This window comes from Babylonia areolata, chromosome 20 (assembly GCF_041734735.1).
Source record: "Babylonia areolata isolate BAREFJ2019XMU chromosome 20, ASM4173473v1, whole genome shotgun sequence".
NCBI lineage: Eukaryota > Metazoa > Mollusca > Gastropoda > Neogastropoda > Buccinidae > Babylonia > Babylonia areolata.
Genome location: NC_134895.1, coordinates 8,280,233 through 8,402,732, shown reverse-complemented (window position 1 = coordinate 8,402,732; position 122,500 = coordinate 8,280,233). Strand labels below are relative to the sequence as shown.

Genomic DNA, 122,500 nt, shown 5'->3' with positions numbered 1-122,500 from the left:
AAACAAACATAGAAAAGAAAACTGCAGAGCTTTCATAAAGTTGCGGGGTGGGGTGGGGGTGGGGGGGTTGTGGGGGGGGGAGGTTGTGGGGAAGGGAGAGAAGCGGAGGTTATCACTGATAACTTGTTAAAACAACTAAAAAAAACAACAACAAAAAACAAAATAAAAATAAAAACTTGTGAAAACATCTCCGTCATGCCCACTGGACGGAATTACAAAGCAGAACTCAAAACAACGTCACGGCTTTGAAGTGGAAATGGAAAGGGGAACGTTTGGAAACGGATATTGTTTGTTATTGGGAATAACGCAAATGGAGATGAGGGAGTTTATTTTGTTCTTCGATCCCTGCTTCATTTTCTTGAGTAAACAAGTCTGAAGAGAGCCTATTTTGTTGTTCGCTTATTTCATATTATTTTATTTTATTTTAATATCCCACTGTGTCATGTAATCAATGGATAATTCGCAGAAAATCTTGTAAAAGGAAACTCAAAAGTGTTTTCTCTCAGATTTTGTTGTTGTTGACGGGGTTGGGGATGGGGTGGTAGGTTGAATAGGATATGTATGTGTGTGCTGGGGGGCGGGGGTAGAGAGGGGTGAGGGGGATGGTAGGTGGCGAGGGGGGGGGGGATAAGTAAAGATAATTGTCTGGAAGATGTTAAGGAATACGCAAAAGCATGGACATTACAGCTCCACCCCCCCCCCCTCCCCAGACCCCGGCGCTCCTTTTCCACCACCATTCTCTCTCTATGCATGCATTCCTTACACACAATAAAAACAACAACAAAATAACAACAACTAATAAGCAAACAAACATATACACACACACAAATACACACCCAAACTCACAAACACAGACACAGACAGACAGACACACACACACACACACACACCTAACATCACTTAAAGTGGAAAGATGTAAAATTGAAGGCTACACAGACACACACAGAGACACACACACACGCCTCCCCCCTCCCCCAACACACACACACACACACGCCCCCAACCCCCAACATCCCCGCTTTCCCCAACACACACACACACACGCCCCCAACCCCAACATCCCCGCTTTCCCCAACACACACACACACACACACACACACTACCATCGCTTACCTCCAGCTTACAGCGTTATGTCCTGGCGGGAGAAAATAAAACCGACAGCTCTGCACGCCCAGGCCCGGTCCAGTGGGAGTCAGCAGAATATATCAAGCCGCCGGTTTCGTCCACACAATATTCTGCACGTTTCAAAGACACAGAATCGTAAATCAGCATGTGTGCATCCTGGTATAGCAGACGACATCTTAGGGTCTCATCCGAAGTAAATCTTTTTTATTGAATTATCTATTTATTTATATGTTTGTTTATTCATTTGAGGAAGGTGGCAGAATGGTTAAGACGCTCAGCTGCCAATACAGAGAGTCCGTGAGGGTGTGGGTTCGAATCCCGCTCTCGCCCTTTCTCCTAAGTTTGACTGGAAAATCAAACTGAGCGTCTAGTCTTTCGGATGAGACGATAAACCGAGGTCCCGTGTGCAGCACGCACTTGGCGCACTGAAAAAGAACCCATGGCAACGAGAGTGTTGTCCTCTGGCGAAATTACGTAAAATGAAATCCACTTTCACAGGTACACAAATATGTAAGCATGCACTCAAGGCCTGACTAAGCGCGTTGGGTTATGCTGCTGGTCAGGCATCTGCTCAACAGATGTGGTGTAGCGTGTATGGATTTGTCCGAACGCAGTGACGCCTCCTTGAGAAAGTGAAACTGAAACTGAAACTTATTCATTTATCTATTTGTTTATCTATTAAAAAAAAATTATTTATCTTTTTATGTAACTATATATTCATTTATTTATTCATTTATTTATTTGTTTATTTATTTGTTTCTTTGTTTCTTTGTTTGTTTATTTATTCATTTATTTATCCATTCATCTATTTTGTATGCTATATTCTTATTGCGTATACTCTTGAACCAGTCTTTTTTTCTGAAACATATCACATAGAATGTTTTCTTTGGGGTAAAACCCTAAAGCATTATATATTTGAAACGAGTAATCGTATGTTTATTTCCGTTTCTTTTTAGATTTTCTTTCTAAAATAGCACTTATTTACTCGTTGATACCCATCTTATAATCCTAAGCTATTGCAGAACATCCATCTGTTATCTACAGGTCAGCAGCTGGTCAGCGCATCATGGTTATATTATTTTTATGAGTACTATTCTTTTTGGATGAGATGATAATCCGATGTTATGTGTGCAGCATGCACTTAGCGCACGTAAAATAACCCACGGCAACATAAGAGTTGTCCGTGTGGAAAATTCTTCTTTAATAGTACAAAACAAATACACTAGCAGACAGGCCGCCGGCAAAATGTACGTGGTTGGCGCTACACTGTAGCTAAGCATTCCCTCCGGGAGATGCGCCCGAATTTCACATAATCTGTTGTGACAAAAAGTGATATAATACAATGCAATACGAACCGTACAGTGCAATACAAAACAACACAACACAATATAACCCAATATAGTGCGATAATAAAGAAGAAATTAGCGTAACAAATTTTGATAATTATGTTTATGAAATTAATGACATAATACGCAGATTCACTGAAGCCAGCCAGTAAAACAGTGTATGGAAAGTGACAAGATTTCAAAGACTTTATGAAATCACTGAGGATTTGAAGTGATTTCATACAGCCTCTGATGATCACAGTGTAACACTGACGAAAAAACTTATCAATGGTTTCACACTCTTACTGTAAAACACACACACACACACACACACACACACACATATATATATATATATATGTATATGTATATATGTATGTATGTATGTATGTATCATCGAAGATTAAAAACATATATATCCGCACAAATACAGCACTGTGATAGTGTCACATATAAAAACATTATAAAAAAAATTTTTTTTAAATGACTGCGCGGAGAATCAGGGAGGATGATTATAATCTTCATTTAACTTGAAGATTTTCATATATTTTGGGGTAAAATATCTCATTGTCTAGATCAACGCCAAATGAAAAGGTCAGGGCCTACCTTACTGAGTTGATGCCAACTTGTTTTTTGTTTGTTTTTGTTTTGTTTTGTTTTGTTTTTTAAGTCAGCATCCCGTGAAAGACAAATCCACTTCTACCGAAATCAGATACAAACATGCACACAACGCAATCCCCTGACGCTGCAAGACACAGGATGTCTCACACACGCTTCACCCAACATATACGCAGACTAGATCGTCCAAGACAGACGATTTGAAAAACAAACACACACACACACACATACACACACAAGAAAATCTCCGTCGATAGCAACAGCTTAAAATAGGAAATCAGGTCTGCAGCAAGCCATGTTGACAACTGAACACCACGGCTGAGCTAAGCCTTGTAAATTAATCCCTTGATCGTCCACAGTACAGACAGAGGAGGAGAGACAACATGGTGCACTATCTCCTTTCCCCTACCCACCCGATGACTGATCTAGGCCGAAGAAGACTTGTTACCATCTCCTCAGTCCAGTATTGACCAGAGCCTGTCTGTAAATAACCCGCCTGACGGCTCTTCATTTGGCGAAATTCGCCCCCCCCCCCCCCCACCCAACCCCTCCCCCTACTTGGCCACCACAGAAAACTGGCCAATCCGTCGCGACTTTTCTGCTGCTGGAACGATCGAATGTAAGCCTCTATACTGCCCGTTTTGGTGTGTGTGTGTCTCTCTCTTATGATTCCTTTTTTTTCTTTTTTTTTTGGGGGGGGGGGGAGGAGGGGGGCGGGGGAGGGAGGAGGTGGGCGGAGGGATTGGGGGGCGCATGGATGGCGGTGGTGGTTGTGGTTGGGGAGGGGGGTTTGCTGCGTAGGGGTGGGGGAAGTATGGGGGGTTGCTGGGGGTGCTTTGCTGTGTTTGGTTTTTGTGTGTGGTGGGGAAGGAGGTGGAGAAGGAGGGGGTCTTGTTGTGGCTGGAAACCCTACTGGGTTTTCACTGACGACACTGTGGGTGCGCTTGTGTTGGTGTGGTGTGGGATGGTGTGATATCGGTTGCTGGGTGAAGTGATGACGATGGTGATGGTGATGGTGACGGTGGTGATATCGCGCGCGCGCGCGCGCGCGTGTGTGTGTGTGTGTGTGTGTGTGTGTGTGTGTGTGTGTGTGTGTGATTGCGTGCGTGCGTGCGTGCGCGTACACTGATACAACTAGCAACGTGAGCATTTATGTGCGCCTATGCTAACAACATAAATACAAACCGCATGAACACTGTGCACGACAAGGTTCCAATCGAATAAGACTGGTGTATCATTCTGATGATCAGTCAGTCATCGTCATCATTATCACACACACACACACACACACACACACACACACACACACACACACACACAGAGTATAGCTTTCTGCTTTTCCCGCTTCTGCACTGATCAGATGTCACCCCACCTCTCCCCCATGAATCTGCGTGTTAAAGTCATGGTGTTGTTGCCACTGTTGTTGCTGGTAGTGATGTTATTGCTGCTGCTGCTGCTGCAGTTTGTTTCATTTTCTCAAAGGGGGCAGATGCCTGACCAACGGTACAACCGTTAGAACACGTTTGGTCAGGCCTTGAGTGCATGCCTGTTATATTTGTGTTTCTTCAATGGAATGTTACCAGCGGAAAACACTTATGTTGCCATGTTGTTGCTGTTTGTGTGTGTGTGTGTGTGTGTGTGTGTGTGTGTGTGTGTGTGTGTGTGTGTGTGTGTGTTATTGTTCTTGTTTTTGTTCTTGTTGTGGCTGCTGGCACTGTTGTTTGTTGATTTTGTTTGTTGTTGTTGTTGTTGTTGCTACCGCTGTTGTTTTATTGTTTTGGGTTTTTGTTTTCGCTTTTGTGCTCATTTTTTTCTGTCCTCTTCCTGATTTTAAAACAAAATTTCTTCTTCTTTGCAAAAAAAATGACATCGTCTTTTATCCTTCCCCTCCGTCATCACAGTCAGTCGTCATCACCAACACACAGACATTGTATAATATTGACCCTAGACATTAATTTTTTTAAAATGAGAACAGAATTAAATGCAATGAAGAAAAGGCAGGACAGCTTATGGGCCTTTAGGATATCACATGACAAACACGAGGCAACGAAATGGTCAGAAATGGCCAGAGTACCCACCAACACTGCTCCTTCCCGACCCCCCCCCCCCTCCCCCATACCCCTACGCACCTCTTTTCTTCCCTTTACGTTCTTTGCTACGCACGTTAAAGATCCTGTAATCCATGTCAGCGTTCGGTGGGTTATGGAAACAAGAACACACCCAGCAATGCACACCCCTAAAAGCGGAGTATGGCTGCCTACATGGCGGGTTAAAAACGGTCATGCACGTAAAAGCCCACTCGCGTATATACGAGTAACGTGGGAGTTGCAGCCCACGAACGCAGAAGAAGAAGAAGAAGAAGTTCTTTGCTTTTCCTTCTCCGCCAGTTCTCATCTCACCTTACTCACCCCGTTATTCTTTGCCTTGTCTTTACAGTGATGTAGTTGTGGCTGCTGCTGCTGCTGCTGCTGCTGTTGTTCTTCTTCTATGTTTGTTCTTCATCCCACTGTTCTTGCTGTTCTTGATCTTGCTGTCCCCGTTGTTATTGTATACATGTTCTCCGTCTTCTTCTTTCTTTAACTCTCTCCATACGAACGGCGAAAGAGATGACGTTAACAGCGTTTCACCCCAGTTACCATCATCAAAATATTGCAAGCGGAAGGCTCTTATACTGAAGAGGTGAATGTTGACAAAGAATACCACAATTCTGACGACGGAAGCTAAAGGTTGGGTCATTCAGACACCCACTGGACATCCGAGGGGTCTGTGTAGAGGAGAAGAGAGGACTGGCCGTACTGAGTAAGTTAAGAAAAAATCTTTGTCATTGTGCACATGTTCATTTTCTCCTCTTTTCTCCTTTTCATTCTTATCCATTTACTTTTTTTTTTTCTTTTAAGCAAAAATGCTATCATTTTTCTCCTGTGTATTCTACAGTTACTGTCCTTGCTTTTTCTCCCATTACAAGATTATCACTATCGTCATCATCATCATCGTCGTCGTCATCATGATCATGATCATCATCACCGATGTTGTCATCGGCATTGCGTTCCTGTCTGAAGCCGCACAGTTTCTGTCTGACCCCAGGTTTTCCTGTTTTCTACCTCTGGTGTGGCGACCTACCATTGATCGTTTCCTGTGACTGTCAATGATGGGACTGCAGCAGGTGAATCCAGGTGAGGATGTGTATGGTTTGGGGGGCTCGGAATAAGCGGCGAGGAAGTAACGCTGCTGATACAGTGCAGGTGATGGAACAGCAAAACAAACATCAACAGCGAAAACACACACACACACACACACACACACACACACACACACACACACACACACACACACACACACACACACACACGTTTCAGTTTCAGTAGCTCAAGGAGGCGTCACTGCGTTCGGACAGATCCATATACGCTACACCACATCTGCCAAGCAGATGGAGTGGCAAAACAAAACATCAACAGCGAAAAAAACAAAACAAAACAAAACACACACACACTCACACACACACACACACACACACACACACACACACACACACACACACACACACACACACACACACACACACACACACTACACACTCACGCCCAAAATCAACAACAAAAATTCCACGCAATTTTTCTCCACTAGAAATATCGGTAAATTAAATGCATCAACACTTCTTCATCAAAACTACCACTACTAGCATTACCACTGACAGCCACAACAATTACCATTTGCACACCACACTCACCCAAACCCTGAATCTACTATATAAAAAAAAAAAAAAGAAAAAAGAAAAGAAAAAAGAACAAGTCACACGCATTGAACAACACTGAAGACATCTTCCAAACTAAACAATTCAACAACAGTAGCTGTTGCAATCATACACAATAAAAACATGACTTCTATCAACAACAACAACAACAGTGTGGAGTGATGGCCTTGAGGTAACGCGTCCGCCTAGGGAGCGAGAGAATCTGAGCGCGCTGGTTCGAATCACGGCTCAGCCGCCGATATTTTCTCCCCCCTTCACAAAACATTGAGTGGTGATCTGGACGCTAGTAATATTCCTTGTGACCCCGGTACACTTGGTAATAATAAAGACATATTCTGTTCTATTCTACTCATTCGGATGAGACGATAAACCGAGGTCCCGTGAGCAGCATGCACTTAGCGCACGTAAAAGAACCCACGGCAGCAAAAGGGTTATTCCTGGCAAAATACAGTAGAAAAAATCCACTTCGATAGGAAAAACAAATAAAACTGCACGCAGAAAAAAAAAGGGTGGCGCTGTAGTATAGCGACGCGCTCTCCCTGGGGAGAGCAGCCTGAGTTTCGCACAGAGAAATCTGTTGTGATAAAATAAATACAAATACAAATACAACAATAACAGAGAGAAAAATGTGTGTAAGAGAGATTGAGAACACCTCATAGCGCAATTTCTTTCATCATCGGTGACAACAACAATAACTAAGGCAACATAATATAGCAGCAGCAGCAAAAGCAACAAAAAAACTAACAGAGAGGGGGGTGCGGAGTGTGTGTCGGGATGGGGGGGGGGGGGGGGGGATTGGGGGGGGGCGGAAGGGGGAAGCGGTGTGTGTGTGTGTGTGTGTGTGTGTGTGTGTGTGTGTGTGTGGAGGGGAGGGCAGATCCTCACCCCCTCCACCACGAAATCGGTCTAGATATTACACTTCTCAAGAACCGACAAGCTCATACAATGTCATCATGCACATTGCGTGGCTACACAGCCGTGAAAAAGAAGCCGCTCGTTCGTTCTCCTTCCCTGCAGTATTGATCTCCCGCTGAGGCCCTTGATGAAGCGAGGTGGTAAAGGAAGGAGTCCGGAAACGTTCGGCCCAAGGGGTCTGAATCGTCAAGGCATACAAATGGCCAGCAGTAAGGCTGGGAGGTTCTTTGACATCGCTCTCAGGAAGTGTAGTTACGTGTCTTGGTTGGCAAAGACTTGGTGTTCTGGTGTGTTCTATTGAGAGGCCTGGAGGAGAATGCAACATGTAAAGGCTTGAGGAGTGGTTCTTGTTGCTGTGTTTTCCTTTTTGATGTTCGGGGCAGTGTGTGCGTGCAAGGCTTTAGAAATGTTTGATCTGGACTGTTGAAAGGCTGTGGGTGAACCAGATATGGTGATTTGGGTTCTCTTTCTGTAACTCTCTCCTACTCGGTGTGTGTGTGTGTGTGTGTGTGTGTGTGTGTGTGTGTGTGTGTGTGTGTGACACAGAGTTTGCCGTGAAAAAGTCAGTCATGGAAAGACAACTTCCTGATTAAGTCTAGTAAACAAGCTGAATTTCTGAATGGAAGTAATGCCTAAAACAAACAAAGGGGAAAAATATCATAGAAAAAAGTACAATGATGACAGCATCATAATCGATAAATATTATGAAATAACTAATGGAAAGAATAATCGTAATGAAACATCATCAACAACTTCAAAAGGAATAAAAGAGGCGAACGTTACCAATAAGTATATTGTAACACTAAGTATGATACTTTTACAGACCTTCCGTACAGCGCCCTCTTAACAGAGTTAAGGGAGAAGAAGAAGAGGACCACAACAACAGATGTATGATCAACAACATCAGAATTCAATAAAAGAGATTATTTTTAACTTCAGGCCACGCCACAGCATGCATACTTCCAACCAACACTTACTAATTTTACTGTAAGAATTCTTGTTTCATGTCGAATGATACAACACTTACTTCTTTCTTTTTTTTTTCTGTAAGTCGTGGCCACAATTCCCTTGTTCTCTTGAATATACAAGTTGGCTTTTATGTTTTGGACCATCTCTACCCCACAATATAGGCAGCCATATTCCGTTTTCTGGGAGTATATTTGCTGGATATGTTCGTGTTTCTATAATTCTACGAACATTGACACGAATTACGGGATCTTTAACTTTCGTATCTAATTGTTTGCATGTTTGCACACATGAGGTGGGGTGGGGTGGGGGATAAAACACAAGCAGATCTGTACATAATAGTGATGACTGGGCATGCGCTAATGCTAGGATCGATCTCACGACCGTCAGATTAAGAGTCCAATGTTTTAACTATTGCACCTGTCACAATTGGAATGAAAACAATAATCGTTGGCAGAGGTAATGAGTATGTGCTCCATACCATGATTGACAACAGAAAGAAAATGAGAGAGAGAGAGAGACGGTGGGGGGGGGGGGGGGGGGGGGGGGGGGGGGGGGGGTTGAGGGGGCAGAGACTGACCTGAAAGGGGAGGGGGGAGGTGGAGGGAGGGCTAGGCTATGCATAGTCAATGACTGCAATGGAGTTTGACACATCATCAGTCAAACAGGATTTCCTTCCTCCTCCTCCATCTTCTTCTTCCGCCGTTCTGTGTTGGCAAGACACGGAGCTTTTAAGAAAGACATTAACCTGTATTAGTTATATGAGTGACAATTATACCTGTCAGCTACAAAATGATAGCCAATTTACCCCTCACCCACCCATCTGACTGGCCACTTCTTTCCACACACAGACACACACACACACACACACACACACACCGCACACACACTGACACTAACACTAACACACACACACACACACACACACACACACACACACACACACACACACACACACACACAGAGCCAAAGCAGGCCTACAAGAAGAGTGCCTGCACATCTGACATCAAAGCATCATGATGCAGAAGCCTTGAATTCATTGTCCCTGGATGTGAATCCAGACAACTTGACCGTCCTGCTGATCCAAGCCATTGTATTTATCATTCCACTCCACCCCGCCCCCACTACCAACTCCTTCAGAAAATCAGTCCTAAATTCAGAGTATCACCATACTAAAGAAACGACAACCTCATAAAAAATCATCATGCACATTGCGTGGCTATACGACCGTGAAAAAGAAGCCGCTCGTTCGTTCTCCCTCCCTGCAGTATTGATCCCCCGCTGAGGCCCTTGATGAAGCGAGGTGGTAAAGGAAGGAGTCCGGAAACGTTCGGCCCAAGGGGTCTGAATCGTCAAGGCATTCAAATGGCCAACAGTAAGGCTGGGAGGTAATTTGACATCGCTCTCAGGAAGTGTAGTTACGTGTCTTGGTTGGCAAAGACTTGCTGTTCTGGTGTGTTCTGTTGAGAAGCCAGAGGAGAATGCCACATGTGAAGGCTTGAGGAGTGGTTCTTATCATCGTATTTTCCATTGTGATGTCCAGAGGGGTATGTGCATGCAGAGAGTTTGAATTGCCGTGTTTGGATTTTGACTTTTCTAAGGCAATCGATGAACGAAATGAGCTGATTTGGAGTCCCCCCCCACACACACCCCTGTGTGTGTGTGTGTGTGTGTGCGTGCGTGCGTGCGTGCATGCGTGCGCGCACGTGTGTGTGTGTGAGCATATATGTATATATATATATATTATATATATATGTGTGTGTGTGTGTGTGTGTGTTCAGACGTGTAAAAAATCTCTGCCAAACCTCCCCCTTGCCTCTGCGCTTCCTCCTCCCTCTTCCCGCGCGCAGTGCCTCCTGCTTCCCTGTACCCAACTTTGCTTCCCTGTTCTGTCTTCCCTGTTGCCACCCTCACACTACCTACCACAACTCTACCACAACTGAGACTGTTTTCTTGGAACGGGGATGTCTTTTGCCCAGATGGTGAGAGGTGACTCTGGGAGAACGGAGTTAACCACGAACCTTTTTTTTCTGATAGGATATCGTGATTTGTCACTGTGTTGAATTTGGGCATGGTCGGTTCAGGAATATGGCCATGTGTAGCGTTCACCGACAAACGGGTACACATATGGACATGATCACAGACTGCGACATAAAATCCCTATCCTGCAGGCACCCCCCCCCCCCACCCTCTCCGCCTCGCCCCCGCCTCCACTTCCCTCGCCCTGGAGAAAGAGGGCCTGTTAAAACACCCCAGTACAACAAGCATGCGATCAATACTCTAAGATCGTTTGGAATATGTATGGCCTATCCCGGGTCTTCGATCGAAGTTCTTAAAGTTACTGATGCAACTAATACGATGTACGATGTACTGATGTACTGTACAGACCAGTGTGGTTCATGAGTCTGTCAGAATGCACGAGGGTCCATGTGGAGGGAATATCAATGTCCGTTATATATATATATATATATATATATATATATATATATATATATATATATATATATATATATATATATATACACAAACACGGGGTCATTTGCACAACAGGCTGCCTACCTGGGTAGAGCCGACTGACGGCTGCCACTGGGCGCTCATCATTCGTTTCCTGTGTCATTCAATCACATTTCAGGCACACACATACACACTCAGACAAACATTTAACATTGTACGTGTATGACCGTTTTGTTTATTTACCCCGCCATGTAGGCAGCCATACTCCGTTTTTAGAGGTGTGCATACTGGGTATGTTCTTGTTTTCATAACCCACCGAACGCTGACATGGATTAGAGGATCTTTAACGTGCGTATTTGATCTTCTGCTTGCGTATGCATACGAAGGGGGTTCAGGCACTAGCAGGTCTGCACATATGCTGACCTGAGAGATCGGAAAAATCTCCTCCCTTTTCCCACCAGGCGCCGTCACCGAAATTCGATCCTGGGACCCCGGGACCCTCAGACTAAAAGTCCAACGTTTTAACCAGTCGGCTGTTGCGCCCTAGTTTCTAGTTTCCCTTCATTAAAAAATCGTTTGCTATATTTTCCGTTGCCTCAAACCATACTCTTTTCATCTTGTTAATATTATTGATATCATCATTTTATTTTAGATATATCTTGCGTTGTGGAGACTCTCTGTCCTTGTGGACAACATCCTGAATTTCACAACTTGTGAAATACAGTATAGTAGCCAACAGTACAGTACACTACGCTGCAGCACAATACACAGTACAGTACAGTACAGTACAGTACAGTACAACACAATACAACACAGCACAGCACAGCACAGCACAACACAACACAGCACAGGGCACTACACTACACTACACTACACAACACTACAGTACAACAGCACAACAATCTAGTCCTGGTAAATCAGGTTACAATTAACACACCGCGAGTTGCAATAAATCTCACAAACGCTGGTCAAGTGTAATAATACTGTCACCTTACTGCCTGATCCTTGTCGCACCGTGCATGTACATTCTACTTGATGCGTGTTCTTGTGCCCCCCCCCCCCCCACCCCCCCCCCCCCCCCCCCCAACCCCGCCCCCATTCCGTCACTGTTTCTCACTGGCTGCGAGTGATCAATGCACGAAGATTGATGAGAGAGTTTCAGCTTTTGGCCCTCGATCTGGGGCTGCACGTGCGCAGACCCTACATGTCTGATTATGCAGGTTGTGGGGGTGGTATTGTTCAAACAGCTGTTCTGATCGAGAACGTTGACATCGCTGTGTTGGTCTGTGTGTAGCAACCTGTTTGATTGTCAACGATACACAGGCCTAATCATTGGCCACCGTAAAACATTACTGTAGAAAGCAAAGTTAGGTGGATGTAACTTGATCCATTTCACAACGTTAGGATATTATGATGTCGATGTAACGCTAACATAATTATTTGACATTAGCATGCTCTCTCTCTCTCTCTCTCTCTCTCTCTCTCTCTCTCTCTCTCTCTCTCTCTGTACCTTGGCTGATAAGAATGCAAGAACGTCCATGTGGATGCCAATGAATTGCTAGTGTCAACACGCTCTCCTCCCCAGTATCCAAATACAATGACGCCAGTGACACACAGGTATACATCATACAATAAAATACCAATTCATTTATTATGTAGCTTAGTGGCCTGGATCTCTCTCTCTCTCTCTCTCTCTCTCTCTATGTTGATGCAGCCAATAGAATGCAACCAATCAGTGGAGTGAGATTGTTCCCTCATTGCCGTGTTTGTGCATGCGTGCGTTCCAACTGTTTCAGTCCCCACGCCTAATTCTAGTAATAATGGTCTATTTAGCAACACACTACCGTTTCAGATGATTAGGAAACCTCTTTTCACTGTGTCCGACAGTATGAGTTCAGAACAGAATTTCAGGCGACAGAAGCTTGAACAAACACTTTTTTTTTCACTCACGATAAGGTGTGAGCGACTGAAGCGACCTGCTTCACATGTCGACAAGTTAAACGGTTGGTTTCCGGAGAGAGCCGGAAAGAGACGTCTTTCACTGACGGCTCTCGCGAGACAGTGAAATCTGCATTATGCATGAAATAAACAGGAATCATCCCATTGTGTCTGCTTAGATGGCAGGGTGGTTGCGTTCGGACAGGATTCTACATGCACGCACGCATGCACGCACGCTAACACACACACACACGTACACATAAGCACGCACGCACATACATAGAACTGGCGGACAGGTACGCACATGGACACTTGAACTATGCCAAAGTATGTTCACGGACCAATGGATATATTTTGCTCATTTTGAGGAAAATGATTCGACTATATGATTCCCGCTGAGAAAGAAAATGCAACGCTTGTTACCAGATTCTTGGAATTCTTGAAAGGAAAAGGGAGAGAACACATCCGTCCAACCACCCAGTTTGGAGAAAGACAGTGACAGACAGAGAGAGAGAGAGAGAGAGAGAATTTCGTCGCGAAGTAACGTTGACGTCAATGGCACCATTGGTGAGATCGAAAGGAGTTTTACGACCCTATTGCTTCCGCTCTCAAGGTCACGCGTTTCGTTGCTTTCGTCAAAATGAAGAATACCAGGACTGGTGTCCTAACCAGGTATCACAGGAGGGTACGAATAGGTTGCTCTACTGTGGCGTGTCGTCCAAAGTCTTTCTTGGCTTGCTGGTGTGGGGCCCACAGTTCAGGGAGTGGGTCAGTCGATCCATGTTGATCAGTGAAACCGTTGGCACCCATCAACAAAACCGTTAAAATGTTTACACATGATGTCCAAATGAGATCACCACGTATCCTTCTACCCTTAAGGGAAAATAATTTTGAATAAGTGAATCGATCATTATAAGTCATGTGCCTACATTTTTGTACATGTTTCCCGGCCGGCGTTGAATTGTGGCCCCTGTTCTCCACAACCTCTCAATTGCGATAGAAACCATATGCATGACGCTTCAGGTAGTAATGGCACCTCAGAGTGTTTCCAAGTGAGATCAGTCACACAAGAGCTTTGTATTGTTTTACACACACTGTGAAAAATGTCACGGTCAAGACGGGTAAAAGTTATTTTAATTGTTCCAATTATTTAGTTCGCTTTATCTATGCAGTTCTTCGAATACGTGCAGGTGAACAATTTATCAAAAGTGACTCCATGGTCTTTTTCACTGATTTTTACATGATTTTCGCACTGTGTATGTGGCATTATTTCACTGAGTAGTTGCATAGTGTATGTTTTGTTTGATTTCTTCTGCCAGCATGCAATACTTTACATTTGTCAGCATTAATAAAAAATCACTATCAGTCCTGTCCAAGCTTGGAGTTTGTGTACATCTTGTCGCAAGATAAGTATACCTATTTTACTGTCATGTGTCTTATATTTTTGTATCATCATCACACTGAAGAAGAAGGAGAAGAAAAGATGATTCTTCACAGTCAGGAAGGTCGTTTATAAAGATAGTAAACAGTATTAGTCCCAGAATACTTCCCTGCGCGATTCCACGAAACACAACGACAGCACCACGGTCACGCAGGGCCAAAAGTTCAAGCTGTCCCGGCCAGTTTCGAACCCAGCACCTCAGTACATGCAGTCCTCTTTCCTTCCAAGGACCATCAGGGATTGGAAAAGTTTACCTGAACATGTACAGTGGACTGAGGACAAGACCATCGACACTTTCGTGTCAAGCGCCTCCCCGCGGCAACTGAACTTCAATTGGGCAGCTTGGGCTCCCCTGGCTGAACTTGGGGTGCTAAACGGTTGTAGTTCTGCTGCTTCTGTTATCATTATTATCGGTTAAAAAAATTTTGGGGGGGCCAAACCAGTCTCCGTTTTTGAGTGACAGAATAACCACAATGATGAATGTGGTCGCTATAGAGGAAGAAGAAGAAAGAGAACGTCAGCCTCTGATCGAGTTCAGTTCAGTTCAGTTACTCAAGGAGGCGTCACTGCTCGCGTACAAATCCATATACGCGACACCACATCTGCTAAGCGGCAGATGCCTGACTAGCAGCGTAACCCAACGTGCTTAATCAGGCCTTGACGGGAGAAAAAAAGCCGGTGCATAAACAAATCATAGTAAATGGATACATAATTAAATGAATGAATAAATTAATGAATAAATATAGATACATAAATAAATGAGCTGACAAAAATGAATAAATGAATATTGGAATCATATATAAAAAAAAGTAGTCAGATAGATAATGAAATAAAAATGAAATGCAGGAAAAATAATCATATATGAGAGTAAAACGACAATAATGATAATAAATAAATAAACAAAAAAGCAAATAAATGTAAATAAATATACAGACACGCACGCACACTGACACTGCACACACACACACACACACACACACACACACACACACACACACACACACACACACCGGACACACACACTGGCACACACACACACACACACACACACACACACACACACACCACACGCACACACACACACACACACCACACACACACACACACACACACACACACACACATGCGCGCCCCCATATCCCCCGCCCCCCCCCACACGTACACACATAATACACACAGCCTCCGAGGAGTAGCCTTCACTCTTCACAAACTCAGACAAATAATTTTGAGTTCTTGTCAAAAATCTTGTCCATGTCTGCAGTAAGCTACCGACTACACCTCAAGTTTCTAATTAATTTTCATCAACGGTCTGTTGTGTTGTACACTATCGAAAGTTCTACGAAAATCTAAAAATATATTTTACGTAATCGATTGTGTCTCTTCCATCACCTCCAAAAGCTGCGTGACACAAGGCCTTGGACTGAAATAAGAGCTATGCTGGGCTTTAAACCGACAGACCTAGAGCCGGCGGAATCTGGCTGACAGTACTTCGTATGTGCCGGAACCGTGGCTGCGTTACAAAAGCTTTCATTTTGTCCGGTTGGCTGAGCCCACGTCCGTGGCTGGGACACAAGCAACAAGAACAGTAACAAGTTTAGTAACAAAAGATGCGTAACTTTCGTTTTCCACTTCGTTTCCGGTCCGATCTAATTTTTGCAGCATCTGCCGGGAAAATCTAGCGACCAAATCGGCGTCATCATCGTCAAAATGGCTTCTTCAACTGCGCAAGACGAAAACGGTAAATAAGATCCACTGTCTTGTTATTTGTCCCGATAGGCTTAAAAAATAGGAACCGAGATGAAGTTTCGAGTATGTCTACTGTAAATTTGTTTCATAGGTTATTGGAATTTTCCGAAGAAGCTGAAAGGTTACTTTTTCTGATTTCAAAGTCTCGTTCGTCTGCTTTCGATCGACGGGTGAGCAGTCAATCAGAAACAAGTTGAAAAACGTGTCATACCTATAGATCTTGATGGTGTTCCAAGACTTAGATTTTAGTGAAAATGTATTGATTCTGTGTCTAAAGCAAATGAATGTCAGCAGTTATTGTTAGTCCGCGTCTGTACATTGGCTGTGGTGGAGGCTTGGGCACTTACTTTTTGTTTGGACTAAGCTTATGTATCGAGCAACTTTCTCTCTATTAATGAGGTTTTAGTCTCCACTAAACTGTAAGAAGCTCTCGGACGCTTTTTGAATCATATACTCTCCATTTTCTCTCGCCCTGTTTGTGTGACTGGCTGTCGCTCACTCTTTTTTTTTTCTTTTTTTTTTTCCTCTTTTTGATTTGTGAATCGCTTTCACTGTTTCAGCCTGTTCCTCCCTCACGTTACCCCGCTTCCCCCCTCCCCCCAACCCCCTCGATTCCCCATTCCCCTCGATTTCCCATTCCTCATCTTCTTTTGAAAATAAAAAATGTAGAAGCATCCATTGTAGGAGCATTTTGTTCTCCCACAACACAAACACTGCAACTGCAAGTGTGTGTGTGTGTGTGTGTGTGCCACTGTGTCTGTGTACTGTACAACTAGTTAAACTTGAAGTAAAAGCATCCAATGCCCTTAGATATTTGGGAAGAGGGTAGAGCAAGTGGAGGTGTGGGTTTGGTATGGATCAATTGAATTGTAACCTCTGCAGTAATTTTAGTGTTTTGTTTTCAGTATGATTCCAGTTTTCTTGATTTTGATTGTAGTTTAACTGGTTGTAGACCAAGTAATTTTATTGTGTAAGTTTTTGCTTTTTTGTCATTTGTTCTTGTTTTAACTGTTATGTTTGCAATATTGTGTTTATGATAATATTAACAATACAATAAATGAATAATAGATACACATAATACCAAAATGTCCTCTGTAAAGTTGTGGTTTGAGTTTGATTGTTAGTTAGTATTAGGATTAGTCATATGCTAAGACAATATTGAGGGGTGAAGCTGTTATTAAACACATAAGGTGTTCTCACTGTTGAGAACATAACTTCTTTTATTTTTTCATATTTTGATAGAGCATCCTTTTTGATTTTGCATTAAAACATTATGAAATCACTTCATGTTGAATGAGTCAGTCTTTTGAAGCAACAGTAACATGTCACTTTAAAATGTGCTCTGAACAAAGTCAGTCACAGGCTCTTTTGTTGGAATCGGACCTGAAACACCAGACATATTGTGAAGCCTGTTGGTTCTCCTCCCAGTATACAGCACTGTACAATTCCAGTAATTTTGCTTCACCAGAGCTTTCATGTTATAGTTTTAGGTGCAATATCAATATGTAATTATAATCAAGACAAAAACAAAACAAAACAAAACAAAACAAAAAAAACAGTGAAAAATAGAGAACAAGGCAAGTAAAACCGTCTTATGAAGCTGTCAACTGCTCAACTTGCAAGGGAGGCTATTCAATTGTACTGATTTAGTTCCCTTGTTAGTTGGGTTACAGGTTTCAAATTTAACTTTTTTTTAATTTATTTTTTTTATTGGTTTTTTGTTGTTTTTTTTTTATTGTGTCGGGCACTCTGGACAAAACATTTGAGTGCCCAATTGTTGTTTTGGGTGCTGCGAAGTGAGCTGCAGCAGACAACACTATATTTCGATTGACCGCGTTCGAGCTTGCTTTCTTGGTGTGTCTTTTAATTAATTTTCTTTCTCCTCTATCACAGTATCAGATTTTGAGTGCCAACTGGGCATTCTTGACAGAAAATGTGCATGCCCGAGCCAACTTTTCATAGTATTTGCACCCAGGCACCTGTTAAATTCGAACTCTGGGTTATTTGTATTTATTACTTATGCAATGTTTTGCCATGCACCAGCTGCATATAATAATTATGTCTTGTGCAAACTGAAATATCAGTATCAGTAGCTCAAGGAGGCATCACAGCGTTCAGACAAATCCATATATGCTACACCACATCTGCTAGGCAGATGCCTGACCAGCAGCGTAACCCAACGCGCTTAGTCAGTCCTTGAAAATAATAATAAATAATAATGATAATAAAAAACCAAAAAACCCCACTAATGTTGATAAATAAGCAAATAAATGTAAAACATGCAGACACACATTCACACATACACACACACACATGCATAACAGATATGCAGCAAACATGCAGTTTCATAGATATGAAAGCACAAACAAATACACATAAACATACACATGCATAACATATATGCAACAAACATGCAGTTTCACAGATATGAAAGCACAAACAAATACACATAAACGTACATAGCCCCGACACATACACACACACACACACACACACACATGCACACACACACACACACACTTGTACAAGCACACACACATACACCCACATCCCCCACTCCCAACCCCATGCACATGTATACAAATATATATATGCACACCTGCACGTTCCAATATTCTGTTGCTCCCACAGTACAGACATGCATACACACACATCGTCCTCTACACACACACACACACACACACACATGCATTTGTACAGAGCTCTCCTGACACACGTATACACTTACACACTCATGCACACACACAAACACACTGACACAGACACACACATACACACACACACAGAGACTGCCACTGGTTGGCCGCAAGAGGGGTGGGAAAAGATCTCTGATGGGACATACAGGTGTTAAGGGAAATGAGCGAGCTGACAGACTTGCTGGTAACACAACAATAACGAGTGGCCTACATCTAGGAAAATCGGAAATCCTCAGAAAAGTCCAAGAATACCAGAAAGAACAGATACAAGGCCATCACACCATCGATCGCCGCAAAGAAATTGAGGTAGAGAGAGGGAGCGGCTGTAAGTCTAGCATGAAAGGTAGAGCATGATGCTTTGCAAATCAAATGAATATCGGCATCATTTCCAAACCAACGTTGCGCAAATTTCTTTAAAACGGAACAGAGTCTCTGTGGGCTTTTCCAAATACAATAGACTGAGTAACATGCTAGACGCCACGTTCATGGCAAACTGAAATAAAGATACACAACTGTGTATATCATACTATATGTATCCTCTGATGTATGAATTTGTGTCTTATAATGCTGCTGTTAACCAGATAAGGAAAATGTGGAAGCTGATCAGATCAGGATTTGGTTTACTATTTTTTCCTCAGGACTATGCATATTTTGTGTGTGGTGTGTGTGTGTGTAAAATTTTAATCAGCTGTTATTTATGGATATTTGTGCATTTTTGTATACCATATATTTGGATGCATTCGGACTTCAGTCTGTCATGTCAATAATATTACTTTTTATTAGCACAAGGTTTTGCACAGATTAAAGTTTCAAATCTCTTTTTGATCTGTCACAGTCTCTGTCCTGTTCTCTCTCTCTCTGTCTTTGTCTCTCTGTCTCTGTCTCTCTTGTTATAGGAAGTGGGTTAGAGGTGAACGCTTTGCATGCATTTCTTATTGCAGTTGACTGCTGTTCTGGAAATATAAAGTAAGACTTTCATGTTAATGTCACATCACCAGAATCAACACTGAGTTGTTTTGTTACTTCGACCTGAGGCAAGATGTAAGTTTAACGTTTGTTTTGGTTTGTCTGTTTTGTACATACAATATCATATGATTCATTACATATTGATTTCATGGTAATATAAAATTACTGTGCTTTCAGTGTTAGTGGAACGTGTGTTTCTGCGAATCGGATCTGCAGAAACAGATGACCAGCTGGAAACAACGCTTAGCAAATTCCTGGCCCCAGTGCTGCTCAAACTCAACAGCAGTGATGAAGTCATAAGGAAAAAGGTATGTCAAGAGTTGTAGCTTAGGATCACATCCACACATTACACCTATACACAAACACAGGCACACAAAATGCTCAGTTTTAATCAGTCAAGACTATAAACAGGTATATATATATATATACATATATCTGGGATGCAGCAGGAAAAAAACAACAAAAAACCTACCAGAAAATGTAACCGGTATCAAACCGGTACTGTCTGAACACTACTTGGACATTGGTTACAAAATGTTTATTATTGATCCTGTCTCTCAGTCTTACATGTTTAAAAAAATCACATTTAACAGTTTTAGTCATTAGGCAGTACTGTATGAACATTGGTTGGACATTGGACATGCAGTGTTAGATAGAAAGGATTGGTCTCACACATCAATTTGTAGAAATCACCGCACATGCGTACAGTTTATGTCCACAGTTTTGAGCCCCACTTGGCTTGCCAGTGAAGGGTGCTGCCACACTGAAGCAAAATCAGGCTTACAGGTCAGGTTGTCAGGTACCATTCTTTAACTTTTTTCTCTTGTGATTGCATTACTTTTGTTTTGCAAGATCAGTCACACTGAAAAGTGTAGTAACTGCACCTCAGATTAATGTCAAACTGATCTAGCTTCAAGGGAAGGATGATGATACTGTAAATGTAATGTTACCTACTGATTGCAGGTGATGGAACTGCTGGTACATGTGAACAAACGGCTGAAGAGTCGCAGCAGGATTCAGCTGCCTGTGGAAGCCTTGCTCTCACTGTTTCAGGACAAAGAAGCCACGCCTTTCGTCACAGTAAGTGTTCTTGGACTTTTTGGGAGAAAAGTCTGTTTGGTGTTTAATATTTCTCTGTGCCAACCTAACTGGTGCAAGCTGTGGACAATGTACTGGCTCTGTCTGGCTACATTTTGTTGACAGTATAGAAATGAGATGTCCCAAGGCCTGGAATTGGTCAAGCCAGTCACTACCTTTTCTTTCCCATAAGAACTGAGTCAACTCAGTCTGTTAATTCAGTTGCCAACAGTGGACAAGATGCCATGCAAGGTTTTGCTCTGGCTCACATTTGAACATGACAGTAAGAATTTATGTTTGTGAAAATGAAATTAATCCGTAAATATTTCAAAATGTGATCTCTGTTGTTTTGTCCTGTAGAACTTCACCATTTTGTACATCAAAATGGGCTATCCTCGCATGGATTTTGAGAAGCAAGCAGAACTGATTCCTCTGCTGATGAGTTGCTTGGAAAGCAGACCTGCTAACCATCAGGATTTGTGAGTTTTTTTCCCCCTTTTCATTGTCATAGTTGTTGAAATGTGGAGGTTGGTTTCTTTCCATGTTAATGTGTGCTTCTGAGTCTCTGTACATATTCTTTACTTCATGGTTCATGATATGTTTTGCTGCATGGAAAGTTTTAAAAATGATCATTTTCAGCACGATGTTCAAGACCAACAATCAAGTTTAAAAAAAAAATTATGTACCTGAACTTACCAGACAGTGAATCTTTATTGACCTTCTTATGGAAATCTAAATTAGATAGAGAGAGGAGTTTTTGGGGTTTTTTTCTTTGTACCTCTCGATAATTGTTATTTAGCTGAACACAGTCTGATGGGAAGTGCAGAGCAGCAATGAATGGCGTGACACCATGTGTTTTTACTCTCTCTCTCTCTTTTTTTTTTTTTTTTTTTTTTTAGATGGAAATAACAGTTTTTGTACTTTTTTTGTGTTAAATTGCTTGTTGAGTGCACTGATTTTTTTCCTTCTACAATTACATTTCTATTGCTCATGTGTATAGAAGAAAGTTTTCCTTATTGGTTTTCATGAAAACTGATTGTGAGGAACTTAAGCTGTATATAGATCAAAGTTTATATCAGTACTGCTTTTTCTGCTTTCTGAATGCTTTTTTTTTTCTTTGTTAATGTTTTCTTTTAGAAAAAAAAGGGGGGGGAGCATTGATAATACTAAATAGCCAGCCAGATCCAAAGTGCTGCCACCATTACAGCTGGCATCCTCATTCACCCTGTGGCAGCATAGCTGTTCTAGGCTGATTCTTCTTGTGTGTTTTTGGGCTGCAATTCCCACATTCATCTGTATGCACATATACTTTTACACGTATGACTGTTTTTTGCCCATCTGTGTTGTTGGGAATGTGCATTCTGGATATGATATTTCCATAACCCAGCAAATGCTTACACAGATTATGGCATCATTAACATACATTTTTTTTTTAATCTTCTGTGTGCATATACACTCAAAAGAGAGTTCATTTACTTGCAGATCTGCATGTCTGTATACCTGGGAGATAGGAAAAAATCTCCACCTGTAATCTACATGGCTGGGATTTGAACCCAAGACATTCAGATTAAAAGGCCAGCTCTTTTAACCACTGGGCTGTTGTGCCCATCGTTGCAGGCTGATGCAGCTGATGATCCCGGCACTTCAGCATGTGAAGATGCCAAGGACAGTGGAGGAACGACGGCAGAAGTTCCAGTTGGGGGACAAACCAGTGACAAGACAGCTGCTTCTGGATTATATGATGGACCTCCTGCTGCTGCCTTACAGGTCCTACCTCACACACACACACACACACATGCACGCACAGAACAACAACAACAACAAAAAACCCACAGTATAACACACACAAGCCAGACAGACATTGAGTCAAATAAAGAATAAAAAATGGATGACAGACTGACATTACGTAGAACTTTTCACTCTTTGTTTGAGCCTGGCCTTCTCTTTTGCGATCTCTTTCTCTCTCCTAGGTGACCATTATATTTATAATGTGATTCTCTTGTCTTATGCACACATGTTGTTTTACATTCAGTCAGTCTGTCTTGACCATTGCTTTATCATTTATGAATACGATTTCAGCTACCACAATGTCGCCCCCTCAGGGGAAGGACCCCCACCACCTACACCTGCACCCCCACCAGGGGTGAGTGAGAAAGCATTGAAACGAGTGCTTGGTGAGTCACCTTTGACCCCAGAGAATCTGGAGAAAGCCAAGATGGGAGTTCTCAACTTCCTGGGCAGCGAAATCTTCTCTGAGTCAGAAGTGGTGTGTCACTATGTCATTGGCTCTTCGGATACCCGACACAGGTAAAGAGGAGATTGTGGTGGTGTTTTGATTTATCATTTTGGGCTGATTTTGCATTTGAATATACCTATTTTGCTGTTGAATATACTCAGAGCAGTGTTAGTTATTTAGGCTGCTTTCTCTTCCACATATTCTCAGAGCAGTGTTGCTTCTATGCTGTTAATTCTAGCTCCCCCATACTTACTACACCTGAGGGTTGTTTTGGTGCAGGCAGAAAATTCACATGAGCTTTCATTGATAGGTTGCTGTGAACCACCTACCAGTACCTATTTGTGGAGTCGAGTTGTTGTCATTGTTTGCATGAAACATTTTTGAGGGCTTTTTTGTTGTTTTTTTGTGTGTGTTAATTTGTTAAATTAGTTCAACAGTGGATGCATTTAGTGATTTACATGTATCATTAGTATGTTTGGATATGTCTTTTCTAAATACAGGTAATATGCGAAGAAATATCCTTAAAAAAAAAAAAGGGTTCTGGGTCCATTTAGTGTGGACTGCATGACAGGGCAATACCATACACTTCCTTTTTCAGAATACCAGTGCTGAACGGTTAGACTATGCAGTGTTGATCAGGAAAATTGAGCAACATGATGAAAGACTTATTTAGTCAGTGGATGACAGTCAGCTGTGTTGCCAGCGTTCCGATGAGTGTTCCCATGTCTGAAGCTCAGGGTATTTTTTTTGTCATTGATTCCATCACTCTCTCTTTTTCTGGGGGTGGGGGTGAGGTGTTTTTTTTTGTTTTTTTTGTTGTTTTTTTTTAATGTTTCTTATCTTTCATCTTTGTGTGTTTTTATTATTTCTCCATTTTGCTCACTCATACTGATTTCTCAGACTGTTGTGTTATTTGACTTATCTTTGGCTATTTTAACATTTCTGTCTTTTTCCTGGTGTCATTTGTCTTTTGTAATTGCTCACTTGTAGACTTTGTTGTTTTGTTTCAGTGTGGCCACATCAGCAGACATGGAGTTGAAGAAAATTACCGGGTGAGGGATGTTTCTCTTGTTCAAAAGCAAAAAATCATCAGTGTTTATGTGATGCAAAATGTTACAAAGAAATTTGATTACTTTTGAAGAATCCCCCAACTTTTTGAATGATTTTTTTTTTCAAAACAGAAATGGGGATATTTTTTAAAAAGCTATATATATTTGTTTTAGATGTGGCAAAGGAATTGCAGTGTTCACATTTTATTTTGTAGTTTGTTGCATAAATGGGTGCCTAGCTTTCATTGATTTAAAAACAAAAATTGACTGGAATCAGCTTGAATGTATACTGATGTGTTTGTTTATTTTGGAGTGGTCATTGAGCCTTCAGTTCTTGATGAGGACAAAAAATAATGTAGGTGTTTGAAGATAGGTTGTATTCTTCCATGCATTTTCCAGGGGTACTGTACTAATAAGAGAATGACATTTGTATTGGATGGATTTTTTAACGTAAGACTAAGAGGAAATGTTTGTGTTAATGGTTTCCATAAACAGGTTATCATGTTTGTCTGAATTTTGCTGTTAGTGGAGTCTTTGCCAAAGAGGCATGCAGTAATGGAGAGAAAAACCCTTCAAAATGCCTCTCATCCATCCAGCTGCCTCCACCCACTCACCTCCTACCCCATTGGTTTTTAAGGTTGCTGTGTATTGTATGATTTTCAGTGCAAGTAGGAAGACAGTCACCTATGCTCTTTATGACATGAGATTTCCTTGATCAAGAGATGCCTGATTTGTATATTCAGCTTCTTTATTAATCAGCATTCTTTTATATATCTGTTTATTTTTTATTGTATTATTTTCATGTGTATTTTTTCTCCATTTTGCAGAAGTGTGGACTGGAACTCGACAGAGATCCTGACCAAGCTCTTTTCCATTTTCCAAGGAACAGTGGCAGTGAAAGGACAGGTAGGCTAAATCTCAGAGTGAGACCAGTAGATGGAAAGGAGGAGGAAGATTTGGGGAACATCTGAATTGTGTAGAGCAAGGTCTGGTGTGTCTCTCGTTTGAGAGTGAGCAAGGATATGTGTGTGTGTGTGTGTGTTAAACATGGTAAATTGTTTCATTTCAGAATCAGTCATTTTGGTAAAGCATTACCATAGAAATAACAGTTACTCTGTTTGGGAAAAGGTATTTCATTTACCTTTTGGAGCTTTCTTCTTGCTTGTTTTTCATCTTGTAGAATATATTTCCTGTTTCTATTTCTGCAACTTATTTGGAATTAAATTTTTTTTTTTTTTAACATTGATCAGTTGGTTTTTTATTGATTTTTCTTTGATGATCAGTTGTTGATTGATGATTGCGTGGTCAGCAAACTGTTTTCATTGATAATCAATGGAAGTTTGTGTGTGTGTGTGTGCGTGTGTGTGTGTAGCCCCAGATCAAAGCTGAGGAAAGACGGTCTCCAGTCTGCACCAGGATACGTCTGAAAATCTTCCCCTTCTTTCTGCGTGCTAGAGAGGCTGTCAACATGTTCCCTTCTTGTATTCAGGTCAGTGCAAGATAATGATACTTATTACCAGCTGTCAGCATGTTCACTTTTTGTTAGGTCAGTTGAAGATAATGATATTTATTACTAGCTGTCAACATGTTCCCTTCTTGTATTCAGGTCAGTGCAAGATAATGATACTTATTACCAGCTGTCAACATGTTCCCTTCTTATATTCAGGTCAGTTGAAGATAATGATATTTATTACCAGCTGTCAACATGTTCCCTTCTTGTATTCAGGTCAGTGCAAGATAATGATACTTATTACCAGCTGTCAACATATTTCCTTCTTATATTCAGGTCAGTGCAAGATAGTGATACTTATTACCAGCTGTCAGCATGTTCCCTTCTTATATTCAGGTCAGTGCAAGATAATGATACTTATTACCAGCTGTCAACATGTTCCCTTCTTATATTCAGGTCAGTGCAAGATAATGATACTTATTACCAGCTGTTAGCATGTTCCCGTCTTATATTCAGGTCAGTGCAAGATAATGATACTTATTACCAGCTGTCAACTTGTTCCCTTTTTGTCAGGTCAGTTGAAGATAATGATACTTATTACCAGCTGTCAGCATGTTCCCTTCTTATATTCAGGTCAGTGCAAGATAATGATACTTATTACCAGCTGTCAACATGTTCCCTTCTTATATTCAGGTCAGTGCAAGATAGTGATACTTATTACCAGCTGTCAGCATGTTCCCTTCTTATATTCAGGTCAGTGCAAGATAGTGATACTTATTACCAGCTGTCAGCATGTTCCCTTCTTATATTCAGGTCAGTGCAAGATAGTGACACTTATTACCAGCTGTCAACATGTTCCCTTTTTGTCAGGTCAGTGCAAGATAGTGATACTTATTACCAGCTGTCAGCATGTTCCCTTCTTATATTCAGGTCAGTCCAGTATAATGATGCTTTTTACCAGCTGTCAGCATGTTCCCTTCTTATATTCAGGTCACTGCAAGATAATGATACTGATTACCAGCTGTCAGCATGTTCCCTTCTTATATTCAGGTCATTGCAAGATAATAATATTTATTACCAGCTGTCAGTATGTTCCCTTCTTGTATTCAGGTCAGTGCAAGATAGTGATACTTATTACCAGCTGTCAACATGTTCCCTTCTTATATTCAGGTCAGTGCAAGATAATGATAGTTATTACCAGCTGTCAGCATGTTCCCTTCTTATATTCAGGTCAGTGCAAGATAATAATATTTATTACCAGCTGTCAACATGTTCCCTTCTTATATTCAGGTCAGTGCAAGATAATGATACTTATTACCAGCTGTCAACATGTTCCCTTTTTGTCAGGTCAGTGCAAGATAATGATACTTATTACCAGCTGTCAACATGTTCCTTTCTTATATTCAGGTCAGTTGAAGATAATGATACTTATTACCAGCTGTCAGCATGTTCCCTTCTTATATTCAGGTCAGTGCAAGATAATGATACTTATTACCAGCTGTCAGCATGTTCCCTTCTTGTATTCAGGTCAGTGCAGTATAATGATACTTATTACCAATGTCATTTCTGACCTGATGAGGTGGACCTGTGGAGAAACTTTTGAGTTCATCACTGCAACAAACCTGATGATATAGCATGGTAGCTGGAATGCAGAAGAGGAAGAAATAATTTTAGCCATTGCCATGGAGGAAGTACAATTAGAAGTACATTGTATGGTGATGCCAGAGGGATCCATCTGTTGTCAGGTGGTGTTTGACTGCCTGTTCGGGGCCAACCCCAATGCCAAGCTGCGTTCCATGGCTGTACAGTTTGTTCATCACATGTGTTTGAAGTGAGTGGGCTTCCTTAACTCCCATGTGTTTGTGCTTTCTTGTGCTTGAGGGTTGATTTCTTCTGTAGCATATATGTCTTGAGTGAGCAGAGTTTCTTGGATTCATAGTATTGATTGAATTGCCTTTTTATACAAGTCAGAGTTTTTGTTACAGTTACCATTATTCTCTTGGTGAGATTTATTTTGTATTTGAGATTACTGTTATTTTATTTGCTTTATTATTAGTTCATATGTGAAGAAATATCAGTTGTCTTTCTGGATAGTATTGGATTAAAAGATGGTTGCAAAGGTTTGCCATGTCACTACAAGAAAGATAAAAAAAAAAAAAAAAATTATGGATTTTTTTTTTTTTTTTTTACACACCTGAACACTGTTTATTTCTTGATCCATGGTCATCTGTTTTTTATAGCCTTGTTCAAAACGCTTCATCTGTTTTGTTTAAAATTAGGAAAGAAATTGGAGTAATTGAATAATTTTAATTCAGCTGATAATCAGCGTAAAATGCAGTTGCAGAAATTAAATCACTTGAAAAAGATTCCAATCACCCTACTGCTTGCATGCCCACTGCATGCTAATGGACACAGATGCACCCATATGAAGTATAACAAATCGTGACACATGCGTTCACATACAGGCACATTATGTCATAGCTTCATACTTGCTGTTGCTGTAGCAATGCCCATGCGGTTTATTTCTGACAGTTGTGAGGAAACCAAGTTCGCTATGTTTGATGCTGTTCTGCTTTCGGGGATGGTGAAGGTGATTGGAGAAGCCAAAGAGGTGAGTCCTGTGTCTTTGTGGTGTTGTCATTCAGACAGCCGAATTGTGTGTGCAAAACAGAAAGGGAAGGAAGGATGTTTGTGGGTGAATGGGTGTGTAGTTTTGTAGTTCCACCATGGAAGTGATTTTGTCATTTGTGTTACACTGTGACAGTGATTGTGATATTTTTGTTTTACAGTGTGACAGTGATTATGACATTTTTGTGCCGCACTATGACAGTGATTGACACATTTTTGTCTCACATTGTGATATTTATGATAATATTTTTTTGGTTTCAGACTGACTTTCTTGTTTTACACTTTGACATTTTAAAAGATTGCTGATGATATGTCCAGGACTATCCAGCTTAGGGATTTGTTGGTAATGTTCTTCACAATCTAGCACAATTTTTCAGAACTGCACTATATCTTTTTTTAAATGATACAAAATATGATTTGGATCAACTTATAATGCAGTTTACACATTGTCAGATTGCAGTTATTCAGCTGTTGTTTTAATGAAACTATTATTTTATTTTATTTTTTAAAATTTATAAACAAAACTTATTCCAGGCTCTTATTCCACCACCATTCTTGCGTGTCCACAGTTAGTTTTTGTGTGGAATGTTGCACAAGTGTTTTTGTTGTCATTTGTCCAAACCAGAAAAAAAGTTGTAATAAAGACATGGAAAGTTTGAAACTTTGATAGATACGATAGTAAATTGATAATTCAGATCAATGATGAATGTAGTCTGCTTTAGGCAGAATTGTTCCCTTTCCAGTGCATATTCTTTTGTTCAGCAAACGCTCGTTTCTGATGTTGAATGAAAGTGATTTTGATGATTAAATGCAGTTCACACATTTTGTTTTCTGATTTTTTTTAATACATGGATGATTTTCATGAGTGAAAAAAAAAAGGAAAAAAGTAAGAAGTAGTAAGCCTGCACCCTGCCCAGTTTTCTGTTTTGTCTTTGTTTTCCTTTGAAAATCAGTAAGAATCACACATAAGCCATGAAGACTTTTCTTCTCTTCTTTTTGTTTTTTTTTTCTTTGTGTGGAAGAGATGGCAAGTTCATGGACAGGGGTAGAAGATGGGGTGGGTGGGTGATGGATTGTGTGGGAATGAAAAGCAGTTCTCTTTAGCTGCAACATACATTTTTTGCTAAATCACTGAACCAAAAATGGATATATGCTGACATTGAGCAAGTGATGCATTTTTGTTTTATTCATCTTGAAATCAGGTCTACATAATTATCACCTTTTTTGTCTTTCGTTTGTGTGTGTGTGTGTGTGTGTGTGTATGTGTCTGTGTGTTTGGGGGAGTGTGGGAACTAAGAGGCAATCTGGGGTATATATTTAATGTTGTTCAAAATATTTCTCAAGGGAAGCCAGGGAACATGTCCACGTGACCTTGCCCTGTAAGCTCTGAGCAGGATTAAACTACCCATGGAAATGCGGTTTTGGAATGCGTTTTCAGTTGCAACACGAAGTGTGGATGTTATCTTTGGACTGTCTTCTGTGTGAATTGCAGAACTGGGAGTCATAGCACAGACTCTGATGCTTGTGTATGATTACTTTGTGACCAAGGGGTTTGAAATGGGGTTGAATGTATATCTCCCTTTCCTATCTTTAATGTGGTTTTTGGAGCGAGTGAGATGGTTGTGTCTGTGTGGCAAGGAAACTATATGACAAAAAAGACTGAGGTAATTTATTATGTATCTGCTATTGGTTTTGAATAATTTATTTTTATTTTGTTTTTTGGTTTCTGGCTTGTTTTTGTTTATCTTTTGATATAGTTTTAACGGACTTATTAGCCTTTTTTTCTTCTTTTTCATTGGTGTAATCTAGATGTTTTGAAAAGAAAGTGTTTGTTGTTGTGATATGTAGTGTTTGTCTTTGTCATGAGTGTGGTGGGAACAAAAACGAGGAGAGTATGATTCTTTGATGTGATTTCACAGAATGCATGCCCATTTTTGTTGTAGTTATTGTAATTTTTCATCAAAAAGTTGTAGGTTTGTACAGCAGTTGCTGTTGCCGATGATGTTTTCAGCGAGGTGGAGGTGGGGGCAGGTGGCGCCGCATGGCGGCCAGGTTACAGGCAAGTGGTGCATGAGTGACACGGTGTGCGCCTCGCCTCGCATCGCCCTCCCAGTGGGCGTGGCCCAATGTCATTCACCTGATCATCACTTTCTCATTTTTAGTGCCGTAGTGTGCGTCTTTTTCCATCTAATGTAGGTCCTCTACTTCGCCCACCCCCTTCCATGCCCCAGCCCCCCCCCACTCCCCCTCCTCTGTCTCCCCTTTTGAGTACAACGCTGTGAGGTGTTCTGTGTGTTGTGGGTTGTTTTGGATTCCATCTGTCCTTGCTTAGCCCTGTCTTCGCCAGCTCTTCCAGAAAGCAGCTGGTCTTACTGTCCAGCTGTATATGGGGAAAACGTAAACATGACAGGAATCATGAATCTGCAGATATATGCACAGTAGCATGCACACATGCGTGTATGCGCACACGTGTGTGTGCACACCACACATGCATGCACACACATGCATACTAGCACGCGCGCGCGCGCACACACACACACACAGCACACACACACAAACCATACCTTTTTCCCCTCTGTTGCCATGACAATTTTCCTGGCCATTCTGAACTGTTTGGGGGAAAATGCTGAACCCCCTCCCCATTTTTCTCCTTAGATTTTAGTTTCTTTCTTCCATTTTCTTTTTACATTTTAGGAAAGATAATTCTTCAAAAAACTCATAAAAGAGCTTGTAAAGTTCTGTGAGTGTGTGTGCACATGCATGCATTTATGTGTGTGCGTGTTCAGAGTGTTTAGTAGTATTGTTGGATACTTTGGTTTGGCAAGTAAGAATTTGGTTTCTGAGGCATATTTGATTAAAACTGAATGGAAAGTCCAGACAAGTTTGAATAGGTTTTTATTTAGCAGCATTGCATTGTCATATTAGCATAATGCCTGTTCTAATGTTCAACATCAAATCAGTTGCCATACGAATGAAATGCATATGCACAGAATTTCTTCAAGCTGTATGGCAGGACAGTCTTCTTTTGCTTAAAAAACAGATTTCAGCAGTTCTTTCTCTGCATAGTATTGGTGTTTTGAGCTCTCTGGGTGGATTTGCTTAGTTCCATGCCAGTCTCTTCACTTGCATTATATTACAAGTGTACTTGTATCAGGAGGCATGAGTTTTGCACAACACAAGACAGTCATTTGCTTGAGAACTTTTACCCAGATTTTTATGTTTGGGTCTTTCTGACTTTTTTGGTCCTTTTTTTTCTTGGAGTATTTGTTTCTGTTGGTATGATTCTGTATTTGTATCGGTCATACCTGTTTCCTTTTATTCTGTTCCTTTTTTTATTTAGTTTTTTTACTTGTTTGAAAAATTTAATGTCATTTATTATTCTTTTTAAATTTTATTATACCACCTCCGTATTGCAGTGTCTTTTCTGTGAATGCCCCCTTTTTGTTTTTGGAATACCAATTTTTTTCTTATACATCTTGAATTTAAATGTTGTTTTTGAAAGCTTATACATTGTTGGTTTTTTTATTATTTTTATTTATTTATTTATTTATTTATTTTTTTTACTACACATTTTTGGATAAAACATTTTCAGAATTGATGTTTGAAAGTCCTTTCTTCAGTAACACTGGATGAAGATGTAGGTGTCATGGCTGTCATCTTTCATTTGACATTGCAGCTTGGGTTTGTGCCAAGACCAGTGGGAAATTGCTGTATTTGTGTGGAGTAATCCCTTTTGGGTTTTGTTTTATGTTTTTTTGTTTTATGTTATATTTTTTCTTAGCTTGTTAGTATTTTTTGCCATTGTCAGACAGAAGGGGTTGGTTGACAATCAGGCATTGTCACGTGACTGCTTAGTATGACTTGTACTTTATACCAATGTGCCTTGCAGATTCAGTGATGCAAGTCTAGACAGGACAAGGCAGTGTTGTACAGAAACTGGTACCACGATCATTTGTTCCTGCTGTCCACCACCAGAAAACAACATGTGGTGGATGCTGTAAATGAGTGTAGGCGTTTTGGAAGAAGCTCCCTTTCTTGTTGCATTGCTGTTTGACCACAGTTATTGATTGCAAAATGTTGGAACATGGAAATTGTGCAGCAAAGCTCAACGAGAATGAATTCTTAAGTGCTGGAAACATCCACTGTTGTGAAACTTGAGCCGGAAAGGTCATGGGAGAAGGTGTGTCCAAGATCATGCAGTTTGCACTTCTGTCATTATGTGTCCTTGTCATATGGAAAAAGAGCGCTTGGATCTTCATCAGGCATCAGATTGTCCCGAGTAGTGATGCAGTTTTCAGTAGTTAGATGTGGGATTTCACTTTGTGGTGTGACTGTCATAAGAGAGTGCCTGATTGTCAATCACTCTGTGAATTGTGAGGAAGTTGATATTGTACAGTGTGGTCACTGTTGTGTATGCTTCATCATGCTTGCTCTTTGACCAACATGTACCTGAATAGTTGAGCCAGTGACAGGTGGATTTAGGATAGCTGTGAACATACGCATGCTTACTGATGGATTTCGTACTGATGGATTTAGTGGATTGATTGATGTGAGGATTAAATTATTGTGTGTACTGGATTGATTATTGTGTGTGTTTAGCATGATTTAGTATTTATGAGCAAATGGGGTAGGAATGGAGGAGGGATGGGGAGGTACCTTGGTTTTTTTGTTATAATGCAGGCAGGGGGGGAGTGGGGGATGTCTTTGTGTGTGGGTGTGTGTGAGAGAGGTTTATTTCTGTCATCTGGGTATTGTTGAAATATTATTTATCTCAGTTATCGTTAATTCATGTTTAACTTGTCATTAGTTGGAAGTTTTTGCAGTGCAATGGCAGGAGAACAGGGATGATGGCAGACTGCTGTGCTTTGTCCTGTCTATGTTTTCGAAGCACCTGTTACCTCCTTAGACTCTAATTCATACTCTTGGCTGCCAGGGAAACCTGTCCACCCATCTGCCTCCCTTTTGCCACCATATCTCCTTACTCCATCCCTTCCAAAGTAGGGATAAAGAGTATGTTGTATTGATGTGCAAGGTTATGTTGGTTTGGGTTTTTTCTCCAGCTCTTCTTCATTGGTAGCTGTGCAGACCAAACATTGAGATGGGTTGGAGATAAGGGGACATTACTATCGGTTCTTTCTTGTTCCCTCCTCCCTGAACTCAGGCTTTCTGCACCACGTCTCCCCACATGCAGGCCATCAGCTTAGTCTTAGAGGTTTTGGTCGTCTCATGGTGAAGAGTGAAAGTGAAGAGGTGTGTGTGGAAAGAGGACAGATTGATTTGGCAGAAAATTAAAGTTCAGAAATGAGGGACAACACAAAATTAGAATAACTTGCATTGCTTGCTGTCATTCCTTGTACCTTCCTTGTGGAGGCCGTTGATGGAAAAGCTGAGCAAGTATTTTGAGTTGTGTGTCCCGCACCCCCCCCCCCCCCCCCCCAGCCCCGCCCCGCCCCGCCCCCCTTTATTTTTTGACTCACTTGTGTAAACAAAGTGAGTCTATGTTATAACCTGTGTTCGGTTGTCTGTGTGTGTGTGTGTCTGTGTCCATGGTAAACTTTAACATTGCCATTTTCTCTGAAAAAACTTTGTCTGCCAATACCAAATTTGGTTTAAAAACAGTAGAAAAAAATCTTCACAAAGTCATACCAATAATAGGTTGTAAGTCTCCCAAAGTTAGCCATATTTCTGAATCATTAACAGTTATTTCATTGATGTTCGTTCCACATTCCAAAAACCGCTGTTACCCCATTGCAGCTTCCCGATTGTCTGGTGATAACACGCCATGACCTCATTTTTCTTGTTAGCAATTAAAAGCAAAGAAATACACATGCTGGACAAACACATACAGTGACACTACATTATTGATGTGTTTACTGCATATGAATATTCTAAAGTGGACACTGAATTAACTAGAACGAACAGAAAAGAAAATTTGAATTGACACTGAATTAACTAGAATGAACAGAAAAGAAAATTTGAATTGACCGTTTGACTGCCTTGTCTACACGGCACTGGTCAGTGCAGATCTTGACAAAACATGTTTCAAAGCCTGACGTGATAGCAACGTCTCCTTTACCACCGAATTAAAAGAATTTCTTAAATAATCATTGTCGTGTTTAGTGCATATGAATGTTTAAAAGTGGATACTGAATTAACTAGAATGAACAGAAAAAAGAAATTGAATGGAAGATGTTGTCGTTTCTCAGTGAGTGGAAAGACAAAGCTTGTTAATCACAGATCTCTGCAGATCTACAAAAACGGACATATATTGCAGTGTTTTTGAGACAATGGGAATGTCACCTTTACTTCGGACTTGAAAGAAATTTTTTGAATGCCTGAGATAAACCAGAATAACATGATTTAAACTGGGTTGTAACTTCTACTGCTGCAGTCGATTCATTCCGCTAAAAGAACATGCTCAACATTGCACTCTCGTTAGTGCAGTAGGTAAAACCACTCATTCTCGATCCAAACATCCATGGTTCGAATCTGTCTTGAATCCTTTTTTTTTTCTTTTTTTTTTTTTTTCGTGAAGCTATATATAATCATAATAACGAATGGAGAACACATTTCAACAAATAATTTTTGATTTTTTAAAGTTTTATTTTTATTTTTTTCTTTAAGTGTGTATCGCAAGTGAGTCTTGAAGACTTTGTCTTTCTTGTTTTTTCTTTTTCTGCCAGATCTAACGATAGTTTTCCTCCTGACTTTTCACTGTCACTCCTTTCTTTGAATGATCCGAAAAGATTGGAGATGGACTTGATGGCTTGTGAGAATTATTGTCGCAACCTGTGCAAGAGATACATTTTCTTTCTTACTTGTTTTTGACATATATATATAGATACATATATAATTTTGTTGTTGTCAATAATATGCTTTGGTGGATATCTTTTGAATGTGTTTGTGTATTTCTGTTGTTTTATCAGTGAGGATGATCTTCATATTTGTTCTTGTGTCCCAAGTGTTTTGGTGTATGTATATTATTGTTTGTATGCAAAGCGTGTGCACTGTAGGAATCAAGAGTTACTCTAAGCATGAACAAAAGTGCAGAGAATGCAGCTTGTTTTGCTTTGCATTAAAATTATTTTTTAGTTTTACTGTCATGTCTAAATGCTTGAAAGTAGATGTTGTGGTTTTTGTATCGCTTGATGTTAGTGCTTGGAAAACAGTTTGATTTATTCTGTAAATGTGTATGTGTGTGTGTGTGTGTGTCTGTGAGTGTATTCACTGATATTGTGGAAAAAAATTCGCTAAGCATCAACCAGTTGTGATATGTTTTGTTATGGTTGATAATGCAGTTGACATGAGTTTGTTTCTTTCTTTTCCATGATTGCTGTTGCATGTGCTAATACCAGTCAGTACATGAGAGCACAGGTCTGGGAATCTGCAGCTTGTCATGAATGCAGACAAAACATGAAACAGCTGAGGTGTATTTATGATCTGGATGACTATCTTTTCAGGATCCCAAGCTCCGCAGTCTGGCATATGTGGCAGTGGGGAAGATAGCGCGTCGCTCGCCTCACCGCGTCGCCAAAGACATCGCACTTATCCAGCGATTCTTCGAGGCCATGTGTCAGGTGGGACAACTTTTTCTAAGAAATGACAGGTGTACAGGGAATTTTGATTTCGCATACACTACGTGACCATCTGGTGCAGACTACAGCAGGGAGTTTCCTGTCCTGTGGAAACTGCAGGTCCTCCTGAGAAAATAAAAGAAAAGAAATATAGCTGCAGCTGATGTGGTATTTTACTTTCCTTTTAAAGTATGCAGCACCCTCTTTTCTAGCAGCTATCTTCTGTTTGTGCAGCCTGTGGCTATTATGTATATATATATATATGTGTGTGTGTGTGTGTGTGTGTGTGTGTGTATTCTTTGTTTCTATCAGTTTGTCAGCTTGCTGTCATTGTTGATCATGTGTTTCTGCAGGGAGCAAGAGTATCTTTCTTGTTTGGGCAATCAGACTAAGCATAAGCCCAGATTGTACCTGATTGATGGGCATTTGAGTCCCTCAGCCCCATTTTCCTATACCACTGTTTATACCCACACAGGGGCCCCACTTCCTCTGATCAATACACATCCTTCCCCACCCCTGCCAGGACTTCCTCTGACTGATTTCAGCATCTCCCCAGATCACATCTTTGCAGTTCAAGGATTGTTACAATTTTTCTGTCCTTGTCTTGGTTGCCCTCGCCACTAATAATAATAAGAATGATAATGATAAGATATTAATGATGATGATGATGAATTAACCCCTTGAGTGCCCTCTTCCCCCATCCCCTCCCCCTCCTCCTCCTTACCAGTGTGTTGTTGTCATTCAGGAGGACACAGAGACCCCTCCCCCTCCCCCTCCCCCATCCCCTCCCCCCCTCCTCCTTACCAGTGTGTTGTCATTCAGGAGGACACAGAGACCCCTCTCCCTCCCCCTCTCCCATCCCCTCCCCCTCCTCCTCCTTACCAGTGTGTTGTTGTCATTCAGGAGAACACAGAGACCCCTCCCCCTCCCCCTCCCCCATCCCCTCCCCCCCTCCTCCTTACCAGTGTGTTGTCATTCAGGAGGACACAGAGACCCCTCTCCCTTCCCCTCTCCCATCCCCCCCCCCCCTCCTCCTTACCAGTGTGTCATTGTCATTCAGGAGGACACAGAGACCCCTCTCCCTCCCCCTCTCCCATCCCCTCCCCCTCCTCCTTACCAGCGTGTCGTTGTCATTCGGGAGGACACGGAGACCCCTCTCCCTCCCCCCTCTCCCATCCCCTCCCCCTCCTCCTTACCAGTGTGTTGTTGTCATTCGGGAGGACACGGAGACCCCTCTCCCTCCCCCTCTCCCATCCCCTCCCCCTCCTCCTCCTTACCAGTGTGTCGTTGTCATTCAGGAGGACACGGAGACCCCTCTCCCTCCCCCCCCCATCCCCCCCCCCCTCCTCCTTACCAGTGTGTCGTTGTCATTCAGGAGGACACGGAGACCCCTCTCCCTCCCCCCCCCCATCCCCCCCCCCTCCTTACCAGTGTGTCGTTGTCATTCAGGAGGACACGGAGACCCCTCTCCCTCCCCCTCTCCCATCCCCTCCCCCCCCCCGGCCCCCCCCTCCTCCTTACCAGTGTGTCGTTGTCATTCAGGAGGACACAGAGACCCCTCTCCCTCCCCCTCCCCCATCCCGTCCCCCCCCTCCTCCTTACCAGTGTGTTGTCATTCAGGAGGACACAGAGACCCCTCTCCCTCCCCCTCTCCCATCCCGTCCCCCCCCTCCTCCTTACCAGTGTGTCGTTGTCATTCAGGAGGACACGGAGACCCCTCTCCCTCCCCCTCTCCCATCCCCTCCCCCCCCCCTCCTCCTTACCAGTGTGTTGTTGTCATTCAGGAGGACACAGAGACCCCTCTCCCTCCCCCTCTCCCATCCCCTCCCCCCCCCTCCTCCTCACCAGTGTGTTGTTGTCATTCAGGAGGACACAGAGACCCCTCTCCCTCCCCCTCTCCCCTCCCCCCCCCCCCTCCTTACCAGTGTGTCGTTGTAATTCAGGAGGACACAGAGACCCCTCTCCCTCCCCCTCTCCCATCCCCTCCCCCCCCTCCTCCTTACCAGTGTGTCATTGTCATTCAGGAGGACACAGAGACTCGCCTGGCGGTGCAGGAAGCCCTGTCCATGATGTCCAGCTCCTTCCGTCAGATCGATGAGACCAACCTGCAGCTGCTGGAGGCCCTCCTCATGCAGAACATTGACAAGGTATGCAACATCACGGCAAATCATGGGCCTGGGCATGTGTGTGTGTGTGTGTGTGTGTGTGTTTGTGTGTGTGTGTGTGTGTGTGTGTGTGTGTGTGCGTGCGTGCACTCGCAGGCATGGTTAGAAACATGCACAAACAACACAGGACACTCACATTCACATCCACACTCAGTGACTTCAGTAGCTGGCTCACTTATTTGTTCACCCACCACACTGCACGCATGCAAACACTTGCACATATATGCATGCACAGACAGACACAGAGATACAGAGACACACTTAAACACACAGACATGTATACGCCCTTGTCATGTAAGCACGTAGCACTTGCTTACCACAGGTCCATCAGAAACAAACTGCACATGCACGCATGCATGCGGACGGTTTCATCAAGATAATGGAAAAGAACTGTTTGCTTGTGTTAGCTTGTGTTATGTTGACATATATATATAGTGTTCTTGATCAACACAGATTGGTTTACATACAGTGAAAGGTAGCATGTTTCAGTATTCAGATGTACATGCAGGTTGACACAATTCCATTCTCTGTTTGTTGAAGCAAATTACTTTTTATATTCAGAACAAAGATTTGTATTGTTTTCCCATGATTGAGAGTTGAGATATCCTGTCATGATTGAACGAATGATTACTTTCTCCATTCATTTTCCTTCAGTGTACTCTTACATACTTTTGAGTACTATTTTAATTTTTGAGAGTTTGTGATTTGGGGGGCAAAAGTACTTCTGGGACTCAGAGGGTTAAATGAAAATGGTTTTTGGTACTGAAACAAAGTCTTTGTTTTGCCATGCCAGGTGGAGCCACAGGCTCGTGTGGTGGCAGCGCAGTATGCGGCGGCTGTGTTCCCAGCCAACCACGTCCCTTCCAGATACATCCTGATGCTGGGAGCTGGCGATGTGTGAGTTCACTTCTTCTTTGTTCTTGCGCTGTATATTCCACATTCCCTTGTATGTGCATGCAGGCTTTTACTTGTATGACTGTTTATAGCCCAACATGTTGGCAGCCAAACTTTTCAAACGTTTTTCAGGGTGTACATTGCTGGGTATGGTCTTGTTTCCATAACAAGCCAAATCGGATGTGGACAACTGGAATTTAATATGCATATTTGATAGCTTGCGTATACACACAAAGGGATCTGAGGCATTAGCGGGTCTGCACATCTGTTCACCTGGGAGATTGGAAAAATCTCCACCTTAACCCACACCAGGTGCTGTGACCAGGATTTCAATCCAGGACTCTTATTTTGAAAGTCCAATGCCTATCCACTCACTTGCTGCACCTGTCAATAAACTGACTTTATCTGACAGTTATTGTGACCATGCTTTGTTTTCAATCAGTGGCAGTGTAGAAGCATTTGTAAGTACTTTGATATGGTCCCACGTACAGAGAATTTATGGATATTCAGCTTGACTATGGCAGCAGGAGGATTCCAAGATTAGATTGTTGAAGAATCAGTGGATTTCTGTTCCGTCTGAAAAAGTTTCAAACACAGTGATTTGGATTGGGGTCCCTTTGCCCTGTTTGCACATGGCCTTAAAGCTAGGGAGCTCTCTGGAATATGAAATCACTTGTGAGTGCTGCCTATAACTTTATTGTTGCTCCTATACCAAGTGACAGTTTTGCTCCTTTCGCTTTTTCCAAACAGAAAAGATGACATTCGCTTGGAGTCGGTGAAGGCGCTGCGAGGTGTTGCCAGTACTGAAGATCCCACAGAGAAGTCACAGAGAAAAAATGGCGACAGGCTGCCAGACTTTGTCAGCATGATCAGTTTCATCAAAGAAAAGGTCAGGTTTGAGATGTAGTCTGTATGTTAATGAAGAATGTATGTTGATTCTTTATTGAGAGAAATGAAAAGCTCTTCTGTTGATTACCCCTGAAAAAGGACAGCATAGATAGATTTTTTTTTTATGCAGTTATGTACACAGTTGATGAACAAGATCATTCACTATTCACATGTTGTGTTATGGATTGTTTTAGATACATTGGGTTTTCAAGATAGATTGTAAAGACATATATTGAACTGACAGGACTGACTCACACACCAAGGTTACCTCTCAGTTGTGAAGGGCAAATTTAGTAAGATGTGTTAAAGAGCTAACCGGTGGTCAGTCTCTCTTTTGATGAAACAAAGAGTAAGTTCTGTGCATAGATATAAGTAAGATTAAGTCTTGACATCTCAGAGAAGCTATGTTAAACTCACACTTTTTGTTGTGAGCATTGTTTTGGGAAGAACACACAAGATTATATTTGATGCATTGCATCTGGTGTTTATGAAGTGTGCTTTCAGAGTGTATTGATGATCTGTTGTTGTTGTTTTATTGAAATGCTAAGTAACGGTGTATGTTTAATAGAACAAATGTTTGATCCATTCATTCATGACTTCATTCCCATGTGGCGTGGCTGCAGGCGGCCCTGAGAGAGAAGAGTCAGCACAAGTATGTGGTGGGAAATGTGGTGATGCCCTTCAACCCCCTCACCTACACTGAGGTAGGCTGTTGGCAGACCTGACACACTTTGCCAAAGCTTGATCATTGTAAAAACAATCATTGTTAACCCTCTTACCCCCAGGTCGCTCAGCACTAATCACCCCTGAAATCACATGCCAAGGTGAATAACTCTTCCGATTTTCGATAGTGGGTAATTATAAACATTGATTAAAAATATAATTACCTTCTTTTGTTGCACATGTTTATTTTTCCTGTATTCTACACATAATAAAGTTGCAGAAGAATTTTTGTTTCCAGGCTCATGTTGCTTTGTATTTACACAAAAAAAAATAAATGCATCAAATTTGATGGTCAACTTTGAAAAAAAATTCTTTTAATTACAGTATGATTTTCTTTTGAATAAGTTTATCTGGTCTGCAGTGACTTCTAACACATCTTCTTTCTATTCTTTTTCTTACTCAGCTTGAATTCCAACAATGAACATTCTGATTTTTATGTTCTTTTCATTTTGAGGGATGGTGTGTTTTCCTATGATGGTCAGGAGAAAAACAACAGCAAACAAACAAAAACAAACAACAAACCTACCTCACATGTATTTTCTCCTTAATGAAAAGAAAAATATAATCCATTTAACTAGCAAAATCAGGAAGATTGTGCAGATAAATATCTACAGCCAAAATCTGTATTTTCGTTTTGTAACATGTTTTCTGTAGGCAAACACATTTTATCAGGACTCAGCAAATTCATTGAAAGTAGCAATATTGCATAGGAAACTTTCACATAAAGGAATGTTGACACTAACCTTTTGATGCAAATGTTCTGATAAATAGAATTGTGTTTTGTGATGATTAGATCTTGTATGCCGAAATAGTCCATGCAGTGGCAGAAGGGCAGTGACGATGGCAGACTGTTGTGCTATCTCCTGTCCATGTTCTGGAAGTGCCTGGCAGGTGAATGACTGGTGGACTGTTGCCACCAGATCGTGCTGTACCTGAGGATGTGCCTGGCTCAGGACGCGGGCCAGCCCCCCACACCCCAGCTGTCGGAGTTGCAGGACCAGGCCCCCGCTGTGGCCAGTTTCCTGTCCTCCCTGCTGTCCCAGCATCCCACTGACACTGGCCCCGTGCAGTCCTACGTTGCTATGCTGCGACAGCTTCTCACTGCAATTTCAGGTGATGACGACAATGATAATGATGGTGATGTGTAGAGTGCTGATTCTTTAAGCACCCAAAGCACTAACATTGATAATGATGATGTATAGGCTGCTTTTCCTTCTAGAGCCCAAAGTAGCATCAACAGTGATAATGATGATGTATAGAGTGGCTTATTCTTCAAGAATCCAAAGTGCTAACGATGATAATGGTAATGCATAGAGTGTTTATTCAACAAGAGCCCAGAGTACTATCAGTGATAATGGTGATATATAGAGTGCTTATTGTTGTCCACAGCACTAATGACAGTATTGGTGGTCAAAAGAGTGTTCATCCTTCAAGATCCCAAACTGCTGAGAGTTTACAACAAGGACGAAGACAGCTGAGATCATCCGAAATATGGCAGCATGTACGGGAATGTTTACAAAACAATTCCAGAAAACTGTTGACTAGTCTCTGATAGCAGTCACGGCACAATCCCACCATCAGACAGACCTAAAGTCCACAGACAGAAAAAATACTGTGCAAAAGATTAGAGATGCTTAGCTAGTGAGGGATGCATCCTTTCCCCTACCCTTCAAGGAATCTGATGCTTCGACTAGTACTTCTACTACTACTGCTTCTGCTGCTGCTGCTGCTGCTACTACTAAGTATTAGTGTTAAATCTTGTGCAGAGATAAATCAAAGCACACATTCAGACCAGCCATTCATATGCACCTATAATTTTGATGGAAGTGAGTACACAAATGCAAAACTTGAAAATATTTCTCTTGACATTGAGGAAAAAGGTGTGTGCAAAACTTGAAAATATTTCACTTGACATTCAGAAAAAAGGAGTCACTTCTCAAACGTCCACATCAAAGCTCAGAGACATTGACATGCCTGTACAAACAACAAATGAACCATTGGCCAAGAAAGAAATAACTAAGCTGCCTGTCTTGACTACAGTTAACCTCCCCATCAACATAACCAGAAAGCTTCCCCAAAAATGATTGGGTCACATTTTGTTGTAAATGTTAGTCCATTTCAATTTTGTATTTACTGGTGATTAATTGTATAGAAGATATGACCAAGTGTGGTTGTTTCATTGAGAGAATGCAGTTTGTGAATTTCGGTTTCAGTTTGTATGACCAATAATTCAATTATTCATTGCAATTTTTTTTCTTGTTCCACCATCAACTAATACAAAATCTTGTACCACCATCATCATAACCATCAACTAACAACGGTCCCCAAACCATCTTCACCAACATCTTGTAACATCATCAATGAAGTATCCTATACTTTGAGAATGTATGGTAAGTTTTAAACCTCTTCATCAGATTGAAAAATAAAAGTGATGAGTGAACTGGTTCATGAAAATTTGTACAAGGAGGTTGTGTGCGTGCATGTGTGTGTGTGTGTGTGTGTGTGTGTGTGTGTATGCGGTCTGCTTTTGTATTCAATAATAGAAAATAAAGATAACTCAGAGAAAGAAACATTTTTGCAGAATAATGATAAAAGTAATATGCAGCATACTTAGGTAAATTGTATTCTGCTTGAATTGTCCTTGATAACAGCCACACAAACGTTTCGATTTGTTGTTAATTACTGCTGCAAAGAGTTGTTTGTCAGAAAGTTTTTAGGATTTTCCTGTGTATGTTTTTAGAACCAGAATCAGTTGGAGCACACAGACCAGGACACATAAGTCTGATCGGTGTTCAGAGTCATTCAGTATATGATTATTTGAAGTTTACTGGAAAGGAGTTGGTTGTTACACATTTTCAGTGAATTTCATTTTGCAACATTCAGGTCAGGAGGCAATGTACTGTCTGCTGGAGGTCGTTGCCATGGCACCTAAACAGTTGGCACCCTACTTCCTCAAACACTTGGATTGGCTGAAGGTAGCTACCATTTGTTAACCCTGTGATGGATATATTTAGATCTGGTTGTTAACCTTGTAAATGTTCTTGTTCAGGAGGGTTTAAGGATGGATTGTGACAGTGTGATGTGTGAGTTTGGGAAGAATGATAGTCGGTGGAGGGACTGTGCATGGCGTGGTTTGTACTGTGTTTTTTTTTCTTCTTGTATTTACAGAATATTTTTTTAGATAGATTATAGAAATGTGAGAGCAAATCATTAGGATTTTCAGCCAAGGATGTTATGGAAAATGTAAAATTTTGAAAGAGAGATTTACATGTGAAGAGCGTAGACCTGATAAGTATGGTCAAGCTTTGAAAACAAACCATGTTATGTTGTCATCATATGTGAAATGCATATCGGGTTATAAGCTGCTAGAATGGTTTGTGCAACATCAACAACAAAAGCCTACTGTACTGCTATTACTTTTTCCACATATGTTGACCTTTTTCTTTAAAAAAAAAAAAAAGGAAAAAAAAAGCATGTTTACAAATTTTCTTCTCAACGATCACTGTTCCAGAAGCCTTTTACAAGTGTCATCATTGACAGGGAATGAGAGCTGATTTTGGTTCTAGTTGAAGTTAATGTTTTCAAACAAAACACAACAAGCAGAGCAGGCTGGAGGCCAGTCTGCAGCCTAAACAACAGTGCTGCAGGCCTGAAAGCTTTGTGGTTTTACTGGAGTCCTTGAAACACATGGATCTTTTGTGTTGAAATTTAATAAGTGACAGATATATCACTTTTGTCAGTGTTGATGTGTATTGTGGTTCAGGTTATGGAGCGGTGTTCCTTTCTTTCTTCAGTCCAGTTCTCCATATTAAAAAAAAACTCTGCAGTTTCGGTGTTTGGTTCACATGATGTGAGTTGGAACAGCCCCATGTGACGCTGCTGCTGTGGTCTGACATGTTTCAGGGCTTCATTTCCTCCCCCAAGGACGAGATAAAGCAGTATGCTGCTGAGATGTTCGCTATCGTCACTGTGGCCACCTCAGGAACAGAGGACATCATTGCTGCTGTCAAAGAACTGATGGCAAACTTGAAAGACAAGGTGAGCATCTGTAGGCTGATGTTTTTAGAGTGGAATATTTGGGGGATGTGATATGGAAGTGAATCTGTAATACTGTGTATAGGATCCCCCCAGCTTGAACCAAAACGTATGGCCAACGCAGTTTTTCATACCAAACCCCCGTTCTTTGGAATCAACTTCCTCAGCCTCTCTGTCACTCATCTTCGCTGCAATCTTTCAAATCCAGTCTGAAGACCCACCTTTTCTCCCTCCAGATTAATTCTCAACAGCTCATCCGTTTCCAGTATGAACTAAAATGACTATTTGTAAGTGAGTGAGTTTTGATAGTTTCGGGATTTGTTGGTGGTATTTTTAATTGTGTACTATTTACGATTGTGTGCTGTGACTTGTGTGTGCTTGTGTGTATTGTGTGGGGAAGGGGGGGATGAATAATTTTCAGCGATGTTTGGTATCTTGTGTCAATTTTTCCTTTTTGATATTCACATATGTGTTCTATTTGTAAACACCTAGGGCTTGTTTTCAAGATTAGGCGTAAATGCTCATCATCATAATAATAATAATTACATGTTGGATCAAGTTTCCATAACAGGAAATTTAGATATAGCTGTCAGTTACTTCGATGTTTTACTCATTCACTGAGAGTTAGAATGAAGAATGAATTACATGAACTGATTAATCTTTCCATAACACACACACACACACAAAGGGTCCAAGATGAGAGTGAGAGGAAGACAGAAGCAGAAAGCCAGTATAATTTTCAACGTTCCTGTGTCTCTGTGCAGAACACAGAGGTGCAGCAGGGCACGATACTGACCCTAGGTCACCTGTTGGGTCAGTGGTGCCGTCCCGGTTGCCACGGCGACCTGCAGGTGGAGGACATGGAGCATGATGGGGAGATGACCGATCAGGGCGACCGTCTGAAGGACCGGGAGACTGCTCTGTTGTCCTGCGTGAAGATGCTCTGTGAGTTCTTCTTCTGTCTGCTTGTGTGTGTGTTTGTGGCAGGGGAAGGTGGTGTGTGTGTGGGGGAGGGGGGGTTAGTGGGGGGTGGGGGTGGGGGGGCAGTCAGAGAAATAGAGAACCTGAAGCACAGTACAGCACATTCAAACCACAGCTCTGCACAGTACAGTAAAGCACAGCTTCGCATTGTGCAGTGTAGTGACATGCAGTGCAGCATAGTAAAACACAGTACAGTGCACCACAGCACAATGCAGTACAGTACAGCATACTGCAGGACAGTAAAGCACAGCACACTACAGTGCAGCACAGCATAGTGAAACAGCACAGTAAAGCCACATCACAGCACATCACAGCAAAGCATGTTACAGCATAGTACAGTGCAGCTCTGTCCAGCAATGCTAAGTAGGACAGACAGTAAAGCACAGCACACTACAGTGCAGCACAGCATAGTGAAACAGCACAGTAAAGCCACATCACAGCACATCACAGCAAAGCATGTTACAGCATGGTACAGTGCAGCTCTGTACAGCAATGCTAAGTAGGACAGACAGTAAAGCACAGCACACTACAGTGCAGCACAGCATAGTGAAACAGCACAGTAAAGCCACATCACAGCACATCACAGCAAAGCATGTTACAGCATGGTACAGTGCAGCTCTGTCCAGCAATGCTAAGTACAGCACAGCTCAACATATTACAGTGCTGCGCAGCACAGCAAATTAGAGAACAATAAGTCACAGTACTCCCGGCACAGCACAACATAGTGCAGCACAGTAAATCACAGTACAGCATAGTACAGCACAGTAAACAACAGAGCATATTATAGCAAAGCACAGCACCACACTGCACAACTCCGCACAGAACAGCATGCTGCAAAAAGCAGCATCACCGTGAGCAAAAACAATGAAAGTTATCATACATGATTCTATTGGTTTGTCTTTTGGTGTTTTTATACAGTTGCTAGTTATTCTAGTGTTAATAAATCAGTAGCAAGTCAAATGGATTTTTTCAGAAAACACACACACACACATACAAAAATCACTCTGTCTGATGTACAGTATTCTGGACCTAACATCAAGAAAATTTTGCTGCAAACCAAGTCAAACTTGCATTTGCCAACTCAGTTAAAAAACAACAAAAAAAAACAACAAGAGAGGCAAGGCCTTCAAGACTCACTTGTGATACACTTTAAAAAAAAATCCAAGCTTTTTATGTATTGAGTATACTTTCAAAATGTAATGTTTAAGATGAGAAAAATCAGTTTAAAGCAAATTAAGTCCCCTAGCATTAATTACGGAGTAATTTCCCTTTTTTACTATCTGCATCAAAAACGTTTGCAAAATAAATAAAACTTCCATGCTTAGCAAAAAAAGTTCCTGTTTGAACAAAAAATGATAATAATGACTGCTCTTGTTGTTGGGTCAGAATATCAGATCAGAGTGCCAAGTTTAGAGAATACAAAAAAAATAAATATAACAGTAAATGCAGTTTGCATATAATTAGGCTTCATTTAAAAAAAAAAATTTTGTGCCCATCCCAGAGGTGCAATATTGTTTTAAACAAGATGACTGGAAAGAACTGAATTTTTCTTATTTTTATGCCTAATTTGGTGTTGTCAACTGACAAAGTATTTGCAGAGAAAATGTCAGTGTTAAAGTTTACCACGGACACACAGACACACACACACACACACACACACACACACACAGACAACCGAACACTGGGTTAAAACATAGACTCACTTTGTTTACACAAGTGAGTCAAAAACAAAAACGATTCCACCCTCCATTTAACCCCTTCACTGCTAGTACGTTTTGCTATGGCCTATGCTGAGAAAATTTTCAGAAAAACAAGAAAAACACGCCAATGATTTTAATTTGCTTATATTTCAAAAAGTACTGAAGATAAGTGCATAAAAGTATATATCAAATGAAAGGAAAATGAACCAAGATTTTGTTTTTGATACTCACATGTTCAAATAATGAGTCAATCTGACAGAAAATTTCCATCAAATGCATTAATAAAAAAAAATTGGGACTGTCATTCCATCACGTAGGTGCTACAATATCAACCAGGTTATCAACCTGTCTTTCTTGTGACTGTTGTGATCAACCACACACACTGTCAAGGCTGAGCAACAGTGTCCAGGTGCATAAGACTCCAACACAGTCCACACAAAGAATGAAAAGGGTGTACTCACCCAGGATCTACCGCCAGTAAAAACGCTGTGTGGGGTACTTGCAGAAACAGTCTTCAAGACACAGTGCTGGTTTGCTGGGGCAGTCTGGGCAGTAGAACCCCACACCCTTTCTTTGTCCTTTCTTCCAGCAGACTCTGCACCTCCTTTGTGGCCAGGCCTTCTGTGGGGTAGGTGGGATGAAGTGTCGTCCACACAAGACAAACAGCGTGGTCATCTTTAGCAGTGTCTTGGTCACCAAAAATCATGGCACTAATTACATCCTTCTGAAGTCCAGGAGTGTAGTGCTGTTGCCTGCTTTTTTGCAGAGGATGTGTGCATTCAGCATGGCAGTTTGTAGAAAATGCACACACAGCTATTTGTACCACTTCAAGGTTTTCCTTGTGACATCGTAGGGCTGCAACTGTTGGTCATGATGGTCCATGGCACCCATGTTTTTGTTGTAATCCAGAATTGCTGGAGGCTTGTTTACTGCCCTTTGGTCTTGCTGCTGCTGGTCTTCAGTTGTAGGTTTGTGGCAAGTTGTCAACTCCAGATGGTCCAGGATGAACATCATGATCATCAGCATGCTGCATACCTGAAACACATTGCATAAAAGACTAAGTCTGTTGGGTTTGGGGTTTGTTTGTTTTGTTTGTTTTGTTTTTTTTACATATAAAAAGATCATGAAATGGTACCATTTTATTTCTGACTGTTTTCAGAAGCTGAAATACAAACACACACATACCTGCCCCTCCCCCCACCCCAACCCCCCAAAACACACACACACTGAAACTGGTTCATGGTATGCCACACCCCCTTCATTTTCTCTTTCTCATACAAAACAAAATGACAACACATCACACACACACACACACACACACGCACACACACACACTTCTACAAGTGTTGCATTTACAAAGTAATTTAGGCATACAGTTCTGTGTATCATTCTCTGATTTCAGTTTTATAAACACCTCTCTCTCTCTCTCACACACACACACACACACACACAACAACAACAACAACAACAACAATAACAACAACAACAAACCAATACACACTCAGGAACGAACACACAGAAAGCTGCAGGCGAGCGACACACGCTGTCATCAACAATGAGCCAGCCAGCAAGCCACGCCCCCCTGGGCTGTGATGGTCAGAAACAGTACCCACGTGACTGACTCTCACACACACACACTGATCAGTGACTGACGAAGCCACTTACCACAGCTGACACATTCAAAACACACACAATGCAGTCATATTCATTGTTACAACAAACGGAGAGCAAATAATAAACTGACAAACCTCGAAAACACCCACCTGCATCTTGAATCAGCTGAGCTTGTCTGTCTTCAGTTTCGTCAAACAATGCGAGTTCCCACCCCCCTCCACTGTCAAAATCAGCGTCTTCGGCATCAACTTCACGCAGTTCTGTCTCATTCAGTCCACAATCTTCATCTCTACTGTTTGCATCGCGAAAGAATTCTTTCAATACAAGTGCAAGTGTTGGGGTTTGTCTGCGTTCAGCCATGGCTTTGCAAACACAACTTGAGCTTCGCACAAACTTGCAAAACTTTCGCCATAAATATGACAATCCAATGAATAATTTTAGCTTATGGAACTCAGGAGATAAAGAGCTCTCAGGGGAGCTAATTTAATGGTTAGCAGACTGTATTTTCTGCAATGCGGGACTCGAAACATAGAACGTTGTAACATGACGTACGGCGCACGTCAATACAGCATTGCTGAGCGACATTTCATGACGTACGCCGTACGTCAACAGCGCAGTCAAGAGGTTAAGCAAACAAGAATTAACAACTCGCTCCCCAAGAACACACTCAGTGTGACATACAGTGCTTGGATTTGAAACAAGCAAGATGCCATCAACTGCAAATCAGTTAAAACTTGTCTTGAGCCACCTTGGTTCTCATATTCTCATGTTGTTCTGTTGTCTTTTTCAGATCCGTTCCTGAACTCAGAGAACGCAGGACTGAAAGGTGCTGTGTGCATAGCGCTGGGAGAGATCGCCAAGAGCACAGCGTTGCCACTGCCTTCAGGCGAAGAAGAGGACTCAGCTGAAGAGATCACCAAACTGTCCCTTCTCAAGAAACTGATAGGCATGGTCAAGACTGCCAAGGAAACCAACAAAGTGGGTTCTGGTCACACCTGTTTTTCCTCATTAAGGAGGTTTTTTTAATTGTTTAGTATTGTGTTGAGTTTGGTGGTGATATTAAGAAGAAAAAAATAGAGTTCTTACAGTTGGTAACTGCCAACCAGCTGACAAGAACAAAATGAATATGTTTTTTTTTTATTGTTTGCTTTTTATTTGTTGTTATGAATGGTGTATTACTCTCCAGGGGATTTGATCTTTTTTGTATACTGTTTTGATTTTTGCTTCTTCTTTTTTTTCTCTTCCATATCCATGGAAAAAAAGAATCATGTATGAATTAATTTGCTTTAATGTTTTATCCTGTAATTGTTCACGTAGAATTGATGCTGAGAAAATATTCAAGATGTTTAACATTGGATATTGTGAGCAGATCTGTGGGGTCAATAATAAGCATCTGAGGCAAAACTGGCCAGGATCTACTGTACCAAGTTATGAATGCTTGGATGTGGTTACTGTTTTTTTTGTAACAGACAAAGGAGAGAGCAGCTCTATGCCTTGGATGCCTGTGTGTGGGAGAGGCAGACTTTCCACACAGAAAAAAGGCCATGGAAGAGCTGTTTACTGCAGTGCAGGTAGCTTGTGTGTGTGGTGTGTGTGTGTGTGTGTGTGTGTGTGTGTAGTCACTTCTATGCATGAATGTGTTAAAAAGAAACCTATGAGTCAAATAATGCATGTTACCAGCTGCAGTGGGGAAGTGGTTAGACCTCAGTTTCAGTCCCCTCCACTTCCATGCTTTGGGGTGAGTTCCTGTCAGAGTCTTTGGTGTCAGCAGAATCATGGGGAACAAAGCGATCTTCACTCTGGAGGGGATGCTCACTCAGTCTTGCTCTGCAAATAAGCATTTAATGTCCTCAGTGTGGGTCTTATTGGATGGTTTCCTGCATATGTTGAATCAGAACAGGCATAACTGAATGCCACTGAAGTGACTCAGAACTACTGCAGGGTCTCCTCTGGTGTGTGGCCTCCAGACGACTTAACGTTGATGGTTCTCCCCAGACTGCTGTCGCTGGAGCACAGCAGGCGAATGTGGCTGGGTGTGAAGATGTTTGGACTTGGAATGAGCCATCAGTAATGCTTCTTAGACCATGCAGATTGTGGGGCTGCAAAAAATAACACAAAAAGACATGTTTGCATCCAGACTTACACCCATATGTGAAACAGTACAGTACTGCATGGTTCACATGTTAATTGACCATCCACTAAAACTCACAAGAAATTCACAATTGCTGTTGTTCTTTACATTGTTTGGAATATTGTTTTGTTGTGTGTCTGTGTCTGCTTATATAGATATTATGGAAAGAAATTTGGGAATCATACAATTTATGTTTGCATCAAGACCTACACCCACACATAATGCAGCAAAACTCACAGCACTCAAAACAATCCACACAATAAAGCACCATCAGTACCTTAACCAAAAAAGCCCTAGAAATTCATAAACAAAAGTTATGTTCTGGTAATTTGATACAAGTTCGTTTTATTTATTTGTTTATTTGTTTTTCTTTTGTGTTATCCTCAGAGCAAACAAGTAGAGCTTCAGTTCAGCATTGCCCTTGCCCTGTCTTGGGCTGCTCAGGGACGGAAAGCTCCAGTTGCTCGAGATGCTTGGTCCCAGACTGAGGCAGATTTTGAGGTAAAAATGGGTGTGCATCCTTACGTGTTTCATACATTATATGCGTGTTTGTGTTTGCAAGTGTGCGTATGTTAGTGTGTTTAATTTTGTAAGTTGGAATGGTGTGGAAAAGAAGAGAGAATAACTGTTAAAAAGTAAGCGAAGAAAAAGAAGAGCATTCAGTGTAGTCTGATCTGTGTGTGTGTGTGGTACCTGTGCAGGTGAAAATGTCGGGGTTTCCAGACGAAGTGGAGTGGTACCTGGCACAACTTCTGCAGACCTATGTCTGCCACGTGAACCCTCACCTTCGACAGGTAACTGCCATTTGTCTTGGGTCTGATGGCTTTGAGCATTCAAAATGAAAATTGTGATTTATGATTTATAGTAGTATTGGTAACACCAAATGATCATTGTGTCAATACCTTTGTTCATTGCTTCTTATTGGGAAGGCATTTATTGTCTATTTTTCATACTAGTTCTTTATATTTTTTTAAAGAATGGATTTTTAGCAGTTTTTTCTCTGCAGCAAACTTAACGTGCACATGCCCAAAAACTTCTCTTCCGGAAGCATGAAGAGAAAAAGAGTGAAAATATTTTGAAACACTTTTTGATGGTCATCAGCATTGCAAATGGAAAGAAATAGGAAAGCTCACATTGCACTGTCTTGACATAAATGAAGTTGAATTTTGTCGAAAAGCTTACAATATCCAAATAGTTGGAGGGTGTGGTATTCTCTGTCATACTCTCTTTCCTCTCCAGTTTTCTTTTTTTTCTCTCTCCCCCTCACTCACAGATGCACACACAGACACATAAAGACACATGCATGCACACACACACACACACACACACACACACACACACACACACACACACACACACACACACACATTCACACACACAGACACATACACAAACACACACGCACACACACACACACAGAGAAACTGACCAGTCCATGGTGCGTGTTCCTGGCAGGCATCCTGCATCTGGCTGCTGACCCTTGTGAAGCAGTGCAGTCAGCACAAGGCAGTTCAGTCCCGTCTGCTGGACATTCAGCGAGGATTCATCCGCCTCCTGTCCGATACTGATGGTCAGTGGACACTTAGGACTGGTGCACAGATGTCAGTGACTGATTGATGGATGAATGGTGGCTGACTGGTTTACTGAGGGCTACTGTTTGGCTTATTGATTAATTGATCTGTTGATTGATTAATTGATCTGTTGATGTATAGTATAGAAAAGACTCACAGAAGCGACTGTCTACCAGTTGTTGGATGGTTGATCAGTAGGTGGGAAGTGATGGGTAAATTGGTGGTTGATATACTTGGTGAGATGACAGAGGATCGAGCGGGTTTAGTTCAGGGGTGAGAAAGCCTAGGGTCCACGCTGCAACAAGAACACAGCATGAATGGGTGGTAGATGGACTGACTGACTGACTGACTGACCCATGAGATAGTCTGAGAGGTTCATTCCCTTGATTTGAGAGACATGTGTCTGTGCATCAAGACTTTATGAATTGATCCAGTTCACTAACAGATTGGTATGTGACAGATTATCTGATGGATTGATATATGATTAATCGTTTGATGGATTGATATGTAATGGATTGTTTGGATTGATATGTGCATGATTATCTGCTTGATTGATACGCGATGGTTTATCTGGTGGATTGATATGTAATGGATTATTTGGATTGATATGTGCACTGTTGACCGCTTGATTGATATGTGATGGATTATCTAATAGATTGATAAATGGTCGATTATCTGATGGATTGATATGTGATTATCTGATGGATTGATATGTGATGATTATTTGACGGATTGATATGTGACAGATTATCTGATAGATTGATAAGTGATGGATTATTTGATGAATTGATACACGATGGGTTATCAGATGGATTGATAGGTTATGAATTAGTACGTGTTGGATTATCTGAATGGTTTAGTATCTGCTGTTGCCAGAGGTGACCCAGGACATAGCCTCCAAAGGTCTGGGTCATGGCTATGAGATCTGCACCCCCGAGCAGAAGGACCTGCTGGTCTCTGAGCTGGTCGACACCCTGCTCACTGGAAAAAGGTGCACCACCCTTCAGTCACTTCACTTCCCTAACTTCTTGCCAATAAATGATGGATTCCTGTCTGTTGACAGTTTGGAAAGAAGTACAAGACTTTCATCAGGCTGTTGTTATTGCTTTGCTTTTTTGTTGTTGTCTTTTTTTTTTTTATCCTTTCATTTGTTCTGTTTTGTCTTTTTCCAAAATTTGTTGCGAAAGAATCAGTTCATGAGATCATTTACTCTTTCTTGACTGATCAGTCTTCTTTTTTTCTTGTTTCAAGAAAGAGTTATATAGAAAAGGTTGAGGAGAAGAGTTTCTACAAGATCAGGTAGTGTTATCAACATTGGTTTGAGTGAGTGAGTCGAAAACAGTGGCTGAGTTTTGGCAGTATGAATTTAGTGTTTTTGTCTGTGTTCAAAATCGTGTAGTTTTAATGTCTGTTTGAGAGATCATGTATGTGCTAACAGGCATACACATCTTTCTAGTCAAACCAGTGCACTCAGAAACAAACATTATTCAGAGGTACACTGAATGTTTATTCGTCATACATGCACAGTGTGTGAAGGACAGAGTGGTGTTTGCCTTCCAGGGCCAAACAGACAGTGAGTGAGGACACCAAGTTGTTTGAAGATGAGAGCCTGGGCAAGACACCAGACGGGTAAGATTTTGTATGTGTGTGTGTGTGTGTATGTGAGTGTGTGTGTGTGTGTGTGTGTGTGTGGATGTGTGCTTGCCCTAGAATTTGGGACGGGGGTGGGGGGGGGGGGTGAGGTTCTTGTGTGTGCATGTGTATGAGTGTGTATGTGTGTGTGTGTGTGTGTGTGTGGATTTGCGCATGCCACAGAATTTGGGACGTTTTTGTTTTCTATATTTCAGTGATGATGAATGATGGGGATGAAGTTATGGGGGTTCATTTGGGTTGAAGACTATTTGACTTGGTTGTTCTTTCTTAACCCTTTGAGCCCTGAGTTCCTGAGCAATTTTAACCCTTATGCCTGAGCTCCTGAGCCAAAATTTGCAAATAATTGGTATTAAACCCCAGCCACCGGTTGAGCGGTGCGTAAACACTTGAAGCGTGCAGAGTCTCAACCTGGCCCATCAGGGCAGAAATCAGGGACAAAACGTGTGAGAAAACAACTGTACACAACGCAGCAAGTAATTGATATGCTTGATGATTTATCGGAAGTAGAGTATGACAGTGAGTATGACAGTTGTTGTTTGTGTTGTAAAGAGGAGGGCTGTCCACCTACAGTGATGTTGTTTGTGTTGTGAAGAGGAGGGCTGTCCACCTACAGTGATGTTGTTGTTTGTGTTGTGAAGAGGAGGGCTGTCCACCTACAGTGATGTTGTTGTCTGTGTTGTGAAGAGGAGGGCTGTCCACCTACAGTAGTGTTGTTCTTTGTGTTGTGAAGAGGAGGGCTGTCCACCTACATTAGTGTTGTTCTTTGTATTGGGAAGAGGAGGGCTGTCCACCTACAGTGATGTTGTTGTTTGTGTTGTGAAGAGGGGGGCTGTCCACCTACAGTGATGTTGTTGTCTGTGTTGTGAAGAGGAGGGCTGTCCACCTACAGTAGTGTTGTTCTTTGTGTTGTGAAGAGGAGGGCTGTCCACCTACATTAGTGTTGTTCTTTGTATTGGGAAGAGGAGGGCTGTCCACCTACAGTGATGTTGTTGTTTGTGTTGTGAAGAGGGGGGCTGTCCACCTACAGTGATGTTGTTGTTTGTGTTGTGAAGAGGAGGGCTGTCCATCTACAGTGATGTTGTTTGTGTTGTAAAGAGGAGGGCTGTCCACCTACAGTGATGTTGTTGTTTGTGTTGTGAAGAGGGGGGCTGTCCACCTACAGTGATGTTGTTGTTTGTGTTGTGAAGAGGGGGGCTGTCCACCTACAGTGATGTTGTTGTCTGTGTTGTGAAGAGGAGGGCTGTCCACCTACAGTGATGTTGTTGTTTGTGTTGTAAAGAGGAGGGCTGTCCACCTACAGTGATTGTTCTTGTGTTGTGAAGAGGAGGGCTGTCCACCTACAGTGATGATGTTGTTTGTGTTGTAAAGAGGAGGGCTGTCCACCTACAGTGATGTTGTTGTTTGTGTTGTGAAGAGAAGGGCTGTCCACCTACAGTGATGTTGTTGTTTGTGTTGTGAAGAGGGGGGCTGTCCACCTACAGTAGTGTTGTTCTTTGTATTGGGAAGAGGAGGGCTGTCCACCTACAGTGATGTTGTTTGTGTTGTAAAGAGGAGGGCTGTCCACCTACAGTGATGTTGTTTGTGTTGTGAAGAGGAGGGCTGTCCACCTACAGTGATGTTGTTGTTTGTGTTGTAAAGAGGAGGGCTGTCCACCTACAGTGATGTTGTTTGTGTTGTGAAGAGGAGGGCTGTCCACCTACAGTGATGTTGTGTTGTGAAGAGGAGGGCTGTCCACCTACAGTGATGTTGTTTGTGTTGTGAAGAGGAGGGCTGTCCACCTACAGTGATTGTTCTTTGTGTTGTGAAGAGGAGGGCTGTCCACCTACAGTGATGTTGTTGTTTGTGTTGTGAAGAGGAGGGCTGTCCACCTACAGTGATGTTGTTGTCTGTATTGTGAAGAGGAGGGCTGTCCACCTACAGTGATGTTGTTGTTTGTGTTGAGAAGAGGAGGGCTGTCCACCTACGGTGATGTTGTCTGTGTTGTGAAGAGGAGGGCTGTCCACCTACAGTGATGTTGTTGTCTGTGTTGTGAAGAGGGGGGCTGTCCACCTACAGTAGTGTTGTTCTTTGTATTGGGAAGAGGAGGGCTGTCCACCTACAGTGATGTTGTTGTCTGTTTTGTAAAGAGGAGGGCTGTCCACCTACAGTGATGTTGTCTGTGTTGTGAAGAGGAGGGCTGTCCACCTACGGTGATGTTGTCTGTGTTGTGAAGAGGAGGGCTGTCCACCTACAGTGATGTTGTTGTCTGTGTTGTGAAGAGGAGGGCTGTCCACCTACAGTGATGTTGTTGTCTGTGTTGTGAAGAGGAGGGCTGTCCACCTACAGTGATGTTGTTGTCTGTGTTGTGAAGAGGAGGGCTGTCCACCTACAGTGATTGTTCTTTGTGTTGTGAAGAGGAGGGCTGTCCACCTACAGTGATGTTGTTTGTGTTGTGAAGAGGAGGGCTGTCCACCTACAGTGATGTTGTTGTCTGTGTTGTGAAGAGGAGGGCTGTCCACCTACAGTGATGTTGTTGTCTGTGTTGTGAAGAGAAGGGCTGTCCACCTACAGTGATGTTGTTGTCTGTGTTGTGAAGAGGGGGGCTGTCCACCTACAGTAGTGTTGTTCTTTGTATTGGGAAGAGGAGGGCTGTCCACCTACAGTGATGTTGTTGTTTGTGTTGTAAAGAGGAGGGCTGTCCACCTACAGTGATGTTGTTGTCTGTGTTGTGAAGAGGAGGGCTGTCCACCTACAGTGATGTTGTTTGTGTTGTAAAGAGGAGGGCTGTCCACCTACAGTGATGTTGTCTGTGTTGTGAAGAGGGGGGCTGTCCACCTACAGTAGTGTTGTTCTTTGTATTGTGAAGAGGAGGGCTGTCCACCTAAAGTGATGTTGTTGTGTTGTGAAGAGGAGGGCTGTCCACCTAAAGTGATGTTGTTGTGTTGTGAAGAGGGGGGCTGTCCACCTACAGTGATGTTGTTGTCTGTGTTGTGAAGAGGAGGGTTGTCCACCTACAGTGATGTTGTTGTCTGTGTTGTGAAGAGGAGGGCTGTCCACCTACAGTGATGTTGTTGTCTGTGTTGTGAAGAGGAGGGCTGTCCACCTACAGTGATGTTGTTGTCTGTGTTGTGAAGAGGAGGGCTGTCCACCTACAAAGAGCTGTGTGCCATCGCCAACGATCTGAACCAGCCTGACCTCATCTACAAGTTCATGCACCTGGCCAACCACAATGCCACCTGGAACACGCGCAAAGTGAGCCAACCTGGCTGTTTTTGTCTGTTTCCTTGTTTTTTTTGGGTTGTGATCTGATATCTGAATTTTATTGTTAGAAAGATTTTGGCTTATGAAATATGACTATTTTTTTCTCCTGATTGCACCTTTAATGTTGAAATGTTTGAGTGCTGAGTGTTTGTCAGATTTTGTGCTCTGGAAATATATTATTACTGCAGTAGGTATTTTGGGTTGACTAACAAAATGCTGTAACATTAAGGTCACAAGAAGAAGTTTGGTTGGACACATTATGATAAAGCTGGTGATGAAAAGATTAGCATAACTTTGTTATTTCATAAAGATAAGGATAACTGGATTATTTCATAAAGAGAAAGAATAACATTATATTCTCATAAAGAGAAAGAATGAATTGATATTCTCATGTAGAGAAATTACATCAGGTTCGATAAAAACAAAACATTGACTAAAACACAGAGCACAAACACCTGTGTGTTGCTCATTTCGTGAAGCACCACATATTCAGTGTCTGTGATACTGCAGGGAGCCGCTTTTGGGTTCTCCACCATTGCCACCCAGGCCGGGGAGCAGCTGGCTCCGTACATGGGTCAGATCGTGCCTCGCCTGTACCGCTACCAGTTTGACCCCAACCCCCGCATCCAGCAGGCCATGGCCGGCATCTGGAACGCTCTGGTCAAGGACAACAAGAAGACGGTGGGTGGTGGTGTCATCAGCGCTGGCCTTCTGTCTGTCTTCAGGCTGTGGATAGAAAAAGCTGTGCATGTGTTATTGTCCTTGTGAGCATGTCAGAAGATTGTTGGGTTTTTTCTTCTTTTTTGTTTTTGTTTGCTTACTCTCTGTTTTTTGTTTGCCTGTGGTCTCCAACCAGTTTAAGTGTCCATTCTTTCTTGCTCTCAATCTGACCTGATCATTAGATAAATGAGTTTCCCTTTTCTGAATTGATGACGTGCAGTGGACATCGTTTCACTCGAGTCTGGTAGCTCAATAACTTTTTCCTTTGAGTTAACCCCTTGACTACCAACATGTCTTGAGGTCAGCTGTATCCCATAAGCCGAGGAAAAAAGCTGTGTCAGTCCTGTGTACACTGAAATTACTGTAGCCTCTCTGTTGTGGGGATTTATGCATGAAATTACATGGACTGCGCCATAAGTTCTTCTTTCACAGGCAGAATAAGATAAAATGAGTTGCTTCATGATTTGTGGAGTATTTGTTGACATATTTTGACATGCTTATGATATTTTATGAGTATTTCTGTAAAATAAACAACTCACAACATAGAAGCAAACAAAAAATGAGCTGTGAGCCTCAGTCTCTTCTTCATCAGAATTATTAGAATTGTTTTCTGAATCATTGTTCAGTTGTTTTGTTTTTTTATCTTTGTGTACATCATTCATAATTTTCTCAGACTTTTAAAAGGATTATCAGTCTGAGACTGCCAAGGTGTCACCATTTTGAAGAAGACCGGTTTTAGTTGTTTGGAGAAAAAATGATTATTAGAGAACTGTATGACCCATTGAGCTGAAAGAGATTAACATGAATTTGATAGCTTGATGTATTTTTCTTACTGGTATCTGTTGAATTATGGACACTGTGTGTGTGTGTGTGTACCTCAGGTGGACCTGTATTTAAAAGAGATCTTGAGCGACCTCCTGAAGAACCTGACCAGCAATCAGTGGCGTGTGCGAGAGTCCAGTTGTAATGCAGTCACCGACCTGCTGAGGGGCAGAGTGTTGGACAGTGTTGTGGACGATCTGCCAGAGTTATGGGAACAGTGTCTTCGAGTCCGTGATGATATCAAGGTACCCACTTGCACTGATGACAGCTATGGCAGTACTTAAAGAAAAGACAGTGAAAAAGTTCATTGAAAAAATTATGTGCGTGATCACAGCAAGACCAGTATGTATGAAACTATATGTTCACAAATGTGCATATGTATTTGTGGATATCGCTGCTGTTACACTTGCACAAGTCTCACTTTCACGCACGCACACACACACACACACACACACACACACACACAGACATGCGCACACATACATGACAGACACTCACACACATACCCAGACATAGATGCGTGCGCACACACACTCTGTGTGTGTCTCTCTGTAATGAGGAAGTGCTGCAGAGAAGACCAAAAAACCCTGTGTGTCAAGATGAATGTCATTGATTGATAACTCAGTACAGTCCTGGTGATATAACTCAGTACAGTTCTGATAATTCTGTGTGATGTTTTACTTTTCATTTTGTGAGTTGATGGGATTGGGACTTGAAGAATGAGTATGTACAATTTGAGAGGGGGCAAGGGACTTATATCTGTGTGTTCTACTTGAGATGACAGCTGTGTTGACATTCGTGATGTGTGTCTTGCCAGGAGTCGGTGCGCACTGCAGCTGACCAGTCGTGTAAAACTCTGAGCAAGGTGAGAGAAATAACCTGCTGTGCATCAGCACACAGAGAGAGAGAGGCAGAGAAAGGAAAAGATGAGAGAGAGAAAGAAATAGAGAGAAAAAGAGCAGTGACGCAAATGTAAGGTGGAAACATAACAAAATACGTTCAGTTTTGAACGAACTTCTTCATCAGTTGATTTTAGTGAAAATTTCATTATCATTATTGATGTTCCAGTATATGATAAAAGTTGCATCATCATCTGTTGTTTCAATATATGATGAAAATTTAATCATAATCACTAATGTTCCAGGATAAATATGATGAATGTTTTGTCATCATCTGATGTTCCAGTACATGATGAAAATTTCAATTTTGTCATTAAAATGCCGGGATATGATGAAAGTTTCATCATCATCTAATGTTCTAGTATGTGATGAAAGCAAACGTGGTTAATGAGCCTGATGATGCTATTGGAACATATTGGTAATAAAAAAAATGTCTTGTATTTCAACTTTGTAATATTGGTTTTCCCTTTCTAGAGATGCCTGTTAATTACCTTTTTTTTCTGTAACAACAAAAGTTGGGGGTGTATGGCTGTGCAGGTGTCAATCAGAATCTGTGACCCGGAGAACGGGCAGGCAGGTGGGCGGGCCACGCGGGCAGTGCTGCCATGTCTGCTGAACATCACGCTCAACACCAACGTCAAGGAGGTCCGCGCCATCGGGTCAGTCACTCCTCTCTCCCTCCCCCTCCTGCCCTGTCTTTCTTTAACGTTGCTTTTCAACTTCCCTCATGAAAGAAAATTCAGTTCAATAGAATTTTTTTTGTATTTATTTATTTTTTAAAGTTCAGTGGAATTTAATTCTTTTTGGGGGGGGCTGAAGAGGCTTCCACATACTGTCTGCCTGCATTGACAGTTGTTGTGGTATCCCTCAGGGAGATTATGTTTTTACTTCCTTCTTTTTTTTTCTTTTTTTTGTTGTCTGTCTGTCACAGTGTCTGTCGGTAGGTTTACAGTGACAATGGTAATTTGTTTGAGAAAATAAACCAAGGTCCCATGTGCAGCATGAACTTGGCGCTTGTAAAAGAACCCACAGTTAAAAGATTGTCAGTGGCAAAATTCTGTCCCCATGATATGGGTTACACTGTACTGTTGTGATGCACTCGACTGTTGGCCACCGTTCTTTCTCTGTTTCTGGACCTTGCAATTGGAATGAACTTCCTCTTTCGCTTCGTCAGGTCTCCACAGTCAGCTCTTTCAAGTCTGGCCTTAAAACCCACCTCTTCCCAAAATAGCCTCCCTTCCCTGCCACTTCCTTGTCTTCAGTTTCTCCAGTTTTAGAGTTATGCATACATGTGAATGACTGGTGCGAAAGTACTTTGATTTGTCTCTGCACAAGATTCAGCACTATATAAATACCATTATTATTATTATTATGACTGTGTATCTGATGACTGCACTACAGGCTGTCCACCATTCTGGAGATCAGCAAGAAGGCAGGGGAACTGCTGAAACCCCACATCCCTGCACTGGTTGTCGCTCTGCTGGAAGCTGTCAGTGGACTGGAACCCCAGGTCCTCAACTACCTCAGCTTCCACACCAGCAGTCAGGCCACACAGGACAAGGTGCGCCATCTACTTTCCTTTTTCTCACCTTTTCATTATTTTTTGCTCCTAATTCGTGGAATGTATGAGCAGAAATAAGGAAAAAAAGATCTGTAAATGTAGTCTCTAAGGATTTTTGTCACATAAAAGACTATATTAAAAAAAGTATCAGAGTTTTATTTTGCTACTACTACAGTTGGGTAACTGATTATTTTGACAGTTGGTCAAGTGCTTGAATGTTCTGATGTTAGAATCTTTAAGCATTTCGCTTTAAAAAGAAAAAAAAAGAAAAGAAAAAGAAAGAAAAAAAAAGACCATTAACATCCAGAACCATTACCACAGTTGCAAGATGCTAATGTATGAGAAAAACAACACATCACATTTGGTGCCACATCACATTGGGTGATCAGTGGTATCTATATTTGGATGGTTGCATGAACAGTGTGATGTTCCTTTCAGTTGGACAAAGCACGCATTGCTGCATCAAAGTCATCGCCCATGATGGAAACAGTCAATCGGGTAAGTAGGTTCTGTTGTTTTCTTTCGTTTTTTGATCTGTGTGGGCAGACTGTAAAAAATGTTGCTGGAGTTTTCATTTGTTTTGTGTTTATACCTTGATTTTTTATACTTACTGGATATTTGTGATGTTTTCTTATCAATCAGAATTGATCTCAGATTCAGAAATTGTTTGTTGTACAGTTAACACTCTACAAGGCAAAATGTCTCAATAATTCTTTTTATCTGTATCTTAATTGTATGAAGAGAAGTATTGTGAGTTGATATCCATCGACTGAAGAGCACACTGTTAGTCCAGTGTTTCAAAAACGGAGAAACAGATTTCAGGTGAACAATGCCAGCTAGGAAAAAAGCAAACAAAAAATGGTGGCTTGTGGGAAAACTGATTAGCTGTGTGTACAGTACATGGACCACTCGTGTGACTTGCAGTGTGTACAGTACGTGGATGAATCATGTGACTTGCAGTGTGTACAGTATGTGGATGAATCATGTGAGTTGCAGTGTGAATCATGTGACTTCCAGTGTGTACAGTATGTGAATGAATCATGTTAACTTGCAGTGTGTACAGTATGTGGATGAATCGTATGACGTGCAGTGTGAATCATGTGACTTGCAGTGTGTACAGTATGTGGATGAATCATGTGATTTGCAGTGTGTATCATGTTAGCTTGCAGTGTGTACAGTACGTGGATGAATCATGTGAGTTGCAGTGTGTACAGTACGTGGATGAATCATGTTAGCTTGCAGTGTGTACAGTACGTGGATGAATCATGTTAGCTTGCAGTGTGTACAGTACGTGGATGAATCATGTGAGTTGCAGTGTGAATCATGTGACTTGCAGTGTGTACAGTATGTGGATGAATCATGTGACGTGCAGTGTGAATCATGTGACTTGCAGTGTGTACAGTATGTGGATGAATCATGTGACGTGCAGTGTGAATCATGTGACTTGCAGTGTGTACAGTATGTGGATGAATCGTATGACGTGCAGTGTGAATCATGTTAGCTTGCAGTGTGTACAGTATGTGGATGAATCATGTGACGTGCAGTGTGAATCATGTGACTTGCAGTGTGTACAGTATGTGGATGAATCATGTGACTTGCAGTGTGTACAGTATGTGGATGAATCATGTGACGTGCAGTGTGAATCATGTGACTTGCAGTGTGTACAGTATGTGGATGAATCATGTGACTTGCAGTGTGAATCATGTGACTTGTAGTGTGTACAGTATGTGGATGAATCATGTGACTTGTAGTGTGTACAGTATGTGGATGAACCATGTGACTTGTAGTGTGTACAGTATGTGGATGAATCATGTGACTTGTAGTGTGTACAGTATGTGGATGAATCATGTGACTTGCAGTGTGTACAGTATGTGGATGAATCATGTGATTTGCAGTGTGAATCATGTGACTTGCAGTGTGTACAGTACATGGATGAATCATGTTAACTAGCAGTGTATACAGTGTGTGGACATATTACATGTAACTTGCAGTGTGGACAGTACATGAACGAATCACGTGTGACTTGCAGTGTGTACAGTATGTGGATGAATCAGTGTTGACGGAGCTGGTGCCCCGTCTGACTGACCTGGTCAAACGCAGCATCGGTGTGGGAACCAAAGCCGCCTGCTCCAGCTTCGTCGTCTCCTTGGTGCTCCACTGTCCTCAGGATCTGGCTCCCCATGCAGGTGAGCACTGCTGCTAACCTGTCTTCCTTTGTTGTTCCTACATTCCTGTGTAATGTTTTTTTTGTTTGTTTTTTTTCACACTGCTCCATCATCTGCAACGTTTAAGAGGCATTACTTTACTTGGCGTTCATTCCCAGTCCTCACCCTGCCCCCCAATACACACCCCACACCTGGATTCATCTGCTGTAGACCCAGCACTGACAATCCACAGGAGTTTTCTACGTTCTTGTAAATAAACATTTAAGACCAGGATGATATATGTTCAGCCTTTGTTGAGTGAGATGTATAAATGGTTATTTATTGGATGTTATTATTTTGTTCCTTGGCTGTTTACATGCATTTACATGTGCAGGGTAAAAGGGTATGGGCATTTAATGATTATGTTGAACCTGGATTTTCAATATTGAAGATAGATTGTTATTCTTTTAGATGAAAAGAGATGAAGTGAAAATGTGTCATGACTGAAGTTGTCTTTCCATCCATCAGGTAATGAGGTATTGTTTCCTCTTATCTTTTGCTTTGTTTTTAGTTTATTGCTTGTTCTTTTTCTCAACTGTTACCAGCAGATGACTTCTTTCTTTTCTTTTTATTTTATTTTTTTGGGGGGTGAGGGGTTTGTTGCTCTTGTTTTTATGCATCAGCAGAAATGTATAAGGTTTAGTTTTTTGAGAAACCAAGTGCATGGTTGACGGTGTTGCAGGGAAGCTCATGGGGGCTTTCCTGCAGGGCTTGAACGACAGGAACAGCTCTGTGCGCAAGAACTATGCCACCGCTCTGGCCCATCTCGTTAAGGTCTCTTCAGCATTACTTCATTTTTGTTGTTGTTGTTGTTTTTCACTTTAATCAGACAGACGTAGTGTTGTTGTTGGATTAAGTGTCTGATGTATCAGAATATGTCTATCTGAACTGATAAATACAAGAGCAAGAGTTCCATTCATGACTGACAAAGGATGCAGCTGAATAGATATATGTACAAATATAGGTCGGTTTTAACTGATTTTCTTGAATACAAGGGTAAACATTTTATTTATATCTTATAAAAAAAGGACAAAACAGTCTAGATATATACACATGTATATATCTGAATTGATATGCTTAAATAAAGAGTAAGCATTGCTTTCATCTCTTACAAAGGATAAAACTAAATACATGTATGCATGTATGTATGTTTGTATAAAGTCAGAACATGGCATTCAGAGTTGGTGTGCCTTAGCACTGTTCTGCTTGATTTTATTGTCTGATGTTTCTTTGTGGTCACTGCCCTGGAAAACACAGTGTAGTGATGTAACATGTGAGGCATGGGTTGCATGCTGTCACGACAGGACTGCTGTGCCTTACTGTGGTTTTTACAGATTACTTCTTTTGAAGTAATTTGGTATGTGTATACTGTGCTTGTGTACAGATGTATTTGTTTTTACTATGTTTTTATATTTGTATGCTTTTATATGTTTATAGATACATAGTGTGTATTCATCTTTGTGCATTACAGTACAGTGTATGCATGCATGTGAGCAATACAGTGCAGTGTGTGAGCATGCAATACAGTACAAGACATGTGTGTGTCTCCAGGTGGGAAAAGACAGCAGTACAGAGAAGCTGATCACCAAACTGAAGACCTGGTACCTGGACCATGAAAGTGAGTTGGTCACCTGGTGGTGAATGGTGATTTCCTCTCCTTTGAACATTTCAGTGTGTAAAGTTTAACACACTTTTCATTCCTCTATCCCCACCTCACCCCTCCTCTCCGTCCACTCCACCACCTTTCCCATTTCTTTCTTCTTTCCTAATCTCCACCCTGCAGTAGTTGCAGTTCCAAGCAGTGGTCCTGGTTCATACTTAAAGTACATGATGGAGTGCTTTTCATATGAATTCAGAAGAGGTCAAATGTGTCTAGACTGCCTGTTTTATTGGTATTGCGTTAAATTCATCACCTTGTCGATAATTCAGCTTAATCAACCGTCTACCTGCTTGGAATCATTGGCGAAGCTACTTTTCCCCCTCCCAACCTTCCCCCCTCCCCTGACGCCCTTTACTCTTATCCACCGTACTCGCCCAATAGTGGCTTGCAGTGTAACACCCGAACCAGCCCGGTACCGCCGGCTAAACGCATGCTTACTGTGGGCGCAGCCATTGTTGTTTACATAAACGAGACTCGGGCGAGATTCACAGCCTCATTTTTGGTACTTCCTGCCATGCATTTTGCACTTTTCAGAGTCTGATTTGCTTGAATTTTGACAAAGTTGTGAAGACGAGTTGGATGATTGCCGAGAGCTTTAGTGCAATCTGAACGACAATTCTGAAGATGATTTTGAACCATTTTAATGATTTTAGCTTGAGAATCTTGTAAAAATTAATCAAACTGAGTGACCTAGATATTGACTGACCGAGTTTTGCCATCAATGAGAGTGAAGTTGGTCACTTGAAATGTGAACCGATCGCCAGACCTCCCAAATCATGAATCAAACTCTGGACCTCTGAAATCGATACTGTCAGTGAGTTAGTCTTGATTTCACTGATATTTATTGGCATTGTGCATGATTTTCCTGATTGTGCTAGTTCAGTGGAATATATTACAGATTTAGGTAAGTTTTGCCAAAGTTTTGAAGTTTCAAAGTTGCAAGATGAGTTTGATGACTGTCGAGAGTAGTAGCGTAATCCAAACAACTATTCTGAAGATGATTTCTGCGTGAGAATTTTGTCAAATTCAATCATACTGAGTGACCTAGACATTCACTGACTGAGTTTTACTGATATTGAGAGTGTAGTTGGTACTTGAGTGTTAATCAATCGCTGGACTTCAGAAATGGTGAATCGATCGCCGGACCTCTGAAATCGTGGATTGATCGCCAGACCATCAGAATCGATACTGTCAGTTGTTGATTGCACTGATACTTATTGACATTCTGCACAATCTTCCTGATTTTGCTAGTTAAATGGATTATATTTTTTCTTTTCATTAAGGAGAAATTTCATGTGAGGTAGGTTTGTTGTTTGTTTTTGTTTGTTTGCTGTTGTTTTTCTTCCCACCAGCATCATCCCTCAAAATGAAAAGAACATGAAAATCAGCATGTTCATTGTTGGAATTCAAGTTGAGTAAGAAAAAAAAAAGATGTGTTAGAAGACACTGCAGACCAGATAAACTTATTTCAAAGAAAATCATACTGCAATAAAAGAATTTTTTCAAAGTTAACCATCAAATTTAACACTTTTGTTTTTTTGCAACATGAGCCTGGAAACAAAAATTCTTCTGCAACTTTATTTTGTGTAGAATGCAGGAAAAATAAATCTGTGCAACAAAAGAAGGTGATTATATTTTTAATCAATATTTATAATTACCCACTACCGAAAATCGCAAGGGATATTCCCCTTGGCATGGGATTTCATGGGTGATTAGTGCTGCATTTTTTGTCAGGTCAGGTCATTAGATCTGCTACTGGTAACCTGTAATCCAGTACAACCTGTTCAGGGTCGGGTTGCCGACGACTAAACCGGCACTTCCACCGCTCCCTTCTGGGACTGGTGAGGCGGGTGGCTAGACACCCTTATGGAGATCCATAAAAGGGCGTCGGCTCGGGAGAGCCACCGACGGCCATCTAGCTCCACTGTGCTGTGTGCATGCCACACGCAGTTGGCCTCCGGGGTGTGTCTACCCATGTATGCGAAGTCTGGATCCGGCAGAATCTGCGGAAGAAACCTATCGGTTCAACGGAGAGGAAGGCGATTACAGCAACGCACTGTGGAGTGCAGAGAGCAAGATGAGACACCGAAAGGATATCTTGGTCATCCACTGCATCCGTGCTCATCCTCCAGTCGTCTCGACTTAGTCTTGCCACTGGAAATTGGTGGACCCGGACGAGAGAGTGAGGTTGACGTTGCGCAACTCCTCTTCACTTTAAACAAACTCATCGCGCAAGTCATCAGTCATCCAAAATGACCTTTCATCCTTCATTTCATCACCCCCAAGTCCTGTGGCGACAGGCGAGCGACGAAACGACAGGTGTGGGTACACTGGCAGTCGCAGCCGCAGACCTGCACGCAGGCGGCTCAGGCCATAGGGTCGTTCTTCGTCGACAGGAGCAGCGATGGAGCTCGGCAGCCGTCTGAGCGTCTGAGCAGCCCTCTTTAGGAATGCACTGCTCACCTCCCTGGCATGAGGAAGGGGCTAGAAAAGGTGCCCTAAAAATTGCCTGCTCCATATCACCCTGGCCAGCATACCGCGGCTGGCGGGGACCCTACATCAGCGGTCGAAACAAAGAGAAAGAAAAGAAAAAAACAAGGATCGTTCCTCTCACCATTGGTGCTTGGAACATAAGGACTCTCCTGGACAGAGATAATGCGGACAGACCCCAAAGGAGAACAGCACTAGTTGCATCCGAACTCGCCAGATACAACATCGACATCGCAGCCTTGAGTGAGACTCGGCTTGCAGGCGAAGGCGAGCTCTGTGAACGGGGATCTGGTTACACCTTCTTCTGGAGTGGACGAGGAAGCGAAGAGCGACGTGAGGCTGGTGTTGGTTTTGCAGTAAAAACAGCACTTGTCAGCAAGCTAGCTGGAATCCCAAAGGGAGTCAACGATAGGCTTATGACCATGAAACTCCCACTGGCATCTGGCCAGAAGCACCTCACCATTGTCAGTGCCTACGCCCCAACCATGACCAACCCGGATGAAGTGAAGGCGAAGTTCTACGAGGACCTTCACTCTGTCATTGCTGCCATCCCTAAAGCAGACAAGCTCATCATTCTTGGGGACTTCAATGCTAGAGTTGGCTCTGACTACATCTCCTGGGATGGAGTGATTGGAAAGCACGGTGTGGGCCACTGCAACCCAAATGGATTGCTTTTGCTTCAGACCTGTGCAGAGCACGAACTGCTGATAACCAACACAGTTTTCTGCCTCCCCACCCGTAACAGGACGTCATGGATGCACCCTCGCTCAAAGCATTGGCATCTCATCGATTATGTCATCGTCAGGAAAAGGGATAGGCAAGATGTACGTGTAACAAAGACCATGTGCGGCGCCGAGTGTTGGACAGACCATCGTCTTGTAGTCTCGAAGTTGAATATTCGAATCCAACCCAAGAGACGCCCCCAAGGCCAGAAGGCTCCAAAACGGCTCAACATCGCTAAGCTGAAAAGCATCACCATCAAACAGTCCTTTGTGGAGCTGCTGGAAGATCGTCTGGAATCCGCCTCTCTGGACAACCAGAATGTGGAGTCTGACTGGAGGACCCTGCGTGAGCTGATCTATAGTACAGCTTCAGAGACCCTGGGACCCATGACCAGAAAGCACAAAGACTGGTTTGATGAAAACTGTGATGAAATCAAGCAGCTTCTGGATGAGAAACGCCGTCTGCATCAAGCCCACCTGAGCAACCCAAAGTCCACATCAAAAAAGGATGCGTATGATGCCATCCGCAGGACTGTTCAGCAAAAGTTACGCCAGATGCAGGATAAGTGGCTGAGTGACAAAGCTGATGAGATCCAGGGATATGCTGACAGGCACGATATAAAGAGGTTCTATGATGCCTTAAAAGAAGTCTACGGCCCCACATCCTCAGGATCATCCCCCCTCCTCAGTGCAGATGGGAATACCTTGATCACCGAGAAGGAGAACATTCTCGAACGATGGGCTGAGCACTTCAACAGTGTCTTAAATCGCCCTTCCTCCATAAATGATGAAGCCATAGACCGTCTCCCACAAGTCCCCATCAACGAAGCACTGGACGATCCGCCAACACTTCTTGAGACCCAGAAAGCAATCCGTCTGTTATCCAGTGGCAAAGCACCTGGCTCAGACTCCATACCAGCAGAGGTCTACAAGGATGGAGGCACTGTGCTGACTGAGAAGCTTCATCAGCTGTACTCACTCATGTGGAAAGAAGAGACGATCCCCCAGGATTTCAAAGATGCATGTATCATTCACTTGTACAAGCGAAAGGGGAACCGGCAAGCCTGTGATAACCATCGGGGCATTTCCTTGCTCTCCATCGCAGGCAAGATACTTGCCAGGATCCTACTTAACCGCCTCACAGCACACCTTGACCAAGGTCATTTGCCTGAGAGCCAATGTGGATTCCGGAAAGAGCGCGGAACCACTGACATGGTGTTTGCTGCAAGGCAGCTGCAAGAGAAATGTCAGGAGCAAAATGCTGATCTGTTCTCCACCTATGTCGACCTCACTAAGGCCTTCGACACCGTGAGTAGAGAGGGACTGTGGAAGATCATGGCCAAGTACGGATGCCCTCGGAAATTTATTTCCTTGGTCAGCCAATTCCATGAAGGCATGCAGGCTCGAGTCCAGGACAATGGTGAAACATCTGCTCCTTTTGCTGTCACAAATGGTGTCAAGCAAGGCTGCGTCCTGGCTCCAACGCTGTTCAGCCTCATGTTCTCTGCAATGCTTACTGATGCCTTCAGAGATGGCGATGTTGGAATCGGCCTAAAGTACCGAACAGATGGCAAGCTGTTTAACCTCAGAAGGCTTCAAGCAAAAACGAAGGTCATGACAGACATCATCAGAGACTTTTTGTTTGCTGATGATTGTGCCCTCAACGCTGGATCTGAAGCTGACATGCAACTCAGCGTCGACAAGTTTGCCACTGCCAGCAGGAACTTCGGCCTTACCATCAGCACGAGGAAAACTGAAGTTCTCCATCAGCCAGCCCCAGGGAAACCCTACGTTGAGCCCAACATCACAGTCAACGGTCAGAGACTCAGTGCGGTGGAGCGGTTCACATACCTTGGCAGCACACTGTCACGAAATGCGACCATCGACGATGAAGTGAACGTCAGGATTGCAAGAGCAAGCGCAACTTTTGGTAGACTCAATGCAAATGTCTGGAACAGAAGAGGCATTAGTCTTGAGACCAAGCTAAAGGTCTACAGAGCAGTAGTTCTCCCCACACTACTGTACGCCTGCGAAACTTGGACAGTGTACCAACGACATGCCAAGAAGCTGAACCACTTCCACACAACATGCCTCAGGAAGCTACTGAACATCAAGTGGCAAGACAAGACCCCAGACACAGAGGTGCTCGCAAAAGCCACCCTTCCCAGCATCTTCACCATCCTGATGCAGTCCCAGCTTCGCTGGGCTGGACACGTGGCGCGTATGCCAGACCATCGGCTGCCCAAAAGGCTCTTCTATGGCGAGCTGCAACAAGGGAAGAGATCACACGGAGGTCAGAAGAAGCGCTTCAGAGATACTCTGAAAGTCTCTCTGAAAGCGTTTGATATCAACCCTGACTCCTGGGAGGAATCTGCAGTGGACCGTGACAAATGGCGCGCTGCTGTGCACAAAGGCGCCAGGTTGTGCGAGGCCAACAGGACTGCTGCAGCTGTTCAGAAGAGGCAGGCCAGAAAGTCACGGGCAAACAAGCTCCCTGACAATGATATGCCTGTCTTTGTCTGCCCCAACTGTCAGCGAACATTTCGTGCGCAGATTGGACTATTCAGCCATCTGCGCACTCACAGATAGACTCATGAGCATCCTTCCCCCCACCCCACCACCACCCTCCCCCCATCCCCCATCCCCCATCTGGATGACAACGATGGTCATCATCGATCTCGATGGACACACCACCACCAGTGCTGAGGGACCTGGGGGTAAGAGGGTTAAAACCGTTAGCTTTCCTGTACCAGTTTGGAATCTGTTGAGTCCCTCAAGGCTTTGGGATACTGTATAAGATGCCTCTGAATCATTTTTTTAAAAAGATGCTTCACCAGTCAAGGCAAAGGATAACAAAAAATGGGAAAGAACGCTTTGTTGCAGCAGCGGAGAAGAGTAGTGAAGGTGCTTTGTGTTTGGCTGTGTGCAGACGAGAGTGCACAGCAGGCGTGTGGAGTGACATTACATGCCATCAGTCAGACCGCACCAGACCACCTGCGTCGCCATGCCAGTCTGGCCATGCCGCTCGCCTTCTTTGCACTGCACCAGGAAAAGACAGAAGGTGCGCTGTGATGTGATATGTGTGTGTGTATTTGAGTGTGTGTGTGTGTGTGTGTGTACTTGAGTGTGTGTGTGTTTGTGTGTATTTGTGTGTGTGTGTGTGTGTGTGTGTGTGCAAGTGAGCGTGTGTGTGTATGTCCTTCTTGTTGGTTTGTTTTCTGTTCACTGCCAGAAGATTAGGTGCATGTATGTGTGTTTGTGTCTGTGTGTGTTTGTTGCTTGTTGTTTGTTTGCATGTGTGAAGAAGATGATGATGATGGTTTGGATACTTGTATAGCATCTATCTTCGGGTGTGATGAAGATGATGATGGTTTGGATACTTGTATAGCACCTATCTTCGGGTGTGATGAAGATGATGATGATGGTTTGGATACTTGTATAGCATCTATCTTCGGGTGTGATGAAGATGATGATGATGGTTTGGATACTTGTATAGCATCTATCTTCGGGTGTGATGAAGATGATGATGATGGTTTGGATACTTGTATAGCATCTATCTTCGGGTGTGATGAAGATGATGATGATGGTTTGAATACTTGTATAGCAACTATCTTCGGGTGTGAAGAAGATGATGATGATGGTTTGGATACTTGTATAGCACCTATCTTCGGTCAGATACCAAACTCTAAGAGCTTTGCAAACACAGAGTGCACATTCATGTGTACATATATTGGCATATCTTGTTTTTGTGCAGAAGTACATGGCTGTTTCTATTTGATTTTTCCAAAATAAGATCAGTAAGGTTGTGTTTGTGTGTCGGTGTGTGTGTGTGGTTGAACATGTTTGATCAGTAACAGTGGTGAAACTGAAGTTGTATGTTTTTCATTGTGCAGAAGAAAAGAAGAGTAACGAGTCCACTGAATGGGAGGATGTGTGGAATGAGATTACACCAGGTGGGGCATATTCTTCATGAACATTTATGAACATGTGTGTGCATGTGGGGTATGTACACTCATGTGTTTGTATGTGATTGGGGGGGTGCATACACATAGGTGTTTCCACACATGTTAGTGTGTGTGAAATGATTTGAAAGTAAGCTCATTTGAACCGGTTTTCTAAATGTCCCATTGATAACATTGACAAAAACAGATGTTTGTGGAATGCAGTAAATATTCCCCAAACCAGTTCTCATGAAACATCAACACCACAATGTCTCTCTGTGTAGCTCAGGTCTTGAGCTTTTTGAAATGACTGATGGAGTGAGACAGGCAAGCTTAAAAGAAAACACACCACTACTCAAACCAGATTCCTTGTCATATTATTAATGCAGCAAAGACTACCGATGACACATCTGCCCTTACACCAGTCATAGATGATGAACTGCAGGTTGATACAAAACAGTTGTTCCAGATCAATAGACATAGGGTACAGACAATTATCCTTGCCGCTGAAGTAGTCCTGTCTCCACTCAGTACCCAGAGCAAGTGTGGATCTGGACTTGCCATGCTGTTTCTTATCATGCTGTTTATCCAACGATTCTGTGAGAAAACTCTGGCTTAGGTGCATGATTTCTTTTTTTACTGCTTCACAGGACTGGTGTTAAAAGAGCTTGTATACTTCACATCATAGTGCGATACCTTTCTTGTGCAATCTAGTGTTGTGTATTTTCTGAAAGGAAATGTATGAACAACACCTCATCACTTTGATACCAAGGTCAGTCTGTTCCTGGTTGTATGTGGAGTGGTGGCCTGTTGGTAATGCGTCAGCCTTGAAAGTGAGAGAATCTGAGAGCATGGGTTCAAATTCCATGCTCACCAGTATTTTCTTCCCCTCCACTAGACCTTGAGTGGTGGTTTGGATGCTAGCCATGAGACAATATTCATCCCAATAATAGACTGAGGTCCTATGTGCAGCATGCACTTGGCACACATGAAAGAGCAACAAAATTCTGGCAAAACCTGGCAAAATTCTGTAGAAAAATCCACTTTGATAGTAAAACCAATGTACTTACAGACAAAAAAAAGGAAGAAGAAAATTATGGTGGTGCTGCACTGTGGCGATGTGCTCTCCCCAGGGGATGAGCATCCTGAATTTCACACAGAGAAATCTGTTATGACAAAAAAGAAATGCAATGCAATGTGATACAGTCGATGTTGTCAAGTATCCGGTGTGGCAGGTATGGAGGGTGGAATCCGACTGTACCTGTCGGAAATCACAGCCATGTTGGTGGAGCTGATCGACGCCTCAGCCTGGACCACCAAAGCCCAGGCAGCCCGCGCCATGGCAACGGTTGCTGAGCGACTGGGGGCCCAGTTGGGATCCCCCCATTTGGGACAGATGTTAGATGCCCTGCTTGGGGCTCTTCTGAGTCGGACCTGGACAGGAAAGGTGTGCCCTGTTGAGTTGGTACCTTTTTTGACTGTGGATGTGTGGGATTTTTCAAATGTGACAGGCATGCACATACACACTTAGGTGTGTGTACACATCTTATTCTTTCTTTCTTCTTTGTTCGTGTGCTGCAACTCCCATGTTCACTTGTATGCACAAGTGGGCTTTTATGTGTATGGCTGTTTTTACCCTGCCATGTAGGCAGCCATTACTCCATTTTCTGGGGTGTGCATGTTGATAATGTTATTGTTTCCATAATGCACCGAACACTGACTTGGATTACAGGATCTTTAATGTGCTTATTTGATGTTCTGCGTGTGTATACACATGAAGAGGGTTCAGGCACAAGCTAGTCTGCACATAATATGTTGACTGGGTGATTGGAAAAAATCGCCACCCTTAAACCACCAGTTGCACTGAAAGCAGGGATCAAACTCAGGGAAGTAGGGAGAGAACCCGGCACACTACCCATTTGGCCACAGCACCTGTCTTGCAGTCTGTATAAGTCAGAGGTTGAAAGTCCTAGAAGGGTTTTTGCTCAACCCAGAGCCATTGTTCACATTATTTATGGTTCTAGATAACTTTTAAGTATTTTTTGGTAAGTAGATAGGAGTTCATGCATAGCTGTGTAATGTTTGTCTGTCAGCCGCTGTCCTGATCAGTTCTTTGGATGTGCTCTGTGACAGAAAGTACTGTATGAAGTGGTGGGATTTTTTTTTCTTCAAAATCATGTTTACATATGTAAAAGTTTGATTGATAGTTGATCTAAAATTTGATAGGAATAGTGCAATAAACATCATGCTTACAATATTGTATAAGTTTAAAAATGATAGTTGATGTAAAATTTGATTGGAATAGTGGAATAAACAACATGCTTACAATACTGTGTAAGTTTAAAATGATGGTGCAAAATGTGATTGGAATGGTGCAATAAGCACCATGCTAAAAGTGTTGTATAATTTGGTGTAAAATATGATTGGAATATGCAATAAACATCATGCATAAGATGATGTACCTTTCAGGAAGCTCTGCTCAACACACTGTCAACAATCTGCCTATCCTGCAAGTAAGATGCTGTCAGTGTTTGTGAGGTGTTCATGTTCATGTATCTGTGTTTGTCCATGCATGTGTGGTGTGAATAGAGAGAGAGAGAGAGAGTGTATGTGTTTGTGTGTGTGTTTTAACAAATGAAACCATCAGTATTGTACCCATGATAGCGCACATCACTGCATATGATGATTATATGATTATGTTGAGTTATGATGAGTCTGTAGGACAGAACAGAGAGCCTTCACACTGTAATGACTTGCATTCATTTTATCTCTGTAATACTGTATATGCTGGAAACAGTTGCTCCTCCTTCCAGGTGTATGTGACAGACTGTTATCTATCATTATGTCCCTTGAAAAGGGTGTTGACATGAAAGCAAGGAATTATTGTTGGAGTACTTTTCTCGTTGCCTGTTAATTGTTTTCATTTGTCTAAACGTATCTGAGTTTGAGGCTTTTTTTTCCCCTTGTTTTTTTTTTTTTCCAGCGTGGCTTGTTACTCTGAAAACATATATTTTCATTATGTTATATTGTTTACAGAGATGCTGTTCTGCAAGATGACACCTTGGTTCAGAAGGTAAAGCTTTTTTGACTTATGCTGTTTTGTTTTTTTGACTCATCCGAGCTTTCATTTCTTACTGATACATTATAAGCAGGCAGTGCCCAGTTTTATACACTTAATCCCACAACAACTCATTGTATCTCAGTGACTTTGTGTTTTAGTATATCTGTATTTGAAGATCAAATAAATAATCTTAAAAAAAATGACAATCACATTTCTCAAGAAACATTAACATAATGTTTAAAGGTGTATTGACATGGGTCATTTCTGATCATAGAAATACTGTTGTTTAATTTTACCACCATTACTATATGAAGACCATCATTTCAATCATGGAAAACAAGTAGACAGTACTGGCACACTGAAATTGATGACATGAGATAAAAGTGTGGATGGGGCTAAGAGAGTTTTTTTCTGGATCGTATAAATCATATAAATCATGTCTTATATTGTAATAGTACCTTGAATGGATGTCGGTGATCATTAATGGGACTGATTCCTCATCTGTCAATGGTGACAATCAACTCCAAAGTCACCAGTGTGCAGCTCACATGCATGTGCTTCTGACACACATATTACATCAATGTTACACTTTCACAACTGTGACTCACAAAAGAAAGACACATTGATAAACAAGTGTGATGACACTACTTAAGCTTTTGTTGGATACTTCGAAGTGGAGTGAGGGAGATGGTTTACAGTGTGTTGGTACCTGACAGATTGTGGACAAGGCATTGAGGGAGATGGTTTACAGTGTGTTGGTACCTGACAGATTGTGGACACAGCATTGAGGGAGATGGTTTACAGTGTGTTGGTACCTGACAGATTGTGGACAAGGCATTGAGGGAGATGGTTTACAGTGTGTTGGTACCTGACAGATTGTGGACACAGCATTGAGGGAGAGTGGCAAGGACCAGCCGGTGTACAGACTGTCAGCCCTGGCCTGTCTGGGCAGCATTGTGGAGACCTTCCAACGCGACCTCTTCCAACGGGTCTGGGACATCGTCACCCCCCATCTCTCACAGGTGACCAGTAGTGCTGTCACTTAACAGCCAGTGTAGTCTTTCAGTTTTCAACATTCACCTCTCAAACTGGAAGGAAATCTGATGTCAGAGAGCGTGGTTTTATGATGTATACACAATTGTGTTGTAGCATTTACATTGGTTACATGTTTGTATCAGTAAGGAATATTTTGCTTTTTGAAAATATATTAAGGACGAAATGAGTAGCACTATCACAGTGTTAACTGTTTGTCATAATTGATGTAATTCTGGTGGAAACTGGCTTGAAGTATTGCTTATTTGAGATCAAAAATGTATTTCAAAAACAAAGTAAAAAAAGAATGCTGACTGAAAAATGATGTTCTTTCTCAACTCACCAGTCTGCTTCGTACAACACATGTGCCGTCCATAGCAAGATGCATGATGTTTGACTGCCAGACACAGAGAGAAAATGTCCCACCCTGCTTACATGCATCGGGTTGTCTGCACTGGGTCGGTCAGTCATGCCATGCTAGAGTTTGATAATGCAAGACAAGATGAAACAAATTTGTTATTCGTGAGGGTAACAGATACAGAAGGAACATGCTTTTTTCCACATCCGCCTTCATCCTGAAGAGGAACTAAAGCAAAAGAAAGTCACACCAATCCAGCTGAAGCCACCACACCCACTTGCACACATAAACAATCATGCTAACAGATGCAAAATAAGAATAAATCACTGGGAAGGGAGAATCCTGGCAGAGAGTCTTTTCTGAGCCAGTTTTTATGTGACATTTGCAAGAAAGTGTAGGTGTTTGGAAGACACTAAGCAGAAGCTGTTAGGTACCAACAAACTGTGGATGGCCTGCAGCAGCAGAAGCAGAAGTAAGGTGCCCACTGACTGTGGTGTGGTGTGGTGTGGTGTGGTGTGTGTCAGCAGACGAAGAAGGAGAAGGATGATGACAGCAGCCCTGTGCAGGAGGAGGAGCTGACCAAAGTATGCTACGTCACCCTGGGTCAGGCCTGGCCCCTCGCCCACACCACTCAGGGTCAGACCTCCACTCCTCTCTCTCTGTCCCCTTTACCATGTGCTGCTGATTGTTTGTGTGTCTGTCTGCATGCCTTTACTTGTGGTGCTGGTTGCATTTGCATCTCTGTGTGCACATAGGTGTGTATGTGTGGGTTTGTGCATGCATGTACATGCAGTTACAAATTGTCAACCTGTATTACTCTTTTGTCACAACACATTTCTCTTGTGTGAAATTTGGGCTGCTCTCCCAAGGAAGAGCGCATCTTGACAGTGCAGCACCACCTCTTTCTTTTTTTAAAATCTGTCTGCAAGAGTGTTTGTTTTCCTATCAGTAGTATTAAAGTGTATGTGTGTGTGTTTGCATGTATGCGGATGAGTGTACTTGTTTCATTTCATACAGATAGTCATATGCGAGTGTAATTGTGACACACTGAAAATGGTTTACAAATAAGCATTTGTGTGTGCGTGCATGAACGTGCATTCTTGCATGCATGCGAGTGTAATTGCTACATTTTGAAAATCAGTTAAAAGTTAATAATCAACTTCTTGAATTCATTCTGCCATTTACAGGCAAAAAACAACATAAATTTCATATATATAAACGAAAACAAAAAAACCCTTGAATATCACTGGATGACTTTTGTTTTTTCCAGGTGAATTTAAAGAAGTGTACCTGGACAAGTTGGTGTCTGCCTTGCCAGTCAGTACGTGGAAAGTGCAGATGGTGGTTTTACAGGCTTTGTACAAATACATTGACAGGTAAGATGAAAATATGTGTATCTGCATATTGAACAAGAAAACAAGAGTGAGAGAGAAAGCAAGTGCACATTTGTATTTAGGACTGTTAGCCAAGGCCTTGCTGAAATATAACACCCTTGGGGATGCAGAGAATTTCTTTTAGTTAACTCTCTCCGGACGAAGGAATGCATGAGGATTCCTACATAAAATGTATTCGGTTTCAGACGACGGAATGGAATAGCATTTTCAAGAAATAAAAATCCATCACGCGTTGTACACGTGATTTTGTGATTAGCCAAGCAGTGTGCGCTATTCTGGGTCACTCCACAATCGAATGGTATGATTGGTCAGCCTGCCATGTGTGGCCCGTCTCGCACACACGCTGACAAAGTCACTGACACGGTCGTCTGCTTGCGTGCCAGCCTGTTAGCAAAGTGGGCTCTTCTCAAAATGTTGTGAAGCGAACAAGGCAGCGACGACAACATTTTAGGGTTGCTGAAGTACTTGAAATGCTACAAACTGAAGGGTCGGACATTGAAGAGGTGGATGATGACGAAGAAGAAAGCGAATTTTAATGCAGAAAGTGAGCATGGGTATGGTGATTCGGGGTGAAAAATTGGCAGTATTTTCTACATATGGCAAAACTGTAAAAATAAGATGAGAAATTTGATTTTTTTTTTATATGTAATAGCTCAACACGTAATAAACCAATTCTGAAAGTTTCATTTTCTTACTCTGTATTTTGTATTTTTTGTAATTTTTTTCCAAACCCTTACAAATGGGCTGTCTGTGGGGAAAAGCAAGGGAGAAAACTTGTCGTCACGAGTGAGTTAAAAAAACCCATCTCCGATTGAAAATTCTGTGCTGGAAATGTCCTTTTTTTCTGTTACATTCTTTTTCTGTCTTATTTTCTTTCCTTTCTTCTGTCGTGTTTTCTTTTCTTTCTCTTGTCTCTACCTCACCTTCTGCCTTGCTGGTCCATTCAGCACTCTGCGCCCAGGAAAATCCAACGCATTTTCCCTGTCTTTTTAGAGCTGAGAGGAGTGGTCTCTTCCATTCACTCGGTTTTACCGACTCACAGGTGTAAACAAAGTTAGTCTTTGTAATTAGTTGTCATCTCGGTTGTCCATGCTAGTGAAAGTGTGCGTGCATGGTTGGTAAATTATTTGTGTTGGCTTTGATTCAGAGTTGATGGTCACAACAGAGTGCGATGAAAATTGCCCAATTGCAAGATGATAAGAAGCTACCTTAAAAGCATTTTCCCCCCACTAATTCATGTGGTAGATCAAATGGATATTACACACTAGTTTTGAAGGCTGTGTCTCTCCTTTTTGATGACTTTTTTGTGTTTGTGCAAGAAATGTGAGATTTCCAGTTGCAGTTTCTTTTGCTGTGTATTACTTTTTTATGATTAAAAAAAACAACAACAACTCTGTATGATTATGCTCATGTTCAAGTGTTATTTGTGTGCTGTTTATAAGGACAGTGATGGGCCTGAAGGCCACGGAACTTGATAACACGTTTTTATTTTACGATGGTGAGGGTGAAGGGTGTTACTGATGGTATTATTCAGATGGGTTTGGTTCAGGACTCTTCAAGAAAGCTGTTGGCACAGTATACCTCAGCATGGAGTCAGGCCTGAGAAAGACGGACCATGCTTCAGTAATGATCAGGAAGTTGAGCAGCACTTCTGAGATATGTCCCTGCAGTGGATGACAGTTTGTTCAGCTGGGGGTATTATAGGACTCTTTGTTCAGCTGGGGGTATTATAGGACACTTTGTTCAGCTGGGGGTATTATAGGACTCTCTGTTCAGCTGGGGGCATTATGCATTGTTCATACATGCCCCACCTCAAAATTTTGCACTTGAAATGTTCTTTTCTGTCATACTCTCATTTTGGTCTTTTATGCAGCCTTCACGGTCAGATCAGTTTTTAAGCACTGTGACACGAGAATATACCGGTAATGTGATGTGATGATACTCAGATTTGTGGTAGCAGTCTTACCTTTTTAGCCCTCAGCACACTCTTGGCTGGTTGGGTGAGAGTCGGTCATGGCTGAAGAATCCTGGTGGGATTTGAACTTGACCAGTCATGACTGAAGAATCCTAGTTGGATTTGAACTTGAACCTCACAGTCATCAGTCCCACACACTCACCTGACCACAAAGAGTGGTTACAAATTGATCCTGGATGGCACTGGGAGACTGCTGAGTTCCTGTGTTTCATTTTCTGATTCCTGTGGTGGTCTGCATGTCTTAACTGAAAGCTTTGGGCTTGTAGTATCTCCTTTTAACTGCACAGTGCCTCAGAGCTGTCATGAATGCTACCCCCAAAAGTCTAGAAATGTGTGGATGTACAAGCGTGCGAAAGTGTCTTGTGCAAGAACAAAGACCAGTCAATTCAAGCAGCATCAAGTACAGAGTCCTCTTTTTGTTGTTAGAAAGTTACATCAGAGCACTACAGGGCTGTTTGAAGTATCCTGCCAACTCGAGTCATTGTAAAAGTTGGAGAGAAGACAGAAAATGAGACATGCATGTTATGTGGTGTTTATGTTCCTGAAGGTCTTTGAAAACCTGCCTGTGGAAGCGTATATTACACACAAATGAAAAAAAATCTTTCTCCTTTTTTTTTCAGACTGAAAGAATTTGAGAAGGAGCGTCTGTCAGCAGAACCAAACCAGTTTTCCTCCACCATGCACACAGTGTTCTCTGCTGTCCTGCCCTGTTTAGGTGGGTTTTGATACAGTCTGTCTCCTTAGGTCTTGGATCAAAGTGTTGGTCAATGGCCGCAAATACAAACTAAAAATCAGCTGCAAAATTAGTAAGTGCTTGCCAACATTTTTTTATAACTTAAAAATGGGCATACTGTGTCTGTGTATATGTTTGATAAAAAGCTTTTTTTGAATTTTTTTTTTTATTAATTCAACAGACATGTGTTTTTTACAAGTGCTTGTATATTCATGCACAGTACTTCAGAATCTAAAGATCTGACTTCTTGAATAGATACATCTGAAAGAAACCAGTATAGAAAATATTATACATGTGTTCAAAACTCAAAACATGCTAAAAGTATGTATTGTACATGTGTTTGAAACTCCGCACATGCTTGAAGTATGTGCTTGATTTAAACATAGATTGTTCAGATGCATTCTTGTCTTGCTTGTACAAAACCAGAAGTGTATATGTGTGTATATGAGAGTTTGATGTTTATATGTTGGGCAGGTAATCTGAAGTATATGATGATCAAAAGTGTATGTGAGGGTGTTTGATGTGTATGTGTTGGGCAGGTAATCTGAAGTATATGATGATCAGAAGTGTAAGTGAGGGTGTTTGATGTGTATGTGTTGGGCAGGTAATCTGAAGTATATGATGATCAGAAGTGTATGTGAGGGTGTTTGATGTGTATGTGTTGGGCAGGTAATCTGAAGTATATGATGATCAGAAGTGTAAGTGAGGGTGTTTGATGTGTATGTGTTGGGCAGGTAATCTGAAGTATATGATGATCAAAAGTGTATGTGAGGGTGTTTGATGTGTATGTGTTGGGCAGGTAATCTGAAGTATATGATGATCAAAAGTGTATGTGAGGGTGTTTGATGTGTATGTGTTGGGCAGGTAATCTGAAGTATATGATGATAAGAAGTGTATGTGAGGGTGTTTGATGTGTATGTGTTGGGCAGGTAATCTGAAGTATATGATGATCAAAAGTGTATGTGAGGGTGTTTGATGTGTATGTGTTGGGCAGGTAATCTGAAGTATGCGGCAATCAGAACAGAAAGTGCTTCCATCATCCGGCTCATTGTTTCCCGATTAGCAGGTATGTCATCAAGTTTGTTGCTTCTCATTATATTGTGCTACTGTTGTTGTTTCCTCAGTCATGCTGGAAATAAGGTTGAAAGTCGTGTGGTGTCATATCAGCGCTTCATCTTTTGGGCTGACTTGTTCTTGTCTGTGCACATATTTTTGTGCACACACACACACACACAAAGTAGTACTGGAGCATATGCATAGTGGTATCAGCATGTAGTCAGTCTTTTTGCTTGCTGTCTGGAAAAAAAAGTACAGGAATGATTGTATTTAAGAGAAGAAGAAAAAGGCAGATTATACAAATGGACAGATCGACAGAAAAGACACTGCATGTACTTGCAAGCACATTGTGTGTGTGTGGTTGTTTGTGTGTACTGCAAAGATGGTGAAAGTATTGTGTTTATATTTGAACACTATATTCCCTTCTTTTAAGCATATTCAAACAAATGAACATTCCCCCAAATTTTGTCCTTTTTTTTGCGTGTGCGTAAATTATAAAACAAAATTTTTATTAGATGACATCTAGATTTCGTTATTCTTCAAATTCATATTGGACTATACGGCGTAGGGGCGTGTCCCCCGGGTGGCGGATGGGGGAGCCCTCCCTTTGGGGGTTGCACCAAATGATATGGAATAAGGTGCCGTGGACCCACATAGTCTAGGAGAAGGACAACTCTGATTTCAAACCCGGGCAGATAGAGTCCGTTAACCTCAGCAGGCAGTCCTTCCAAGAGAAGGAAAACTCCCAAGAGAAAACCTGGCCAACTGTAAACTATTACCAGAACAGGAAATCACTGAAGACGGCGCCACAGTGGCCTCTCTAAGGGGCGTGATCTAGTCAAAACTGGCTGTGCACACATTCTATGACATATGGCTACGCAGACAACGTTAGACCGATGTGGTGTCGTCTTCCTGGACCATGGCCGGGGGGAGACGGTGCTGGGCCCTCAGCCTCAAAGGGGCCCATCCACTACTACCGACCACGGACGCGATGCTTCCCAGACTCTTTTGGGAGAACAGAATGGAGCACATGGGCAAGCAGCACTTCGTATCGTCCACTGGAATGCGGAAGGAGTACAGCGCAAGAAGGTTGAGCTCCAGCGGTTTCTGCGTGAAAAGGCGATTGATGTATGTTGCATCCAAGAGACTCACCTCAAGAACACTCACTGCTTTTTCATAAGAGGTTACGAGCTGTTCAGACAAGACCGAGAGAACAGAACAAAGGGAGGCCTCACCACCCTGGTAAGAAACAACATCCCAGCGGCAGAGACCCAGAGTTCTGGTCAAGCTGATCTTGACACAGAATTTCTGGGAGTCAAGTTGGTGTTGCCAGGCACGTCAGTGACAGTCCTTAATGTCTACTCACCTACAAACCAAATACAGCTCGACTCTGTCCTTGTTGATTCCCACAGCTGGATCATCACAGGAGACTTTAACAGCCACTCACCCAGCTGGGGCTACCAAGATCTCAACAAGAAGGGAGAAGATGTGGAAAACTGGGCAATCAGTAACCAGCTGATCCTCATCAACAGTCCAGAAGATCCATCTACGTGCTACTCACGAGCATGGAGGACCACAAGCACTCCTGACCTGGCCTTCGCGACAGACGACATCCATAGCATTGCCCAAAGGGAGGTGTCGCCCCAGCTTGGAGGCAGCGACCACAGGCCAGTGATCATTACAGTACAGAGACATTTTGAAACCCATCCCACCAGGCTCCCAGCAAGCTGGAATTACAAGAAGGCAAACTGGGACCTTTTCAAGCACGAGGCAGACAAGAGGACTTCTGCGCTGACACTGTCGCACCAAGACATCAACGAAAATGCCAAGACTTTTAATAAGGCAGTATTAGACGCGGCGCAGGCAGCTATTCCATGAGGCAAACGCAGGAACTACCGTCTCTACTGGACACCTGAGCTCAACACCCTGCACAAGACCCTCAGTGAAGCCAGGGACATGATGGAGAGCTCCCCCACTGACGAAAATGTAGAGACACACAACAGAGCGAAATAAACACAGCAAAATAGCAGCTCCTGATCCAGATTAGACACAACCCCTGTTCCAAATTACACACACTTTCTAGAGAACAAAATATATCAACAAAAATGTGCACTGTTTACTTACCCCCTCTTTTCAAACTCCAGTGCATTTGTCATTTTTGATGCCATGTTTCACTAAGGCAGCCGTTGGTTTGTGTGCAGTAGTAAAGCTTTTTCAGTATTTTGTGTTGTTGATGTGTGTCTGCAGAAGTGAACCAGCTGGGCACAATCTCACCCAGTGTTCGGCAACAACTGACGCAGGCCCTGACCCCTCTCACATCAGACGGGCCCTACGAACTTAGAGAAGTGTGCAGTCAGCTTGTGAAGACAGTCACATCCATTTCATGAGGGACTAGGGTAGCTGTGTAAAAGAAAAAACTGTGACTTCTCAGCATGGGTTTTGGGTGGGAAGAAGACGAAGGAAGTGAAGAAGGATGGTTGTATGAGTTTGTGTGTGAAATAGTTGTCTGCAGATTTGGAGGGGTGTCACCTCATCTGCAGAGGGATTTTGTGCATTGCAGGCAGTGGATTGTGAGACAGTAGTGTGAGTAGTTGTTGTTTTTTTTGTTTGTTTTTGTGTTCAGTACTAGATTTCATGATTGTTGGGTGGTTTAAGGTTTGCTTTTGTGATCATAGTTGTTTGAAGAAAATGCGTTCCACGTTATCTTTGTTTACAAAAGGTTGCTTCCCTAACCAGAACAATCTCTCATTTGCTCCCATTCCTACAAATGTTGCACATTCACAGGTTTGCATCAACTGCAGGTTTAAAAGAATGTTACACATCAGCTGCAGGTTTAAAACAAAAGGTATGCATCAATTCAAGTTTTAAAAAAATGCTTAAAGAAAACGTTATGCATCAATTCAGGTTAAAAAATAAGTTATCCTTCAACTGCAGGTCAGTAAAAGAATAACGCATCAACTGCAGGTTAAAAAGAAATGTGATGCGTCAGCTGTAGGTTTACGGAAATATAAAAACCATTTAAGACCTTGAACTTGAGTTCCTGTTGCTTCAAGGAGGTGCTAAAGCATGCAGATGACCCATACACCCAACACATGCTTGAAAAAGAAACAAAAAAAACAAAAACAAGGGTGGGAACTGGGGGTAGAGGTGGGGGCAAGTGAACTTTATGAACTTCACAGGTGAAAAAATTATAGTTTGTATAACATCACAGTTTTGCTGTTGCTGGAGTTTGAGTGCCCCAATCCACTGGCAACGGTGCGCTCTCTGCATTTAAAATGCTGTGACTGTCATTGATTGTGTGTAGATACTGGTAGGTAGGTAGGTAGGTAGGAAGGTGCACAGGGTGACCAGCATCATCTGGGAGGACTTTTTCTCCTCCGTTTCTGTAAGTGGCCAAAGCAAGACTGCTTTAACCTCTTAAAACTCACAGCACTGAGAGGCTTGATGGTAGTAGTGTGGGCTGTGCAGTAACATTTGTTTACATTGTGCTTTGTTTCTGCTCTGGTTTAATGTTGGCTTGATTATTTTTCATCCACACTTGATGCTGCCGTTTTGCTGTGGGTCATTGATGTAGGTCATACTGCTGTTTGTGAGAGTGAAGTGGTGTTTGTTTTTGAAGACCTTTTCATGTGTTTGAAAATGCAGAACATAGTCAGTTCTGGGGGTTACTGCCCAGTGTCACTGCAGCAGAACCAGCAGTTGCTTTAAGTGGTGTATTGTCTGCCGATAATTGCTCTTCGTTTTGCTGTTAAGAAGTGAGTTTAGAATTTGTGCTGTGGTGTTCCTCATTGTTATGCCGTAAAGGAGAAATGGGTTTAACGTTTGTGCTGTGTTGTCATGGTTTTGTTGAATCTCAGGCTTAGAGTGAAAGGACTGCATGCATTTACTTTGTGTAATGTTTTCACAAAATAGGCAGGCTGTTTGTGTATCCTGTCAACAGTTTTTGAGGAAAGAGTGAACCAACAGCTTTAAATTTTGGGGTTTGCATGCAGTTGTACTTAGAACTAACTTATCAGTCTATTAACAGAGGACATTGAGGATATGATGATGTTATATTGTTAATGTTTGTTAGTTGCTGTCAGGATAAATGGTCAGATTGAATAGAATGATACCATCAGAATGAACTGACAAACTGAAATAACATTGGTTGTAGTCAATGACTTTGATATTATGGTTTTTCTGGTCTTGTGTTAAAAGATAAGTTGCATTATTTTGTTGCATGGTATGTTCTGTTGCATGTTTTCATGAAATTCCAAAGGATTTATGTTTATCCAGAGTTGTGTGCAAGTAGGAAAACAAATTTCATCCCAAAATTACTGTCTGATGAATGTTTTTGACTTCATAAACATATCCTCATGTTTTGTTGGTTTTTTTGTTTTTGTTTAAAGACAGTGATATGTTGGGGATGTTTTGCAATTTTTTTCAGTACCATTGACATTGAGTTGGTGAGTTGTGTGAATAGACTGTAGAGTATGTTCATCCAGTTAGCTTCAATGACAAGAATTACACTTTCACACTAATGCCGAAGCCAGTGTTTGTTGTTTTTTCTCACTGGAAAAAACAACAAATAACATTGGTGCTATGTCAGGTGATCCACAGAATAGAATCTAATAAATTCTGCTGTGAAATATGACCAAATTTGGATTGAATCCATTCAAAACTGCTAAATGATTCCAGATCCTATTTCTGAAACAATTTTTTTTTTATCATGATATGCCAGTCCTGCATATCCAAACTTTTTTCCCTCCATAACTTAACAGTCAGACAGGTTCGTTTATCATAGAATTTATGTGCAGTGTTGATTTTGAGCTGGGCAGTTTTATGCAGACTGACACATGACCACTGATGTCATGTTTCATTAAATGACTTGTCTGTAGAAGAGGAGCAAAGACTTCAGAAACTGATGTGTAGGTTGATTAATTAACAACAGTTAGGAAAAAGGAAAACTGGTTAAATTAATGATTTTCCAGAATTTTTCTCTCTGGGTCAGATTCATGCAAGTGGAGTTCTTTTTGATTTTATTATTGTCCGGAAGCAGTTTGAATGCTAAAGGCATCAGTCTTGTGTAGATCTGCAGCATGATAGAGATCAGCCTATCTTTAGGAACTGGAATATGTTTCATTGATATATTTGAAGTGTACAGAATATACACTGTGTTGAATTGTGGGCACTGTTCATGCCACGACTAGTTGCTTGGCTGGCAGCTTTGAACCATGCAGTGAAAAGGCTTCTTTATCTGCACATTAAATGGCTTGAAGACACCTTGGTGAGACTATGAAGGAGAGAAGTGACATACATGGAATCAAGGGAATATAATTAGAGGTACAATAGAGGTGACACATGGAATCAAGGGAATATAATTAGAGGTACTATAGAGGTGACACATGGAATCAAGGGAATATAATTAGAGGTACAATAGAGGTGACACATGGAATCAAGGGAATATAAGTAGAGGTACAATAGAGGTGACACATGAAATCAAGGGAAGATAAGTAGAGGTACAATAGAGGTGACACATGGAATCAAGGGAAGATAGTTTGAGATAGAACAGAGGAGACATACATGAAATCAAGGTGGGAGATACAAAAAGAATGTCCATGAAACCTCACCAGCTGGAGAAGTCTAACAAAGCCCTTGCAGTAAACATAGCTTGGGTAGAGTTTGGATTCACATTTGTTTAACACTAACATATTTGTGTGGCATGCCTATGTGTTGAAACAGAATCGTTTAGATTAAAATTTAGGTTTAGGGAATTGAAATTGAGTGGAAGCAGGAACATTTGTGTGGCTATAGAACAGACTTGAGTTTGGGAGTGGAATTCATGTTTGTTGTGAGTGGGAGTGGATGGAGTTTGAATGGAACAAGAATGGGTAAAACTACAACAGTGGTGAAGATACCCGTGTGAAGTTGACGTATAATGGTACTGTGACAGTGAAGGGTAAGTAAAGATGACAGGTGGCCTGTATGTTGCATCCCTGTGGTGATTTTTTTGACTGACCCGATCTCCTTTTAAGTGAACTTCAGAAACATCCCAGTAACCCTTGCACAAAAATTGAACTGTGTGTACTGACATCTGCTTATGATGAACAAAACTGGTTTATTTTAACGGACCTACGCATTTATGCACTTTCTCAGTTTCAGATTTGTAGCAGTACTGACAGTAACATTCCATTCACCACTGTACCAAATGCCTACTAGAATCAAATCTACAGTTTTACTTAAAGGAACAGGATTTGTTTTTTCTTTAAAATGTATGAACATGTTTCAGGAGATTGATTTCAGTCGTTATAATCCAAATACAAGTCAGAAGTGTATTAACATGTTCATTGGATGTAAAATGGGTCAAACCAAACCTGTTTCAACATTTGGAATACTTTCCAATGATTTGGGACTTCAAGAGGATAATTCAAATGAAAATTTCCCTCTTCATTGTTTATCATTTGGGTGTGGGATTGACAAAGACAAGGAAAAGTGATTTATTTCCTCACAACAGCCAACACAGAGGGTGTATTGATTCCCTCTGCCACTCCTTTATTACTGATTCTAAGTCAGCAACTAAACTATTGTGAATTTGGCAATATCAATCCAGTTTGCAGAAAAGCACCTCCATGACCAAAAGACTCACAGGTGTTTAAAACATAAAGGGTTCCAGAACACAAAGTTCCAAAATTGAACCTGAAGGGTCCCAATATTTTTTAAATTTTATTGTTTATTATAATTTTTTCCCCAGCTCTTTCTTAGTTTGGGAACTAAGATGAAAGTATGCACAACCAAGTTAATTACCTTGTGTGATTTGAATATGCATTTGGATTCCCGTGTTCATAGGTCCAGTTAGATGTCTGTTGCATCCTTTAAATTTTTGACATGTTGGGTATGCAACATGTGTGAGTGAAAGTATTCCACTGTGTGTGTGTAGATTTGAAAGTGGAAGCTTAATGAAGGATGATTTTGTTCTGATCGGTTGGTTGGTGGAGGTGTCCATGAATTGCCCAAATAAATTGTGTTGGCATGGTCCTGTGACTTGTGTTGGCAGTGGTGTGGTGTGTGTGTGGGTGGGGGGTGACTGAGTAGTCATGAGCAAGGGCTATATATATTATATATATATATATATGAATGCTGTGGGGAACCATTAGAACTCCAGCCAGGGCTTCATCACCCTTAGAATTTTACTCCACATTTGACAGCCAGTGCTCACCTTTGAACACAAGGACACACATCCAGGACTCACCCAGGACCTGAACAACTTGACCAGAAGGGCCTCAGCCAGTAGGGTGTTAAACTCAACCCTGTGAATGATGAACAAACAAAAAGAGTGGTAACTCTCTCCATTATTATAGCCTCATTATTCTTTCCTGTGAACGATAGTCGGTTTTATCTTAATTTCCCAATGTGTTATTATTTTCTGTTAAAAATTTGCGTAAATTCATTATTTTCATTAACTTATTCTAATTTTTTCGGTCAATCAATCTTGACGTGTCTGTGGAAGGACTGTGCACATTGTTAATTTTGGGGTTATTGTGACCATTAGATGGCAGGGATTGGAAGGTATAGATGGAACGTGGTCATTGAGTGGTGGTATTGGGTAATTTAATCTTTTTCTTCATTCGTGATCTGCAACTCCAGCGTTCACACGTATATATACAAGTGGGTTTTTATGTGTATGACCATTTTTACCCTGCCATGTAGACAGCCATACTCGTTTTCGGGGGTGTGCATGATGGATATGTTCTTGTTTCCATAACCCACTGAACGCTGATATGGATTAAAGGATCTTTGCGTATACACACGACAAAGGGGGTTCAGGCACAAGTATGTCTGCACGTATGTTGACATGGGAGATTGGAAAAATATCCACCCTTTACCCACCAGGCGCCGTTACCAAGATTCGAACCCAGGACCCTCAGATTGAAAGTCCAACACTTTAACCACTCCGCTATTGCGCCAGTCTGGGTAATTTAATGATATGGCAAGTCTTGAGATTATATTATGGCATACCTCTTTGTTTTGGCTCATTCAAATTATTAGAATTATGGTGCTTAGAGCCTCGCCGACCACTAAGGCAATCGCCACGTTTACATCTACTTCAAGTCTGAGGGTAAAAAATACAATAAAGAATAATCACTGCTTCAGTTTTTTCACTCAGAAAGCAGAAAAATCTTCCTCAATTCAAAATGTTCAAATCTGATGAAAAATGTTCAGTTCTATTAAGAAGTCCACTAGTGTTCAAGGACGAACATCACGAAGCAAAGTCTTCAGAGAATCCGCCGAGTAATGTCTGTGTCTAACGTCATGCAGATCCCAGCAGTCAAGGAGCACGTGTTTTCACAGTGAGAGGCTCGTCACAGGGAATACATCGAGGGGCCTCTGGCATTGTTTTGACTCATAAGGTCAAGTCTGTTTTCTTGCTGTGAATACACCGTAACTTTTTTGGGGTATGAGTTGCCTTTTGATTGAAGTATTATTCTTGCATTTAAGTTTAATTAATGACAGAGTTTTAATTTTGATAACTGGATGTTGGGTAAAAGTCATGTGTGTGGGTCAGCTGATCAATGCTCAATTTAAACAAAAATTTAATCAAGCACTGATTACAGCAACACACCAGAACTATTTTACCCAAGTCCGTGGTCACCATCTATGACAGTAGCAGGGCATGCAGTGCCCAGAGTTTTCAGAAACAAAAGAACAAATGTACTAACAACCAACAACTAATCTATCCCAGGAACTGAAAATTTATTTAATTTTGTCATGCCCTGACGGAGACCCAAAGTAGGATATACTCTATCAAACTGAAGTAGTTTCCCACTATGCAGAAGCAGTACAAACATATGCACATTTACAAATGTAGGTTTTCTCAAATGCTTCAAGAAGACAAAGTATAGTATACATATACATTCCACTTGAGCAATTTTCTTACTCATTCTGTGCAAGTGCACACACACACACATATGAGCAAAGAAAAAAACACCAATGTAAAACTCTGTCTTTTCATATATTTTTATTTCCAATCTCCTGTTGACAATACCTACAGAAATACTGTTATGTCAAAGCTCAAGCTGATACTGCAAGGACCTCAAGCGATAGCACAGGTCATTGTTTTTACACACACCCAAAGCAATATAGTTACTGAACAGGAGCATATGATCACCATCACTGACCCCTTACAACTGCATGTAAATATCCAAAAGAAGGAAGGAAACTTTGAACACCACAAACTAAACTGGATAAAAAGAAAAAACACAGACAGACATGCTGTGCTCATGTTATGATCACACAAACAGTCATACGTCAAAACATTCAAACACATGCGCTTCAAAATTATTCATCAAAATTCTAATTTACCTCTTGCCATGACATGGGTTCCTCACAGATTTCATGGAGTTTTACACACACACATGCTCCCCAAAATAACTGATCAAATTTTAATCCCACCAATTACATCCACTCTTCACAGGTAACATGTAATTTCTTCGTCACACACACACACGCACTCTCTCTCTCTCTCTCGTACGAGCACACATACATCCCGCTCTACACACACACAGACATGCACCCACCCACCCACTCACATCCATGCACTGCAGTGGAAGGGCTGACATACACAGTACTTGCCAAACAGGGCCAGAGGTTTCTTCTTCCCTCCTCTATACCTGGAGTGAGGGGTCTGTGTGCTAGTCTTTTGCTAAAATAGCCGCAGAACTGTGAACAGACTGCACATAAGCATACACAATGGAGGTCACTGTAACCATTGGAGTGTGAAGTCTTCAGCTAACCTGTGTAGAAAATTCTGTCTGATGAATAAACAAATACACGTTTATTTATGTCATACACCCCTGTAGAGGTGGGGGAAAAAGACAGTCTAGTGTGCTCTGCTGACATGTTGGGATTCCCTGACAGAATTTCACTCTGCAAATATGTGACCAGACCAGAAATATACAAGACAATGAAATGTACAGAACACTATGTGCAAGAACACATCTGCAAAAACACAGGCATACATCAACAAGACAGAGAAAGAGGACAGTCTTGACTGTGAAAGCTGGTATGAACATGTTAAACGGAAACAGAGAGTGAGAGAGAGAAAGAGACAGAAGAAAAGAGATAGTGAACACTCCACATCCACAGCTAGTGTATCTAAAACAGTTTTAATACAGATTTGAAAGCACAAGTCAACAAAAGTATGCCCTACCATAAAGAGAAAGATTGAACATTTCTCATCCACAACTAGTATATCTAAAAAATAGTTTCAAAACATTTGCAAACATACGTCAACAAGAGTAGGCCCTACTCTTCCTTGTCCCTAGACAATTCCTTGCAGTCTGACATCAAACAATCTAAAAAAAATATGAAGAAAGAAAAGAGAGCTTGACTACATGTGTTCAAACACAGACACCCATAAATACAGACATAAAATGATTTCTTTTTTCATTGAGGGCTAAAAGTAAAGACAATCAGTCATTCCAGGGACGTTATGGAGTTTTTTCCTCCCTGGACAAATATCTTTTCAGAAGTGTATTCTCCTGGACAATAAATCTTTTCAATCAGCGTTCTTCATTTGTGGAACAGTTTTAAAAATCAAAATCAAATAAAAACTGATTGCAAGTGCACTTTCTTTGAAAAGACAAGATAAAAGCCATCATCCCTGGGAAATATATTTTAGTATAATTAATTTGGTTACATATATATAAGTGCTTTGATAGCTTATTAATGTTATTTAAAAAAAAGAAAAAAAAAAAAAGAAAAACAAAGGAGTTTGTATTATACTCCATGTTAGAAAAATGATAGATTGTGAACCCTTCTTCACAATAATGTGTGTGTCTAAAACTCAAACAAAACGGACAACACTATTCCTCCACTGTTCAGAATGATTTCATGCAAGAAAACAACAAAACCTTATCTTTTTGTGCTGAATATTTTGGATAGTTTTTATGATTTGAAAACCAGCAATTTGTCACTGCCATTTGACACAAATCTAAACACAGATCCACTTATCAAGTAACAGCTGGGCAAAACAGCATTGGTTGTCAAAAAATATTTCAAATACAGGAAAAGCAAACATCCTGAGACGTTTTAGGTATGGCTACTTTTGCTGCACAGTTAACATTGTTTAGAGAAACTAAATTAAAGGTGACATTGTGTCATCTTCATATACTGCTAGCAGGGATCTTGGTGTTACGTTATGAATTACACACACACACACACACACACACAAACATACATACACACACATTCACACGTACACACCATATGAAAACAGGTTGACAGACAAGCTGATAGGCTGACATGAGACAACAGAAAGAAAAAAAAATGTTTGTGGAAGAGCTCTTACGAAAAAAAAAAAAAGGACTTTGTGCATTTTTCTTGAGAAGTGGGGAAACATCACACAGAAACATCCAAAAAATCTGTATAATTATGCTGGGGAAAATAACATGGACATAATGAGGAGGGCCAACAGATTTGAGGAAGAGCTCTTATGAAAAAAAAAAAGGCCTTTGTGCATTTTTCTTGAGAAGTGGGGAAACATCACACAGAAACATCCAAAAAATCTGTATAATTATGCTGGGGAAAATAACATGGACATAATGAGGAGGGCCAACAGATTTGAGGAAGAGCTCTTATGAAAAAAAAAAAGGCCTTTGTGCATTTTTCTTGAGAAGTGGGGAAACATCACACAGAAACATCCAAAAAATCTGTATAATTATGCTGGGGAAAATAACATGGACATAACGAGGAGGGCCAACAGATTTGTGGAAGAGCTCTTATGAAAAAAAAAAAGGCCTTTGTGCATTTTTCTTGAGAAGTGGGGAAACATTAACACACAGAAACACCCCCAAAATCTGTAAAATCATACTGGGGAAAATAACACGGACATAACGTGGAGGGCCAACAGATTTATCAGTTGTTACACTAAAGTCATCAGTTTTCAAAATAATTCTTGCAAGCAACAAAAAATATTCAGAAGGGTGTATCAGCTCTGGTTATCTTTTTCAAGTTGTATTAAATCTGGCTGTGAGTTCAGATTGCAGATGTTATTATTTGAATGAATCTGGTCCATTGATTTTCTCAATGGAGAGAGGGCAAGGAACCAAAATTAACAGTCACTTTTAAACGGGGCAATGACATGAATTAAACTTTGTCAACGATCAAATTGGTTAATATGGTCATCCAGACCATCAATGCCGCTTGCCAATAAAATCATCATTTTAATAATGTCGTTTGCTATTGAAATCATATCATATCATTTCAATAATGCCGCTTGCCAATAAAATCATCATTTCAATAATGCCGCTTGCTATTGAAATCATATCATATCATTTCAATAATGTCGTTTGCCAATAAAATCATATTTCAATGAAATCAAAGCTGTGAGCACAGGAGTAAAGTGGCCATGAAGTCATAGTCTACCTCATGGTTAATCGATTTTGTGGAAGGGGTAAAGGATGAGGGGAGAGAGGGCAAGGGTCATTCCTGACCAGTATTTTGTGGCCATGAGTCAACCTGTCGTAGTGTGCATTGTGGTGTGTTACACTGTACTGTACAAAATCGTTTCTTTCTTCCGTTTGCATATTGCGCTGATACCATGTAAGTCAAACACACTTCCCCCTCAATCTTTCAATGTTTTTCTTCCTGGGCATGTTGGCAGTTCAGGAAAAAAATCAGCAATGAACTGATCTGTGACACGTGGTTGATGGATATACAGGTGATGAAATCCAGCAAATGAATAGAAAGAACAACTCAGTGTTCAATGATGATAAAAAGGAAAGAAATTGAGGGGTGTGTGTGTGTGTGTGTGTGTGTGTGTGTGTGTGTGTGTGTGATTGTTGCTCAAATGGTGTTAACAGATGTCTGTAGAGAAACAGAACCCAACTACTGAGGAACCAGCAGAATTTAGCAGATGAAAAACACAAAAAGGATATTCATGTTTGCCAGCTTTTGCTTTGCTTCAAGACTGGCACTTCATTTCACTTTAGTAGATTTATACACTGCCGACAACAGCAACCAATGAATCTGTAAGATGTTTCCAGGTACTTTGCACAGGTGAAATAAATAAGATGTTCCAAGTACTCTGCACAGGTGAAATAAATAAGATGTTTCCAGGTACTCTGCACAGGTGAAATAAATAAGATGTTTCCAGGTACTCTGCACAGGTGAAATAAATAAGATGTTTCCAAGTACTCTGCACAGGTGAAATAAATAAGATGTTCCAAGTACTCTGCACAGGTGAAATAAATAAGATGTTTCCAGGTACTCTGCACAGGTGAAATAAATAAGATGTTTCCAGGTACTCTGCACAGGTGAAATAAATAAGATGTTTCCAGGTACTCTGCACAGGTGAAATAAATAAGATGTGTCCATGTACCTTGCACTTCTGATGATCAAGCAATGGGTTGCTAGTGGGAGAACTGAAAGAATGAAGCACTGTTTAATGGAATATGGGCTTACATTTCTGTGAACAGTAGACTTCAAATGTCCGAAGAGAAAGAGAGACAAGACAAAATCTTAACAGTTTGAAAGTATTCCTTGAACTTATAGAGGCTATTCAGATCGTTGAAAGAACTAACTAGAACTGTCAGTATGTGCTGCCAAATGAACACAGTTTGTACCCATGCTTGAGAGGCCTGCACCTGATAAACCACACTGAAAGTGAAAGAAATCAAACTAAAGATGGTTCCAGATCAAAACACTTCATTTTGAAGAAAACATGGACAATGAATAGCGACACAGTGAATGACAAAGACCAAATTAATCATATATTTGTGGAAATGTATGTTTTTCCCAAAGGTTTTGGGCGAAATCAACCCACTGGTGTAACCCATATTTCGGTCTGCCTCCTTCAGAATGCAAAATTTCAGTCAACAAAATGAGACTGGCGCAATCTGAAAAAAAAAAAAAATTTCTCAAACACTACACTAAAACAAATCAACACTGGCACAAAATATTTATCTTTTATCTATCCATATATGTATATACACACACATATGTGTAAAGAAGAAAGTTTTCATCAGATACTCCCATTTACAAAATATCAAAAATATATGAATAAACAGAGAAACAAAACTTTTTTAAAGGAAAAAAAGATGTTACCGAACACATAAAATTTCCTCAATGTTTAAAAAATTAATATCCTTTACGTTGTTTGAAAAATACACATACAATGAGCATATCTAAGTTTGGCCACAACAATGCTTGACATTTACCATTTGCCCCAAATGGAATAAAACATGGACAGGGCAGGAGAAAGAAGTGGAAGAAGAGAGAGAGAGGAGAGGAAGAGGAGGGATGGCAAATGAATCACAATCTTTTTGTTCAGCGAAGAAAACAATATATATCATTGTATAAGCCGCAGAGGTTGAAGCTGGGGTAAAAAGTCGCGGCTTATAGACCGAACTTTACAGTAGAACATGGGCTCATTCCTTGATAATACTTTTCAAGACTCATATAACATCACTCAGACACTGAATGTATGTGTAATACAGTCCCACTTTCAATCTTTACCTAATCAAAAAAATAAATCTTCTTGGTAATGATTCCAAGTAAATTAATGTTAAATGGAACAAAATGCTTTCCGCATTCCTTATAAAAAAATTTAAAAAAAGTTGAAAGCTTGTCAAAACTAGAAGATAAAATAAGACAGAAACAATACCACTGAAAAGAGATTGGTTGCTTTCATGCCTTCATGTAAGGAAGAAACGGTCATACAACTCACAGCTCACTCCTACCCACAGGTGAACGTGGGAGTTGCAGCCCATGATCAAAGAAGAAGAAAAAAAGGAGGAGAAAATACTGGGAAAGGCCAGCAAGTTTATTGATTAGGATACGTCACAGGATGAAATTTATACAGCTATCATGAACTAAAAAAATTGCCAACAACAATCAAAAACTAACAAACAATAAAGTACCTGATGTCACCTGTACATTTTGTTAATAACGAACAAACTTTATTTTCGTGATAAGTATGATATATCCCTATAAATATCAGGTTTCATAACATAGGAAAAAAATCGTCTGATGACATGTACATTTTGTTAGTCCTTTATTTTCGTGACAAATCTGATAAATATCTGAAACTATCAGCTTTCATAACAAGGAGAAAAAATAATCTGATATCACATGTGCATTTTGTTAGTCCTGACTGAACTTCATTTTCTTGATAAATCCAATGTATGCCTGCAAATATCCGCTTTCGAAACAAGCACAAAAACCACAAAACAAATGTACTTTTTTTTTTTTTTTTAAATGAGGGAGACCCCCACAACATTCACCATTTCTGAAGTATCATGCAAGTGCCATGGCAGAACAGCAGACCATCAGGTGACATCAGTTAAAGTGCCGTACACCTTGTGGTTGTACCTACAGGGAAAAAATCAACAGTACTATACACAGACAGGGTCCTTCCATTAGGTCTTCAGACTAACAGCACGGCCACACCATTGAAATGTGGTATCTTCTCATGTACTGCATGACTGTGCTTTAAGTTTCTCTGCAGACTCACCATGTACGGTACCTACATTTTCTTGTCACTCAACGTGTGCTGGTCTGACTGGCGTTGTCTTCAGCACTGTGCTTTCACCTGACAGGGCGGGGTCATACGACGCCCGATACGTGACCTCTGTTTCAGTCTGAAGCTGTGACTGTGGGATTACTGGATCAAATTCATGTCCCACCAACACCCCTCTTAAAACAACAAACAAACAAACAAAAAATTTCACTTTTCTCCTCTGTCCAGTCATTTGGACAGACATGATAAATAAATTCACAACTTAATAGAAACACAAATGTGTAACCACCATAATTTCTGAAGACATTTTAGCGGACATCAAAGCAATATCACTTAAAGAAATTTCATTATTTATAAGCACAAGTTGATGATCTAAAGAGAGAGAGAGCGAGTGATTCACAACCATGAGCTGAAGAGAAAGATTAAGCACGTGTTCTGTAAAGAGTCAACTCACAACCGGCAATGATCTACAGCACTGATGAAAAATGTCAGTCCACAAGTAATAGCTATACATCAACTCACAACCTGCAGAGGTCTCTATAGACAGCTGGAGGAGAGGAAGTAACTGGTCTGTATATGACACAATGCTGTTGGTGCTGATATGCATCATAAGCAATAAAGAAGCGTCATTATCAACACCCGAAATCACTACTTAAGATTGACAAATCACAACCACATCATCTACCCACAGGGGACGGGCGTGTCTGCACACAACAAAGACCACTGAGAAGAACAGGAGAAACCTCAGGTGCAGAAAACACCATTTAGGGACAAGACTGTATTTAAGGACAAAAATACCTGTTTGTAGGACAAAAGAGAATAGGGGTCTGCAACCAACACACTGCCGTTTGAAATGAAATACATTCATGTTTAACACAATGAAGAAATACTGCAGAGTCAACACTGGTAAAAATGACAGCATGAGAATGAAGGTTTCCTTTTTACAGGAACAGATGACTTGTACGCTGATCAAAGCAGTTAAAAATAAAGACAGAAAAATACACGGCAGCATAATACATATCAAAAACTGGTCCGACCACTTAATAAGAAAGGAATGTCAGAATAAAGATCATAAAACAATACACATCCACACACAGACACTCACACAACAGTCATTATCATCATAATCAGTTACTGCTGTACAGGTAAAATCAATGCAATAAATAACGAGAGAGAGAGAGACAGACAGAGAGAGACAGAGACAGAGACAGAGAGAGAGAGAGCAGTGGTGCATGTGTATACATGGCGAATGACACTGAATTATACCTCTTTGCTTCATATTGCTAACATTTAAATGTCTTTCTGTACTCATATTACACACACACACACACAAACACACACACACGCACACAGAGCATATGCATATTAAGTTATCTACGCTTCCTCCACTGCCCAGAAGAAATGCACAATCAATCACAAAACAGTGAGATATTTAACTACAAATCATCTGAAGAGACCAATTATGTACCTTAGTTCCAATCAAGCTCTCTAATTCATGCAAATCCAATAAGATTATCAGAAAACAAAAACAAAAAAACAAAAAACAAACAACAACAAAAAACACCCAAAAAACCAAAAAAACACATTTCACTTTTTAAAGAAGATATACAGGATAGCATAAAGAAACTATGCTGATACAGTGGCAATATTAAACTCCTAAAAACACCACATTTTGAACTGAACTGAATTATATCTGTTAAAGAAAAAGAAAAAAAAAAAGAAAAAAAGAGGTGGCATGTGGACTGAGTCCCAGTACTGACAAGCTGATCCTTCTTTTGGCAGAGAGAAAAACAAGATAAAAATGAGAAGAAGAACAAAGGATACTGGAAAGGAGAGGGGAAGACGGCAATGAGGAAAGGGCGGGCAAGGAACCTCACTTCCTGATAATTGCATGAAAATTCAAATTATAAACAATCCAAATAACAGTTTTCAAAAATCATCAAGCAATGGAGAACATCCATGCTATTTTCTTCCACAAACTTTGGGGATATTCTTAAAAAAGAAAAAAAAAAAAAAAAAAAAAAAAAAAAAAAAAAAGAGAGAGAGAGAAAAAAAATGTCAACTTCAATTTCGTCAGCGTAATCCAGACAACAATAGTATGTAAAAACACATAATTATCACTCATGTAAGAAAACTTTGATCAAGACAATAAAAGCAATGTGAAACAGTTTCAAAGCATAAAAAGCAAAGTAAATCCCTTTTTTTTTCAGATTTCATTACTACAGGCTTTTCACTAAAACACAGCATGGATTTGCTTCTGTTGTAAATGTCACCAAAAATAAAAGAATAAAACAAATCTTGCGCGTACTGTATGAGCGATGCACAAATGTGTGTATCTGTGTCACCTCCAGAATATCACCTCCCGCAGACATGATCTGGGATCAGTGGCAAAAGCATCATGTGGAATCAGTTCCCTATCAAACCCCAGGAACAGGGAGAAGAAAAAGAATTGAAATAAAATGATCATATCAGTGCCCCTGTACAGAAAGTGACTGGCTTCTAAAAAGTGCTACGAATTAGGTTAAGGAAGCAGGTGGGATCCGTGGGTAGATTAATGTACAGTTCACAACCGTTGAATGAGATTAGCCCCACCTTTAAAAAGGTTCAGGACATCACAGAAGGCCATCATTGGTCAGTTTTGTCACAACTCATTAAAAAAAAAAAAAAAAAAAAAAAAAAAAAAAACCACCATGAGACAAAGATCTAGAATAGAGTCTAAGCCAAGTGTCAGTCATTTAACTTTCACGAAGGGAAATATTTTCACAACTCATTTACAAAACGAACAGAGATCTATTACAGACAATAAGCCAATTACATTTATGTTGTTTTGTTTTGTTTTTGCTTTTTTCACCAAAAATCCATTTCAATAACTCATTTATAAAATGAACAGACAGATTTGTGCCCGTTTCTCACAAAGCAAGCACTGACAAAAAAAAAAAAAAAAAAAAAAAAAAAATCAAAGGAAAATCGTATAGAAAACTGATGATGGCAGTTCAAGTGTTTCTACGATAATTTTTTTTTTCATTGATCTAAAGTTCTAAAGAGAAATCAGGAAAATAAAAGTCAACAGTAATAGTATCGCAAAGAAGTAAATTATTTCACTCTTGGTATATTTTTCACCTGATTTATAAACATTCATCTCTCTCTCTCTCTCTTCCTTATTCATTCATTCTTACTGTAAAAAATTAATGTCAGTCAAGACAATTTTGTGATTTGTCTTCTTTTTTTTTTCATGCAATTTCAAAAATACCTCTCTCTTCCATTCAATCTCACCATAATTATGTCAATTTGGTTCACGAACTGGACAATTCAACAGACAAAGTTAGCTGTGGATCACACAATATCAACAAGTTATCATGGACTCCTTTTGTTTAGTAAGTGTCAGTGTGCTTTAAAAAAACCACAAAAAAACCCAGAAGTGTCAAAAGTTGAAATAAACAGTGTGGATAGAAACAGGAATGTATGCTGGCAGACATCATCCTAAATCTCTTGTTGCTCAGGAACAAGTCGCTTTTACTCCAACTCGCCTTAAAGGCATGTTTAAAAAACAAATCACATCAAACAAACTTGCTTCAATCATGATCAGAGCTTAAAAAATATAATTAAAAAAAATAAATAAATGGATGGAATATAGTGCACTGCTTTTATGATGTTGCTTGGCAACATGCAGAACAAATCACCATACAAACCAACTGAGCACTGATTGGAAGTCATGAGTAAAAACTTTCTTCTTCCAAAATTTGCTTATTCCTATATTTGCTCTAAAAACATGTTGTTTCCTGATATTTGTTGTCAAAGAAAAAAAAGTTATTGTTTCTCAAGGTATTTTCTGAAATGTGCTTCATTTTGGGTCATTAAAGTTTTAACATTTGAATGAACTTCATTTTGACCAAGTGTTATCATTGTATATTTTTCATACATGTAGTATTATCATTTTTTATTATCTTTAAGAAGAACTCTGAAAGGTGATCTACATTAGACAACAGCAACAACAAAAATGCCCATCTCAACAGATATTATAATGTCACTCCATACCATGTAAACTACTGCTTACTAAATAGTTAACATTAAAGAGTTGACATATGATCAATATTACAGCAGCATTCAGGAAAGGTGACAATCCAAATTCAGATAAGTGTTGTCTGGATCTCTGAATCTGTATTATGCAACACTGTGGAACATAGTGTCTTATGCCAAATTGTGAGTTTTTGAGAAGAACATAAATCACTGTCAAATTTCGATCTGACCATTTCCACTTGACACCAAATCTGAAATATTTCAAGATTTGCCAATGAGACCTGATGTAAGAAAAATCACCAATCTGCTGTTGTTGGACTTCAACAAAGCCTTTGACACTGAATCACACAGAAGACTGCTGCATTAGATACAGCAAAGTGGAATAACTGACCAAGTGAGCAAATGGTTAGAGTCATGGTTGTGCCATCACTGAGTTGTGCTTGATACAGCACTTCTTTTAATGATTCACCACTCATCTCTGGTGTTCCACAGGGCTTTGTGCAAGGACCGTTCTTGTTCTGGCTCTGAGTCAATTACGTCATTTTAGATTTTTATTCTTATTTTGTAGACTGACTTATATCACACCAACAACATCAGTGACCAGAAGCAACTTCAGCAGGACCTTAAAATGTCATGAAGGATGACCACGCACATGGCTGAAAAATTTCAATGTTTCATTCCAATGTCACTTAACCTAAACCATCTGGAAGAAAACTATTTTGATATTAAACTATTGTATCATAGAAAACACCCTTTTTATCACTTTTCCTTCTTCGCCTCAGATACTCATCTTCAGTTTGGAGCTTTAAGAACCACTTTCTGCCACAAATCATCAGAGACTAAATTATCCTTCCTCTGGGCCTAGTACTAAGCAAACCTGTTGATGAATTAAGTTCTTGTCCAGAATTATTTAAAAAAAATCTTAGACATTCAATGAGGGATATCAGAAAATACATCTTAACCATTTGATGACATTTATCTGATAGTAATGTGTAACTGATAGTGATACTGTGTAAAAGTATTTTTAAAGAAAAGAAAATAATCACATCCGAATGACTTTAAAGATAGCCATGTCATCATTTATTTTTTTCAGGTCACCATTTATTTTGTTTCTCTTTCTAAAACTATCACTGATAAATAGGCAACACTAAAAGAGTAAAATTAAAGTCCTCACATTTTCTACAATAAATGAGCTGAGTTGATACAAAATCAGATACTGTTTTGCCACAGTCAATGTGGGAAAATTAACAACACACACACATGCACAAAACCACTGTAAGCTATATATTTCCCACTTGATGGTCCGTTATTTCTGTTGTGTGAAACATGTTGTGATAACAATTTCTTGTTGTACCATGTTATGATAAGGTATGGTGTGGCATCATGATTATGGCAGTAGATGTCTTGCTAACAATGTCTTGTTGCAGTGTCATGGTAATGTATGGTGTGGCATGATGATTATGGCAGTAGATGTCTTGCTAACAATGTCTTGTTGCACAGTGTCATGGTAATGTATGGTGTGGCATGATGATTATGGCACTGTGTTTTGCAGTGTGCTGCATACCCTGGACTGCATCCCACCACACTGGAATGCTCGTCAGTCTGATGCATGATCTAATTTGTCAGCACATTCAAAACAGCACTGGTCATTTCAGCATGAACCCACAATTCAACCCCCAGCAACATGAGCGTGAGTATAGAAGACAGACACCATTTATTGAACAATATATTATTCTGAAAAAAAAAAAAAAAAATCAAATCTGAAGAAGAAAAAATGTATGCAAGAGTGGGCACTTATTTTCTTAACGGCGATGCAATAACATTTATTATCAGTTTAGCATTTTCACTTTCATTCTGATCATGGAAAAAAAAAGAAACAAAAAAACTATTGTGCCTGTCAAAACAAGTAAACATGTAAGTTGATTGAAGCAGTCTCACATCACTTAAAGGTGCCGACAATTTCAAGCAAGAAAAATGAAATAATTGGGGTGTTGATATGGGACCAGAATGCCTCCATGGTGAATATCTTAAAACATGGTAAGCAGGCTTAGCAATTCTTGCCAGTCGTTGGAATACTCCTTGTGCTGTTGTGAGGAGTCTGTGATTTCTCCTGGATGCGCTTGACATTGTGCTGAACATCAAACATTCTGGCAACTGTTTCAACTTCAGCTGAAAAAAAAATTCAACACAGACTGTTGATTGTCGTCAGGGCCATGCTGTGAAAGCTGAGTAGAATTCCTCCATTCTGTCGCTGACAGACACCACGGAGATGAAATGACTGACCAACAATAGAAGAAATAACTCTGAAATGCTTTTCCTTTTCGTGAATGACAATGCTGAACATACCATTTTACACAGAAGTAACCCGCAGGAAAAATGGTATTTGTTAACCTTTTTCATAATGACAATGAATTTATTGTATGATGAAAGTTGTCTTTGACTTGTGTGTCCAGGCTGTTTTCCGCTGGTACAAAACGGTCCATGTTTACTTTCATTGTGGTGGACAGTTTGGTATGAAACTCTTCTACAATTTGCATTTAAAATCTGTTTATTTCATCGGTCATGATAATCTTTGTGCTATGTTAATGCCATGATAACCTCAAACTATAATTTACTGTTTCAAATGACTGCACTGATGGAACAGACTGTATGGTTGCAATGAACTGTATGCTGATGCAGTGTGTAATCTTTCCTTAAAAACTTCACAAAAAGTACTAATAACTTTATGTAAAATCACTGCAAATCAAAATCAAAGAGAATGTAGGTTTGATGTGCTTTTTACCCACAACAAATCAAGGCTCCATTGAATAAGTATTAAACTATGTATCTGCATCATCTGTGAGGTTTCAAGACTGATATTGTTCATACTCTTTGACAGAACAGTTGTTGTTGTCTTTTCATGACGGTCAAATACCACTGTAAACAGTACCAAAAGAAGGTACAATAAAATAAATCCACTGTAATGCGCACAACACCTTGTTTGGAACTGTAAACAAGACATTCATGTGAATAGCAGAATCACGATGTATGCACAAAACACTTTCACTTTGTTTGGAACCTTAAACAGGATGTTCGCATGTACAGTAGGAATACAATGTTTTCTCAGCCATGTTTTGCACACTTGAGATCGTATAAAAAATTAAAACAAATCCATGACACATTCCTTCATAAACAGATCCAGCAACATAAGAATGATCACACACTTGACCGGCATTCAATGACAGTCTGTTGAAACTTGCCTGAGTCGTACTGATTTACTGATTTTTGGGTAGGTCTTCTCTCTTTTCTTCTCCTCCCCTGTTCATATCCAATACAATCCTCTCCCTAGAAATTCTGACCAGTAGGATAAAATGACAGGGTTGTTCTCATGAGTTTCACCAATAAAATATTGTAAATGTAATGCTGTCAATAGATTTTCAAATTCGATAAACACACAACACATGTGCACAAAGACATTCACAAACTCAAACATATACTTATTGTATAATAACAGAGAATTATGGTGTGGATAATTGTAAGTCGTCTCCCGAAAAGTAAATGAAAAAAACAACAACCCAAACCCAAAAGACATGTATGATAGTAAACACACATAAACCCCCCCAGAAAAAAACACAAGCTTGCGCATTAATGGAGTGAGAGGATATAAGCAGAAAAGAGCAGAAAAATGTTCTTTCACAGTAAAAGATGAATACATCATGTGGAAATCAGTGATCTGTATATCATCAGTAATTTTCTGTTCCAGTTGGGACATGACAGAGCATCGAGCAAATGCATCAAAAGAATCATGGTACGTTATATCTTCAAATACTATCATAGCCAGGATACAGTATATCTTCAAATATTGTCAGTGTCATCAACTTTTCAATTCTATACAAGCTTTTATGCCATCTCTGAAAGTGGTGCGATAAAAAAAAGTGTTCCAACATACATATTTGTGTCACATCCCCCATAATGTACACATACATAAATGCATAATCTCTCTCTCTCTCATGCTCACACACACTGTTCACTTATTAACTATCCGCATTCTATTTATACTCGAACACAAGATCATGTATTTATCTGGCTAGAATATACACAAAGAAACAAGCAAATACTCTGTATGTATTCAAAAATAAACATACACCAAACCCAATAATTCTCTTCATTTTCACATATCAAAAACACAGTATCAATACATTCATGATTCTTCTATAAAACTAATAAAATTCATCCACAACCCATAGGTCACGTTTCAATGTATCTTCTTCATGTACATGAAAAAAAAGAACTGAGCACCAATAAATGGGAAATTTTATCAACATTTCCAAATTTACATTTTGAAATACAGTACAAAGTAACTGTTCAACAAACAAGAGTAATAATCTGACTGAGTGTACTGTATCTAACTAATAAAATCAGATCTCCATATCTATTTCCATAATATTGTAGAGAAAATACTAGCTTTCTGATTCGGTAGTTATATGAAAATATAATTAAGAGTATTTAATTTTTGGCATTCAAAACAAAGAGAGATTAAAAATGTAGGTGGGTGTAAGCATAATTGCAAACTGGCAAAATGTGTTGTAATATCCTAGACACTCCATTTGTACATTTGAAACTACTCTCTTTATATATCAAACACTTCATATCAATATTCTATATCTAAATTTCTGTTTTGTTAAGTAGCATATCTGCTTTGACTTAATTTTTCAAAAGATCAACTGCCCCTGTAAGTCACATTTAAGCATGTGGGTTTAAAGAGTAGTTCAATGTTCATTTGTTGGTGTTTTTATTTATTTATCTGGGATCTGCCTCTATCTGGAATTCAACTAGCAGATGGGCAATGGAGGAAAATGTCGGAGTTGTTTATCAATCTTTTCTAGAAAATCTTTCTTGCTAAATGAAGTTTAACACTTCTGAAGTATGTGGATTTTTTCAATCTGCCTTAATATTTGTATTTGTATTTCTTTTTATCATAACAGATTTCTCTGTATGAAATTCGGCCTGCTCTCCCCAGGGATAGCGCTTCGCTTACTACAACGCCACTCATTTATTTGTATTTTTTCCTGCATGCAATTTTATTTGTTTTTCTTATTGAAGTGGATTTTTCTACAGAATTTTGCCAGGAACCACCCTTTTGTTGGGTTCTTTTACATGCGCTAAGTGCATGCTGCACACAGGACCTCGGTTTATCGTCTCATCCGAATGACTAGCGTCCAGACCACAACTCAAGGTCTAGTGGAGGGGAAAAATATATTGGTGGCTGAGCTGTGATTCGAACCAGTGCGCTCAGATTCTCTCGCTTCCTAGGCGGACGCGTTACCTCTAGGCCATCACTCCACACATCTGGCTATAACTGAGATTCAACACAGTGAGTGATGAAGTGAAATTAGAAAAAAAAACACACAAAAAAGCAGTAATTATTCTAGAAATACTATGTGCACAGATGTCAAGCAAAAGAGCTTCAGACAAAAGACAGCAGCTTTCAAGCAACCACTAAAGGAAAAATAAACGAAAAAGCAATGTTATTCACCCAAAGATTCACTTGCCTATTTTGTAAGAAGCATTACATACTCCACTGTCTTATCCACTGACTTACAAGTAGACAACAAATAGTTCCACTCAGGCGGACACCAAATAAACACATCTGCATCCTAACCTCTCATGAAAAGAAAATGGTCTTTCCCTCCCTCTCACTTTGCTATGAAAAAAAAGGCTGCTATGACTGGGTTATTTTGTTTCGAAAGAAAGTAATGAGTGATTTGTCATGCTTAAACTTTTTCCAAAAGCTATTAGTGTTTGAGGATATGAGACATACTGTTTTCTCTACTTCATCTACAAATGGCAGTTTACCTGTTTTCTGTATTTACAAAACAAAAACAAAACAAAAAAGAAATGAAAAAAAAAGTTCACACACAAAAGTAGAGATATATAACAGCAGACAACAAAATTCTTAACACATGTCAGTACACAGACAGTAAAGACAATTTTAAAAAAAAGAAAGGAAAAAAACTGTAAAAATTATTACAATCAAAAATAAAAGAAATATAAATATCTTCTGATGAAGAACATGGGTCAGGGTCACAAATATAACACTGATATGTATACTGACATACCCAGCATCACTATTTTCATGTGCATTCATGAGTATGTGTGTATGCACATGTCTGTGTGTGTGTGCACACGTGCATGCACATATGTGGATACTGTCTGGCGATTGTTAAATCACAGATTATGAGAAAGAAAAACAGAAAAACGTGGCTTTATCGCAGATATCTTCTCAGCTTGCTTTGTGCTCGTATGTGTCAATGGGAAAAGAAACTGCCATCTTCTTCACTCCACTTGCAAGCAAACCGCTATCTCCACCCAGACCTTACTAACACCATCTGACTGCTGTTAACTCTCTCCGGACGAAGGAATGCATGAGCATTCCTACATAAAATGTATTCGGTTTCAGACAACGGAATGGAATAGCGTTTTCAAGAAATAAAAATCCATCACTCGCTGTACACGTGATTTTGTGATTAGCCAAGCAGAGTGCGCTATTCTGGGTCACAATCGAATGGTATGATTGGTCAGCCTGCCATGTGTGGCCCGTCTCGCACACACGCTGACAAAGTCACTGACCGGTCGTTTGCTCGCGTGCCAGCCTGTTAGCAAAGCGGGCTCTTCTCAAAATGTTGTGAAGCGAACAAGGCAGTGACAGCAACGTTTTAGGGTTGCCGAAGTACTTGAAATGCTACAAACTGAAGGGTTGCACACTGAAGAGGTGGATGATGTGAAGAAGAAAGCGAATTTAATGCAGAAAGCGAGCATGGGTATGGTGATTAGGGGTGAAAAATTGGCAGTATTTTCTACATATGGCAAAACTGTAAAAATAAGATGAGAAATTTGATTTTTTTTTATGTAATAGCTCAACACGTAATAAACCAGTTCTGAAAGTTTCATTTTCTTACTCTGTATTTTTTTTTTTTTTTTTTTCCAAACCCTTACAAATGGGCCGTCTGTGGGGAAAAGCAAGGTAGAAAACTTGTCGTCTGGAGTGAGTTAAACAGTGGGCGGCAGTGTTTGGTTCACTGACCTAGGCTGGGTTGCATGAGCAATCTTAGCAACACTAAGTTTGCTTTGTGTTAAGATCTGTCATGAGTCTACGCTAACTGCACAAACTGAGGAAGGGTTGGACACACCCTGAGGAAGGACTCTTCATGCATCCCCTGGCAAGAACCTGACCAGACTCCCCTGAGGGGAAAAGGAAACGATGGGTCTTAACAAACCTGCAATCATTAACTGACTGCACCAAACTTGAAAAGCCAGGAGATGCATGGACAACACTGACGGCCCCAAGTTTCTCTGGGAACTAAGGAGTAAGTCATGTCAAAGAACCAGCCACAAAGGCAAAGCGGCTAATGTCACAGACTGGTGACTGACGGGAATGGGGTTCAAATCCCATCAGAGCCACATCATTGCAGGTATTTTACAGAGCTGGGTGTGCCATGGGCTAAACTGGGAAGATGGGAACCATACAAGATAATTCACTTTACAGATGTGTCTGTGCGGGTGTTGCCCTCTAATTTCCTGACCATCATGCGCGTGTCAATTTTCAGCCGGTTTCCTGCTCGGATATAACATGAAAGAAAGCAAAGTAGAGTATAGCCTTTTCAATAAGTCCCAAACACAAGCAGACCTCCACAGCAACGTTGTGGACATCCTCATCCACCGTCATATAAAAACAACAAAAGATGAACAAAATGTTCCCATTTCTGTCGCCTGTTCTGATGGAGACCTCTGTTCTGCCTGCCCTCCATGCGTCTGGTGAGCTGTTCAGTCAGCAGGTTCATGAAGACTGTCACTGGGGGCACCTGCTGGTGGTCCCTGCACACCAGATGGGCAGGGGGGTCAGGGGGGCAGGTGGAGGTGTCCTCATTCAGTCCGGCACTGTGACTGACCGACTGCTGTCGTCAGTATGGGGTCATTTGTGCGGCATCCTGTGCATGTTGGTCCGCATCAAGGCTCAAAGACATGACCAGCAAATCAAATAAATAAAGAAATAACTACAATTCTAAAAGTAGAGAAAGTATTACTAACATGGTTTCTTTTTTAAGTCAGTAAAATAATTCATAAACAAGCAAAGAAATACAAAATATATTACTGATGTCATTTCTCTTTTTTTGTTGTTAGAAAAGGGAGCATTGAAATAAATGAACAAATCAATAAATGAAATTTAAAAAGAAATAGAGAAAGAATATTCTTGTAATGATTTCTTGTAATGATTTCTTTTTTTAAACGCTTGAAGGTGGGGGAATAAAATTTAAAAAAAATGATATAAAAAAAAAAGGAGATGTGTATTCCTGACATACATGATTTCAACCCCCAAAAAGTTTCTAAAATCAGTGTTTTTTATGGCTTTTCACCTTCAGCAGATTCTAGTCATGATATCTGACTCACTTGATTTATAAACAGTTATCCATGAAATAATGACAAGAGGACAAACACATTTTCATGGAACGTAAATATCTGAAAGTAATCAAATCACATTTCGGATAATCATGCTTGAGGAAACATCAAAATATGTATTTTAATGAATTTTTTTTTTTTTCAGTGACTTGTTGGCAGAATTCCTCCTTATAAACTTAAAGAGTGCATAATATTGTCCTGTTGAAAACAAAGCACAGTTTTTGAACATTCATTTTACAGTTGCTACATAGAAACACTTATGTTGGCAGTTCTGAATGGCGATTCAGACACATAAAAAGGGTCAACATCAAACCATATGTTTAGCCACGGAGAACAGATACCCCGTACCAATTGTAATATATCATCTCTGATCCAAACTTTAAAAAAAACAACTATTCATCTGATATGTTCCTTTGCAATATATAAATAACATATTTACACAAACATTAAACACTCTGGCCGAGTTACAGTTCCTTAAATATATGACTGATACATAAACAGTCTCCTCGTCAGAAACCAGACATTTAGAGTAGATAATATAGTACAGGCTGCTCGTCAAGCATTTATTTACAGTGTCATTTCTTTTGTCATCTGCAAACTATTTTGTTATCTTTTAATGTAACTGTCCAGACCAGAATCAAAAGCAGAATCACAAGAGTAAGCACACACTCATTCCTGCAGCAGCAACAGTTGTTGGATTTCATTCATAGTTACTGGCTTTCCAAACAAAACATTTGGACCAATAAGCTTCATTAAAAACTTTCTTTTGAAGTGTAAGAGATGGATATGTCACTATCTTTTTTCCAAAATGTTTTCGATCCCTTTGCAAAATAAAGAGGAAATGGTGGTTATTTATCTTGTTCTGTTCCTCTCTTGGAGTTTAGTCCAGCTCATCTGTTGACATCAAGGGCAGCAGGTTGGGTCAGCCGAGGTGTATTTCCACACAAGGCTGATAACAAGTTCATGACTGTAGAACATTAAGATGTGTGGGCAGTCAGCGTCTGATAGCAAGTTTAAAACTAGAGTATTAAGATGTGTGGGCAGTCAGCGTCTGATAGCAAGTTTAAAACTAGAGTATTAAGATGTGTGGGCAGTCAGCGTCTGATAGCAAGTTTAAAACTAGAGTATTAAGATGTGTGGGCAGTCAGCGTCTGATAGCAAGTTTAAAACTAGAGTATTAAGCTATGAGGGCAGTCAGCGTCTGATAGCAAGTTTAAACCTAGAGTATTAAGATGTGTGGGCAGTCAGCGTCTGATAGCAAGTTTAAAACTAGAGTATTAAGCTATGAGGGCAGTCAGCGTCTGATAGCAAGTTTAAAACTAGAGTATTAAGATGTGTGGGCAGTCAGCGTCTGATAGCAAGTTTAAAACTAGAGTATTAAGCTATGAGGGCAGTCAGCGTCTGATAGCAAGTTTAAAACTAGAGTATTAAGATATGTGGGCTGTAGATGTCAATACTGTGTGCGTTTACTTTGGATCTTCTGCAAGGTTTGAGGGCTTGATTTCTCATATATACGATGAAATCATGTTAAATCTAAAATGTTCTCCTTGCATGTTGTATATGTACAGATCTGCTTCCTACATAATGGTACAGTTAAAACGAGCTATGTATGTTGTATATAGGAAACATTTGACAAGATTGTTTAACCTGTTCTGTTCCCTTCAACATGTTTTGTGAAGGTTCACAGGTTTGTGTGGTGTCTGTACACAGTGAAATGAAACTCACTATGATAACTAGATTTGTTTCTGTTACTCCCTGACTTTTTGATTTCCTCCGTCTTTCTTTCTTTCTTTTTTTTTGGCTCTCTTGTCTGCTTGACTTTTTTGTGCCTGATTCTGAAAATCACTGCAGTCATGAATATCACTTCAGTACACTAAATTTCATAACAGTTTGCTTTTATCGCAGACAATAAAGATCTAAAGACACGAACAAAAATGATCTATCCAGTTAAAAAGACAATCACACATAATGCAGTGCATTTTGATATTCATTTTAAGGTACCCTGCAGTGGAATGCTATGGAGCATATGGAATGGTATTGGAAACTAACGTCACTTTCATTTCACAAAGATTTTCATTTGGTTTCTGATAATTCATTTGATCCCATGAGTTTCATGCTGTGTGCCTGAACAGATTCTGGGGAAGATGAGGAAGAAAAAGGAGAAATATGACAGCTTCATTCCAGACATACATGTATTATTGCCTAACCCTTCTCCCCATCAATAAAACAAATAAATAAAATGACAAAAATATACACACACATTGCTGTTTCTCCATCCCCTTAAGAAAAAAAAAAATCGAAAAAGATCAACAAACCTCAAAACAAAATGTCCATACCCCCTAAAAAAACAACAACAAAAACACACTGAAATATATATCTGTATATAAACATTGTGTGTTGTAAATGAAACATTACATATATATACATACAGAGAGAGAGAGAGAGGGAGCTTGTTGTAGATGAATATTTGCAAACAGGCATTCTTCAAAAATGTTCTTTTTTCTTTTCTTCCCCAACTGCATCATGTCACCCACAAGGGCAGTGGTGACAACAGATCGGAACGCAGTGAAAACTGTAGAAAAAACAACAACAGGTGTGTTCCTCCCCCTAACAGACCCAGGAGAGGCAGCGGACAAACCAGGCCACAATGTCTGGTGTCAGTGACTCCACAAGAGGTCATGCCTCCAACACAGCGAGTGGCCCACTATGGCACTGTTGTCGTCACCAACAGCACAGTCTGATGATTTCACATCAAATCAGTAGTCTGTCAGGTTTGTGGCTTCTGATGAAATATATATTTTAGGAAAGTCGAGTTTCTGCCTGCCAAAATGCAGGGCCAAAATCTACACACTTTCTCTATTAAAAAAAAAAAAGAAAAAAGAAAAAAAAAGAGGGTCGATCTCCAATACAAAATGACACCACAAAAATTAACGTTTTACAACACAATCACGGGGATCGCTTTAGGTATGTTTCCGCATCGTTGCACAGCTAGTTTACATACTGCATTTCAGTTGTTTGTCAGGTTTTTAAATAAAAAAGAAATTCAATGCATTGCAATCCAGCTTTTGATTAGAGTCCGAGTCTGTTTCAGATCAACAGTCACTGCCAGGGAACCTGAAAGGACTGAAGTAGACCGGCCCCTCTGAGGGCTGTCCTGTCACTGAGGGGTTGTGCAGACCCTGCGGCCCTGTGGAGGTGTGTGGCTGGGACAGGTTGGGCAGGCTGTTGTTGACCGCGTCTCTGTCGTGCAGGTAGGAGGCCAGGGGTGGGGCCCTGGCTTTGGACTGGAGGCAGGGGACGCTGGTGTGGGCGTGGGGCCCCTCCTCCTCCTCCCCCCTGCCCAGGTCCCCCCCCACGCTGATGTCGGTCAGGGAGGGGGACTGTCGGGAGGCCCTGGCCAGAGGCCCCGCCATCTCCCGCGGCTTGTTGACCGCGTTGTTGATCAGCACCGTCTCTGAGTCGGTCTGCTTCAGCACCAGGGGCAGGGTCTCTGGGAGCCGCCTCGCCACTGCCCGCACCTCTCGCCCATCCACCAAACCATCCTCCTCCTCCTCTTCCTCCTCCTCACCCATGTCCGTCTGGCTCTGTCCCTGTCCGGCGTACAGGTTGATGTAGCGAACTGGTTCATCCATGTCTTCCCCGTCCACATTGTCACTGTCTGCCCAGCCGTCACTCTTGTCCCCGTCCCCATAGTCTGAACTGGACACAATGTATGACGGATGGTTCGACAAAGACTCCACGGACAAAGCAGCCAGGTGATCCAAGTTCCCCTCCTCCCCTTCATCGTCTATCCCGTCCCCACGCCCAGAGTCCTCGGACGCAGAGGAGTACCGTTTCACCTCTGTGCTGACTCTAAGGTTCTGCTGGCAGTATTCCGACACAAACTCACTGTCAACAACCGAACAGTCTGGGACTTCGGACAAGTCTCCAATGATGCCGTTGACTTCTGAATGTCTGAGGGATCGTGAGTCAGTGCCGTTGGAGCGGAAGGTGGATGACCTTGAAGACTTGCGATTGTTGTTCTGGGAAATTTCTGTGGACAGTCGACTGGACGTGGCGCCGTCTGATGAGCTTGGCATGGAACTGCTAAAATGGCGTGGATCTAGACAGACAATCAGAATGTCAGTGCTATCTTTGAGTAAAAGTGTCCCAACATGTTGACAAACAATCAGAATGAAAAGTGTTAACATGTTTGAGCAAGTGTCCCATCATACTGACAGACAATCAGGATGTAAAGTGTTAACATGTTTGAGCAAGTGTCCCATCATACTGACAGACAATCAGGATGTAAAGTGTTAACATGTTTGAGCAAGTGTCCCATCATACTGACAGACAATCAGGATGTAAAGTGTTAACATGTTTGAGCAAGTGTCCCATCATACTGACAGACAATCAGAATGAAAAGTGTTAACATGTTTGAGCAAGTGTCCCATCATACTGACAGACAATCAGAATGAAAAGTGTTAACATGTTTGAGCAAGTGTCCCATCATACTGACAGACAATCAGGATGTAAAGTGTTAACATGTTTGAGCAAGTGTCCCATCATACTGACAGACAATCAGGATGTAAAGTGTTAACATGTTTGAGCAAGTGTCCCATCATACTGACAGACAATCAGGATGTAAAGTGTTAATACTGTCGGCCAAAGAATCCTGACACTTTGATGGACAATAAGAACACAAGCACTAATATCTGCTGGTAAAAGTGTCTGACATCAGATGATGGCCAATACTGGTTTCTGCAATGCTTGATCTCCTTATCCTTGCACAGTGTGGCAGAATCATCAAATCAACAGAATTTTAAATTCCATGTTTAAAGAAATACTCTATCAAGATGATCTTGTAAAAAAAAAAACCACAAACAAACAAAAAACACAGCAAACCTACTTCTTCTGTACAACAAACGATGTTCTGTGCAATTTGTGACTTCTCAATTTTCTGACATCGTCTCTGCCGCTGATGTTCACACGCCATCATCATAAGTAAAATTACTGTCAACAGAAGAGCAATCACTGTTGCTGCACTAGTAATAAAATTAGTAACAGTAATTGTTACAATAACAGCAGCATCAGTTGCAATATTCTTTGTCCTTGGTCAGGAAATGTTTAGCAGTTTACAAGTGTGGGAGGGGTTTTCCTTTACCTTCTGTTCAATAATTCAGGAGAATAGAATAGAATAAAGAAACATTACCTTTGTTGAGGAAAGGTTTGGTGGAGTTACTGGAGGACTCTCCACCAGCACTGTGTCGTTTCTTGCCATGCAGAAAACGTGACATCACCTGGTATAACACACGTGTGACATCACCTGATATAACACATGTGTGACATCACCTGGTATAAAACATGTGACATCACCTGATTTAACACATGTGTGACATCACCTGATATAACACATGTGTGACATCACCTGATATAACACATGTGTGACATCACCTGGTATAACACGTGTAACATCATCTGATATAATATGTGTGACATCATCACCTGATATAACACATGTGTGACATCACCTGGTATAACACGTGTAACATCATCTGATATAACACATGTGTGACATCACCTGATATAACACATGTGTGACATCACCTGATATAACACACATATGTTGTTTCAGTTTAAGTTTTTCAATGAGGCATCACTATGTTCTGTTAAATCCATATATGCTACACCACATCTTCTAGTCATATGCCTGACCAGCAGCATAACCCAACGCACTTAGGCCCAGAGTGGAAGATGACACTGAGCAGTAAACACACGGCCAATACAGAGTGCACGAGGGTCTGGGTTCCATTCCCAGCCTCACCCTTTCTCCCAAGTTTGAAAATCAATCTGAGCATCTAGTCATTTGGAAGACACAATAAACCAAGGTCCCGTGTGCAGCACGCACTTGGCGCACTGAAAAAGAACCCATGGCAACGTAGGTGTTATCCTCTGGTGAAAATTCTGTAGAAGAAATCCACTCTGATAGGTACACAAATCCACATGCATGTATGCTGATGCTGAACACAGTTAAACTTTCACTGTAATTATGGTTTCAGAGTGAAGTAATTATACAATATCACAGAAATACTAGCAATATATATCAAAACAGTGTCTACATACAAAAAAACATACATCTACATGTGGTTATTATGAGATAAAATACATGAAAAGCTATGTACTTACACGTGTAAGTATGTAGACTCTGCGTGCACATGTATCGATGGTGCACAGTGTTTGAGTTTATCTGTGGATGCATATGTACTTGTGTATGTGTTTGTGTTGGCCAGTGTGTGTATCTGTGTGTGTATGTGTGTGTGTGCGTGTGTGTGTGCATGTGCGTGTGGGTGTGAGTGTCTGTGTGTGTGTTTGTGTGTGTCTATGTGTGCATGTCTGTGTGTACCAAGCATGCTTGCGTGTGTTCACATGTATTAAAGAACGTATGCACGTTTGTGTTTCGTGCACTGATCAAGCATCAAGATAGAGACTGACGTTTCCTGATGAGGAAGGCTCCCTGGAACCTGACGAGGACGCTCCGCCATAGCGCACACGCACACAGTCAGGGAGCCAGTGACTGTGTCTGACCAGTCGACGGTACTCCTTCTGCACCTGCACACCACCACACCCACACGCTGTACAGAAATGTCAACACCTCTCAACCATTATCGCAACAATTCTTAACTTTTGGCAGGAACATTTTGAATTCTTTAGGAACACCCAGATCCTCCAGACGTAAGTGTGAGTGGATTGGACACTCAATGCGGACTTGGAAAGAAGAATCCAGTCCATGGAAATGAAATGTTATTGCATGATACAAAACATTAGGCACACTGATCACGTCACCAATGATCACGTGCGGTGCACCAAACTATCATGCAGCGTTGGACCACGTAAAGATCTGCTGATGTCAGTTAAGAAAAGGAAACTACGCTCATTATGTGGAGTGACGGCCTAGAGGTAACGCGTTCGCCTAGGAAGCGAGAGAATCTGAGCGCGCTGGTTCAAATCACAGCTCAGCCTCCGATATTTTCTTCCCCTCCACTAGACCTTGAGTGGTGGTCTGGGTGCTAGTCATTTAGATGAGACGATAAACCGAGGTCCCATGCACAGCATGCACTTAGTGCATGTAAAAGAACCAACGGCCACAAAAGGGTTGTACCTGGCAAAATTCTGAAGAAAAATCCACTTTGATAGGAAAAACAAATAAAATTACACGCAGGAAAAAATACAAAAAAAATGGGTTGCGGTGTAGTCTAGCGACGCACTCTCCCTGAGGAGAGCAGCCCGAATTTCACACACAGAAATCTGCTGTGATAAAAAGAAATACAAATACAAATATGGCCAAGCAACAAGAGTCGATAGCCTTGCTAAAACAATCTTCCAAGGAACTGTTGAGGGAGGGAGATGGAGGGGACGACAGATAAACGAAGGACTGACAACAGTGCAGAATGGACAGGAAAACCATTCGCAGAGAACTCAGCTTTGACACACAACTCACAGACCCAGAGGAATCTGGAGAACAGTTCATCAGTGCAGACCCCAATAACACTTATTTGAATTAAGGGAAAAGTAAAAGAGAAGAGAAGAAATATACAAGTCATGCTCCAATACAGTTGCAGTAGTAGTAGTAGTAGCACTTTCACTGACCATTTTGCCACATATGTGATATTAGACAAGCTCCAGAACAACAGAGAGATAGTCTTCTTCCTGGATACCCGTTGTGATCACTTGTATATTTTGTCCCAGGTTACATGCTTGGATTGAAGTGCCACCGATACACACACCATAGACACACACCTGCACACACACACACACACACACACAAGACACATACATACACTTACACAGACATACACACAGACACGCACGCACACGCACACACACAAACACACTTCCTCCCCCTGTCCCCCACCTTATCGTTGAGGAGGCAGTGGAAGCAGAAGATGAAGAGTCCTTGCAGCGTGTTGAGCACGGTGAAGATGTAGGAGAAGATGAGGGTGTGGTACACGTTGTCCAGGTACAGCACGCCAAACACCCACGTCAGGCCCAGCAACACCACCAACACCACCGCTCCCTTCACCCACGTCCTGGAGGGGGAATCACAACCACATATACATCTATGTATGTATATATATATATATGTAGACATATCTATGTATATACACCATATATATACCACACACATATATCACTCAAATATCCATGTAAGGCCCAGCAACACCATCTTAGATCCCTGCTGCCTTCTCCCACCTTCTCCCACCCAAAAAACACAGACACCGCCACGTGTTCTGTATACCTGGACCATGAAATAAACTTTACAAATCACAGGCTTCCTGTGCTGCTGCAGAAAAAAACATGATGCGTGATTCGCTACAGGCTGAAGATAATGCTGGATGAACCTTCCCACTGTTTTAATAAAATGTTATGAATAAAAGCATGTTCAAGGAAAAAAAAAAATCTGGAGAAGCATCCCATTATCTGTCAAAAAGATAATAATAATAATAATAATAATAATAATGGTATTTATATAGCGCTGAGTCTTGTGCAAAGCGCTTTTGCACCAGTCATTCACACGTATGCATAACTCTAAAACTGGAGAAACTAAAGACAAAGAAGAGGCAGGCAAGGGAGGCTACTTTGGGAAGAGGTGGGTTCTAATGCCAGACTTGAAAGAGCTGAGTGTGGAGACTTGACGAAGCGAAAGAGGAAGTTCATTCCAATTGCAAGGTCCAGAGACAGAGAAAGAACAGTGGCCAACAGTCGAGAGTTTGAATCTGGGTATGCGTAAATAGAGTGGATCCGAAGCTGATCGTAGTGAGTGAGATGGAGTGTAGAGGTGAAGGCAACCACAGATGGAGAGTAATACTAGTCTATATCTCTCAGCCTACTGCTGCTTCATTTATTATTTGTGAAATATTTTGTATAAGCTCTCACCGGCAGTGTTTTTGTGTCATATGAAGGGATATGCATGTGTGAAATGGGGTGGGTGTCATGTATTTGAGCATGCATGTTTGTATATATGTGTGTGCTAAATATTGAAGCTGGATATTACATGCATCACTTCCATTTTTCAGCAGAAAGTGTCGTGGAAAACTTAAGGCAGCAAATGACAGTTCAGTCATCTTTCACAGCAAATAATAAATAATGAACAAAAGTTTGTTCGTTCATCTTTCACAGCATGAACATTAGCTGGTCACTAACTGAATGGGTCTGTTGTGAATATTTTATTCATTTTTTTTTTTTTTTGTTTGTTTGTTTTGTTTTGTTATTTAATTTTATTTTATTATTTTATTATATTTATTTATTTAAAAATTTTTTTCCTCAAGGCCTGACTATGCGCATTGGGTTACGCTCTGGTCAGGCATCTGCTTGGCAGATGTGGTGTAGCATATATGGGTTTGTCCGAACGCAGTGACGCCTCCTTGAGCTACTGATACTGATATTGATCAGTGAAGTTCCTACATCTTTAGCACCATCAACTTAGCTGGTCACTATCTGAGGTAGTGTGAAAATTCTAGTTCCATACAAAAGGCACTGTTCACAGTACAAATATAAGCTATGTTTGAACAGAACTGTTGTGAACACTTCATTTATCTTATATATATTTAAAAAAAGAAAAATTGTATATCTTTCATAGAGCAAACAGAAGCTGATCAGTGATTAAGGAAACTGATGTTATTCACATTAACTTTTTTTAAAAACCAGATTGTTGTTGTTGTTGCTGTTAACTCTTTCCGGATGAAGGAATGCTCACGCATTCCTACACAAAACGTATTCGGATTCGGACGAAGGAATGGAATAGCATTCTCCGAAAGTAAAATTCCATCATGCGCTGTACACGTGATTTTGTGATTAGCCAAGCAGAGTGCGCTATTCTGGGTCACTCCACAATCGAACAGTATGATTGGTCAGCCTGCAATGTGTGGCCTGTCTCGCACACACGCTGACAAAGTCACTGACCGGTCGTCTGCTCACGTGCCAGCCTGTTAGCAAAGTGGGCTCTTCTCAGAATGTTGTGAAGCGAACAAGGCAGTGACGGCAACGTTTTAGGGTTGCTGAAGTACTTGAAATGCTACAAACTGAAGGGTTGGACATTGAAGAGGTGGATGATGACGAAGAAGAAAGCGAATTTAATGCTGAAAGCGAGCAAGGGTATGGTGATTCGGGGAGAAAAATAGGCAGTATTTTCTACATTTGGCAAAACTATAAAAATAAGATGAGAAATTTGATTTTTTTTTATATATATATATATGTAATAGCTCAACATGTAATAAACCAGTTCTGAAAGTTTCATTTTCTTACACAGTATTTTGTATTTTTTGTAATTTTTTTCCAAACCCTTACAAATGGGGCCGTCTGTGGGGGAAAAGCAAGGGAGAAAACTTGTTGCCCCGAGTGGGTCAGTTACGCTGCATTGCTCAAGTCATTCTGATTCAGTCTTGGTCAGTCATAACACTTCACAGAAAATGAATGAGGTTCTGATATGACACTTCTCTTTTATTTACTGTCCTGTATCATCTTCTTCTTCTGCGTTCACTCGCATGCACACGAGTGGGCTTTTACGTGTATGACCGTTTTTACCCCGCCATGTAGGCAGCCATTTTTGGGGGTGTGCATGCTGGGTATGTTCTTGTTTCCATAACCCACTGAACACTGACATGGATTACAGGATCTTTAACGTGCGTATTTGATCTTCTGCTTGCATATACACACGAAGGGGGTTCAGGCACTAGCAGGTCTGCACATATGTTGACCTGGGAGATCGTAAAAATCTCCACCCTTTACCCACCAGGCGCCGTCACCGTGATTTGAACCCGGGACCCTCAGATCGAAAGTCCAACGCTTTAACCATTCGGCTATGGCGCCCGTCGTCCTGTATCATCAATATGGGTGGGACACACAGTCAACCGATTGACTCTTCTTTTTCATGTGGTGGAAATCTTCATGCTGCAGAAAGAAAAGTGAAGCTTTACTCACTACAGGCTGAAGATACTGCTGGATGAGTTCTACCACTTTCCTCGGGTCTATCTGACTTCTGTAGAACTTATGTCAAAGGAAGGTGGTGCACTAATATACCTTCATCTCCTAAATTCTCCTTTGGATTTTTTATACACTGGAAATATCATTAACCTTCTCAGCACTGCGACGATGACAAGAAGTGAAACATGATATTCTTGCTACAGTCAAAAACAAAACCTGCATAAAAGTGCTTGAAATTGCTCAAACTGCACCTTAACTTCATCATCAGTAACTGATTATCAGTTGTTTCGCTTGTCAGTTTAACGACTTCTCTTTTACGAAGTCCTTTAAGTAATTTCCTGTAACTGTATTTAGAGGTTTTTTTGTTTTTTTTGGGGGGGGGTTTCCTTCCAAATTTCACCCACATTTTTACCCTCATTTGCCCAGTTTCTCCCAACCCTCCATTCATCCACATCTCCCACCCCTTCTAACTGATAATACTCAGATGTATTCATAAATACTTTAACAAAATGTCTTCAATCACCGATATGTGTGACGGGACATTAAACAAAAATTCTTCTTCTTTCATCATCAGTAAGTTGCCAAGAAGAGTTATGTCCTTTCCCTGATTTGTTTTCACCACTTCAAAAGGTAAAACAACCAGTTTGATGAATCACGATTCAATTCCCAGATTCACAAGCACTGCTGGGATATGGGACGAAGTGAGTTAATACATCTATCATCATTTCTTCCCCTTCTTACTTCAATGGATATCTAAAAAGACAGAACATAGAGAGTGAAGGAACTAACAAAAATATTAAAAAAAGAAGAAGAGAAAAACATTAAATGGATCACCCATTCTCACTAAACATATAGCATTTTTTCATATTGATCAGAAAACATTTTTTTCTTCTCATGACACTCAAAAGCATTCCTCCATAATGCTGACCTTTAGAAATTAAAAGGGATATGAAATGACAAATTTGTCAAAGCTCAGCCCAGACCAGTTTCAAATCTTCACTAATTTAGAAAAATAAAATAACAAATTGTGAAGTGAAGGCAGATTGAACAGATGACATAGCATGCAAAAAACATGATCCAGTCTCTACCAGTCTAACAATACAAATGTGTAGAATACCAACAATCAAGTTTAAAGCACCCTTTCCTCTAACAGAGTTTCAAGCTCAAAATAAAATTTAACATCAATTCTTAAGGAAAAAAAATCTAAAAATAATCATGTCAAGAGATAAACCCATAGGCTACAAAACATCGGTCACACCTGACATGATATAATTGGCATGTATGCAAAGATCTCTTGTCACTACTAAAAATAAAACAAACTCAATTCAGGAACAGTTACAATCAAACTCTTTTAAAATAATTGATTGCTATGTTAAAAGATGTATACATTTTGTTATCAGCGAATCAAAGCATA

General features: G+C 41.0%; 2 protein-coding genes across 4 annotated transcripts in view; one reads left to right on the top strand and one right to left on the bottom strand.

Moving 5' to 3' along the window:
* The first annotated feature begins 16,133 nt into the window (after window positions 1-16,133).
* On the top strand, window positions 16,134-89,187 carry LOC143295004 (proteasome adapter and scaffold protein ECM29-like). 3 transcript variants are annotated; one of them, XM_076606537.1, is made up of 49 exons: window positions 16,134-16,271; window positions 20,119-20,249; window positions 20,905-21,021; window positions 21,379-21,497; window positions 22,636-22,785; window positions 23,098-23,325; window positions 24,265-24,306; window positions 25,131-25,209; window positions 25,676-25,792; window positions 27,499-27,584; window positions 28,286-28,364; window positions 30,393-30,440; window positions 35,842-35,958; window positions 37,980-38,102; window positions 38,914-39,017; window positions 39,765-39,903; window positions 40,526-40,606; window positions 41,546-41,738; window positions 43,509-43,600; window positions 44,529-44,663; window positions 45,425-45,605; window positions 49,746-49,933; window positions 50,425-50,526; window positions 51,474-51,587; window positions 51,788-51,880; window positions 52,542-52,656; window positions 53,534-53,648; window positions 54,218-54,286; window positions 57,424-57,541; window positions 58,061-58,231; window positions 59,152-59,337; window positions 59,910-59,957; window positions 60,529-60,650; window positions 61,393-61,552; window positions 61,991-62,050; window positions 63,582-63,738; window positions 64,439-64,530; window positions 65,308-65,374; window positions 71,558-71,689; window positions 72,522-72,581; window positions 73,805-74,016; window positions 75,039-75,082; window positions 75,606-75,642; window positions 76,506-76,652; window positions 77,548-77,656; window positions 78,291-78,396; window positions 81,010-81,104; window positions 82,117-82,188; window positions 84,426-89,187. In XM_076606537.1, the coding sequence occupies exons 1-49, from the start codon at window positions 16,241-16,243 to the stop codon at window positions 84,563-84,565; spliced, it is 5,523 nt and encodes a 1,840-aa protein (XP_076462652.1). In that variant the 5' UTR covers window positions 16,134-16,240; the 3' UTR covers window positions 84,566-89,187. The 3 variants fall into 3 exon arrangements, with proteins under 3 accessions (XP_076462652.1, XP_076462653.1, XP_076462654.1); XM_076606538.1 differs by lacking the exon at window positions 30,393-30,440; XM_076606539.1 differs by lacking the exons at window positions 16,134-16,271; window positions 20,119-20,249; window positions 20,905-21,021; ... (4 more) ...; window positions 25,131-25,209; window positions 25,676-25,792 and adding an exon at window positions 26,007-26,029.
* Window positions 89,188-113,219: 24,032 nt separating this feature from the next.
* Window positions 113,220-122,500, bottom strand: part of LOC143295117 (latrophilin-like protein 1) — a 48,818-nt gene continuing 39,537 nt past the window's right edge. Inside the window, exons 19-22 of the mRNA XM_076606680.1 lie at window positions 118,019-118,193; window positions 116,599-116,715; window positions 115,319-115,406; window positions 113,220-114,229 (exon numbers count right to left, since the gene is read on the bottom strand). Coding sequence (XP_076462795.1) covers window positions 113,220-114,229; window positions 115,319-115,406; window positions 116,599-116,715; window positions 118,019-118,193 — 1,390 coding nt within the window. The remainder of the gene's footprint in view (window positions 114,230-115,318; window positions 115,407-116,598; window positions 116,716-118,018; window positions 118,194-122,500) is intronic.

Excerpts from the sequence above, each read along its gene's own strand:
- LOC143295004 (XM_076606537.1), top strand. The coding sequence starts at position 16,241 with ATGGCTTCTTCAACTGCGCAAGACGAAAACG. Across the intron at positions 27,585-28,285 it reads GTTCATCACATGTGTTTGAA|TTGTGAGGAAACCAAGTTCG; the intron begins GTGAGTGGGCTT and ends TATTTCTGACAG. Across the intron at positions 28,365-30,392 it reads TGATTGGAGAAGCCAAAGAG|CGAGGTGGAGGTGGGGGCAG; the intron begins GTGAGTCCTGTG and ends TGATGTTTTCAG.